Genomic DNA, 144,179 nt, shown 5'->3' with positions numbered 1-144,179 from the left:
ATTAAAGCATATCTATTGGGAGAAACTATCAACACAATTGAAAAATACTTTTGAAAAAGAAATAAAAAATGCTATTAAACACTTTTCTTTATAAAAACAATCCACTATCAGAAAAATGCACAGCTTAATAAATAAGGTTTACAGAAAACTCAAACCATGATCTCAAATTACTCTAACATCTCTAACATAGCGAACACATTGAATATACATACAAACATCCGGCCACAGGCCAAGAAAGCACATTGGACATTGCAGTATGGGACCCAAATAAAATAACTCATTCAATAACAACGCAAAACATAGATGAAGTAGGCAGTGACCACACCCCGGTTTCCTTTCAAATAAAAATAAAAGACGAACTCGAAAAATCAAAAATAAACAGCAAAATCAAACAATATAATAAAGTTAACTGGGTTAATACAAATAACCTCCTTCTAAACAAATTCCAAAACCCTCCAAAAAATAAAAATGAAATTGACGAAAACATCTCTAGACTGGAAAAATACATCACAACAATTACTAAGGTTATCCCAGAAACATCAATAAACAGATCAAACCACGGCATAAACTCTCAAATTAGGAAAGACATCAAGGAAAAAAGAAAACTACAAAAAGAATACAAAAGAACCAGAAACCCCGTCACAAAAACCAAATTCAACAATCTAAACAAAAAAATCCAAAAAGACATAAGGCAATCTGAGTCAAGATTTACAAACAAAAACGTAGATCTTGGGAACTCCAAAAACTCCAAAGACTCATAGAAAGGTATTAATAACATCTTAGGAAAAAAAGAAAAATCATCCATCAAAAAAATCTACAATCCCACAACAAAAAAGGATACAACAAAAAAAGATGAGATAGCTGATCTATTCAGGAAAAGTCAGGAGGAGATATTCCAAGGTAACATAACAGCAGACATAGAACATGAAAACAACGCCAATACATGGTACAATGAAACAAACTTTACGAACATCTACTCTAGAACGGACCACTTTGAAACAGAAAAAATCTCAAAAATAATAAAAAACTCTCAAATAAAAAAGCTCCTGAAATAGACAGCATGCAAAATATAATTATAAAAAACCTTGAGCCAAGCCTATCACCCATTTTAAAAAATATTTTTGATTCATGTTATGAAATAGGATATTTTCCCGAACGTTGGAAGGAGGGAAAAGTGATCATGCTATATAAAAACAAAGGACCAAAAAATGACACAAAAAACTACAGACCGATAACTCTCCTCAACCAACTAGGCAAAATATTTGAAAAAACAATTGAAATAAAAATTAGAAAATGGGCAGAAGAAAACGAAAAAATCAATAAAGAACAATCAGGTTTTAGAGAAAAAAGATCCACAAACGACCAACTTTTTATAATCACTCAAAAAATTACAGAAGCCTTCAATCGAAGAAAAAGCGTAGACGCAATATTTATTGATTTCGAAAAATGCTTTGACAAAATATGGAAAAAAGGTCTTCAGTATAAACTTAATTCACTGAACATTTCAAATAAAAACCTCAACATCATAAACAGTTTCCTACACGATAGAAAAATCCATATACTGATTGAAAACGAAAAATCAAAAAGATTCTCCCTCAAGGCAGTTGCCTAAGTCCCCTACTCTTCATATTATTTGCAAGCGACATTCCTACAGATGAAAAAATACATTTCTCTCTCAATTCGCAGACGACCTAAGAAGAAATAGAAACTACTCAAAAAATCCAGCATTACAAAAACTTCTAGATGAAATAATCACATGGTGTGAAAAATGGAAATTAAAAATCAACTTTGGCAAAACAAAACATATCACATTTACAAAAAGTTCTGCAGAAATCGACAGACAATATACAATAAAAAACAAAAAAATCGACAAAGCAAACGAAATCTATTTTCTTGGACTTACATTTGACAAAAACCTTAACTTCAACACCCATATTGAAAACACCATCAACAGAACAACTAGATGCAGACACGTTATTCATAAATTTAACAATCTACAAAAAACATAAACATCTCGACAAAAAAGAAAATATACCTTTCACAACTCTAGAAAAAAATTGGTTCGCCAAAGCATCAAACGACGGAAAAAACATTATCAACCATATCAATTACAAATATTATCCGCTCTTTGACAAACATAAAACACCACATTTCATCATTAATAACCAATAAAAATCCTAAAAAAAGAATCGTGATATATGCACATACACCTATCTTGAACTCCACCTAAAAAATCAAAAAAAAACACAAAAAATCAAACAACTTAATTTCTCGAAAACCACAAGTCACAAAAATCATAAATATGTTTCCATCACCTGGATGAGTAAGTACAATTTATTTATAAATTACAAGAACCATTATCTAGATCCTTCACTGTCTAATCATTTCCATCCCTTTCTCCGTTTCAGTATATTGATATTTTTTAGGAAAAACACACAGATGTACGTTCGGTAAGCTGAAGCAAGACGACTAAACCAACCAAACAAAACGTGAACCAATCAAGGATGGAAAGAGACCAATCAACGTCTAAAGGCCATCACAAAAACACAAATCATCATCAATAATTGTAACATAGTAGTGTAGTTTTACCCATCTTATGATGGAGATAGAACTGTAAATTAGAAAGAGAATATAAGATATTATTATGGCAATGGATGTAAATTAAAGAATAATATTAAGAAGATAATGTGTTCGAAATACTTTAATCGTAGAAATTTTCGCGAGACTAATTTTAGCGTTTTAGCGAGTTTTCCCTGTTTTCGCTAAAATAAATCTTGCTAAAACACGCCGAATCGCTAGATCGCTAAAATTTATCCACGCAAAATTTCTGGTTATATTGCCTTGATACATTTTTATCAATAGAAAGGGTTTCAGTGCAAAAAAATGCTAGAAAACGAATTCAATCAATAATGTACTGTAATACGAGTATTCGCTAAAATTTATCCACGCAAAATTTTTTGAAATCGTGATTCGCTAAAATAAATCCAAAAAAAATCAAGATTTTCCTGGCTCGCTAATATACGCTAAAATTAGTCTTGCTAAAATTTCTACGATTAAAGTATTTCGAACACATTTTCAAAAAGCACCATAGAACTACGTGTATCCAACCAGGGGATATACGACACTATCTACACTGGAGCACTAAAAGATAACACCACACAACAATCTGAACAAGAAATGATGTCGTCGTTAAAACATACTCCAAGCCAAGATGCAATGTGTTTATCAAATGCAAGTTCACAGTATATTCTCTAGTCAGGGATAACAATCACAAATTCAAAGTGTCTTTAGTCAGGAAAACATTACAATCACACAAGTTTCAAAAGATTAGAAAATCCACGAAACCTCTGACTTCATGAATGCAAGAACCAAGCATTAAAGACATTGTTTTGGGGTCACTGGGTAAACAATCCCATATAACTTGTTCCAGAGGTGTTGCCCATTTAAGAGTTTGTATTACAAATATTTCTTGTACTGCCCATTTTCTCATCAATTCTTCAACTTGAACCAGTTTCACATCTCAATAGAATGTTAATATCATTTTGCGAATCATTTAATGTCCAAAGTTATTGGTATGTAGCGTTTTCTTCATGTCAAGCAAATGTCTCGAAAATCTTTAAAAATGGTTGGTTTGGTATGTAGGCAAGGTAATCCATCATGGATATCTTTTTGTAATCAATGATAAAAAACTTTTGAAATTACTGATTTACTGATGATTACAGGTGAAGTGTTAGCCTCACATTTCATGTAATTATTGGTCGGCAATTAGATGAAAATTGTATATTTTTGGTTCGTCAGAAAAGAGCAACAACTTCTAAAAAGCCAAGAGTGAATTTTTGTCTATCTTGTATTTTGATCTGAAAAAAGCTAATTATTCGTGTCTAGATTACTCAAAAACTAGTGTGACTTTTTTCGTGCCTTGCAATCCTTTGTGCCTTCGTGCCTTCATGCCTTTCGAAAAGAAGTTTGTGCCTTTGAAAAAATAGTTTGTGCCTTTTGGAAAAAAGTTCTTGCCTTTGAAATAAAAGTTTGTGCCTTTTGGAAAAAAGTTTGTGCCTTTAAAAAAAAAAGTTTGTGCCATTTATAAAAAGTTTGTGCCTTTCAAAAAAATTGTTTGTGCCTTCGATAAAAACAAGAGCAATATTTTTGAAATATCTGTTCTTTTTTTCCAGGGCCCGGTTGTTCAAAAGTGGATTAGCGGCCGATTAGCTTAATTTTTGATTAAATCTCGATTAGCGCCGATTAACACAGGACTGTCGGTTGTTTGAAAAAAATACGCGGATTAAGAAGCTTTTTCCTACAAAAAATATTAAGTCGCTGCATTGAAGTGAGAATTCGAACGAAAAAAAGATTTTCGAATGTTTTGAAAACATTCGAAAATCTCTAGCACCTCCTGTAGAATTCGAACGAAAAAAAGATTTTGGAATGTTTTGAAAACATTCAAAAATCTCTAGCACCTCCTGTAGAGGGCTTCAAACTTTCCATAATCTGGGTTTGGAAGCACTTTTAGCTGTCTGCTGATGGTCCTTGTGACTTTTTTGACCTGGAGTGGTTTACTGGTGGGTTTTGGCCACAAAAATAACATTTTCAGGATTTCTATTTTTGCGTAACCGTCAAAAATGGACCGAAAAAATTGCTATCTTGGCAGATCTGGAGTAAAATTCAAGATGGCGTATCTTGTTGTTAAGGCAACTACAATTTTTTTTGAATCCCCACAAAAGTTTATCCCATCAAAGTACTTCACTTACCAAAATAAGAGGTCAAGCTGTAGAGACGTAGAATTTTCAAGACTTTCAATGCACGTGCCACCTTCTTGAAATCTTCAGCAGCAGCATCAAAATATTCAATATAATCAAGAGGTAGTAAAAAGCATGAAATTACATCGATAATAAACCTGTTCTTGAAATATCTGTCCTTTATCTTTTCTTTATTTAAAACTACCGTTCCTTTATCAATGTAGCCAATATTAAACTTCAGAATAATGTTTAAAACAAAAAGGGCATCAAATGTGTGAAGCATTAACATTAGGCCATTCTGACTGGCTTGGAACGCTATTTGAAATGTCACAAGAATTGTTGTCAACAAGCAAGTTAATGCAATCAACCCTTCCCATAATTGGATATACCATGATCCTGGAGATACACAGTTCGCTTGCTTTTTTTTCAAAACTAACGTGGATATGTCATCCACCTTGGCCATTGTCAAATTTGAAGAAACCTTGATGTAGCCATCATTATGATATATATAAGTTTCAAATGATCTTGAACAGACATTGCAATGACTTCCTTCACTCTTCACTGTAAGAGTATCATTCGCTTTACTGTTGTTGTATATGAGGGGGGGTTCCGCTCATAATGCCGGTCCGGACTAGCCGTCGTGGGTCGGGTCGCCGACTTTCGAAGGTTGTCGTGGGTCGGGTCGCCGACTCTCGAGGGTTGTCGTGGGTCGGGGCGGCGTCCTTCGAGAGTCGTCGTCCGACCAGGAAGTCGTTGGGAGGGACATCGTGGGAGCCTCTCTTTCATTTTATTCGTCCTCAATTTAATCTAATTAATTAATATGGTCTTTAATAAAATATGGATCCACCGTCCTTCGAGAGTCGTCGTTGGTCCGCCGTCCCTCGAGAGTCGTCGTCGGTCCGCCGTCCCTCGAGAGTCGTCGTCGGTCCGCCGTCCTTCGAGAGCCGTCGTTGGTCCGCCGTCCTTCGAGAGTCGTCGTCGGTATGCCGTCCTTCGAGAGTCGTCGTTGGTCCGCCGTCCTTCGAGAGTCGCCGGGTTAAAAAGGAGGGATGTTTAATTTTTAGAGTTTTTATTATGAGTGGGGATTCGGCTATACTTTTAAGAATAGTTCCACACTTCCCCCGCTTTTATTCCAAACCCCCGTTTATTAGGTACCCGAGAGCGAGGGGCGTGCAAATCACTCGAAAGATGGTGTACGAGATTTCTGATTTACTTTTGATTTATGATTTATTTATGATTTATAAAATTGTGTACGAGATTTGTTTTAGTGATTTTCTCCTCGCTCGAGAGTAAGAGGGGATCAACCTCGTGCCCGTGTATCCCAGACTTTATTTACGTTACTTGTGGACGCCAGAGAATACCCTAGTGTTGGCTGATCGAGTTCCCCCTCTCATATATCTAGCACCATATAGTAAAGCATAAAAAAGCTGGTAATGCGAAGGGAACGAGGTTGAGAGGGGATCAGCCTTTTCAACGGCTCATCTGTAGCTTTTAGTTGTGTTCCTTAAAAGCTATACAACAAGCTGCCCCTTGTAAAAACGACTACCCATGTTGTCTATGTCATATGTATTTCCATATTTCCATATTTTATTTCCAAGACATATGACTATACCTAGTCATACCTAGTACTAGGTAATAATAGGTACAGAATCCTTTTATTACCAAATACTTTCTGTATTGAGTGAGGGAGGGCCTTAACAACATTCCAAAAGAAAAAAATATATATGTACTTTTACTTTTTCAGGGTAAAGACCCTTTTTCTTGATTTCAGACATGCAAATTAATAATAAGTAAAAAGTTTCTAATAAGCAATTGACAAGTAAGAATGAATGATCTCACTAATTTGAAAATGTCTTTCTCTGCTTGGCTTTCTGGAAAATAAACATTAGATAAACACTCTAAAAATGAAACGTCCCTCTTTTTTAACCCGGCGACTCTCGAAGGACGGCGGACCAACGACAACTCTCGAAGGACGGCGGACCGACGACGACTCTCGAGGGACGGCGGACCAACGACGACTCTCAAAGGACGGTGGACCAACGACGACTCTCGAAGGACGGCGGACCGACGACGACTCTCGAGGGACGGCAGACCGACGACGACTCTCGAGTGACGGCGGACCAACGACAACTCTCGAAGGACGGCGGACCAACAACGACTTTCGAAGGACGGCGAACCAACGACGACTCTCGAAGGACGGTGGACCCATATTTTAAAGACCAGACTAATTAATTAGATTAAATTGAGGACGAATAAAATGAAAGAGAGGCTCCCACGATGTGTGCTAAATTCATAATTTTCTTCAGTAAAATTCTACAGAGCTTTGAAAACCCTTTTTTGTCACAACTTTTTTCCAATCACATTTAATAAAAAGGCACACCCTGTTTATTATAAAACAGAAAAAAAGCTTTCCAAAAACTATAAACACTTTATATTAAATGTATTGCTAACCTTGCGAAAAATCACTTTTATGATTTTCAAATTTCCAACGTTACCCCCGTCTTGAGAATCACTTTCGATTTTGCACGGGCTTTTTGATCCTGCAGACGACCGACCAAGCAGCCAGCAGAGAGCAGAGCATACACAGAACACATCAACATCAAAATTGTTGACAATCCTGTTAAAATTCTTTAAAAAGACCATAGAATTGTAAAAGGTGAGTCTGTTAAATGATTTTCTTTCCATCATAAAGCTTTTATAAGAAATGAAAGTGTTACAGAGTCATTTTCTGCAACTTACCAGCCCTAAGAAAAGCTTCCCTTTTTATGCTTTTTATCAGGCCTTGAAGTGATGCTGAAACTTTACACTCCCCACTCTGTGACGCTGTGGTATAGTGGTCATTGACCTTGGTTGCTACGCAGGAAACTGAGGTTTGATTCCCACTCGCAGCGGCTCACTTGGCAAGTGAATGAACCTTTGCTCGGGTCAACCCATGCCAGGCCATGTGAGGGGGGCGTACGGGTTTGACGGTGTGACGGTATTAACCCTTTTTTCTGTCGGTGTTTCGGTGTTTGAGGAAAAAAGTGACGGTATTTCGGTGTCAAACATGCCATGCGGTGACAAAATAAGGATTTTTATAATTTTTTGCTATCGGTGTGGACGGCAATCCAAGAAATATGCGTCGGTATTTTGGTGTCTGTGACCCCCGTACGCCCCCCTCTGTGAGGGGGAATTGGGTACTGTGATATCGGGTAACTTGCATCGACAGTGGAGGCAAACATGCATAGCCCTCAAATGAATGACCTGCTGTCTGGTCATTAAAATGCAAAGTTAAATCAAAACAAAAATGGTAGAGTAGAGCTGCGTAGTTCATTTGTTTTGAAATTTTGCTGCTTTGATTGGTCATTCATTTGATGGCTAGGCAAGTTTCCCTCAACTGATGCATGCAAGTTACCCGACTTCACGGTAGTCAGTTCAAGGTGCTGACAGGGCGCTAATTGAAAGCGTCTATAGTTGCGAAAATGGGCCTTAAAAGCCTCATGCGACTCAACCAAATAGATAGATAGAGATAGACTCCCTTGGCCTTTGGTTATTTGCTGCATCAATCCTTCACTTTAGTCACTCCAATAGATCTTTTCAATAATGCCTCAACCATCTTAAACTAAGCAAATTGTTGGCGGTCTCACTCTACAACCGATACTTTTGGCTGGCTAAAGTTGCAATCAATATTGGAATGAATAAACTATAACTATGATAATACTGGGATATCTTGAATCATGGGCAAAATAGCAACAACTGCTAACAGCCAATGAGAGATAAGCAAGTTCTTTTGGATAGACTTAGGTATAAAATGCTAGGAATGGTTGCTATCTTGCCCATCATTAAAGATTAGATGTATTATTAATACCAACAATCACGAAAAATTTGAACGTGCATGTAGTTTTCACCTCCCTGTCCAAAATACCTAGAGTGAAAACGCTTTAAGTAAGGTTAATCTAATCTATTTTGAAGACCGTTCCAAAAAAAGTTTGTTTACATTCACTCAACTTTAGTTAAGTAAAGTTTTTACATGCATGTTCAACGTTTTCTTGAATTGCCAGTTTACATTACGTTAGCATTATTTAAGTAGTATTGATAGCGAGGGTATCAGAGTGGGATTGCCTGGAAGACTTTTGCTTGTGGATACACAGCTAGCACTGGTGACATAATCCAACAAAACTTCAGCACTGTTCTGTGCGCTTTAAAATCTGTGACAGAGTAGCTATAGTGCTACAGGATTTTCATCATTTGATTTGTCATTACTGCAATTACAGTATTTTGGATTATGTTGCGTCACAGTGTTTTAATAGGAACTGTACAAACCAAATCTACTGTCAATAAATGTCTGAAAGTCAAATACCATAGTTTTTGAAATTTTCTTTCTTTTCTTTTTATACCTATTCAGGATTCCATATTCAAGATGTTGACGTGTATGTGTACCTGTATGAGAATATTATGAGCAAGAACAATAACTTCGAAATTTTAGAGAATTGTATGGCTTGATTATGGATTCCTGGACTTTCGATCAAAGTATCAAAGATTCCTACTCAGAACTGAATTATGACTGTTATGTAAAAACTTTTACCCAGACCACGTTGGATATGTAGTCAAGTTGAAGTTGTACGTTGTTTGATAAACATATTATGTATGGTCACCAGAATAAGATAAATTGGTCTTGATTTAACTGATACAGACTGCTTATATGTCATTCCTTGTTTTAAGTCTTATGACACAATAAGAATGGAAAGAGTAGTACTATTTATGATTGATAATACTAGACCATGATTACAAAATGCTTTATCAAGACAAGAATACAAAAATAACAAATTTTTGGAGACTAACTTTTAAATGAAGAATTTTGAAAAATATTTGAAGAATTTTGACGAATATTTAACTTGGGGGATGACTGGAAAAATTAAGCATAGTCAGGAATAGCAGGAATCTTAATTTAGCAATTGAAAAATATCTTTGGCCAAAAATTGTGATTAACAAGCAATAAAGCCTGTATTTGAGGCCTGACACAGCACAAGTTTGGGAATACATTACTAATAAATTTTATTTTTTCAACACAATTCCCTCCTTTAAGATATTTTTGTAACTTTGAGGATATCTCGAGTATTGGTCAAATTTCATCCAAAAATATTTAAATGCCTTCTCTGGTTATAATTTTGAAAAAATTCGGTCCCTCGTCGTCGTTCTATGGTTTTTATGTGGTGCTTAAAAATCTTTACATTCTATGGCAGAATAATTTGTGTTTGCCTATTCGAGGGAAGAAATCACCCAGCCAACCCAGAAATTTGAAGCTGAATTATCTCAACCCGGGTGAGAAATTGAAATAAAAGATGTATACCCCGGTTTTACAGAACTTGGCCTACTCTAGTCAAAAAGCACACTTGCATAAGGAATCCCGAAAAACTTTACAGTGTCCCAAAAATGCATACACGTTTTTTTATATAAGAACAAACTATATAAGAACATAAGGCTTCGATGGCCAAAATGCTAAGAACAAGTTAAGAACATTTTAGGCTTCTTAGGGCACTAAAACACCCAATTTCTTAGAAAATATGACAAAAACACTCAAGAATTAGCAAAAATAAGAACATGTTAGGCTCGATGTTAGGAACATTTTGAGGCTTAAAGCTGTAAAAGTTAAGAACATTCCAAGGCTTCAAAAATTTTTGATGTTCTTATAGAAAAAAGAAAGAAAAACGTGTACGCTTACTAGGTCTGTAGATCTGAACAGTCTGGGTAATATCCCTTAAAACATAACCCGAAACCCACGTTGAAGAAGGGAGACTAATAATCCAAGTGGATAATTGCCACCGAGCGGAGCGCAGCGGAGCATAGGTGGCTTAATAGTTTCGCGATTAGTGAGAGGCGGGTTAAAATTTTTCGCTGTTTTTTTTTTTTTGTTTTGTCGTCTTTCAGTTTCCGTATGTTTCACATTCCGTAGTTTATCCGGGCAATACTTTTGGGGCGCAAATTATGGCGTGGGTGTTTGGCTGCGGGCGTACTACGGTCAATATTCTAAAGGTGGACTCACTCACAAAGATAAAAAACAGCGCTTTTCTTAATAATTAAAATACGCTAATGTAAGAAGTGTAACCAAGCTTTTGTAAACATATTCATCGTGAAAACTTTTTAATGGCTGCTTCATTGCACCACATGCTTTTTAACTTTTGAAATTTGCTGCTGCTGTATAGATTTTTATCATGTTTTCTGGTCTTTTGTAGAGTATTTAAAGAGGTTTATTATTATTCGTTTACTACTAAGTATTTTATGTTTGTGTAGTTAGTGAATGCACCAATAAATTGATAATGCTCAGTAAGTAGTACAAAAAGAGTTAATTTTCCACAACATCAACAACAACACTACTAATAGCAACACATAGCCCTCTTCTTCACTAAAACTACAAAAAACATAGGTATGATCTTTTTTCTCTTTTTTCACCAGATAGTTATGTGTTAAATGTTAACCAGTTGTGACAAACAGTCAGTTTTAGAAAGTATTTTCACGTATTTCCTAGAAATCATGCCAATTGAAATTCAGCAATCATTTTTTTGCCAGTAATCAAACTGTTGAACTATTCAACAAAATCAAACGATAGCTGTTCGATCACCGTGCCTGATTTGATTAGTTTGATTATATAAGTTTGATGACGACAGTTTTTTATCTGATGAAGTTTGATTGGTATTCACCAGACGGTGTCAATCGAACAACTTCGAACAAAAATCGCAATCGAACGTAATCGAACGCGATCGAATAATTGCGATTCGATTGTCGAACGTAATCGAATCTCAATCGAATGGCCGATTCCTGGGTAATATTCGATTGCGTTCGAGTAAGGTTAGATTATGGTTCGATTGATTGTTGACTATGTTCGATTGGTTCGATTGATTGTCAATTACATTGGATTAATCTTCGATATCGTTCGATTACGAATATGCACGATGAGTTTGATTGCGATTAAATTAAATTTGATCAATCTGTTAGAGCTTCTTAGCGTGGGCGGCCGAGCGCTTAAGTACCATACTAAAGCGAATAAAATCTAATACAATTGAATCAATCGAACGTAATCGAATACAATCGAACGTAATCGAAGCAATCGAACAGCAAATCCTGGGTAATATTCGATTGCGATTCGATTGCGTTCGACAATCGAATTGCAATCATTCGATTTCGTTCAATTGCGTTCGATTGATTCGGCGTTCGATTCGTTCGATTGACACCGTCTGGTATTCAATGAGTTTTGTTTAAGAAAAAGTTCCAGCTTTTCCTCCCCGATCCCGATGCCAGCCCAGGCGATGTCAACCGAACGTTATCAAACCGATTTTCGTTATCGAACCATAAAATGTCATCGAACGAAATCGAACGGTTAGGTTAGGTGTGTTTGATCGAACAGTAATCGAACTTTACCAGAAAATCTTTAGTTTGATTATTAAAGTTTGATTACCTATATTGCAGTTCGATCAAGTTCAATCAATGTTTTTGTAGCTCAAATGGTTTTTTTTTTAGAAAAAAAGAAAATCTTCACATTTATATCTTCATGTAACCAAACGTATTGTCTTATAAGTGACACTGTTAAAGAAAGTTAATCTCCCATTATTACAGAACTTTTTTTTCATCATAAAATCGACTTCTCTAAAATAAAAATAGGGTTCTTCCGTCTAGAAATAAAAGGATAAAAATAAGTAAATAAATAAATAATAGTAATAATATTTAAACATATTATTTGAAAGGTGGCAGTTAGTGTAAGCTATATCTAGTTTTACTTCAAAATGCCAATTTTCATTTTTTCAATAAGATTCGTCCCATTGAATCTTTATTTCCACCGGGGCACTGTGATAGGGGAGTGGTTAACTATTCAATCAGACACTATTGAGACCTTTTTTAACGAAAATTGGAAATAGACAACAAGAAAATAGACAACATAACAAAATCGTTTTCTTAGCTTTGTTTAAGGGAGAAGAATATGAATGTAATATAAAAAATAAACTACAAATATAATCTCATTACTTCTTCTTTTCATTCGCCCTCTCATTGTTGAACCATGTACAAATCTAGTGAGAAAAAATAATTTTAGTGGATATTCTTTTTACTTTTAATCGATCAAAGAAATTCACGTGGATTAATTTTAGCGAGTAGAAATAATAGCGCGATTTATTTAAGTTTATGTTTATGTTTTAAAAACTGAAAAAGTGAAAATTTCGTCAAATCGCTAAAATTAACAAAATTAGTTTCCGCTAAAAATTCTTCGATTGGTTAACTATTTTGATTGTGTTCTTGTAAAGAAACAACATTAGCCTCCATTAAATAATACTAACAAAGTGTTGTAAGAAATTCCGCAAATGAAAATTGAGACACACTCTTTTATCATTTACACGTTTTTTTTTATAAGAACAAACTATATAAGAACATAAGGCTTCGATGGCCAAAATGCTAAGAACAAGTTAATTAAAAAAGTTAAGAACATTCCAAGGCTTCAAAAGTTTTGGATGTTCTTATAAAAAAACGTGTATTCGAAAAGTAAGAACAAATAGGAATTTGAATAACCCACCACACTTATTAAAATTTGATAAAAATTATCCCACGCCATACCTGTTTCACCGTCAAGTTGATGGTATTGCATAAAATTTTTGCACCGTCGCCATCAATGTACTTGTTTTCGGCGTAAACGGCTTTCAAAGCACTCAACTGGGCCGCCGAATGCTTCGAAATGACCGTCTTAGGAGAGCTGCTCAGTTTTCGTTGTGAACATTTCTCTGAATTTAAACAGGAAATAATATCACATTAATACTGGAACATTCATAGCGGATTATTCATAAATATATTGTTCATTAACGGAAAACTATTATCAAAATCTTTTTCAAGTCAAATCAACCTGAATCAACCAACATTTTGATTTTTTATTTATGAAGGTTGCCAACTTCGGCTTTTATTTTACAGTTACAAGTTATATAAATTTAAAATTTTTACACATTATGTTTTTATCAACTTGCTGTATTTTAATTTAGTTTGTCCATTTTTACACCGTGTAAGTATGATGCAAAGTACCAAAATGATAAATTTCATTATTTTCTATCTTCAAAGTTTTTCCCGCGTGTGACGCCTGCAGAATATTCGTGTTCTGTTATGAGATTACTGCAATGGATATGACGCTGAGTCCAGTGAAGTAGACTAGGAGCATTTGACGAGGTCGCCATTTTTTAAGAAAAACACTAAAAATCCAATTCACAAAAAAACTACTTGGAGCACTTGGAGTTTAAAAATGAGAAACATCTATATCATCAATATCAATACCAGCAGCATATTTGCAATACCGTATTGCAAATAAAAACATTGCTTTATCCTGTTCTTACCTTCCAAAAACAACTAAAATCTACCGGACTGTTTTACAGTCCACCTAAGCAAGTCTATAAAAAAGCTTTAAGTGGACCCCGCGGGCTAGCGGCCGCACGCTCCGGCGGCCAGGTGCTTGGTTCGATGGCCGGAGGTTCAGTTCGACGGCCGGATGCTCGGTACGGCGGCCTGATGCTCGGTTCGACGGCCGGCTGCTCGTTTCGGTTAAACGGCCGGCCGAATGGTTCGTGTGACGGCCGGACGGTCATCCTGGATGCCTTATCGTTTCACCGATTTTGAGCCCGACCCCCTCCCCCCTGATAGGTAAAGCTCTAAAGGAGCGGACCCACAGATTTCTGTGAAGCCCGAAGGGCTAAATCTCGTGCTTCAAGCTCTTCCAAGCAAGAAATTACCTGCTCCAGATGTGAATTTCGCTATCGACACGCTTTGCTCTAAAGGTACGATGCGAAATATACATCTGTGGACATTGGCCATACCGCTTTGAAAGTTTTACAACAAGGTGCTCGTTGTAAAAACGGCGCCCCATTTGAGCCATTTCTCACCCGCCAAATCTATCAAAAATAATCTACCCATAATCCTTTGCAGCAAAATCAAAACAAATTTTGAAGCGGTTTTTCTGTCGCTAGTTTCCAGGATGTTTTGAACGCGGTCTCGCATGAATCCGTCCAACCAAGTCGTCAGATTGTTTGTTTTCGCCCATCCCTTTAGAGCTTCGGCGTGGTGGGCAGAAAACAATTACAATCTGTTCTCAGGTTAAGCAAGAAAAAGTGAGTACATATCGGAAAAAGTATTTCTGCTATTGTTTCCGAAAATTGGCTAAGCTTCTCATTGGTCAAGCGCTGAAATTCTATTATAATGTCACGTGACTTAGATAGGATTTCCTATCTAACTTCGACACAATTTTCAGCAAAAGCTAGAGATCTAGCCCTTCGGGCTTTACACATCGTTGAGCGGACCATCCATTGAACATGAATGGGACATGAATCCAAAAAAGAAGATTGGGGAATAGAACTTATCGAAGCTTATCGAAGGATAATCGAAACTAATTCAAGGATAATCGAAACTAATCGAAGGATAATCGAAACTAATCGAGTGATAATCGAAGCTAATCGAAGCCCAATCAAATTTATCGAATTAATCGAATTTTCCAAGGTTTTTTTTATCTCAATTAGTTCGATTAGGCTTCGATTATTTCGACTAATCGAAATATAATGGCTTCGATTAGCTTCGATTAGTTTCGATTAATTCGATAGATTACGCCTGGTCACAAAAAGTTCAAAAAGAAAGATAAAAAAAAGAGTAATAAATGATACTGTAAGAGACTCAAAAATAAAAAATAAGAAGCACTGAAGCACTCAATCATCATTCAAAATCTAGGCAAAATATATAAAATGTACATCCCAAAATTTGATTAGCAAAACTATAATGTACAACGTGAGAAAGCAGAAAGCCAAAAGACGTGAAAGATCAACAAATCACAGCCAATGTCTACCAATGGTTCGAATATCGCAACTCCAGCTACCATTTTGTTGTCAGATGCTCTAAAAAGATATTTACGGAACTCCTTTTTGTCCGGTGGCTGGGAATAACAGGCTTAGCTATATTCTCGCTCTGTTTTTGCCACCGGAGTGAGCCTCAGGGCGAGCGAGGAGGCAGCATAGTTTCAAGCAAGGATATTGGACAGGAATCTCGAATTTTTGCGCTTCGTTGTTTGTTGTCAGTATTTTTGTTCCGGCGGTTGATATGAGATTCCGTAATGTTTTGGTTATATTTCATTTTCAATTGCTCGTCTGTTTTGGCATGCGCGGCGGACGTTTGTTGTTTGGTTTTATGACCGGACTCTCTAATGTTTAATAATTGTGGATGCGAAGAAAGCCACCTTTTTTTTTATTGCTGGCAGCCATTCTGCAGTTCTGGGTTTAAAAGTTCTCTAGCACAATCTATCAGTCAAATAGCATTACTTTATACAAAAATTTGATTACAGTTTGTAAATTCAAACAAAAGACAAGAAAAGAAAAGTAAAAGAACAAGCTGAACAACAAAATAAGACAAGACCCGATAAAAGGGAAACTCCGATAAAAGGAAAACTCCGATAAAAATGAATAATTTGATAAAAAAGCCACATTGTGTTTCATAAAATTTTGAAATATATGGTACTGTACGTATTTATTGCTTCTGACATCTGACAATTTTTCATAATCATGGAAGAGGATGATTTTTTAATTGATTTAGACACAGCATTGAATGTTGCACATTTCCGAAATTCAAGCCAGAACTTACTCTTGCGTTGCGCTGTTGATTGTTTTCTCGAAATATGTTACCGCTTACTTCTTCCAGAAATAAAAATTAAAGTATCGTTTGAAGAATCAAGTGATTTTTTTAATTTGCTTCAAATAAGTGGCTCAATGGAAATTCCGTTTGAAAATAACAACATGAAAAGTAATGCTTTTCGACTGCTGGATGAAATTAGAGAACCATTATGGTTAAGGATCATTAAAAATTGTGGTACTTTTACGAAAAGAAATAGTGATGCAGAGTTCCAAGAGATTTTTGGAAGTAATATTTTGAAGAACTTATAAGAAGGGGAAAGACACAATCTTGAAACGAGCTTTGTAATTCAAGGTACTTGTTATAATTTAGAGATTATGACTTGGGATATTTCACGCGACGTTCTGGTATCATTTTGAGCTAACGTGTTGAGATATTTCACACGACGTCATGGTATAATTTTGAGATTATGACTTGGGATATTTCACCATGCGACGTTCTGGTATAATTTTGAGATTATGACTTGGGATATTTCACGTGGCGTCCTGGTATTATTTTTAGATTATATTTCACACAATGTCCTGGTATAATTTGAGATTATAACTTGGAATATTTTACACCACCGTCACCTCTTGTTATTTTATTGAATAATTCAACTCAAGATTGCGTATATACCGTCAACAGTTCTAACTTGTGAAAGCCTACCTGGTGAGGGTAGCGTATGACTTTGGAGGCTCAGTAAAATGATGGCCGTATTGCTGTCCCATGTTTTGTCAGACTGTCCCAAGTTAGAGCCGTTGACGGTACTTGGAAAATCTTATGTCACCTCCTGGCTAGAATAATATGACATTTGTTGGAGAACAGCGTTCTGTTGCGGTGGCACTTTTAACGGCAGTTATGGCTAGTTTAATGGAAGCCCAAAAGCTCCCAAAAGCCAAATGCACGAAAATATTGCAAACCTGCGCTCCGTAAACCTAGGTTTATGCTTTAAAACCTGGGACTTTTGGCAAAGTGCAAATTTACGTACCTTATCGGCCCTTTTTACGCCCACCGGCCCTAATTAAACGCCGACCCCTATTTACGCCTGCCCTTATTCCGCCACAGCCTAATTTTGAGCTTACGCCAATTAGGTCTGTAAATAACGCCATTGGCAAATGAACGGGGTCGAAAACGAAAGTGACGTAATAGCGCCGAATACCCAGTTTAATTGAACCGGGTTGGAAACATTTTGCTTCATTTCAAAGAACTGCATAGATGAAATTTTTTTCCATGGGTCAATTTTGTCTTCGAAGATTGAAGAAACTTTTAACGAAAAAATAAAGTTCCCAGTTTTCTTCCTTTTTTCCCTTTTTCAGTTTGAAGTTCATTTTTATTCATTTTCACTGGGTGACGAATACCCCATGCAAATGCTCACCCTGTTCATTTGCCAGGATGTGCCTGACTGACCAATCAAACTTCATCAGATAAAAAACTGACTATTTGTCACAACTGGTTAACATTTAACACATAACTATCTGGTAAAAAAAGGAAAAAAAAGATCATACCTGTGCTGTTTGTAGTTTTAGTGAAGAAGAGGGCTATGTGTTGATGTTTGCTGTTAGTGCTGTTATTGATATTGATTGTGGAAAATTAACTCTTTTTGTACCTACATTATCAATTTATTGGTGTATTCACTAACTACACAAACATAAAATACTTAGTAGTAAACGAATAATAAACCTCTTTAACCCTTTGAGTGCCAGGGTCTTTTTTTCTAAGTTTTTTTTTAAAAATCGCTAGTTCAAACTTTAAGGGCTTATATCTCCTGATCTAGAAAGAATTAGAAGCTCGTATATAGCTCGTTGGATAGCTTAGAGTCTCCTCTTTCTTTTGGGCGCCTTCGGCGCCGCCCGATTGAGGAAGGGCGTGGTGGGCGGCAGCCAAGGGGGGGGGTACGTTAGGGGAATTAAAGCAGTCAGGCCCGCTGCGCGGACCTGACTGAACTGATGGAAAGGTGCCCAGTGGTAAAACTTCAAATCAATTCACTAGAAGACAGAATAAAGTAAAACAGGGCCAAATTTGGAGGTTCTTGGATCACTCGTTGACCAAAAATAGTCAAAAAACGGTCAGAATCTCAAAAAAGTGAATTTTTGTCAATTTTTTGCATTTTTTGGACTTTTTTGCTTAAAATCTCGCTGGAAAGACTCATTTTTGAAATTTTTTTTGCTTGACCATAAAGGACAATCTAATTCCTACGAGTTCGACCAAAAATAACGATTTCTAACTCAAACTGGGTATTACAGGAGGGCTTCGCCCTCCTATATAGCCCATGTCGTATATATACGACATCGGCACTTAAAGGGTTAAATACTCTACAAAAGACCTGAAAACATGATAAAGATTTATACAGCAGCAGCAAGCTTCAAAAGAAAAGTATGTGCAATCAAGCAGCCATTATAAAGTTCTCACGATGAATGTTTACAAAGGCTTACACTAACTTATTTTAACTATTGAGGAAAGCGCTGTTTTTTATCTTTGTGAGTGAGTCCACCTTTAGAATATTGGCCGTAGTACGCCCGCAGCCAAACACTCACGCCATAATTTGCGCCCCAAAAGTATTGCCCGGATAAACTACGGAATGTAAAACATACGGAAACTGAAAGACGACAAAAACAAAATAAAAAAAAAAAAACAGCGAAAAAATTTAACCCGCCTCTCACTCATCGCGAAACTATTAAGCCACCTACGCTCCGCTCGGTGGCAATCAATCAAGTTGTCCAGAAAGCTCTAAAACAAAGTCATCGTTTTACGTGAATTATTTCTTGAGGGAATTTCCCTCAAACCTGAGATAACGACACCCATTTTGAAAATTATTTTTATGCAGAATTGTTCTATTGGATTCCAGGTAGCATCGAAATTACTTTTAAAGAATATCTGCTATCAATCAAGTTGCCAAGAAAGCTCTAAAAACAAAGTCATCATTTTATGTGAATAATTTCTTAGGGAATTTCCCTCAAGCCTGAGATAATCACACCCACTTTGAAAATTATTAAATATTAAAGAATTAGCGAGAGCCAACTGAACTTTATCATAAAAGGCTGACATTATCCCTCAAACGCAAACCAAAAGGCGCTCTCAAATATGTTTAGACGTGATTGAGGTCAAAACGTTAGAATTGGAAGCAAAAATATCAACCGCAAAGTTCTATTGCGCAACTCTCACACTTGATGATAAAGTTATAATGATATAAGAATTAACAGCAAATTTAAAGAGGGGAAAAGTAGTGGAAAAGTGATAGCTTTACTTTTGAGTTTATTCACAATCAATCGCTATCTTTATTTTCTAAACACATTATGGATGTTTTGTATAAGAGCAATATAGACCAATAGTGCCATAAAATGTTACCTTGAATATCCAGGAAATGTAAACGCTGGTGTTCTCCCAGTATTGTACACAAGAGGGCGCAAAGTTTGTGTAGGAGAGCAGATTTTTATGACACAGTAATTATCTTTTATATTATGAATAGATAATTGGATCCGCAGCCATAAAAATGGGAGTATCAATCCCCATCGAGTTTCGGTCCGTTATTATTATCCCCACTGGCTGAAAAGATCTTACCAGGTCTGTGAGAAGGGGGTGTGGGAATGGAAGCAAAGTCAATTTTTAAGTAGGGCTTGGTGGGGGTTGGTCTTAAGCAGAGTAGCCCATTGGGGGGTAGCCATGTATTTCAAAGACTAGATACAATACTAAAACCTTAACAGTCATTTAAAGAAAAAAGGTTCAAATTTGCTCCGTGTAACTCTAGTTACTGTAGTCATTTTTGTAAAAAGTACTAAAATCTACTTCAGTGCGGTCGCCATCTCGTCTTTCTTATCCTCTCACAAATTACAGAACAGGCCATTTTTATGGTGAAAAGTAGAGAATATTCTTGGATTCCCAACATTCTAACAGAGACTCAAAATCAAAATCAGAACAATGGGTAATCTTAATATCAAAGGATAATTTACTTTTAAAGTAAATTAATTATACCTAATCATACCTAATTAAGCCTTACACCCATGGTAACTCAGGGATTCACACCTTGTAAGTAAATTACTACATTTGATAATTTTATGTAACGAGAAGGTCTAAGTAGTTCAAATAGTGGAGAAAACAAACTCTGACCAAGATTGAATATCTTCTGCATCATAAATGAATAATTCGAATATTTTTTCAAAGCTTTACCCACTGGCTACCCACTGGCTTCAATGAACCAAAAAAACATCAAAACCTATGTAATATAACTGCCGAAATAAAGATGAATGCCCACTACAAGGTAACCTGATAACAGCTGTTCATAATTTTCTTACGCGCATGGTAAACCTCTGAAGGCACTTGAAAATATTATACATCTGAGGAAAATAATCCTCCCGTGCAAAATTTTACAACAAAAATCTTGTTGTGCGCCAGAAAGTCAAAAACTGATACGGCATCCTATTCATAAACACAATCACGCAACTTTGTTGTCATCCCCAGTCCTTTTAGACGAGCGCGGTCCTTACGATTTCGAGATTTCATATTCGTCAGATTGTTATGTTTTCACCCTAGTTTTAGAGCTTCAGCGTTTTACGCATACAGAACCAGGATTGATTTGGCTTTTGAGATTGCAGTTAAAGAATTGTTCTCAAAGAAGCTGGAGGTTCGTTTTCAATCTTATCTACTTTTTATACTTGTTTACTACAAGTTTTTTTCTTTATTAGAACCCAGTTTATAAGAACATTCAGGCTGAAATTCGTCGAAAAATTAAGAACATGCCTAGCCTCAGTTGAAAAAAATGACAAGAAACTACAATTTTTTCCTCTTTTCAAGCAGTTTTAACCAAACTTAGGGATGGATTTTCTAAAAGCGAATTTTAAAATTTTAAGTGTTCTTTATTTTGTATGATATTGTCGAGTTAGAGTAGTCTGAAAAATTAAGAACGCATTTAAGAACATTTTAAGCTGAAAATTGCTAAAAAAAACAAGCGATACTTTTATGGACCTACCTGGTTATCAAACTAATCAGTGAACATTGAAACAGTGAAACACATAAGACATAACTGGTCAAAATACAAAAAAATAAAGAAAATGAAAGCATATCTATTGAGAGAAACTATCAACACTATTGAAAAAGATTTTTGAAAAAGAAATAAAAAAGCTATTAAGCGCTTTTCTTTATAAAAACCACTATCAGAAAAATGCACAGCTTAATAAATAAGGTTTCCAGAAAACTCAAACCGTCGCACTCTACCGTGACATTTTCTTCTGTTAGAAAAAATAATAATAAAAAAACAATTTGGCTAATAACATTGATATATGCTCATAAATAGTGATTCTTATAGATAAAGATTCGTTTTTCAGCCAAAAAAATAATAAGTGTTTACAGAAAACTCAAATTATTACCCTCCACCGTGACATTTTCATCGTAAAAAAATTAATAAAAATAATAATAATAATATGGCTAAGAACATTGATGTATTCTTATTAAAAGTGGTTCTTATAGATAAAAATACGATTTTTGAGCCAAAAATTTTTTTTTGCAAAAATCTGCTTGAGCCATCCTTTAACTATGATTGTACCCTACTTTCATGCTAAAAATCAGAAAAAATTAATGATCCAATTTTTCACAAAGTCCAAAAAACCCGTTTTTAAGCCGTTTTTTGGCCTAAATTTGCCCAAAAAAATTTTTTTTAGAAAATCGGGCTCCGTCACATTCGAGGGTTTATGGTCATGCACCTTTGTGCCAAAAATCAGAAAAAACTAATGAGCCAATCTCGAGAAAAGCTGGTAACTAACACACTAACTAACGAACGAACGAACATGGGTTAATTTATAGGACCTCCACCCCACCGGGGTAGGTCCAATAAGCACATCCAGGCTCAGCCAAATTTTAGGTGTTCTAATAAAAAAAAAACGTGTAGTGTAATTCAGCCCTTTTGTTACGATCAATCCAAATTTTTCAACATAAAATCATAGCATTTGTCATTTTTCATTTGATAGACGATTCGATAAAGATGAAACTCTTAAAGCACTATAATTCAAACACCTCTGCCTCTGTGACCCAGTGGGATCCACCCCACTGGCCACCCCAGTGAATTTTTTTTCCAAAAATGGCTCAATTTTCAGCCCCACTGGACAAATCACTCACCCCACTGGAATGTTGTAGTAAAAAAACACCCCATTGAAAATGATAACAAGTTTACACATACCCCACTCGAAATGCCCTTATTTCAACGTACCCCAGTACAACTTTTCTTTCAAAAAATCGCACCACTAGAATTTTCTCCATCCTTTTCTTTAAAGGAGAAATATTCGAAAAAGCCAAAAAAAATTGCTCGCTCCGCTCGCTCGCCATCAAATGTTCTACTTAAATATACTGTATTTAACCCCACTTATAAAACATTTTAAAACGTGCAAAGTGCCAAACGAGAGGGATTGAACATCTAAAATTTCTCTGTCACTGCAAACCACGGTTGTACTTGGCCCTTTCTTTCTTTAAAGCTAGGTTCTAGCCTCGTTTTCGAGAGGCTTTCTCACTTGCGTAGATACTGAAAGAAAGACCTCTACTTTAACAATGTTGACTAAACATTACTAGGACCCGGAGTTTATAAAATTTGATATAACCATACTGCTCCTCTATAGCCCCCTTCCCCCAGATCTCAGTACATTTCCTGTTACAGTACTGTAAGAGTAGATCCACTTGATCAAGATGATATTTCTACTTTAGTAGCATGTAAGAAGCAGATTTTGACTAGCACTAAACCAAAAGTTAGTCAGTACCTTCCATCGTTAAAACACGATAGAATTAACTAGAATTATTTTGTCTAACAGGCTAACCAAAATTTAGCTCATGCAAAGAATTCTTTCTCACACCAGTGAATGTCAAGGAAATTTTCGCCACCCCACTCAATATTTGAAAGAATATTTTTCACCCCAGTGAATTTCAGGTTTTTTCATTCTCACCCCACTGGGTACTCAACACTCACGAGACAGGGGTGTATTCAATTTTGTTTTTTTTCTTGTACACTGTATGAAGCTCTGGTCCTGATCATCGAGCACTCTTTGATAGAATCATATATCACTTTTAAAACATTGGAAAAGTGTTAAAATACACGTTTTTTTATAAGAATATCCAAAAATTTTGAAGCCATTGGATGTTCTTAACTGTTTGAGTTTTAAGTCTAAAAATGCTCTTAACATGTTAACCATTTTGTGGGTATTTTTGTGCGTCTTTCTAAGAAATCGGGTGTTTTTAGAGTCTCCTAAGCCTTGAAATGTTCTTAACTTGTTCTTATTATTTTGGCCACCGAAGCCTTATGTTCTTATATGGTTCTTTCTTATAAAAAACGTGTAATGTTGTGTGTCAGAACTGGGGACTAGTATTTTCAATTTTAGAATTTGAAAATCGAACACGTCATAAAACCATCTTTTATCACTTATATATGGTGATTAAGAAATTTTATAATTTACTGACGTAGGTTGACCCCCCTGGAAATTTTGTGTACTGCACTCTCCTTTAAGGTCGGGAGTGAGAAATAATACCCCCTGAAAATTCTGCCTTTAATTAACTCGCTGAGGTTACTTAATAACTCTTTGATTACTTTTCTAATACATACATGTCAATTGAAGTCTAAAGAGACGTGGGTCGATATCTTGTCACGTGGGGTGTCGCAATCGAGCACGTGATGCATAATTTATGCGTTATTGCATAAATTATGCATAAAACAACAATGAGGGAGAGTGCTGTGTCATATGGTGTTTTTTCGTTTTCCATTCAAAGAAAAAAAATCACATTGCTTTTTTTTAGTGTCGTAACTCCTCTGTTCAGATCAGGCAGGTAACAGGGAAATCTCAAAATTTCAACAGAAAAACATTACAAAGATAACTAATATTTTCTGTTTGATTTTCCCTTTGTTACATACAAATATCAAAAAATCTGACTGACTGAACTTCAAGAGGGAAAATATTGAAATAATATCACAAAAAAACGAAAATTTGGATTGAGACGTTTTATTTTATCATATGGTTTTTTGCCGAAAGTTCGTGATTTTATGGTGGATTGGATTAAGTAATATACAGTAAAAAAGCAAGATTGGGACTTTGGATTTGGTTGAATTTTCACTTACAGCAAAACAAGGACACAAAAAGTTAACATGTTTCGACCAACAAGTGAACCCATTATTTTCTTATACGCAACAATTTATATGATCAATTTGTCGATCCTGCCACAATTCGTTTTACAGAAATTATGTCTACAAAAACATAACGGGAATGCTTCGTCATGCAGTGTCAGTGAAGTCGAAGAAGTAGACCAGGAGCTTCAAAAGGTAGGCTTTCTAGAAGGTGTGATGGCACTGGAAATGATATCTGTCCCGGGAAATATTTTTTCAAATTTTGATACTTTCAATAGTGTTTTAAACTCTGTCTGCCTTTAGGGTTATCGTTAGCTTGATGCTTTTCGTTCGGAGTTTCAGGAATTTGAACAGTTTTGTATAAAATTTGGGGGTCGAAAACAGGAATGGAAAAAGCATGTCACAATCTCCCAAACAGGTTCTAACTAGAGATGCTTTTGAGTTCGCTTATCTCTCAAGCTTATCAATAGGGTGTTATCAGTCTAATCACTTCAATGTTACTTTTCATTTTCATTAAAATAAAAGTCTCATCTTTAAAAAATATTCGAAGCTTTATCATGCTCCTGTTTTTATTTATTGTGCTGTTAATGCAGCGTAATGACAACGAAAAATAGATAAACGCACTTTTATTTCATGAAAGAGTAAACATTAATTAGTACAAAAGGTACACATAACATGGAATAAAGATTTCTTCACCTAACTATGTACAGTTTACTGCTCAATTACAAAAAGTCTACCCCATGGCAATAATTTAAAATCGATTTTTTATAAGAACTGTCACACTTTGGCTGAAGCTCTGTAATTATTTTTTTTCTTTAGATTTTCAGGTTCATCAGTCAAAAGTATCGCTTTATCAATAAAGCTTGTAATCGACAAATTCTAAGTCATTTCTGAATGTGAAGCTTTTGACAAAATTGCATCTTATATTCTTATAAAAAAATCGCTTAGTGTATTGATCTTCACTGATGTTTAAGAGTTAATTAAAAAGCTTTCGAAATATGGAATAATTTCTTAATTGGAATGATTAAAAGTAATTTTAGAAGCTATATCAATTTCGTAAAGTGGAAAACTGCTGATGAAATAAACATTTAAAACGACAGGCTACATAAGAACATAAGGCTCCGATTGCCAAAATGTTAAGAACAAGTTAAAAACGTTTAAAACATTTTAAGGCTTTGTTGACTCAAAAACACTCGTTTTCTTAGGAAAATGGGTAAAAAATGGTCACAAAATGGTGAATATAAGAAAATTTTAAGAACATTTTCAGGCTTGAAACCCAAAAAATTAAGAACATCCCAAGGCTTCAAAATTTTTGGATGTTCTTGTAAAATAAAACGTGTAAACCTTTAAAACGACAGGCTACATGATAACTGTCGAATTTACAGTCCAGTCCATTTAAATACTCAAAGGTTTTTAAATTTTACTAGCATTAACTAATTTTATAAATACTCTTTTGATTGAAATTTTGCCAAGCAGGATATAAATAAAAAAATTTGTTTATAGTTTTTTACCGAATTTTCTTAACAAAAACGCAGTAGGTAATGCTTCACTCCTTTTAATTGGTTGGAATTTTTTCATCGTTCATTTTTTTCTTACGGAAACGGTTTTAAGAGGATTTTTCGACTTTAATAAATGTTCATATAGGTCAAGCAATCATATCTTTCCTCCGTTTTAAAAGACTTTTCCCCTATTTTTCTAGCAAAACCAATCTATGTTGAGTTACACTTCAAAATTTTGTATTGTGGTCCCAAAGTTTTGCGGTTTTGTAAACTATACTGTAGATACTTTTTTCGGCGATATTTATTCCCACTGATTTTCTTCCTGTTTTCGACCTTTATGAAATTCTCCTTCCTTTTTTTCTTTTTCAAAAATAGGGAAACATCAATCAAAGATTTCTTAGGAAGGGAAATCGATATGAGGGGGATAATAGCGTCAACGGGTCTTGAGACTCAATATTTGAATCAAACACTAAACTTACACGAGAAAAATTAAAATAATTCAGAGACTTGATGAGCTCACTGGAACCGTGAAGAACGATAAATACTTTTCACTGCGAGCTCACCTATAAAAAATCACGGCGAATCTTTTTTTTAAAAACTGTCTACGACTAGATATTTTTGATGAGCTTACGGTTAAAACCTATGCAATCTATTTCAAACTTTCAGGCTTATCATCGTAAAGTCACGGGGATGTTTAGGGGAGAGTAGAGCTGTTCGATAATCTATTGAAATCGACCCAGCATAGTAAAAACTAGTCTCGTATTTCACTCTATACCACATATCTCTGTGTGACATCTTAAGATGGTATCACATTACAAGCTATATCTGTCTGTAATTTGATTTATCAACTGCAAGTCGAGTATTTTAACAGGATTCATCCTTAGTGAGTGAGATTTCATGTATTTCGTAATCTACAAAGCATTCCAATATCCCCTTTTTACACTTTTTTATAAGAAAAACTATTTTGCCCCGCACGGCTCACATGAACGAACCATTATTACTACAGATTTATAAGTAACCCGCGGGGCAAATATATTTCACGAATTGCACAGGATGGAACGAATAAAAATACCACGTATTAATTGGATATAGGGGTGACATTTGACCTGATATTAACCTCAATTTCTCTATAGTACACAACGGTGGAGAAACCGAAACCACGAGAAAAATTTCTTATTCTCTGTCACAGATTTCAAATACATATAACTGTACAATGTACTGATAAATTATAGATCAGTGAATGGCCGAAGCCGTATCACTCATAGAAGGTCTCATAAAGATTTTATGTGATTTTTTCTTCTTTTTTTGTTCTATATAGCTATTCTTCTCAAAATCTTTGAGATTTAGGTTCCTAATTTAATAAACCTTCATTCAATTACACCCACATCATGTTTGAGTTAGGGCGTGAATGAAGAGGGCGTTTCTCAGGGTGTGTTTTAAAAACCTATTTTTGAACTTTTTTGGAATTTTTTATACCACGGTTAAATCTTGTCAATTTAGTGTATAAAAGATCAACTTCGCCTTTTTTCGCCAGTTTTCGCAAATAAACTTTCATAAAACAGATGGGGAAAGCGCAAACCTTTACTTTTAGTTAGTTTAAATACAAACAAAATTGCTTATAATGCGATCCATAGAAGAGCTATTCGCTACTGCATAACTTAAGTAACAAATCGATCAGACATTCTAATCAAATTATGCGCTCAGCTGCGGTGTCCGAAATTGTCAGATAATCGAAATCACACAATATAGTAGAGGGCCAAACCTTAGGATCCGCGACAACTTTTTTAGGACGCAACCACATGAATTCCATTCGAAAGTTGGATGTATTTGAAGACATTTTCGCGAGGGGGGTCCGCTGCTAAAGCCTGGCAAAATTTTTTAGGGCCCAAATTGGGAAATTAGCCCCGTAAAAAATTGACGTTAAGGGCGATGTTCGGAAAACACGGCTTATTATATATCGTTGGAACGGGAATCTTTCGCTGATCAAGAATCAATTCACAACTATGGCCTGAAAATGAACGTATCTCGAGCTATGACTCTATTTGTGAGGATAGGTAAACTATCTGCTTGAAAAGAATTGACGTCAAAAAATACTCTAAGAACTTTTCTCATCTTTAAACCATCCAATTATATTTTCTTCAACTTCAAAGAAAAAAATAACAAAACTCGTTAGCAATTTATAAATTGAACTTGTAAATTTTAATTTTCAGCATCAGAATGGTCATCGCCCGACTCAGATTCATTTTCTTCGTCAAAATAATCATCATCTTCTTCATCACTACTTTCTTGTTCTTCTTTTTCTTCGACCACTTTGCTTTCTTCCTTATTGCCTTCTTCCACAGACATTCTCAGCTTCGATGGAAGAGCAGGCTCATGACTTGTTTTTGGACGGCATACGCCGTTTATTATAGTGTAGCCGTTATCCAGAGGGGTCCCCGTTTCTGAAGGGTTTGCAAATGATTCTAGGTTTTTTATTTGATACAAGACTCTTGTCGTTCGAAGGTCATTCGAGGACTTTTCAGGTCCGATTCTCGCAAGTGTTTTTTTGTTCTTAAGTTTTGTTTTCCGCCAAATGTTCTTTCTCATTTCCTTTAAAGTGTTGCTTTTCTTGTCATTGTATATAAACTTGATGACAAATTTTTCAAGTGAATCAGGTGTTGCTTTTTGCAAGTGGTTTATTGCTTCGATACATCCATCGACTCTTTTCCAAACTGCTTTTTTCCCTACAAAAAAATAAATTATTACAAAAATCGCAATTTCTATGCACTATTCAACCTATTACCTTTTACTCGCAATTTCGGCTTTGAAACTTATTTTAACCATGCCTATCATAAACGACAAAACATTCTATACCTACCTTTTCCGAAAAAGCTCGAAATTGAATCACAACCAGTCATCACATGAAATCGAATTATCACTTTTGACATTTCAGGAGTAGTTAAGCATTTTGCATCGAAGATTGCTTTCTTCCGTTTGATTCCAAGGGTACCTGGCAAGATGTTCGATACATAAGAGCTTGCAACAATAACGTCTGTGTCCTCTGCATCGATTACCACCGTTGTATCAGAAGAAGATTTGCGAATTTGAGAATAGATGAAAAACATTATAACATCCGCTTCCACGCGCGTACATTCGAAATCTGGAGTTCGTGTCTGTAAACCAAGAAAAATATAAATCTTTCATTTTTTCCTCTTTTAAACACACACACGCGCTCTCTTTCTCCCTCTGTCTTTCATTCTCTAACAATAATTTCTTAACTACACTTACCTCGCCACCTTTTGTAATTTCACAGCATTCGCTTCTTGTGCTGTAAAAGAACCTCTTTTCATTATTGATCAGCTGCTCTTTGAATTGAGATTTGATAAATTGCTGAAGTCTTGTCTTGTTCGCCTTGTTTTTGAAAAATTTCTGGAGCTCATTTTTCAGAGGAAGGTTCTTCGAAGCCGAGATAAAAACATTTGGTGCTTCTCCTCCTATGAAATTTTTCCTTTTATCATGCTCTCCATCTTTGGTATTGATGATATCTGAGCCATAATAATCGTTCACGCAAATTATTGTTCTGGCGTTCGGATGTCGCAAATTGATTAAGTTAAAGAATCTTTTCGCGTAGTCAGACCTAGAAAAAGAAACCTAAGGTGAAACTGGGTGAAACAGATTATTTTTTTTTTGTACTATGGTTAGTAAATGAGAGAAAACAAGTAGTGAGATACTATACTGTAAAAAAACATTTACCATGTGTATACAGCACCATCACCTTTATCTCGTTCATCGTTATTAGGAATAGCTAGCCTCCAAATGAATCCCATGTCTATGATGGCGGTGTAATAAGTGGGTTTTATTTCGACAAACTTCAACATGTCAACTAATTTTGATTTTTGACATTTGCGTATGGTACCATTGACGTTGAATATTGGTAGACAATGATCGGTTATACGGTGGTCAAAGATACTATCAAGTGCTCCATCTTGCTCTTGCTCAATTAAATCAAGTACAGCTGCTGTTGCCTTGAAAGCCATGTCTTCTTCTGACTTGCTCTCACTGAAACGAAAATGAAAGAATAAAAATTTTTTTTTGAATATTACTTCTATTCATGTCTCATCTGCATAGCTTTTCCTATACAATTTTAACTGAACTTTTAAAGAAAAATATTCCTAAACTTGTACCTTTTGAATGAGGCGATATTAGCAAAGGTTTTTCGTTTATTTCTTTGTAGCCTATCGTGGATAGATTTTACTTTTGAAAACAGACGTTCTTTGAAGTAATTTTGGACGATTTTGTTACCATCATCGTGAGCTTTCTCTAGATCTTTGACGAGTTCACCAGACGCTAATTCACCAGATTGAATACATCGTAATTTCTGGGAATCCTGAAACGGATTACTTTCCCATTCATTCAGTGACGAAATCACCGAATTGACAGCATTATTGTCCTTTGAGAGCCGTGACGGAACATTTTCTTTATGAACAGTACACTCCGACCTGTAATATAAAATAGTTTTTACTGTCCTTACTTACTGTCTTAAGAAACTTAGATAAAAGGAAATTTAGATCCTTGAATCGCTAAATTGAATAATTCAAGAACATATTATTACGCTTCATTTTTGCAAATGAACTCTTCAATGTATGGCGCACTATGTTTACTTTGTTAGTGTTGCGCATATGGACCAACAAGCCTTTCTCGCTTTTCAGTAAACGTTTCCATCCAGACTTTAATTTGGAGCCCTTATTCATTGTCATCTCGATCCACATATCAGGAGGAAGCGCTGAATAAGGGTGATCGGTCATCGACTGGGCGAATATCTCCTCCATCATGTCGGCCTGATTTTTGGGGAGCTTTATCATCTCTAACCAAAACACCTAAAACGAGAACATTTAGAATCAAAAACAGAAAGGAAGGAGCTATTCGAGCATCGTAATATTGATGTCCCGGACGCATGCTTGTTAGAGTGTTGTTGTTGTTGAAAAAGAGATTTAAACCTTACCGGAAGCCATCTTCCATAGTTGGAGTTGTCGTAAATATGCATCCTTCTTGTGTCTCGTGGTTCACAGTTGTATTTCTTTATTCTTCTACGACGAACTGGTGGTGGCTCTTCATTTTGTTTATTTTGCAAGTTTTCTAGTCTGCGGCTTGCTTTTTCAAACGACTTTCTGTTCATCAAAGACAGCTTGCAGTTTTTATGCCAAAACACACCTATCGCACCGCTTTCCCAATTTATTTTGTCGTGAACCTCGCTATATTCACTCTCAACATCTTGCCAGAGTTTTGCAGTCTCTTCAAAAGATTTCCACGTTTCTTCTGAAGGGTTTTTTTGTTTCTCAGTGCACAATTCATTGCATATTACACAAAGATGAACGTCAGCGTCTTTCGGAACACCGTCCATCTCATAGAAAATGATTTCACCAAAGAAATGAGAGCTTTTGATCAGAAAACTTCTTGAGCTTTGAGAATCGATGTAGACGTTTAAAAGAAGCAATGCCATTGCAATACAATTTTGAGTAAAGCTACCTTATCTGGGCGAGAGACAATTAAGAATTTCTCTGTTTTGACGTCAATTCTTTTCAAGCAGATAATTTACCTATCCTCACAAATAGAGTCATAGCTCGAGATACGTTCATTTTCAGACCATAGTTGTGAATTGATTCTTGATCAGCGAAAGATTCCCGTTCCAACGATATATAATAAGCCGTGTTTTTCGAACATCGCCCTTAACGTCAATTTTTTACGGGGCCAATTTCCCAATTTGGGCCCTAAAAAATTTTGCCAGGCTTTAGCAGCGGACCCCCCTCGCGAAAATGTCTTCAAATACATCCAACTTTTGAATGGAATTCATGTGGTTGCGTCCTAAAAAAGTTGTCGCGGATCCTAAGGTTTGGTCCTCTACTAATAATAAAATGCACATTAACTAAACGGTCGAGTGCAAAAACAATCATTTTGAAATGAATTCACTAAAAGCTATTTAATCTTATTGACAGCATGAAATTGAAATATAGACATGTAACGCAATTGTAAAAACGTACGCAGATAAATAAATTCCAATTGAGCTTCTTTCGTCAATTTTGACCCGAAAATTCATGACTTTCAAAATCAGGCAGCACTGAACCGCTATCTGGCAGACCTTTTACCTCCAGTCCCCCTCTCCCTCCCTTCCGATAAAGCTGAACGTTAAGTTGTTGTTAACGATATGCGCTGGAAAAGCATTATTTTTTTTGAGGTAAAAATTTCTCTTTACGTCTGTTCGCAGCTGACACACAGCGTTGTTTCAACGTTCATCTTACGTTAAATGGACGTTGTGAACATTAAATTGACGTTGAAACAACGTTGTGTGCCAGCTGGGTTATCATTATAACCATTCTTATTGTCATAACTATACTAAAAACAATATAATCCAAAAGGCTTGACGTCCTCTTGTCAACACAATATCTGTCAAATCTGTTTCATAAAAAGATAAGGCAGCTTATGCAGCTTATGACATCCCTCTTTTGTAAATATACCAGCTCTCTCCCTCTTTGGACCTGAAAAAAACCTTTCTAGAAAACCTGATGACGATGATGACCCGTTTGTAAAATGCATCCAAAGGCCTATTACGCATTTCACGTGCTTTAATATAACAATAGCGTTCAGTTTGAGGTCGTTGTTGTTATTTTCTGCCCGCGCAGTTTGATTATTAGCCCAAGAGTGTCATTTGGGTCGTTATCGCCCTATAACCAAGGCGGTTAATGATATTTCAGCCCTCTGAAGCCTAGTGCTTTAGTTTCCTCAGCGCGGGTATGACAATTTGAGTCACAAAACCTTTCAATACCGCCCACCGTTCGAATCTTTAATGGCTTACTTAATGACCGCTATATGGATAATAATATCTTTTTGAAAGATTTTGACCATATTGCGAGGGCAATGCACATTAATTTTACTTTAAAAGTTTTCCGAAGGTTCTCCTGTTTAATAAAATGACAACGAGTCCTCTTCATCTGAGCTTCTGACCGAAATAAAAAAATTACGTAAAGGAATATTACAGGATCTCTAAAATTTGAAACTTTATATCAATATTATTTTGTATCTTTCAGAGTGCTTCAGAATGGTGGTTCATCATTATCGCATCCGCACAAATTCCATCAGTCATCACATGTCTTATATGGGGACCCCTCAGCGACGCAATCGGCCGAAGAGCATCAATCTACGTCGTACCTAGCGTCAGTTTAATTCAGAACTTGGTATTTGTCGGCTGTGCATATTTTGCTACTTCACATATGGGATTTGTCGTCCTTGGATTCTGTCTTTCGACATTGTTTGGACAATTCCCTGGTGTAATTTCATTATGTTATGGATTCATCACAGAAGTCACTGCAGATAACAAGGAAGCTAGGATCGCTCGCCTCGCTTTCGTAGATGCTTCTATTTTCTTCGCTGGCGTCTTGTCTGGATTAGGCGCTGGTCAACTGTTAGAGAGACTAGGTTTCGTAGCTGTCTTCATCTTCAGTATAACCATCAACACCTTTCTCCTGCTCTACATCACGTTCTTGTTACCTGACTTAAAGAAACTGCGACAAAAAGAAGCAATGAAATCAACAGAAGAAGAGGCAGAAGAACTTCAAGCAATCAACGCAAAAGCTAAAGAAGCCGGGGAAGAAAACGCAGACGAAACTTCATCTTCAACATCTGAGGACTCCAAAGGAAGTCCACAAAAATTCTGTTTATCCCTCTTAAACCCGTACACGCAAATCAAACAAGTCTTCAGAGTCATTTTCGCTAAAGATACACGACGCATGGTCTTGCCGCCGCTGCTTGCTTTCACGTTCAGCATTTACGCTTATGTTGGTGATTTAACATCAACGGCCCTTTATTTGAAAGGACCACCCTTCCTGATGACTGCAGACTATATTGGATATTATTACGCCATCCAAGCCTGTCTTCGTGGTATCGGAGTCATCAGTGTTACACAGATCTCACACCGTTTTCTTCACTTATCAGACATGAATCTCATGCTTTTCGGGATCGCATCAGAAGCTATCACTTACACCGCTATTGGGTTATCAAAGACCAGGACCCAGGTCTATTGCGTCAACATTATCGGTCTCGGTTTACCAGTCGCTAATGCTCTTTTAAGAGGCTACACAACCAAACAAGTTGCCCCTGAAAATTATGGCGCTCTCCTAGCTGCATTCGCTTCACTTGATTGTTTAGCTTACACTACAAATGCGATTACGTTGGAAATCTATAGAGCAACATTGGACAGTTACCCAGGCGCTATGTTTGTTTTCCTGGGCGCATGCGCTGGAGTAGCCTTCTTGATTATGTTCATTTTCAAGTTTTATATTCGACGCTTTCCAGCTAAAACGCCTGAAGCACTGATGGAGAAAAGTGAGCTTAAGAGTGATCTGTAAATTTGAAAACATTCATCAGAGCTACTTTGTATAGCTTGATTTTCCAATCAAAATGTGTTTGGTCAAATACACTTCTGGGCTAGGCTACTGTGCATTTTCGCATTGTAATGTCTTTGGAGCGTTGACAGCAACCACGAACAAACTTTCAAATTTTATACAACTGGACTGTCGTTTTTTTTATTAGTTTATTTTTGGTAAAATACTAGTTAACTTTTATAGCAACCTTGCTCCCTCTGTGTACAATCAGCTTTTTGATGCTTAAAGCGCCACTGTCGTCCATAAGTAACGTAAAAAAGCCTGGGATACACGGGGGACGAGGTCACATTTATATATGTAGGGCCGAGAACTGCCTGATACAAAAATATGAATTTTACGCTTTTAGCCTATACACGTTTTTTATAAGAGCATCCAAAATAAGCCAATAAGTTTTCATGAAATCTTGACGCGGTGAAAAATCTGTCTGCTTGAATCTTGTTACCGAAAACTACAGTCAGCTTTTACTTCTTTTTGAAATAAGGACCAAGTAACTCAATATGTAGAGCCTTTTTCTGAAGTGATAAAATAACTGGCTTTGAACGAATGACCCAGAGGATAGTTCCTGTCGTAGTGGTCACCGAAGGGCGGGGTTGATCCAGAAAAATTGTCCTAGAATTTCCAAAAATTTAGGTTTTTAAAACCATTGACTAGATTTAGTTATGTTTTGTATAAGTGGAAAATAGCATTATAAACATATTCGACACCAAATATTTTTTTATCATTTTTAACAGTTTTAACACTCTCGATAATTTGGTTTTATTTGACGAAAAAAGATAGAAATGTGACGATATTTACCATTCAATATTTTCAAAGTGTACAACTTTCCTTTCCTTCCCTCCTCTAAGGTTATTTTCATTGACACCCTTCCGCCAGTAGCGTGGTGACAGGGGGTAGTGTCCACCCAGCAGCGGTTTTCTTGAGGGGGCGCCGAAAAGAAAGTGGCGCAAAAAGGCTCTTCAAAACACCGAGTTCGGCGCCCTTTCCCCTTTTTACGTCAGAAATGGCAGTTTTTAGCCCTATAAAATGGAAATATGTCGAAGAGTTTTCGCGTTAGTTTTTTATAATTTTCCTAGTAAAGGGGCACTAAATTGCTAATTTTACTATTTTGCCTCCCCAGTGTTTGCCAAGCCTTCATGCTACTGTCTTTCGCCCTTTCTCCCTCAGTCCTCCCCCGAAAATAGAGTCTGATAAAAAGAGTCAAGTTTATAGCATTTACAAAATACGAGGCTTGTGACAAAAAACTCAATTTTTCCCTTTATGACAAGAATCTTTTGTGCCAAAAAGTCATTCAAAAAGTGCAATCATTTGAAAGTTATGGGGAATTTAGAAGCTCTTATTTGATTTGGTTGATTGTTAACAATTTTGTTACTTTTTCTAAAAGAACGCGTCATCTCCATTATTTCATGTGACCAATTAGTGAAGTATCTTATAAAAACCCCAGCTCACCTCCAGGGAGGAGCCTTGATCTGAACCACCCCTAAAAGCCTACCTTAAGTGGATAAATTTTGGCGGGGGTTAACAAATTCTACAAAATTGAGCATTCGCCAAATTAAATCCACGGGGGTTTAATTTAATATATAGTTTTAAAATCAGAAAGGGGATTAAACCTGTTTAAAAAGTATTACATCAATCAGGGTTAGTGGAGCAATCTACCTTCGGGTAGACAGCTTTCGAAAGAGGAGCCTCTGGGTCGCCACCAACTGCACACTTACTTATAAAGTTATGACCTCCTAAAAGGACACATACCTTGTGATGTATGATTATTCTTTCGACATCATACTTCATAGGAGAGTTGTTCTAGGAAAGTTAGAAATCTGAAAGTTTATTTCAATATAAATTTGAACCACTGAACAACTTAAGATCCATCTTGTAAGAAAACTATAATACGAACACCGTTTCCCTTCCTCAGTGCTAAATGGAAGACGAAAAAAGCTCGTGAGACGATAAGACGAAAAGCAAATTTAGAAAATTGAAAAAAACATGCGATTTGTAATGCACAGATAAATATATATTTTCGAAAAACAATTTTTTTTGAAATGTTTTTAAAATTTTCATTCAAATAAGTATTATGTAACAATCTGATAAAATAGACAATATTTTTTGTCATAAAAAATTTCCTAAATTGAAAAATCTGAAATCTAACTATTCCTACTTTTAGATTTACGAATGTACCTAACTTACAAAGGCAAACAAACTACAGTATTATTCATGATAATGCAACATTGTAATGTCTTCTGATATTACATCACGGACCCAACAGCTGATTGGTTGTAAGTGACGTAAAATCAGTCAATACGTCCCTTTCAACCATCAGCTGTTGGTTCTGTGATGTAGTTTTAGAGGACATTGCAATGGTGCATGGCATCATGAAGGTAATAAAGATATAGATGGAGAGAAAACGTCTCGGTAATGATCTAAATGGTCGTTGAAATCTTTTATAGATCTATTCAAAGCGGCTTTTCTTTGATGTACCATCATTGGAAGGAAAAAAACATCAATTTATTAATTTATAAGAACAGAAAGAGACTGTTTGGTTGATTTTGAAAAACTTAATTTTACCGAAAATCCTTGTTAAAATGCGATTCGAAATAGTTTCAACTAATGTTGAAGACTAAAAGTAAATTAATTTCATAAGGACAGATTTTTGGGCTGGCATTTTGTTAATATTGAGAGTTGCATCACATTGTCATTGAAAGTTTCTTTTTTTAAAATATTCACGTCTAAGTGGGCAGCGGTTTTCATACTCTGACAAAATGATCGATACAAGCGTCCTAATTGTAACAACACGTAATTCTTTTTTAAATCTATCGATGGCTTTATGGGCAGCTTCCCCTAGAAGTTTGGAGTATTAGTGAGGTTAAGTATCGATAGATAAATCACGACGACGGACGAATTAGACTTATCCCCACAATGAAATCAACTTTGCTTCCAGAACAAATTTCCGCTTGATTTTCCGTTCTAAAAGCAAAGCGGATATAATACAAGGGATAAGTCTAGCTTGCTTTTCGATCAGCCTGTAAAAAAGTGCCGTGGCGTGAACGAAGGCTAGAGAAAATTCGTCCGCCGTCGTGATTCATCTATCGATACTTAACCTCACTATTGTGCTTATTATGTGAAGTTTTTTTCAATTTTTCATGACGAGGCTATTATATTTCAATATACTTGTTAAAAATGTAATGTCTTTTCATTCATCTTAAATATTTCCACGAGTATACCCAAAATTAATCATCTTATTCCCAAAGCAACCAAACAGCTGTTTGCTTCCGATGATAAATCGGAATAGAACAAAAGGCATTGACTCTCCATCTATATTTTTATTACCTCCATGATGGCATTAATACTTAAAAACTTAGAAATACAATAAATAATTAGGACGCTTACGGAAACTCCATTTAAGAGATGTGATTTAAACTTCACCAAAATTCATATGTCCAGTTTCTTTGGCATGCTGTTGAGCTTGTGTTTGTCCTTTCAAAGGAGTATTACATATCATACACCGTAAGGTAAAACCAGCCAGGTCAGTGAATTGTCGATTCTGTGTGTGTGCGAGAAGAGAGAGAAACGAGAATGAGAAAATCCAGGAGCCTACAAACAGGTTAAGTTCTTGCATATCCAAGTTGTTGCAGAATGATTCCTTCTAACAGTAGAAGATATGCTGAAGTATGCTCTCAGAACACATCGGAAAAAAAAGGTCGCCACGCCGGCTGCTACCTTTCACTGGGTTCTTTTTAGGAATTTTTAGTTCATAATGGCGGTATTTATAATGGAAAAAAAATGAATTGTTTTAACTTTTAACTTAATTTGTCTGAAATGTGTGTTTCGTAGATGGATGAAACAAAAATCCAATGACACATGAATTCTTAATACATACAGTGTACCCGGAAGAAATCGGAAAATTGAGAACATTTTATTTTATCCATTGATTAATGTTTTGTCTATTCGTTTCATAAGGATATTGATGTGCATAAATATTGTTCACTTTTTTTCTCCGGACACACTGTACGTGACTACATTTTTGTACTTTTTATAAGATGTGGGTGTGACCCGAAGGCTCCTTTTTCGATCTTTCGCACCGTAACCGAATGCTCTACCTTTTCACACCAGACAGACTGTATGAGCCGAGAAAGCTGATATGTGTTAGAGGGAAATGAATAATACTAACAAGATACTGTATACCTTTTTCAGTTCATTGGCGACCTGGAGAGCTTGTGCTTGGTATTGTGGTTGATCAGTTGGAAAGACTGTTTGAACAATTTTCCCATTTTCTTCTAATCCCATCGGATCGTAATGGATGCCATCATACATGACGAACACGCGATTCGGATATTTGTTGTCTTCGCCTGAGAATGAACACACAGAGAAAGTGTTTACTTCCCATTCTATTGTTTCATTTTCAAATGAAGTTAAAACGCATGCGTATTTATAAACCGTTAGTCGTTATTATCCGCAAGTCACATAAAGGAATGAATACGTAAGGGTAGTACAGTCACTTTCAGTCAGGGTTTTGGATGGTGAAATTTGTCGTTCTTTTTGAAATTTGTACTTTCTCACCCTCTAAAAGCAGACAGAAATTAGCTCAAAGATATTTTACTATATGAAAAAGAAAGGAGGTGCATCTCGATGCTGACAAAGCAGAATTAACAATAGAATTTCTCAAAATTTGTGCGCGTGCGGTGCGGAAGGGAGAAACTTTTCTTTCTTTTGTTTAACAATTCTGTGCAAACGTCTAAGAATGCCATCTACGGCTATCGTCAGAGAGACAAGAATATGCTCCCAACCCTCATGAAGCTATGCAGAACGGGTTATTGAAATTCTGGTAGAAATCTAGAGGGCTACCGTTCTGAAAAAAAACAACTCAACATGGAATTATGAATCAAAATATTAATATTCTCAAATCAATGCATGCATTTATTCATACCGAAACGATCGATTCGTCCACTCTGCACATCAACAGCGTTTATCTCCATCTGATAATGTTGGGAAAACACGTTCAGTTCTATCGCACCTGTTGCAGATGGAAAACATGAGAAAAATGTTGACATGATTAAAATCAGGAGAAAATCATACATACACGTTTTTTTTTTAAGAAACTAGTTTTACCAGCCTCAATGTTTCTTAAGAAACCGGCCTTTTGAGCCTTACACATTCTTACATGTTTCTAAACTTTTTGACATAATCAGCCTATTTTTCACGCAAAGAAAAAAAAAACATTTGTTTTGATTGAAAGGTTCTTAAAAAAACCGAATTAAAAAATGTTCTTTTCCCCACCTTCAGTCTCAGCATGTTTCTTAGATGTTTCTTAGTTTTTAGGCATTCTGAGCCTCATGTTTCTTAAAAGTGTGTTTCTTAAAAATAAAAAAACGTGCAACCTCTTACTTTTAAGTAACATGCCCATTAAACTCCCCAGACCCTGTTAGGGTCCAACACCCCACTCGAAATTCCCTGTTGGACCCTCGCCCACTCGAAATTCCCTGTTGAACCCCCGCCCAACTACAAATTAGACCAAAAGAAAAACTGCATTCCAAAACCACCCCTATGGGATTTTTTCATCCGGGAACGATAGAATTTCTATACCAGTTGGGAAAGTGGTTTAAGTTACTCTCTGTAATTCGAATCTTTCTCTTATTCGAAGAAAAATTTTGGTCTCATGAAGATCGAATTAGAGAGAGGAAATTGTAATGCTTATTAATGGGAAATAACATACCACCCCAATGATCTTTCTTGGTAAGCCATTCACAATATTCCCAATTAGATTTGCCAAGGAAAGCATCGTTATATGTTGTAGGGTCACTCGCTATCGTGTTGGCTGCTAACATTCTTAAATCGTCTTTGAAGGCGGTGTCACTTAGCACAACAAAACTATGGGTTAAGAGAGTCCAGGGGTTAGGAGAAACTATGGTCTGGGAGAAGGTTGAGAGTCAGATATTTAGATTTCAGTATATCTCTAAATTTTAGAGATAATTAGAAATTGCAAAATGATTTGCGAAGCCTTCTACAATACTAAAGCCGATTATTTTCCTGATTTAAACGATTTCCCTGGAAACTTTTGAAGATGTTAAGATGAACTCTCTGAAGGAGACTTTGGGTTTAACTTGGACTTTGAAATAATTTTATAGTTCTTGGCATTATGGCAGAAAAATTTGGTTTGCATGAGGGCATGGAATATCACCAGTTTATTTACAAAACTAAAAGACCTAAAAATCTGGATGGTATCGGAAATATATCATCCGGCTTACCTGATGCTTGCAAACAAACACGAATTGTCGGCCGGTACAATCCTGAAATAGATAAATTCAGTCAAAATCGATAATTTCCACTTAGACACCGAAACATAATGGTATCTATTTTGAGTTCTAGGGGTTAGAGTGTTTCGCTCAAAATGTTTGGTCGTAGCAAGTTTGACGAAAACTTCCACAGATGAGTCTATCCCTTATGGAACAATTATTGAACAATTCGAGCGCACAGTGCCAAAATGCGTAACTGGATGATAACAAGTGATACTTTTATATGGACCTACCTGGTTATGCATTTAACACATATATAATTGATAACTACGTGAGCATGACCGTTAAACAATCATTCAGAACACAAATAGTGACAATCTATTAAAATTAGTCGTTTGTTTCTTATAAAAAAACGTTTAGAAACCGAAATTTCATGCTCTTGAAAAATTCTTTCATATTCAAGACTTCGTGAGCAAAAAAACATCTATCTCATCAAAAAATTTAGTAATTTGGCTAAGAATATTGATGTATGCTTATTAATGGTGATTCTTATAGATAAAGATGCGTTTTTTGAGCTGAAAATTTATTTTTTTACAAAAATCTGCTTGAGCCATCTTTAACCTACTTTCATTCAAAAAAATCTGAAAAAAACAATGATCCAATATTTCACAAAGTCCAAAAAACCCGTTTTTTAGCCGTTTTTTGGCCTAACTTTACCCAAAAACATTTTTTTTCGAAAATTGGGCTCCGTCACATTCGAGGGTTTATAGTTATGCATCTTTGTGCAAAAAATCATACCTAATACCTAAGTAATTGATAATGTGCTTATAAAAAAATATCGAATTTGGCCAGTTTCTCTATAAAAACACGCCAAGCAACCAAAATTTCATGTCTAAACACACATATTCTTCAAAAGTAAAGCCCTCATGAGCAAAAAAACATCTATCTCATAAAAAAATTGAGTAATTGGACTAAGAACATTGATGTATGCTTATTAATAGTGATTCTTATAGATAAACATGCGTTTTTTGAGCCAACAAAATTTTTTTGCAAAAATCTGCTTGAGCCATCTTTTACCTATGATGGTACCCTACTTTCAGGCAAAAAGTCAGAAAAAATTAATGATTTAATTATTCACAAAGTCCAAAAAACCCGTATTTTAGCCGTTTTTTGGCCCAAATTTGCCCAAATCTTTTTTTTTTCGAAAATCGGGCATTGTCACATTTGAGAGTTTATAGTTACACATCTTTGAGCAAAAAATCAGAGGTGAATTTATAGGACCTCCACCGGGGTAGGTCCCAAAACTTACTTTCTGACCATTTTACGTATTGGGCGTGGCGGCGGCACCGATACAGCGGCAGCTTGCGTGGGCGGTTGAGATTGAACACCGCCATTTACACCGTCCTTCAATTCTTCAATAATGAGGGTATCACCTGACCTCAAGCCAACCGTTTTCAAAGTGTTCGTTTCGGCGCCGGATAAGTTCAATGCTTTTGGCGGGTAGCCACTTTTAACTGAAAGCGTAAACAATATTAGTTTTATTTGGCTGATAATTATTTTGTTTTATACAGGGGGCTCTATCACAGATATCTTACATAAAACACTGGATAGAACTTTTCCTATCCTATTTTGAAGCCAAATAATTCGCCATCTTGAATAAAGTGACGTCACAATTTAGCTTGCGAGATCCTTGAAATTTTGAAGTCATTACAGTGTCAAAAAGTTTCAACAGTGAAATTCAAGTTTTCTACTGTGACCTACTTTCAGCAAAGTTGGTGCAATATTTTACTTCACCTGCTGTTGCTTGGGAAATACAGAGTAGCTCTATCTAGTGTTTTATGTAATATATCTGTGAGCTCTAAGCACACCCCCTGCTTTATGTGACGAAATTCACAAGATACATAAGACTTATACCACCTTTACATTGTCCCACCTCGTACATAAATATAAGCTTCCCTGATAATCTTTGGGATATCTGACGTTATTCACACCTTCGTTTTATTTGCTGCAACCGTCTATACGCTTGCCATCTTTTACTACATCAAGAGCTACATTTAGAATGTTTTACAGTCCATCTTAGCAAAGGCATATTACCATACACAGTTGACGTTCTCTAATTCGACGTTCTACTATGTGATAGGCTCCCTTATTCGATGAAATTTAAAGTCCCCGTCAACAAAAAACTCTCTCATAAACGACGCTTCCTTATTAGATAAGCTCCCCTATTCGATGAAAATCCAATTCCCCTTAAAGATCGAATTAGAGAGCGTCAACTCTACTACCGGCCGACTTGATCGCGCCAAAAGAAGCTTTAAGTGGACCCCAGGCTACATTTAGGAAGATTAAGTTCTAGCTTAAAGCCAAATTGTCAAATGTCTTTAGTCGTTTCAAAAAATATGGAATACGGAATACATTTGGATCATGAAATCATGAAAAACATAGACTATGCTATAGTCTAAGACAAATCGCTAACTAAGAAATAAGCCCAAAGCCGAAGGAAATTCGCAAACAGGTTTTTTTGCCGAAAAGAGTTTACAGCGGTAGAGTTTGCCAGTCTTCTTCGAAACTCTCCCGCCGCTTTTTTCGTATACCGCCATAACAACGCCATACCGCCATATTTTCCCGCCTTTACTATCACTGTAACGTACGATAACATCGTCTAGAAAAAACATCAATCCCAAGCGGAAGGTCAAAAGTAACATTTGTAAAAACTGACGTCATCATAAACATCACACAAAAGATTATTTGACGTTAGAAAAGTTTAAGAGGTTCAAAAAAAAGAAAAACGAAATTCTTCAAAAAATACTTTCTTATGAAAGAACCAGCCAGATAGTTTTTGCTGTTACAAACAAAATTTATTTCAAACAAAAATGGCTGACGTACAGGATGAAAGAATACTCGGTGCAGAAACCAACGACATTCGAGAACGCACGGCAAATAATCAAAACACAGTCGATCATACCGAATCAAGTGTTACTGACCCCGGACAAACTGATCTCCCGAATGATAGCACCGTACATTACCACCTGACAGATGTAGACGCTCACCCTGATCAGCATATAGAAAACCTACCGATACCTCATGTTGATGATGGCACTCGTACGATTCGTAGAAGTGACAGTCAATCACGACACCGATTAACCAACCCGATGATCACATTAACACCATCGGGAATCGAGACGTTGTTTCAAGGTATAACTAATCATGTGTTACCACCACCTGCCGACTTTGCAGATGAGACTAATAATGAACCACTTGAGGGCGGTGCTGAGTGTGTTACCGCCCAATCAACCGGTTTATCTCTTGATGAAGGCGCCCTTATCGAGGAGACAAGTTTAGTTCTACCACCGCCAGAACCTATCATGACTAGTGAAACTTATGAAATTGACCACAAAATAAAAACTGATAAAATTCTCAACGTGCTGCAGGGAGAAGGCTCAAAGAACTGGGAACCGGAAGAACTGGGTCAAAATGAAGTTACTGAGTCACATATAGCTAACGAGTCGCTTCGATCACGTGATGTTAATGAGATATACGAAGCTCACGAGTCAAATGACACCAGTGAGTCACATAAAGCTAGTGACACACAAATAGCTAACGAGTCACTTCAATCAACTAGCACTCTTCTAGATCCAAAAAATGATAGTCAAACATCTCAAGCTACAATCAAAGCAACTGAGACTGATGAAACCCTGGACACATTGAAACAAGAGTCGGGGTTAAGGCCCCATATTCACCAAGTGATTGGAGAAGAAGATGATGAGATGCAACAAAAACCAAGCGAAGATAGAGAGCTTGTTCTTAGGGTTCATGCAGCGCCCATTGTGGATAGTGAAGCATCTCTGAAGGTAGTAATATTCTAGTTTGATGCCTTAGTAGACTAGCACCTTAAAATGAGTACCCAGTTCGAACCCTAGTCTGTACACAGACCCGATATCTACGACTAATTTCAAAATTCATTGCCGTAGAGAGTCTGTTGTCATTCTCTTTTCTGATTTGAGATTTTTCAAACCGACCGCTTCGATGGAGTGTTGGCGAGAGAGGGGAGACGATGAGAGAAGTGTTACTATTTAAAATCATACTTCGTCGCAGAGGTCTCCGTACGGGAATCTTGATATCAAACAGACAATGCGCACAGAGTGTACTGCGAAGCGATAAACGTTATGAGATACGCTCTGGTACAGACTATTCGAACCCCTGCTTGGTCAAAAGGTCAAACTCAAAAATAGCTGACCCGGGTGGCCCACGTTCCTAGACTAGATTACTACCAATATCTCCATGAAAAGCGAACTCACAAAGATATTGTAAATCGTGAACTGCTATCCCATATCAGTCTTTATGTCTTAAAGGTTTTATTACGAAAATCACAAATCAATTTAATTTTTCAAGTGTTCACCAGGGGTATTTCGAATTCAATTCCTCAGTAGGTAGGTATTCACCACTGACCTTTATAAACCCTTGACCAAGCTTTATCCTTCATCTTTGATTGGAGTTCTTAGAAAAGTGATACAATGGAACCTCTAATTAGCGGACACCATCGGGGAATAGGGTTAGTGTCCGCTAATTAGAAGTGTCCGCCTTTTAGAAACTTTTCAATTCTGTGCTCCAATTTTGGTACTATCAAGGGATAAAGTATGTAAAATTTTGATCCGAAGTGCTTTTCTAGAGACACTAGGACATGGAAGAACAAGAGAATGATCATTCAAATGCAACAATTTAGTTTTATGAACCACAGTAGTCTTGAGGTCCCTGTAATTTATCATTTTTATGACGTAAACAAATTTACCGAATGGATAAAAGGGAGCGCTCCAAACGTCTATAAGCGATTTGTTCAATGAAACTTTGAAGTGTTTAAGCAATAAAAAGTTTGGATAAATCAACCCTGTCTAATTTTTTAAAGTCTGTGACCAGTTTACCGTCGATGTCCGCTAATTAGAGAGGAAAAAGTAGGGTTTCTGCCGTTTCGTGCAAAGAATTTTGTCCGCTAATTGAGGGTCCGCCTTTTGGAAACTTTTTTATGAGAATTTGACTATAGGAAATGGCCGGGGAAAATAGAATTGCCGCTAATGAGAGGTGTCCGCCTTTTAGAGGGTTTGTTAATTGGAGGTTTTACTGTACTCTAATAGTAGCACTACTCGACGTGGGTCAATTTATAATTCAATGAAATTTTACGTTCAAAAATGTTTTTATACCATATTGAGTAGTGGTACAATTAGGGTTCCACTTTCAAAAAACTCCAATCAAAGATTTTGTTTGGGCGAGATCGAGATCGAGAAACTGTGTCCAGAGTACATATACACCTTTTCGACGGTAGTCGCCAATTTCCGCGCGGGCATTTTTCTGTCCGCTTTATCCCACTAAAACCGTCCCAGTCCTTTTTTCGTATATATAGACAATAGAAAAAGGTGTCAAAAAAGGATTGGGTCGAGTTTAGGGGGACCGCGCGACTACGATTGAAAAGTTGTATTAAAGGTCAGCGATATTCACCAACGATAAACACGAGATGACTTTATTTTTCTTGTTTCTATTTGCAGAACGATAACCAAAGCAATGCTGTTTTCAAGATTCTCTCGATGGATACAGACATTATAAAAGCACAAATTAAAGAATATCTTCTATACGGAGATTATTCAAATAAAGCTACTATCGAAAAATACAAAGTCGTCACACCAGCGCTTATAGATCTCATTGCTAGAATTAATAAACACGACGAGAGGTGTATCAAAAAGAGAAAAGCTGAACGAGGCCTTGGTGTTGCCACAACCTTCGGTGTTCATTTAGCATCTTCGAATGACCAGGATGGAAGTTCTGAGACGCAAGTGAACAAGAAAACAGAGATGTCGAATCATTGGAAGGAGCACTTAACCGCGTTAACTCTTTCTGATGATTTCAAACTTTTTCCTGCAGAGATGCAAAAAGTGTTATTGTATATCTCGAATCTTCGTGAAGACCTCATTGAAATTTCTAAGACACTAAAAATTAACTCAAAGCGAGGAAGCCCTACATCTAGTACACACCTTCTAAGCACAAAATCATCCTTGGTAAAACATCAGAAAGCAAAAAAGAATGATCCAAAGAAAGTTCTACTGGCCACAAAATTGAAATATGAAAAAGACATACAGTTGGTTAGGAAAGAGAATGCGGAATTGATGGCTACAATTCGACGATTACGTTTATCTAAGAAAGTTTTACAAACGTGCAAGGAGGCTGATAAAAAAAAGCTGACAGTGAAAATTCGAAAAACAAGATCGGCCGTAGAAAGAACATCACACCATCTGAGGGCCGTCGAGAGCGAGAAGTTGGAGACTGAAATCGTATTGGCGGAGTTAAAGATTAAAGCTGAGGCGGAGATTAGGGCGTTGAATGCGGCAAACGAGGTGGAGATTAATAAGTATAAATTGAAAATACGGGCAATGACTTTGGATTGTAAGGCGAAAGATGATCACGTGACCAAATTGGAAGATAAAATCAAAACGATGGAACGTCGTTTCCATAACGATTTGGTTGCAATGGAAATACATTATAAAGGAAAACTCGAAGAAGAGTTACGTAATCGCAAATGGAGTGTCCGCTTAAAACGCACGCTCGCTTGCGGACGATATTTTGAGAATCGCCGTACAGAACAGTTCTATCGCGAGCATACAGCACATAGCCAGGGACGTACGGAAGAGTTTTAATAATTACAAAACAGTTAATAAACGATGTATCTGCAAGAAATAAATGGATAAAAAATTTGAACAAATCATTTCATTGACCAACATAAGTTTATAACCAGCTTTTTACCTTAAAAGATGTTAAATCTCACAAGGATAAAAGCTGGTGATAAGTCAAATGTTTGAGCTTCCTTAAAATCATTGAACCTGAATGAACATTATGAATGACGTCGTTGCTGTCATTGACGTCATCAATTTTTCACACTTCCAATAAAAGAATCAGAATCCAGTTTTATTTCACTTGAAGATTTTTCACATCTAGCAACACTTGAAATATAGTTGTCACCCGACTATTTAAGTGTATTTTACAGACCGCCCTAAACTTGTCATTTTGAGCTTACATATACCTTATCCGGGAAAACTTTGTCGGGGAAAAGTGACGAAATTTTGGCCAAGTGACGAATATTTTTCCCCGACGAAAATTTTCCCCAGCCTTAATGCGTTTACCAACTGCCAGCAAGTGACGAATATTTTTCCCCGACGAAGTTTTCCCCGATAAGGTATATAATATTTAAAAAAAATGCTACAAGCTTGCAGTCGAAATTTTTGTAAAATTAATTTGTCCATAAGATACTGCATCTGGTCCTACAGTTGATCCTCAGTTCCGGAGGGCAACTTAAGTGTTATATACAGACCAAACAAAGTACCAAATTGCAATGAGGCTAAAATCCCATCTATATCTATTATGTAAATCAGCCAATACGTCATTCTAGAACTGGTCTGTAAAATACCAACCAAAAAGGTGACTAAATCCTTATTCATAGTTTTTTGAGAAGAAAGTCACTGTAAGGTACATTCCCCAGGTTTTTAGGCTCCAAGCATTCGATTTTTTTATGTCACTCTTGCAGTAGGGAAAAAATCGAATTTGCGTCAGACACTTGAAAGGCTTCTTTTTTCCAGAAAATCATTCAGACGCATGTTCACACGCTACGGTTCCGTTTCGCTCCGAAACGAAATGAAGCCATTAATTGGTTAAATTCACTTTTATGTATCTTCTAACCAATAGAATCGCTTCATTCAGACCGTAGCGTGTGAACATGGTTTCAAAGTGTAACTCGTTAAGAAACGGAATGAAAAATCCCAGTTTTTAGTGAGGTACTCACTAGAAAAAAATCACCTTCTATTAAATTCAGCGCGGCAAGAAAATTCCGAAAGTCGGGCGGCAATATATGTATACCAGCAAAAATGTCTCCTCCGAAAAATCAACCGTTCATCTTCTTGATTATGAAGAACATTATCAAGAATAGGAACAGATGATTTTCACGTGCATTGATATTCGAAATTCGTTGGATGGCCTGTTAGGGCCGGTCTCCACTTTCGCGGGACATGAGCAAAAACTTTTTGACGTTTTTGTAAAAAAAAAGAACGCGACAAATTTCATAAAAAACGACGATTGCCGTCATCCACAACCCTGACCGAAAGTGACTGTACCACTCCTACGTATTCATTCCTCTTTGATTATCACGGGAATTAACTACATATGGTTTTAAAGAACGAAAAAATACACATGCGTGTTACAATGCAGGATTCTTTAGAGGAACAGACTGAAAGTATATCAATATATTCAAAAGGCAGGAAATTGTTTGGAAGAGGAAGTGCGATTGACTCCTTATCTGAAGAGTGGGTTCAAGCCCAACGTGCAAAACGAGCATCAATAAATAATAGATCTTATCGGAGTGAATGAAAAGTAAACTGAATGGCGCTGATAAGTACATGAATACTGTGAAAAATTACTGCAACAAGAAGAGGAGAAAGTTGAAAACGTACTGCATTGTTTGTCAGGTTGTATTTGAGTAATGCTGAAGATGAGAGCTTGTAACTCGTCCAGTGTCGATTCTTCTTTTAAGCCCTTGATGGGTTGCCGTTGTCCACTTCCAAATTGACATCTCAAATTCTGTGGATTGAAGAGGTGAACAAAGATTGTAAAGCTGATTTTCCATTGAGTTTACTTTCCGCGCGGGATGAGCCCTTCTTGAGCTGAGTCACGCTGGAAACTATTCCATTGTTCTATTTTAAGCATAGCGCTGTCAATGACTTCACTTTGCTTTGATTGTCTCTGTTTCGGTTTTACATTTTATTTGCGCGAGTTGTACATCTCAGATGGCGATGGAAAATAACACACTGCGCATATGCAGTTCGCATGGGTTCATCCCGCGCGGAAAGTAAGCTCGATGGAAACACAGCTGTAAGGTAAGTAAATGAGAGAGCAAGTCAGCGAAAGAAACAGATTAGAAGGTTAGGAAAAAATACAAGACTGACTGCATGAACGAATGAATGAATAAATGAAATACAGTTGTCTCCATAACTCATACACGCACAAATTTGTTCGAGTTAAGGAAATTTCGAGTTATGGAGTAAGGTTTATAAGGCATTTTTGACTGAATAGTTGTTCAACTTAAGGAGACATCGAATTAAAGAGTTTCGAGTTAAAGAGACTCTTACTATGTAATGAAAACATTGTCAACATTAGACAACTTGGCCTTTTTCTTTCCACACTGCCGGACGAGCCACTGCTCCCGAATTATTATCCCTACAGGAGCGCAGATTCAAACAGTGTGAGAGAAATGGTGAATCGTCGGATTTCCAAATTGGATGATTGAGAGACTCAAAAACCCATCAAAAGTATCAACAGCAAATACAGTAGACTCTCGCTTATTCGAACTTATATAATTCGAACTTCTGTTATTCGAACTTATTTCCATTCCCCGTTGAGGGCAAACGCTCACCAAGTACTTTCTATAATTCGAATCTCTCTGTAATTCGAACAAAGGAGATTTCCCGGCGAGTTCGAATTAGCGAGAATCAACTGTATCAACTTACCAAAGGTTTAGCCATTTCGAACGTTCAATTTCAAGATTTGATCACGATATAGGTATTATTATGGTTTTCTTCGTTATGAATTAATTCACATGGTCTCAGCTTCAGTCCAACATTGTTGTTAATTGTTTAGTTATTTTTTTGTCATTTTTAATATGTTTTTTTTGTATCTTCACTGAAACGATATAAAGGTAAAACAATTGTAAGTGATGAAAAGGCAAAAAGATAACACAGGGTGTTCGAAAAAAAATAACTATAGTGCTATTGTTCTAATTATTCTATTCCGGACGAGCCACTGCTCCCGAATTGGATGATTGAGAGACTCAAAAAACCAACAAAAGTATCAACAGCAAATACAGTAGACTCTCGCTTATTCGAACTTCTATTATTCGAATCTTTCTGTTATCCGAACTTATTTCCATTCCCCGTCGAGGGCAAACGCTCATCAAGCACTTTCAATAATCTGAATCTCTCTGTAATCCGAAGATTCCGCGTTCGAGTTCGAATCAGAGATTGTCTCTGTATATGTACGCAACAAAAGGTATGCCCGAAATAGAAAGAGTGGAAAGGTCCCCAAAATGCGCCGGGAATGTTTCCCTGTGAACGAGAAAGTTTATTTATTAGCCGAACGAATAAGAGAAAACAATGACAAGAGACTGTTAAATTTATATTGTGAATTTCATTTCAATAGCGGTACAATCGTTTTTCTAATTTAAAACTGTATATAAAAAAGAATTATTGGTCTGAACATGTTCTAGAAAAATTGGTACAACATACTATTGCTACCAAAGAGTATCTAACGTCCTTAAAAACAATATATTTTTTCTTTAACTTTTCAGTAAAAAACATATACAGAACTAGAAAATTTCCTAAGAAAACTCCCTAGAAAATAAACAAAAACAAATTTATCCCCAGATATTCAACTATATGAAATAGGCGAAGAAGAGTAACATTTTTCCAGGCAGGGAAACTTTCGTCATGTCCAAATTTTGTATACATTGGATTGTTCAAAAAGAAAGTTTTTGTCTAAAACAAGCAACTCGATTAAAAGCGCTGGAGGATTTTAACTTAAGGATTAGAAAGAAGGCATTGAAGACCGGGGTTGAATATTGACACAACGACATTTCGCAAAAAATATTTCCAAACTTGGTTTTGAATACGTCAAGATATGGTCGAGGGAAGGGCTGAAACCTTATGATCATAGGTAAGACTATAACGTTCATTCTGAATTTAGAAAGGGTTTGGAAGTCGTCAAAAAGTGCAATCAAACTATGCGCTTTTTTACGTTTTTTGTTCTGTAATGGCTGGCGCAAAACTGTCAATTTATCGCTTTATTCATAGTGTGATTGAGGTTTTTGATGTTTGGACGAGAACTTTGCGTGTTTAAAGAGAAATGAACGAAAATCATACTGTCGATATTTACGTTGTCCGTTTAAAATTAGTAGTGGGAAGGATAGTAGCAGTGCAAAAATGAAAGATTTGTCCAAGGTTCGAGAATTAGAGGCATTCACAGGCTAAAATCTTAACGTTAGAGAAAATTCTAAATTTTATACCCTATGTTGTCGTATATCCAAGAAAACCACCTTCTGGATTTTATCCCTTAGTTTTACTTATAGCATAAACTGATGCAATATCTTATTTGAAATAAATGTGGGTTAAAAGCTAAGCCCTTAGGGTGATCCTATTAGAGGTATGTTTCAAGTTCAGAATATTACTCGTATTTAGCAATTATAATTTTCTTGTTAGAACGTTTGAACCTTTATTTCTGACCAGTTTTGTACAATTCATAGTGTTCGATTGAATCTCCCTTTTCTGCGTCCCTTAGTTACTCTGTTTGGAAATCCTGGTTGATCAAGAAATCTTTCTATTTATTTTAAGGAAAGTAAGTTCAACTGGGTCGACGTATTAGGTGGAACATAAACAAAACATCGATTAGAAAAAAAAAACAGGAGAAGTGAAGAATTCAGCAAATTCAGCAAACCTTCTGCAAAAAAAACTGAAAACGAAACTAAATTGTTCAAGGTTGTCTGAAGTGATGGCCAAAAGTTCATTCGTGTGATTTTAGACCAGATTCGATTTTTGTTATGATACATATTTGTTGATTTCATATTTTAAGTAACCGGTTCTAATCTTCACAACAGTACATTTTTGTCGTCGTACAAGAAAATAATGGAAATTGTAAATCAGAAAAGCCTGATAATTAAATCGTTCCTAAAAGACTTTGAAAAGAAATTCCCTAATACAAATATATTGTTAACAGCAACGTTTTCGTTCACTTGATGGAATATCATCAGGATGTTTCACTCGTGGATGATGAAGGTTGGAACGTTCTTCATTGGGTTGGTATGAATGGAACAGTTCGTCATTTGGAAAAGTTTGGTCAACAAACAATCGAAATGTTGATCTTCACAACAGTACATTTTTGTCGTCGTACAAGAAAATAATGGAAATTGTATATAAAAAAAGCCTGACAATTCATTCGTTCCTAAAGGACTTTGGGAAGAAATTCTCTAATACAAATATATTGTTGACGGAACAAGAAAAACGGAATGGAAAATCTCACTCTTGTGGATGTTGTCGAAACAATACAGAGACAGAGACAGCGACAGAGACAGTGACAGATACAGAGACAGTGACAGAGAGATAGAGACTTTTACAGATGCAAGAGAAACATGTCAAGAACTTCCACCGATTAAATATCTGAATACAGTACAGAAAATTGAAACAAATACACGTGTCAAGAAATCACGTGCCAAAAAAAAGGCAACTGAGAAAAACAAAATAATGAGGAAATTTAATTTGTTATTTTTGTTTTCAGCCACTTCAGCGTACTACTTCACATCACAGGAGCAGACTTTTATAGATGCAAGAGAAACATGTCAAGCACTTCCACCGTTCAATGGAGTGCAATTTGATCTTGTTGTTGTTGACACTACGTTCAGTCGGCCAAATAAACACTAGAATGTTGCGAACAAAACTTTTGGACAGTACATTCTCTTTACCAAACAAATGGTCATTGAAGACAATATTTCGTTATTGTTTATTTATTAATTTATTCATTTATTTCATTATTATTTATTTATTTATTTATTTATTTGTTTGCGATTTTGTTGTGTTGCTCTGATGGGTATGGAGGGGCTACCCCCGAAAGCCTTTAGCATCATAGGTTTGTAATAAGAGCAAATAAATATGTTTTAATGTTTCTTAGCTTTTATCTGTTTTGTGCAATGCTCTCCTGGCAATTAATCATTATAATTGGACAAAAAAATGGACTACTAACAACATGGCGGGCTGCTATCCAAGATGTAGCTGAGACAACGAACTTCCAATACTGTCAATAGAAAAGAATCACTACGGGACATAATTCAGCAAACTTTCTGCAAAAACTGAAAAAGAAACTAAACCTTTCAAGATTGTCTGAAGTGATGGCCAAAAGTTCTATCATGTGATTTTCATTTGTTATGATACATATTTGTTATGATACATATTTGTTGATTTCATATTTTAAGTAACCGGTTCTAATCTTCACAACAGTACATTTTTGTCGTCGTACAAGAAAATAATGGAAATTGTAAATAAAAAAAGCCTGACAATTCATTCGTTCCTAAAAGACTTTGAAAATAAATTCCCTAATACAAATATATTGTTAACGGCAACGTTTTCGTTCACTTGATGGAATATTATCAGGATGTTTCACTCGTGGATGATGAAGGTTGGAACGTTCTTCATTGGGTTGGTATGAATGGAACAGTTCGTCATTTGGAAAAATTTGGTCAACAAACAATCGAAATGTTGATCAATGGAACAGACAAATTTAAACGAACGTAAGTAAGTATTTTAAGTATTTAAAAAATAATGGTTACATTACGTCTTATTTACTTTATTATGGAAACATAATATTTTGTTCACAGCTTTTGGTGTCAATGGTGAAAACAACAAAAAACCTAAGTCCATGAAGGAAAACAAAGGAAGTGCCGGGTGTCCCAGAAAAAAAGTTCCGCCCTTTGAAGTGAATTTTCTCGAGTTCTATGAACTTTTAAATAATGAATCTTTTTGCATTGGAAAGAGGAAGGATAAACTTAAATTTTGAGGGGTCATTTATTAAATTAAGTCAATTTGATCAAAAGTTATAGCCTAAATGCTAAAACATCACTTTTCAAAAAAGTCAAAAAAAGACGAAAAAAGAGGAGATCAAATCATCATAAAGAAAGCACTTCTGTTGCCAATTTATTTACGCTCAAAGTTTTTTCCATACAGTTCTTTAAGGTGTCTTTATTTTATTGTTAATTCCTTTTCTTTTCTTTGTCTAATTTAACGAGCTCCCATGGGCATAATCAAGGGGCACGAGATCCAAACATTCATCAAAATCTTACCAAGAGTTTTCAAAGCTTTTTTTGTACACATTGTTGAGAGTGAGAAGGAAAAAGCTTGTATCAAGTGTGTTGAGAAAAATGCCTCGCCTAACTATTCCTCAAAAAACTTGGGTGTGTATTGAGTTTGCACGCATAAATAATGCCGCAAAAGTACTGAGACGATGGCCTAACCAATGGCCCAATGTTCCTCCTCCGACAAGAGAAGCCATACTCAAAAACTTTCGAAAATTTGGTAGAGAAGGAACTTGCCACAACCTCAACAAAGGTCGAAGTGGCAGAAGGCCCACTGTGATGACACAGGCGAACAAGAATATGGTTAGAAGATCTTTACAGCAAAATGGTCGTCGTTCATGTCGAAGGAACGGGGTCAACCTTACTCGATCCACTTTCAATCGAATCGTCAAGGAAATAAAATTTCATCCTTATGTGTTGGTAAAGAAGTAAAAACTAAAAAATCAAGATCCAGCAAGAAGATTAACCTTTTGCAACTGGTTCAGAAATGAATAATGCAAATTTTTTATCAAATTTGATCATTTCTGACGAGGCAACTTTCAGCATGAACTCTGATGTGAATACTCGTAATGTTATTTACTATTCTGAACATGGTCAATGGCATCCCGATGACCACTATGTGGAATTTGAGCAAGGGGCGGATCAGGTGATGGTTTGGATGGGCTTAACAGGAAATGGATTAGTGTTGGGTCCACATTTTGTTCAGGGGAGGTTGGATACAAGGGAATATATGAGAATCGTGTGTTATAATGTCATTCAACAAGACTTTGTGAGGCTTGGGATCAATAAGGCAACGTCTTGGTGGATTTAAGACGGAGCAACTCCCCACACAAGCAACGCTTCACTTCGCTATCTTCGTGGTCAGTTTCCCAGAAAGGTGGTCAGCAATAGAGGAGATGTTGAGTGGCCCCCAAGATCGCCTGATCTCACTATATGTGATTTCTTTTTATGGGCTTACATGAAACCGCAGATCTGGGAACAACCCCAAAATTTGCAACCTCAGACCCTTAATCAATTGAAAGCTTCAATTAGAAATGTTGCAGCTAACCTCGACCCTCAAATGGTTCAAAATGCTTTTGCAGGAATGATTAATCGTGTAAATAAGTGCTTTGGAAAAAATGGAAATACATTTCCTGATGAATAAAAAACCTTTTGTGTCTTTGTCTTAGAATGAATTTAATCCCCTCTTTTTCGTCTTTTTTAGACTTTTTTTGAAAAGTGATGTTTTAGCATTTAGGTCATAACTTTTAATCAAGTTGACTTAATTTAATAAATAACCCCTCAAATTTTAAGTTTATCCTTCCCCTTTCTAATGCAAAAAGATTCATTATCTAAAAGTTCATAGAACTCGAGAAAATTCACTTCAAAGAGCGACTGTTGTAAGCCACTTCAGCGTATTTCTTCACATCAGAGGAAGAGACTTTTAAAAATGCAAGAGAAACATGTCAAGAACTTCCACCGATTAATGGAGTGCAATTTGACCTTGTTGTTGTTGACACCATGTTCAGTCGGCCAAATGAACACTAGAATGTTGCGAACCAAACTTTTGGACAGTACATTCTCTTTACCAAACAAATGGTCATTGAAGACATTATTTCGTTATTGTTTATTTATTCATTTATTTCATTATTATTCATTTATTTACTTATTTATTTATTTATATTTGATTTTGTTATGTTGCTCTGATGGGTATGGAGGGGCTACCCCCGAAAGCCTTTGATATCATAGGTTTACAATAAGAGCAAATAAATGATTTTTAATGTTCCTTAGCTTTTATCTGTTTTGTGCAATGCTCTCCTGGCAATTAATCATTATAATTGGACAAAAAAATGGACTACTAACAACATGGCAAACTTCCAATACAGTCAATAGAAAAGAATCACTATGGGACATAATTCAGCAAACTTTCTGCGAAAAACTGATAACGAAACTAAATTTTTCAAGATTGTCTAAAGTGATGGCCAAAAGTTCTATCATGTGATTTTAGACCAGATTCGATTTTTGTTATGATACATATTTGTTGATTTCATATTTTAAGTAACCGGTTCTAATCTTCACAACAGTACATTTTTGTCGTCGTACAAGAAAATAATGGAAATTATAAATCAGAAAAGCCTGATAATTCATTCGTTCCTAAAGGACTTTGGAAATAAATTCCCTAATACAAATATATTGTTAATGGCAACGTTTTCGCTCACTTGATGGAATATCAACAGGATGTTTCACTCGTGGATGATGAAGGTTGGAACGTTCTTCATTAGGCTGGTATGAATGGAACAGTTCGTCATTTGGAAAAATTTGGTCAACAAACAATCGAAATGTTGATCAATGGAACAGACAAATTTAAACGAACGTAAGTAAGTATTTTAAGTATCTAAAAATAATGATTACGTCTTATTTACTTTATTATGGAAACATGATATTTTGTTCACAGCTTTTGGTGAAAACAACAAAAACCTAAGTCCATGAAGGAAAACAAAGGAAGTATATTCGTGGCAGGATGGGGTGGTCAAGAGAAGAACTATCGACTGTTGTTGTTGACACTAGAGTAAATGGACTACTAACAACATGGTGTCTTGCTATCCAAGATGTAGCTGAGACAACAAACTTTCAATGCAAAGAATCACTACGGGAACACTTTTACCAGGGAAACCTTTATTAGGACATGGAAGGAAAAAAAAACTTTAAAGAGTGCAAAAGAATATTTTTTTAAATTTTTGCCTCGTATAATTTGAAAGCTGCTTGCAAGGAAGTCTGTTAACAGACGAAAGAGCAAACGAACATATGAACGAACCTTTCAAGAAGCTTTTCAAAAACCAAACATCATCAACTCGTTGCGTAACGGTTGCAGTCAAACACTTCTCAAGAGAGTCCATGAATTTTGGACGAAAAGAAATTCAAGAAATTCAAAGAAATTTAATTTCAAAAACCAAACATCATCAACTCGTTGCGTAACGGTTACAGTCAAACACTTCTCGTGAAAGTCCATAAATTTTGGATGAAAAGAAATTCACGAAATTCAAAAAAAATTTTTTCAAAAATCCAAACATCATCAACTCGTTGCGTAAAGGTTGCAGTCAAACACTTCTTGTGAAAGTCAATAAATTTTGAAAGAAAAGAACCCAAAATCCAAACGTAATCAACTCGTTACATAGAGGTCAACTCGAAATGGAGATAAAAGTTCTAAATCTTTAAATATACTTTTTATATTTAATAATCGTTTGTATATTTTATCATATCTTATCTTATATCGAAGCAAAAAAACGGTAACAAATTTAGTTCTCCTTAATTTGGTTAGTATGAAACTGTTTGATGAACAAAATCATCGATAGTATTTTCTATGACATTTTTAGATTCACTTGTCATAAAATTATATTTTACTTCTTCGTTCACTTGATGGAATATCCGCAAGATTTTTCACTGGTGAATGATAATGGTTGGAACATTCTTCATTATGTTGGTAGGTATGGAAATGTTCGTTATTTGGAAATGTTTGATCAACAAAATCATCCCAAGTATTTTCCATCACACTTTTAGATTCACTCGTCTTAAAATTATATTTTACTTCTTCGTTCACTTGATGGAATATCCGCAAGATTTTTCACTGGTGAACGATAATGGTTGGAACGTTCTTCATTATGTTGGTAGGTATGGAAATGTTCGTTATTTGGAAATGTTTGATCAACAAAATCATCCCAAGTATTTTCCACCACACTTTTAGATTCACTCGTCATAAAATTATATTTTACTTCTTCGTTCACTTGATGGAATATCCGCAAGATTTTTCACTGGTGAATGATAATGGTTGGAACATTCTTCATTATGTTGGTAGGTATGGAAATGTTCGTTATTTGGAAATGTTTGATCAACAAAATCATCCCAAGTATTTTCCATCACACTTTTAGATTCACTCGTCTTAAAATTATATTTTACTTCTTCGTTCACTTGATGGAATATCCGCAAGATTTTTCACTGGTGAACGATAATGGTTGGAACGTTCTTCATTATGTTGGTAGGTATGGAAATGTTCGTTATTTGGAAATGTTTGATCAACAAAATCATCCCAAGTATTTTCCACCACACTTTTAGATTCACTCGTCATAAAATTATATTTTACTTCTTCGTTCACTTGATGGAATATCCGCAAGATTTTTCACTGGTGAACGATAATGGTTGGAACGTTCTTCATTATGTTGGTAGGTATGGAAATGTTCGTTATTTGGAAATGTTTGATCAACAAAATCATCCCAAGTATTTTCCATCACACTTTTAGATTCACTCGTCATAAAATTATATTTTACTTCTTCATTCACTTGATGGAATATCCGCAAGATTTTTCACTGGTGAATGATAATAGTTGGAACATTCTTCATTATGTTGGTAGGTATGGAAATGTTCGTTATTTGGAAATGTTTGATCAAAAAAATATCATCCCAAGTATTTTCCATCACATTTTTAGATTCACTCGTCTTAAAATTATATTTTACTTCTTCATTCACTTGATGGAATATCCGCAAGATTTTTCACTGGTGAATGATAATGGTTGGAACGTTCTTCATTATGTTGGTAGGTATGGAAAGGAAATGTTCGTTATTTGGAAATGTTTGATCAACAAAATATCATCCCAAGTAATTTCCATCACATTTTTAGATTCACTCGTCTTAAAATTATATTTTACTTCTTCATTCACTTGATGGAATATCCGCAAGATTGTTCACTGGTGAATGATAATGGTTGGAAGTTCTTCATTATGTTCGTATGTCTGGAAATGTTCGTTATTTGGAAATGTTTGATCAACAAAATCATCGATAGTATTTTCCATCACATTTTTAGATTCAGTCGTCTTAAAATTATATTTTACTTCTTCATTCACTTGATGGAATATCCGCAAGATTTTTCACTGGTGAATGATAATGGTTGGAACGTTCTTCATTATGTTGGTAGGTATGGAAATGTTCGTTATTTGGAAATGTTTGATCAACAAAATCATCCCAAGTATTTTCCATCACACTTTTAGATTCACTCGTCTTAAAATTATATTTTACTTCTTCGTTCACTTGATGGAAATCGTAAACGTAATCAACTCGTTACATAGAGGTCAACTCGAAATGGAGATAAAAGTTCTAAATCTATATTTTACTTCTTCGTTCACTTGATGGAATATCCGCAAGATTTTTCACTGGTGAATGATAATGGTTGGAACGTTCTTCATTATGTTGGTAGGTATGGAAATGTTCGTTATTTGGAAATGTTTGATCAACAAAATATCATCCCAAGTATTTTCCATCACACTTTTAAATTCAGTCGTCTTAAAATTAAATTTTACTTCTTCATTCACTTGATGGAATATCCGCAAGATTTTTCACTGGTGAATGATAATAGTTGGAACGTTCTTCATTATGTTGGTAGGTATGGAAATGTTCTTTATTTGGAAAAGTTTATTTCAAAATCTTATTATTTTCTATTTCATGGAAACTAAATCTATTATTTCAATTTCTTATTTTCAAATCTTATATTTCTTATTTCATGGAACCCAAATATCAAAAGACTTTTGTCTAGTGTATAACAAAGATAAGGATGTTCTCAATAATAATAGTTTGAATGGAAATGTTATTTAGAAAGGTTCGATCAACAAACCATCGAAATGTTGATCAATGGAAGAAACAAATGGAAAGAAACACAATTGCATCATGCAGCATGAAAAAACAATCATGACGTCATCAGATGGTTGTTGGTCAAAGGAGCCAATCCTGATTTTAAAGACAAAGATGGTAAAGAAACTATGTATTTGATTATTAATAGCTTTTGGTTTGATTGTCTTTTTTTACCAGTGGAAGACTCGTTAGGTTTGAGTTAGGTTGTCGGTATGGGATTTCTTGTAAATTAAACAAAGGAAAAATGTGTCATACCCGATAGTGACTTTCTCAAAAATGAGCTAGCATTAAAAAATTAATAAAGTAAGGATGTTCTCAATAATAATAGTTTGAATGGAAATGTTCGTTATTTAGAAAGGTTCGATCAACAAACCATCGAAATGTTGATCAATGGAAGAAACAAATGGAAAGACACACCATTGCATTATGCAGCATGAAAAAACAATCATGACGTCATCAGATGGTTGTTGGTCAAAGGAGCTAATCCTGAATTGAAAGACAAAGATGGTAAGTAAAGTTTAAATTTTCTTCATAGGCATAGATATGTTCGCTATTTTGAAACTTTCCATGAAGAAAACATGGCAAGTTTCATTAATGAACCAACAAAATGGTGATTAGTTATTATTAGATTTTTAATATTTTTTTTGAAACTTTCAATTTCATGATTTTATTATTCGTAATATCGAATCTATGTTGGTCAACAGCGACAAACACGCCGAGAATTTGCAATAGATAACCCAGAATATGAATGGACAGTTGGATTGAACATGGTGATAAGTTGTTGTTAATTTTTCAAATCTATTATTTCAATTTCTTATTTTCAAATCTTATAATTTCTTATTTCATGGAACTTAAATAACAAAAGATTTTTGTCTAGTGTACAACAAAAGTAAGGATGTTCTTCATAATGTTAGTTTAAAATAGAAATGTTCGTTATTTAGAAAGGTTCGATCAACAAACCATCGAAATGTTGATCAATGGAAGAAACAAATGGAAAGACACGCCATTGCATTATGCAGCATGAAACAACAATCATGACGTCATCAGATGGTTGTTGGTCAAAGGAGCTAATCCTGAATTGAAAGACAAAGATGGTAAGTAAAGTTTAAATTTTCTTCATAGGCATAGATATGTTCCCTATTTGGAAACTTTCCATGAAGAAAACATGGAAAGTTTTATTAATGAACAAACAAAATGGTGATTATTTATTATTAGATTTTTAATATTTTATTTGAAACTTTCAATTTCATGATTTTATTATTCGTAATATCGAATCTATGTTGGAATGGATATGCCCAACGGCGACAAACGTGCCGAGAATTTGCAACAGATAACCCAGAATATGAATGGACAGTTGGATTGAACATGGTGATAAGTTATTGTTAATTTTTTAAATCTATTATTTCATTTTCTTATTTTCAAATCTTATTATTTCTTATTTCATGGAACTTTAAATAACAAAAGATTTTTGTCTAGTGTATAACAAAGGTAAGGATGTTCTTCATAATGTTAGTTTAAAATGGAAATGTTCGTTATTTAGAAAGGTTCGATCAACAAACCATCGAAATGTTGATCAATGGAAGAAAACAAATGGAAAGACACACCATTGCATTATGCAGCATGAAACAACAATCATGACGTCATCAGATGGTTGTTGGTCAAAGGAGCTAATCCTGAATTGAAAGACAAAGATGGTAAGTAAAGTTTAAATTTTCTTCATAGGCATAGATATGTTCCCTATTTGGAAACTTTCCATGAAGAAAGCATGGAAAGTTTCATTAATGAACAAACAAAATGGTGATTAGTTATTATTAGATTTTTAATATTTTATTTGAAACTTTCAATTTCATGATTTTATTATTCGTAATATCGAATCTATGTTGGAATGGATATGCCCAACGGCGACAAACGTGCCGAGAATTTGCAACAGATAACCCAGAATATGAATGGACAGTTGGATTGAACATGGTGATAAGTTATTGTTAATTTTTTTAAATCTATTATTTCATTTTCTTATTTTCAAATCTTATAATTTCTTACTTCATGGAACTTAAATAACACAAGATTTTTTGTCTAGTGTATAACAAAAGTAAGGATGTTCTTCATAATGTTAGTTTAAAATGGAAATGTTCGTTATTTAGAAAGGTTCGATCAACAAACCATCGAAATGTTGATCAATGGAAGAAAACAAATGGAAAGACACACCATTGCATTATGCAGCATGAAACAACAATCATGACGTCATCAGATGGTTGTTGGTCAAAGGAGCTAATCCTGAATTGAAAGACAAAGATGGTAAGTAAAGTTTAAATTTTCTTCATAGGCATAGATATGTTCCCTATTTGGAAACTTTCCATGAAGAAAACATGGAATGTTTTATTAATGAACAAACAAAATGGTGATTAGTTATGATTAGATTTTTAATATTTATTTTGAAACTTTCAATTTCATGATTTTATTATTCGTAATATCGAATCTATGTTGGAATGGATATGCCCAACAGGGACAAACGTGCCGAGAATTTGCAACAGATAACCCAGAAGAATATGAATGGACAGTTGGATTGAACATGGTGATAAGTTATTGTTAATTTTTTAAATCTATTATTTCATTTTCTTATTTTCAAATCTTATAATTTCTTACTTCATGGAACTTAAATAACACAAGATTTTTGTCTAGTGTATAACAATCTATGACTCGACCCTTGTTCCTTCTTTCTCTGGAGAGGGGGAGGGTAATAACCAGAACACGTTGGATAATGGCCTGGAGACAACACCTTATTTCAAACTAAACCGGTTACTAGAAATAGGCCTACAAATCAAAAGGCCAGGGCTCATAGACGAACCAGTATGGTTTCTAGACATTCGAACAAGGACGCTACGAAAACAATCTCCTACCATCACCTCACCTATCAATTACTTCATCAAAAATGGACAAGAATATTTCCAAGTCCACAACAACACAATAAAAGAAGTAAACAGCTCCTTGATTCGAACCATGTCTCTAAAAAATGATTGAGTCAAAACACTAACAAAAAAGGATGTGGGACAAACTACGGACGAATTCAACCCAGTCCAATATGAAGGAAATACCATCTCCGGCTTAATAGATGGACAGATAAAAACAGATCTGAAAACATACGAGCTAGAGAAAGAACAACAAACACTAAGAAAAAACTGGGCAGAAGCAGCCAAAAGAATCAATAATATTGAAGAAAAGAAAACGAAGCAATCTTAACCCAGGACTATAACAACCTGACCAAATCTGAAAACGAACTCAGACAGAACCAACAACAGGCAAACAAATACTTGGACGACCTCCAGGATGACTACCAGAATATTCTAAACAAAGTAGCAAACCTGACCACCAGACAGGACTACTGGAAAACAAGAGAATTAAAAATGAAAGAAAAACTAGGACAAGTCCAAAACGAAACAAAACAACTGAAAGAGCAAAACCAGGAGATAATTGATCAGGAAAAGATCCTGACGAAAACCTTAAACAACGTAACCAAAGAACTGAATCTGGAAAAGAATAAAAGAAAAAGAGATGAAAAGAAAATCCAAGAGTTAGAAAAAAACCAAACTAAAATCCAAAATGAACAAGAACTCCTTAAACAAAAAGAAAAAACCATGGACGTAAGAATTGATGCAAACACGCATTCCATCACAAGACTGAACATAACCCAAAACCAAATAAAGAAAAGACTGAATAGTGATGAAAATAAAATCAACCAGAATTCACAAGATATCAAGGTCATTAAACATGACGTAAAACATCTGGACCACAAAATAAACACAGAAATCAAGGACCGAAAACAAGCAATCAATGATGTAAGAAACGACATAAAAGACGGATCCTTAAAACCAGAAAAGAACACTGAAAAAGACGAATGTGCCTGGTACGACTCCCTAAGCTGCTTCTGGAAAACAGCAGAGGCTGTGCTAACTACCATCGCTATAATAGGAGGAACAGTGCTGGCAATATACATATTCGGACCAAGAATACTAAGCTGCCTAACAAGAACGATCAGTAGAAACGCCGACGCAAAGTACCAGAATCGATATTATCAAAGACAACTAGTAAAAGGAAAGTTAATGTCGCTCCAAAAATCAAATCCCCAAATGCCATATACTAGGGAAGCGATATTAGACGAAATCATCGAAAAGCACTTGGTTAGACATCACGACAAAATGAAAGTCGAAGTGATAGAAACCCAAATGTCATACTGCACTCGAAAAGAAGGTGATTGGAAAGGAAAAGCCTTCCACCACTTCCTTAAAATGATGCTAAAAAAGGTAAAGAGCCTTCAGCCTTTTAAAATCACAGGAAAAAGATTTAATTTGGACTGACGAATGGCCACGAAAGCCTAACGCCACACTGACGTTACCTACCGTAAAAGAAAAAGGAGTGATCCCAAAAGACCACTTTGACACAGCAGAAAGAATTCGAGCATTTCCAATCAGAAAAGGAATAATATTATTCAGAATCTACTTCAATGAAAACCAAACTTTCAAGAAAATTGTAATCCTTACCAGCAACCAAATGCAATACGAGTTCACTCACTATCTACCACTAAACATAATTCACACAATCTGAACAGATCGCCCAATTATTATGACGAAAAACAAAACACTATCACCTACTTGGGACCTAACAACAGTAACAACCTGGAACGAACTTTCACAAAAAAAGGAGAATTCCTGTCAGAGTGGACAGAAACTGCCTTCAACCTTACACATCCCAACGCCTCTAAAGGAAACCCTATCCTTCCACAGAGAAAGAAAGGAATAGTAAACTCCAACAAATATTTTGTGAAGCACCCACCTGCAGTCTCATAAGAAATCTCATCCCCTCTATTCCAGACGGAATCTTTACCGATTCACTCTTGAGAATAAATCCAAAAATCTATTTGGGAGAAGAAGGAAAAGGAATGTTCAAAGGAGCCAGTGGAGATGATGGTTATCTAGAAGACACCACATATCTTTATCGCTGTCGAGGAGAAGAAGATAGTGCTGACCAATATGGAGATTACTTTGACCTCTATAACATTTTTGATAGAAGAGAAGACTGCCAAAAGAAAAACGAAAACAACGACAAGTACTACGCTCACCTGACGAAAACGACAGGCTAAAGAATATATGTAAAGTTTACTACATAGCAAATGAATGGGTAACAAGAATACCAGATTATCAACCAACAAAAACCGAAACCAGAATCACCTTTGAAATGGATCACCCCAAAGACGGAGAAGATTTAATAATCATCCCCGGAAAAAAATATGCTAACCAATCTAGACCGAACTACAATGGTCTAAAAATAAAAACTAAATCAAGAAACCGAAAAGGAACTTGATATGTAAATACTGGAATTGTTTAATATGCCAAGAAGATATAGCCGTCTATATTCACGACATTCCGTGGAAAATAAATAACATATGAATTATACGAACATATTCTAAAACCCTAATTTAAATTGCATCCATTGCAGGTCATCAAAAGGACAAAAATTCAAGAACGGAAATTTGGAGGAAAATTCACAAAGGAATTAAATGAAGAACGATGGAAGCATTATTCGATTAATCACATTATTACCCTTGTATTATTATCTATTATATTCTTCTCATTGTCATCTTAAATAACAATGGGACAAAAGATTGTATTGTTTAATTATAAAATATCAAAAAATTTTAGTATAAATAGGGAACTATGAGAGACATAAATCAGTTTACAGCTTGACCACTGAGTAGTAAACAGCTCGCTTGTCAGGATGATCGAGTAAGACGACGACCTAATCAGTAGTACTGGTGGAATTACTATAGGTCTACCCTTGCTCTTAATCCCAAATACACCAAAGAGAACCAATCTTACCCCCTGTACCCTCCTGATCTATTTCTTATCCAAGGAATAGGCCATCAGAGTATATTGGAGGTTCTACCGAGATTTGTTTGTACCAGGCTCTTTGTGTGTGGCCTGGGGTGAGAGGGTGCTCTTCTCGAGTCTTCATAATGTTAGTTTAAAATGGAAATGTTCGTTATTTAGAAAGGTTCGATCAACAAACCATCGAAATGTTGATCAATGGAAGAAAACAAATGAAATGAAAGACACACCATTGCATTATGCAGCATGAAACAACAATCATGACGTCATCAGATGGTTGTTGGTCAAAGGAGCTAATCCTGAATGAATGAAAGACAAAGATGGTAAGTAAAGTTTAAATTTTCTTCATAGGCATAGATATGTTCCCTATTTGGAAACTTTCCATGAAGAAATGAAGAAAGCATGGAAAGTTTCATTAATGAACAAACAAAATGGTGATTAGTTATTATTAGATTTTTAATATTTTATTTTGAAACTTTCAATTTCATGATTTTTATTATTCGTAATATCGAATCTATGTTGGAATGGATATGCCCAACGGCGACAAACGTGCCGAGAATTTGCAACAGATAACCCAGAATATGAATGGACAGTTGGATTGAACATGGTGATAAGTTATTGTTAATTTTTTAAATCTATTATTTCATTTTCTTATTTTCAAATCTTATAATTTCTTACTTCATGGAACTTAAATAACACAAGATTTTTGTCTAGTGTATAACAAAAGTAAGGATGTTCTTCATAATGTTAGTTTAAAATGGAAATGTTCGTTATTTAGAAAGGTTCGATCAACAAACCATCGAAATGTTGATCAATGGAAGAAACAAATGGAAAGACACACCATTGCATTATGCAGCATGAAACAACAATCATGACGTCATCAGATGCTTGTTGACCAAAGGAGCCAATCATGAATTGAATGACAAAGATAGTAAGTAAAGTTTAAATTTTCTTCATATGCATAGATATGTTCGCTTACGCTATTTGGAAACTTTCCATGAAGAAACATGGTATTATTAGATTTTAAATATTTTATTTCAAATTTTTAATTTCTTAATTTCATTATTCACAATTACACGGTTTTTAATGTTGGCTCAAATGGTAATGTTCCTTATGTGGAAAGGCTTGATCAAAAACCATCGAAATGTTGATCAATGGAAGAAGCAAATGGAAAGAAACACCATTGCATTATGCAGCATGAAAAAACAATCATGACGTCATCAGATGGTTGTTGGTCAAAGGAGCCAATCCTGAATTGAAAGACAAAGATGGTAAGTAAAGTTTAAATTTTCTTCATAGGCATAGATATGTTCCCTATTTGGAAACTTTCCACGAAGAAACATGGAAAGTTTCATCAATGAACAAACAAAATGGTGATTAGTTATTATTAGATTTTAAATATTTTATTTCAAATTTTTAATTACTTAATTTCATTATTCGCAATTACATGGTTTTTAATGTTGGCTCGAATGGAAATGTTTGTTATGTGGAAAGGCTTGATCAAAAAACCATCAAAAAGTTGATCGATGGAAGAAACAAATGGAAAGAAACACCATTGCGTTATGCAGCATAAAAAAACAATCATGACGTCATCAGATTGTTGTTTCTCAAAGGAACCAATCCTGATAAGAAAGACAAAGATGGTAAGTGAACTTTACATGACAAAAAGGTGGTTTCAATATCCACTTTGGAATTTTACCTTTAATGGAGCAAAATTTCTGGCAACAAATAAAAAATTTCCAGAAAACCCCATTTTCGATCTTTGTCTTTAGGTCTAGACAACAAGAGCGGTTGTTGGTCATCTTTGGTGCTTGTTCGTACGCTGTTGTATAATATTCTTAGTATATTTTGTAACAAATTTTCTATTAACATTCAAAAGTATATCAACATACTTTTTTTAATTCATATGCTCAGAAAACCCTGACTTAAATGATTATTGCAGCCATTTATGTTCTTGGAAACATGAATAAAAACCGATTCTCTTCCAAACGTTTTCGGTTAATTATTGCCTGCTAAATCTATTTGATTTCTTTCTTGTCTTTCTCTATGTTGGAATGGATATGCCCAACGGCGACAAAACGTGCCGAGAATTTGCAACAGATAACCCAGAATATGAATGGACAGTTGGATTGAACATGGTGATAAGTTATTGTTAATTTTTTAAATCTATTATTTCATTTTCTTATTTTCAAATCTTATTATTTCTTATTTCATGGAACTTTAAATAACAAAAGATTTTTGTCTAGTGTATAACAAAGGTAAGGATGTTCTTCATAATGTTAGTTTAAAATGGAAATGTTCGTTATTTAGAAAGGTTCGATCAACAAACCATCGAAATGTTGATCAATGGAAGAAACAAATGGAAAGACACACCATTGCATTATGCAGCATGAAACAACAATCATGACGTCATCAGATGGTTGTTGGTCAAAGGAGCTAATCCTGAATTGAAAGACAAAGATGGTAAGTAAAGTTTAAAATTTTCTTCATAGGCATAGATATGTTCCCTATTTGGAAACTTTCCATGAAGAAAGCATGGAAAGTTTCATTAATGAACAAACAAAATGGTGATTAGTTATTATTAGATTTTTAATATTTTATTTGAAACTTTCAATTTCATGATTTTATTATTCGTAATATCGAATCTATGTTGGAATGGATATGCCCAACGGCGACAAACGTGCCGAGAATTTGCAACAGATAACCCAGAATATGAATGGACAGTTGGATTGAACATGGTGATAAGTTATTGTTAATTTTTTAAATCTATTATTTCATTTTCTTATTTTCAAATCTTATAATTTCTTACTTCATGGAACTTAAATAACACAAGATTTTTGTCTAGTGTATAACAAAAGTAAGGATGTTCTTCATAATGTTAGTTTAAAATGGAAATGTTCGTTATTTAGAAAGGTTCGATCAACAAACCATCGAAATGTTGATCAATGGAAGAAACAAATGGAAAGACACACCATTGCATTATGCAGCATGAAACAACAATCATGACGTCATCAGATGGTTGTTGGTCAAAGGAGCTAATCCTGAATTGAAAGACAAAGATGGTAAGTAAAGTTTAAATTTTCTTCATAGGCATAGATATGTTCCCTATTTGGAAACTTTCCATGAAGAAAACATGGAATGTTTTATTAATGAACAAACAAAATGGTGATTAGTTATGATTAGATTTTTAATATTTTATTTGAAACTTTCAATTTCATGATTTTATTATTCGTAATATCGAATCTATGTTGGAATGGATATGCCCAACAGGGACAAACGTGCCGAGAATTTGCAACAGATAACCCAGAATATGAATGGACAGTTGGATTGAACATGGTGATAAGTTATTGTTAATTTTTTAAATCTATTATTTCATTTTCTTATTTTCAAATCTTATAATTTCTTACTTCATGGAACTTAAATAACACAAGATTTTTGTCTAGTGTATAACAATCTATGACTCGACCCTTGTTCCTTCTTTCTCTGGAGAGGGGAGGGGTAATAACCAGAACACGTTGGATAATGGCCTGGAGACAACACCTTATTTCAAACTAAACCGGTTACTAGAAATAGGCCTACAAATCAAAAGGCCAGGGCTCATAGACGAACCAGTATGGTTTCTAGACATTCGAACAAGGACGCTACGAAAACAATCTCCTACCATCACCTCACCTATCAATTACTTCATCAAAAATGGACAAGAATATTTCCAAGTCCACAACAACACAATAAAAGAAGTAAACAGCTCCTTGATTCGAACCATGTCTCTAAAAAATGATTGAGTCAAAACACTAACAAAAAAGGATGTGGGACAAACTACGGACGAATTCAACCCAGTCCAATATGAAGGAAATACCATCTCCGGCTTAATAGATGGACAGATAAAAACAGATCTGAAAACATACGAGCTAGAGAAAGAACAACAAACACTAAGAAAAAACTGGGCAGAAGCAGCCAAAAGAATCAATAATATTGAAGAAAACGAAGCAATCTTAACCCAGGACTATAACAACCTGACCAAATCTGAAAACGAACTCAGACAGAACCAACAACAGGCAAACAAATACTTGGACGACCTCCAGGATGACTACCAGAATATTCTAAACAAAGTAGCAAACCTGACCACCAGACAGGACTACTGGAAAACAAGAGAATTAAAAATGAAAGAAAAACTAGGACAAGTCCAAAACGAAACAAAACAACTGAAAGAGCAAAACCAGGAGATAATTGATCAGGAAAAGATCCTGACGAAAACCTTAAACAACGTAACCAAAGAACTGAATCTGGAAAAGAATAAAAGAAAAAGAGATGAAAAGAAAATCCAAGAGTTAGAAAAAAACCAAACTAAAATCCAAAATGAACAAGAACTCCTTAAACAAAAAGAAAAAACCATGGACGTAAGAATTGATGCAAACACGCATTCCATCACAAGACTGAACATAACCCAAAACCAAATAAAGAAAAGACTGAATAGTGATGAAAATAAAATCAACCAGAATTCACAAGATATCAAGGTCATTAAACATGACGTAAAACATCTGGACCACAAAATAAACACAGAAATCAAGGACCGAAAACAAGCAATCAATGATGTAAGAAACGACATAAAAGACGGATCCTTAAAACCAGAAAAGAACACTGAAAAAGACGAATGTGCCTGGTACGACTCCCTAAGCTGCTTCTGGAAAACAGCAGAGGCTGTGCTAACTACCATCGCTATAATAGGAGGAACAGTGCTGGCAATATACATATTCGGACCAAGAATACTAAGCTGCCTAACAAGAACGATCAGTAGAAACGCCGACGCAAAGTACCAGAATCGATATTATCAAAGACAACTAGTAAAAGGAAAGTTAATGTCGCTCCAAAAATCAAATCCCCAAATGCCATATACTAGGGAAGCGATATTAGACGAAATCATCGAAAAGCACTTGGTTAGACATCACGACAAAATGACAGTCGAAGTGATAGAAACCCAAATGTCATACTGCACTCGAAAAGAAGGTGATTGGAAAGGAAAAGCCTTCCACCACTTCCTTAAAATGATGCTAAAAAAGGTAAAGAGCCTTCAGCCTTTTAAAATCACAGGAAAAGATTTAATTTGGACTGACGAATGGCCACGAAAGCCTAACGCCACACTGACGTTACCTACCGTAAAAGAAAAAGGAGTGATCCCAAAAGAACACTTTGACACAGCAGAAAGAATTCGAGCATTTCCAATCAGAAAAGGAATAATATTATTCAGAATCTACTTCAATGAAAACCAAACTTTCAAGAAAATTGTAATCCTTACCAGCAACCAAATGCAATACGAGTTCACTCACTATCTACCACTAAACATAATTCACACAATCCTGAACAGATCGCCCAATTATTATGACGAAAAACAAAACACTATCACCTACTTGGGACCTAACAACAGTAACAACCTGGAACGAACTTTCACAAAAAAAGGAGAATTCCTGTCAGAGTGGACAGAAACTGCCTTCAACCTTACACATCCCAACGCCTCTAAAGAAACCCTATCCTTCCACAGAGAAAGGAATAGTAAACTCCAACAAATATTTTGTGAAGCACCCACCTGCAGTCTCATAAGAAATCTCATCCCCTCTATTCCAGACGGAATCTTTACCGATTCACTCTTGAGAATAAATCCAAAAATCTATTTGGGAGAAGAAGGAAAAGGAATGTTCAAAGGAGCCAGTGGAGATGATGGTTATCTAGAAGACACCACATATCTTTATCGCTGTCGAGGAGAAGAAGATAGTGCTGACCAATATGGAGATTACTTTGACCTCTATAACATTTTTGATAGAAGAGAAGACTGCCAAAAGAAAAACGAAAACAACGATTGGGTACTACGCTCACCTGACGAAAACGACAGGCTAAAGAATATATGTAAAGTTTACTACATAGCAAATGAATGGGTAACAAGAATACCAGATTATCAACCAACAAAAACCGAAACCAGAATCACCTTTGAAATGGATCACCCCAAAGACGGAGAAGATTTAATAATCATCCCCGGAAAAAATATGCTCACCAATCTAGACCGAACTACAATGGTCTAAAAATAAAAACTAAATCAAGAAACCGAAAAGGAACTTGATATGTAAATACTGGAATTGTTTAATATGCCAAGAAGATATAGCCGTCTATATTCACGACATTCCGTGGAAAATAAACATATGAATTATACGAACATATTCTAAAACCCTAATTTAAATTGCATCCATTGCAGGTCATCAAAAGGACAAAAATTCAAGAACGGAAATTTGGAGGAAAATTCACAAAGGAATTAAATGAAGAACGATGGAAGCATTATTCGATTAATCACATTATTACCCTTGTATTATTATCTATTATATTCTTCTCATTGTCATCTTAAATAACAATGGGACAAAAGATTGTATTGTTTAATTATAAAATATCAAAAAATTTTAGTATAAATAGGGAACTATGAGAGACATAAATCAGTTACAGCTTGACCACTGAGTAGTAAACAGCTCGCTTGTCAGGATGATCGAGTAAGACGACCTAATCAGTAGTACTGGTGGAATTACTATAGGTCTACCCTTGCTCTTAATCCAATACACCAAAGAGAACCAATCTTACCCCCTGTACCCTCCTGATCTATTTCTTATCCAAGGAATAGGCCATCAGAGTATATTGGAGGTTCTACCGAGATTTGTTTGTACCAGGCTCTTTGTGTGTGGCCTGGGGTGAGAGGGTGCTCTTCTCGAGTCTTCATAATGTTAGTTTAAAATGGAAATGTTCGTTATTTAGAAAGGTTCGATCAACAAACCATCGAAATGTTGATCAATGGAAGAAACAAATGGAAAGACACACCATTGCATTATGCAGCATGAAACAACAATCATGACGTCATCAGATGGTTGTTGGTCAAAGGAGCTAATCCTGAATTGAAAGACAAAGATGGTAAGTAAAGTTTAAATTTTCTTCATAGGCATAGATATGTTCCCTATTTGGAAACTTTCCATGAAGAAAACATGGAATGTTTTATTAATGAACAAACAAAATGGTGATTAGTTATGATTAGATTTTTAATATTTTATTTGAAACTTTCAATTTCATGATTTTATTATTCGTAATATCGAATCTATGTTGGAATGGATATGCCCAACAGGGAGAAACGTGCCGAGAATTTGCAACAGATAACCCAGAATATGAATGGACAGTTGGATTGAACATGGTGATAAGTTATTGTTAATTTTTTAAATCTATTATTTCATTTTCTTATTTTCAAATCTTATAATTTCTTACTTCATGGAACTTAAATAACACAAGATTTTTGTCTAGTGTATAACAAAAGTAAGGATGTTCTTCATAATGTTAGTTTAAAATGGAAATGTTCGTTATTTAGAAAGGTTCGATCAACAAACCATCGAAATGTTGATCAATGGAAGAAACAAATGGAAAGACACACCATTGCATTATGCAGCATGAAACAACAATCATGACGTCATCAGATGCTTGTTGACCAAAGGAGCCAATCATGAATTGAATGACAAAGATAGTAAGTAAAGTTTAAATTTTCTTCATATGCATAGATATGTTCGCTTACGCTATTTGGAAACTTTCCATGAAGAAACATGGTATTATTAGATTTTAAATATTTTATTTCAAATTTTTAATTTCTTAATTTCATTATTCGCAATTACACGGTTTTTAATGTTGGCTCAAATGGTAATGTTCCTTATGTGGAAAGGCTTGATCAAAAAACCATCGAAATGTTGATCAATGGAAGAAGCAAATGGAAAGAAACACCATTGCATTATGCAGCATGAAAAAACAATCATGACGTCATCAGATGGTTGTTGGTCAAAGGAGCCAATCCTGAATTGAAAGACAAAGATGGTAAGTAAAGTTTAAATTTTCTTCATAGGCATAGATATGTTTGTTCCCTATTTGGAAACTTTCCACGAAGAAACATGGAAAGTTTCATCAATGAACAAACAAAATGGTGATTAGTTATTATTAGATTTTAAATATTTTATTTCAAATTTTTAATTACTTAATTTCATTATTCGCAATTACATGGTTTTTAATGTTGGCTCGAATGGAAATGTTTGTTATGTGGAAAGGCTTGATCAAAAAACCATCAAAAAGTTGATCGATGGAAGAAACAAATGGAAAGAAACACCATTGCGTTATGCAGCATAAAAAAACAATCATGACGTCATCAGATTGTTGTTTCTCAAAGGAACCAATCCTGATAAGAAAGACAAAGATGGTAAGTGAACTTTACATGACAAAAAGGTGGTTTCAATATCCACTTTGGAATTTTACCTTTAATGGAGCAAAATTCTGGCAACAAATAAAAATTTCCAGAAAACACCACATTTTCGATCTTTGTCTTTAGGTCTAGACAACAAGAGCGGTTGTTGGTCATCTTTGGTGCTTGTTCGTACGCTGTTGTATAATATTCTTAGTAATATTTTGTAACAAATTGTTATATCTAAACATTCAAAAGTATATCAACATAACTTTTTTTAATTCATATGATCAGAAAAACTGACTTAAATGATTATTGCAGAACATTTATATGTTCTTGGAAACATGAATAGAAAACACGATTATCTTCAAAAGTTTTCGGTTAATTATTTATAATTTATTTTATGATTTTAAATAGATAGAACTTGAATGCTAAATATTTGATTTATTTCTTGTCTTTACAAGCATACAGTATATCGGCTGTATCAGAGTGTTTTTTAAGTTTTTACAAGGTTCTTTCTAAATCACGTCTAACTTCTTATAAAATTCCCTATTGCTAATTTTGAGTTTTTTTATAAGAAAAAAAATGAAAGTGATTTTTTTTATTTGATTGTCTTATTTTACGAGTGAAAGACTCGTTAGGTTTGAGTTTGATTGTCGATATGGGATTTCTTGTAAATTAAACAAAGGAAAAATGTGTCACACTCGATAGTGACTTTTTTCAAAAATGAGCTAGCATTCAAGAATTAATAAAGTAAGGAAGTTCTCCATAATGTTGATTTGAATGGAAATGCTCGCTATTTGGAAAGGTTCGATCAACAAACCATCGAAATGTTGATCAATGGAAAAACAAATGGAAAGACACACCATTGCATTATGCAGCATGATAAAACAATCATGACGTCATCAGATGGTTGTTGGTCAAAGGAGCCAATCCTGATTTGAAAGACAAAGATGATACGCAAATTTTATATTTGATTAGGCGAAAATAAAAAGATGTAGTGTTTCTGGTAACCAGCCGGGTGAAAAACAAATTTCCTGACCCGGCCGCAGACTATAGGTTCATCATAAAGAAGATTAAGTTGACCGTTCAAGCTATCAAACGTCGTTTGGTTAGATATTCCTGTTTGTAAATCAAGTTTTGTTCGTTAAAAGTTGATACTTTAGTATTCAGGGCTTACTCAGGCTTACTTCATACTGTTTGTACATAAAATTTATCTTTAATAAAGTTATTTCAATGATCTTAAGTTATCAAAAATAGAGAAAAAAATATATTTTCCGGCCGGCCGCATGAGAGCTTTTTTCCTTCACCCGCATGCCGGAAACACTACATTTTTTTTATTTTCGCCTTATATTAAATCTTTTTTTCAAATTTGATTGTTTTATTTCAATTCTTCTACTCTTACGTCTCGGTTTTAGTGTATACAACGTCGTAAAATTCATTTTTCTACTTTTTAATTTCGTAGTGATTGAACGTTGATTACTTTGAAAATGAACATCAACAATGATCAATTGTTGACCGAAATTCTCCAAGATTATGATTAAGTTCCACGTTTTTAGTCAAAAAAATTAAGAATTATATGAATTAACCTTTTTAACCCTATTCAACCTAGGCTTTTAGGGGCGGTTCAGAACTAGGGGGGGGCTTTTCCTGTACCACCCCTTAACTTTTGATCTAGGGGGTCTTTTTGGATGAAATTTGGCACACAAGATCCTTGTAACGTAAGGTAACTTTTGACAAAATTTTTTTTTGATGACGTCACTCATCATGCCCAAAGTGAGCAAAAACCGGAAATTTCCTTTGTTCTTATAAATAACTATTGTATTCTAACAAAAGCTTTAGAAAAAAGTTGCCTGAGTTTAAAATGCTTATTTTATCCTAAATATTCAATAAATTACGGTTTAAACGATATATTTGACATTAAAAATAAATTTGTATTGGAAAAGTGTCAATTTTTGTGACACCTTACTGTCAGAAATGCCATCATGCTCAAGGTGTGAAAATCTTTAGGTGTCAAATTTTTTTTTATTTTGAAGCTAAATAAAAGTTAGGAATTTACAGAACATTTCAAGGCAAAAGCTCTATTATTTCAGGAGTTATTACCAATAGTTTGACCTCCGAACAGAAAGAGCCCCCCCCCCTAGGCCGAATAGGGTTAAACCCGAATGCCGTACATATACGCAATTTGATGGACACGTTTTTCTCGCGCCATATCTTTTATTGGCTTGCTTGGTAATCGTTCAGAAAAAAAAGAAAAATAAAGTAAAGAGTCTAAGCTTTCCGTTTATATACAATGATGTAATGTTATGATCTTTCGAAGAAAAATACTTATTCAAAATGGCAGACGGAAAAACACTGATTTCTGAGAAAAGTGACTGATGTTTGGAAAGCCATTGTGAGCAGTAGAATTTTTTTGGATGCTAATTTTTGGTATATGGCTTCAGGAGTAAGTATATAATGATAAAATACTAAAGAAAGATTTAATGATAAAGTTTCCCCCATTTTTTTGCATAGGAAGTAAAAAATACCAAAAAAACGAGGAAAAAAATTTTGGTAAATGGAGCTACCATTTTAGTTAGAGTACTTCATTTGAATTGGTACCCAACCTAAAAGCTGCAGAATTTAATTAGCAAAAGATTTCTAGTTCTTGAGTCATGACAAAATAACCGAACATGTCCATTTCTCAAAAAAGTGTTGCGGGTGGACGGCGTAAAAATATAAAAAACAGCAGAGTGGAAAGGTTAAGTGAAATGATAATGACAAATCTTCGATTCCATAAATGGCATACTTCTTGTGAACTACTTCTTGGACTTGGTTGTTTGTTTTGTATAATGGTTGAACCTGCTTTTAAGGGAAAAAGAGCAAATGACACCTGAAATTTGACAGTTTCTACCTCAACCATGCTCGCTGAGTACGTGTAGGCCAGAATTTAAGAACCCACACTAACCTAATTAAAGCATCTAGATATACCATAGAAATGTGTTTGGTGGAACAAATGTGATTTAGAAGCATTCAAATTTATTTAATAAATGACACTTTAGATAATTCTTTACTGGATCACTCTTTAGGTATGTAATACATACTCAGTGTGTACCATACCCCCCTAAAGGCCAAACCCCTAATAATTGAGACTTTTTCAACCCCCTTTATACATAGTTGTCTGAGAATTTGAAGACCCCCCCCCCCCTAAACATAGGGGGATGAAACTATGTACTGGCCTTATGTACAGGCGAGATAACACACAGAAATTCGGAGGAATATGATCAACCACACTACCGAAACCAGTCATCAAAGAATCTAATTCACAAAATTCAAACCACAAACCGAAAGAAGGAAGAAGGAGAAATGAAATGGTAATTTTCATGGAAGGATATGAGGAGAGGAAGGCAAAGCGAGTCGAGTCAATAATGAGGAGAGAGGATCTGTTGTTTTACTTTCAAAACGCGGGATGGTGTCACTTAACCTTTTCAGCCCGGCAGACGTGCATACACGTCGAGCATACGTTCCGACAGACGTGTATAGTCGTTTTTTTGACATAGTGATATTCTAAGCTATATTTCTCCGATTGGCTTCTTTGCCAGCCGTAGAAGTAAAGAGAAACGGAAAGTAGAGGTTCTAAGCTTTCTTTTGATATATGGTGATGTAATGTTTTGATCACGTGGTGAGGCAGCAGATTTCGGAGAAAAGGTAGAGAAAAACACTGAATCAAGATGGCGACCAAGAAATGGGTTTTTCAAACTTACTGCTAAAGTTCTTGGATTTTTTGACTGGTTTAGGCCACTTTTCTTCATCATGGAAACATTGTTTTTATAATGGCAAAACATCCAGTAAGTATATCTTATATTTTTTGTTTTGTTTTTAGCATAAAAATTCCATTTATTTGTCATTTTGACCACTTGCCATCTAGTTTCACGGTAGCCGATACCCTTCAAAAGCTTCAGGAGCTAAGAATACTGAGTGAAAGTGTTGCTTAGATAGTTGGGGAATACTTTTAAACCATTTTTGATGTTGTAGCTGCTTCTGGAAACACATTATCATCAAAATACTTCAAAATTGTATATATTGGATTTTTTTAGCCGAAAATCGTGATTTTCGGCAAAAGTGACCGATATTTGGGCGGCTGGTGTGACACATACAGATTTTTCTGGATGCTGATTTTTGGTATATTACTTCAAAATGATGTATGGATTGATAAATAGCCAAAGACAGATTTTTTAATTAACTTCCCCCCACTTTTTTTTGCTCTAGAAGTGAAAAATGCAAAAAAAAAGTAACATTACCGCAAAACGTGAAAAAAACTGTGGTTTACGTGAGGCTACCATTTTTGTTGGAATATTTTATTTGGATTGGTACTTTGTCTAAAAGTTGTAGAATTTAATTAGCTTTTCAGGGATACCTTACTTTTTTTTCTAAAGATTCATAGTTCTTGAGTTATGATAAAATAACCGAACATGTCTATTTTCTGAAAAAATGTTGCGCGCTGACAGCGTGAAAATTTAAAAAGTTGCGCGCTGGAAAGGTTAACTGGTCGGGGATAGGGATGGGGAAATTTATCGTTCTTTATTTGATTTTTTCGTAGTTGTGTGTGAAATTTATTTGCTAACGTGCAATGAAATGACTTTAGTACTTGACTTAACAGCAATGATTGAAAGATTTTGGTGAACTATGCAGAATTTTGAGACGGAAAAAACTGTTTACGTATATTTATGTATATTTTGACGAAAGAACTTTTAACACTGGATTCCGACAAAATTTATTATCCTGACGAAAGTTTCCCAGTCCTGATAGTGACAAAGAGGCTCAAAAACACACAAATAAGAAAAATATATATTCTTCTCTTGCCCTGGTTGGTTTAGAGAAACGCAAGATGCAAACTAGCCGTTTTTGATTGGCTTTCCACTAGGTTGCCATTAAAGTTGGCTTGCATGTGTCCAATGAAATATCCAATAAAATGTTCTATAAAATATACTAGAAAAATAAAAACACGATCATACCAACAAGAACCTTGTAGAGCCATCCAAAAACCATGACAAGAATTATGAATACTTTCTTGGAATCATGATTCTATAAGGAACCTTCTTACCAAAATTTTCATTCCTAGGAATAGAGGAGAAATGTAATCAAACAGACTTTTCTCATCAAGGCTCTTAGGCTGCTTTTGTTATCAGATTTCTTATTTGGGTCTTCGTGTTTTTCGCGAGATAAAACTATTTAGTTTCCGTTTGCAACATAAAAATGGCTAATGAGAGGGAACAGCTATTTTAACAATACTTGAAAATAACTAGAACGAAAGAAAGAAAGGGGGTGTATACAAAAAGGTGGCTCAAAACTTAATACATGAGACTAACGGGGTTCAGTTTACTTTAATAAAATAAAAACTCACCTTTCTCAAAACCAATCAAAAGCCAGGGATGTTAACAAAATGAACCCAACAAAACTGCAAAGGATTTCATTTCTTCTTAGTTTTCCTTTTTCTGTCCCCTTGCAGCTCATCCAATTTCTTATCTAACTTCTTTTGCACTTGAACTTTCTTTGTCCTGTTCATGGGTGTAGGCTTTGCGCTGCCATACTTTGCAATATCTTGTCTAGCGCGCATGCGTATATCATGACCACAACCGTGAATCTCCGCCATATGATGTGTCAAACAAAACATCTTGGAACAGAAAGTGCATTTCTGGCCTAGAGTTTTGATGCTTATTTTGCATTGGCCAAAACCACATGAATTGTTCATTTTGGTGAACTCTTCCAGCAGACTATCAATATCTTCATCAGGGTCTGCCGGCCCACCTTTACTTTTTGTGTTCTCGTTAGTCTTGCTTTTCTTTTTCTTTGCGTTACTCTTACTTGACATTTTAGGACGAGCTCCACTTGTAGTGGTCCCATTCTCTTGAACGGTCTTTTCAGTTGCTGCTTTCGTGAAACATCTGATTGAATGAAGTTGTAGGTTGCTTTTAGGCATGCGTGCTGAGCATGTTAGACACGTGGCTTCAGATAGTTCTCCATGTTGGGCTGAAAAGAAGAGAGGAAATCACATTAGTCAAAAACTAGCGATTAAATCAAGTACAGTTTGAGGCCAAACTATACATCGATAACATGGGACCTGTTTTACTAACAGCTCACCAATGCTGAGTTTCAAAAATCCTGGCTACACCCAATTTTATTTGACTTTGAAAAGGAATGCCTTCCCCTTTTTTGGGGAAAGAACAAAAATATGAAGAACAGAAAGCCTAAAAGCTTATTCATTTTGAAACTTTAAATTTTTTTTTGCCCATCAATAACGGTAAAAGTGCTTGTGTAGATTGATTAGTCTCTTACCAACACTGCTCACAACATCCACAGTTTCTTTCTTTTTCTTCTTATCAACTACGATTCGTCTTTGTTGGCCCTCACCGATACTTTGATGACTTAAGCCGAGCTCTTCAGCTTTTTCGTGTACTAATGCTCGTTGTTTGGCTGTCAAGTGACTTGGAAATTCCAATGCTTTAGTTGGGTGGGAACTCGATGATGATGATTCAGCAATGTCGATAAGTTTTTGTTGTAATTCTGCATCTGTCCATTCTGGTGTCTGTTGTTGTGTAACAATATTGACATTGTTGGATTGTTTGGAACGTTTCGTTTTATCTGAAAAGATGAATTTAAATCATGATCAATTTGAGAAATTAATTTTTAGAGCGTACATGATATAAAAAACTTTTGCCGGGCCTAATTCGCGGCCCCCCTCTCAAAAAAGTCTTAAAAACCTTCCTACTTTCGAACTAACTACATGCGGTTGCGTCGCATAAAAGATGTCACGGATCCTAAGGATTGGCCCCCTACTAAGAGCGATCTTGACTTTATCCGGAGCTAATCTTGAATACAGTTGAATCTCTTTAATTAGATTTTCAAATAGGAATTAGATTTTCATCGAATAAGGGAGCGTATCGAATACAGGGTCGTATCGAATAGTAGTCAACTGTATTTCACAATCTACCACAAATAAAAGCATTCTAGAAACGTCACTCACATTACAAAAGCTTATGAAAAAAATATTTTTACACTAATTAGGGCATTTCTTTACATCCCTACTATTGTAGTTTTTAATACCTAGATTGGACGGAGAGATAAATTCAAACAATTATGTTTTTTCCTGTAGTTAAGATGAACGAATTAGAAATTTTTACAAAAACCTGAGAGTTTCTGACTGACATAGAAAAATTTGATAGAGAGAAAATGTTATAGAGGGTAAAGCCTGTTGAAACTTGAAACCTATTGAAATACACGGTTTTTATAAGAATATCCAAAATATTTGAAGCCTTCGAATGTTATTATAACTTAATGAGTTCTAAACCTAAATTTTTTTTATTTGCACCATTTTCTTAGTACTTTTGTCCAATTTCCTAATTAATTGGGTGTTTCATAGTCCGTGGAGTCTTAAAAATGTCCCTTGTTCTTCATATTTTGGCCATCGAAGTCTTATGTTCTTATAAAAAAAGGCGTAGTTGACATTACTATAGATTGATTTAAAGGTTTTATTTTTACATAAGTGTTTCCGTTTCATATCAGACACATATTTCATATCAGAACAGTGTCTGCCTATTGTTATATTATGCTGATATAAACAAAAAAATGTTTTTCTTTTCCTCTTTCTGATCTTCTTGCTCCACAAACGTATCAATCCAATGTGAAAAAGCTAGTAAATTAAAATTGATGAGTAAGCAAACGATATCACCTTATTTAAAAACAAAACCTTTAAACCAAGGTCGGAGGTGAAGTCAACAATATGCCAACGCTGCAAAATCTTTAAGGGACTCCAGTGGATTGTAATCTCTTCAACTTAATCTCTTATAAAAGGACAATCACAAACCTTCCTTGTTACGAGGCATTTTTAGGTCACAGAAAAAACGCCTTATAGGGCGAGGCCAATTTAATTTACGGGCCAAACTACCCAAAAAAGAGGGTCGGTCGGCGAAAAAATTATAATAAAAGTAGAGTTAAAACTGTAAAATCTCCTAAAAAGGCAGTAAAAATTACTAAATCTTGACAAAAAAATACGAAATAGAAAATAAAAAGACACAAAAAGGTCAATGTTATGGATTAATTCGATATTTGGAATTTCAGGGTCGATCGGGCCCGTAAAACCATAGTGTGCACCCCCCCCCCCCAGAATAGTGGGAGGGGGGGGGTTTGCTGATTTGGGTCGAAAATTTTCAGGTGGGATTTGGGGTTTTCCAGGTTTTAGGTGGGAGAAACAAGTTAAGGTGGGAGTTAATTTCTTTAGGTGGGACTTTGGGTGTTTTGGAAAAAGTTAAAGTAAAATTTCTTATTTTCAGATTTTATGATACACGTTTTTTTTTTATAAGGAACCTTAACTTTGCTCTGAGCCTGGAGCTCCTTATTTTTACAGAAAATTTCCGTCTCAAAGTTCCTTATCGAGTTCCTTACTACATAGGAAATTTTGAACTTTTTGCCCCTTGAAAGATCAAAATTTGGTCAAATTAGTCCCAATAAGGTACATTATTTTCAAATCACCTTATTCTCAGCCTGAGAAGTTCCTTAACAATTCCTTATTTTTTGAACCATTTTCAGCCTCGAGTTCCTTATAAACGTGTTCCTTATAAAAAAAACAACGTGTATATTTTTTTATATATTTCATAAATAAATTTTTACCATGCTAAACTTTTCTTTTTATTATTACAGGTCATTTGATGTTTGAATAAATATCTTTAAGAATGATTTTTTTTTACTTTTGCTTACCTTATTACACTTATATAACTAGTTAAGTAAAAGTACGCGGGTAAAATGAGTGCGAGAATTTATTAACGCGAAAGGCAGGGTTTTCGAAAATAACCACGGCTCGAATTATATAGTATATTTTTTTTGTTTTAAGCTGGGATCTGGGAGTCTGGGCTGAAGGTGGGAATTTTAGGATAAGGTGGGACCTGGAACCCCCTTGCACACTATGAAAACAACTAATCAAATTGGTCTCCCCTAGTAGTCTAAAATATATGAAGTACCAGAGCAAGATACGTGGAGAACTCAACTCAACAAACAAAAAAAGTAACACAATAAATTCAAAGCAGACTCATGTGTTATTTCAAATATGGTCTCAAAGTCATTGTTTTACAGTCATTGTTTTACTTACAGTAAAACATAATGGTGTTAATACAGTACGCCCAAAAAAGCGGACAAATTTTTATAAAAAGTAAAATTCTCATGATTCATACGAAACTTTATGACTTGTTTAAAATTTAAAAACTAAATTTAAAACTTTGAAAAATGGCATGATTCTAATCAGATCTATTTCTTTTCTGGTAAAAAGCACTAACACGACTTTTAGCCTTCTCATCATATAACCAAACAGAATGATATTAAACTTCAACTAACCGATAAACCAGAAAAAAATATTTTTATCTTTTGACACGTAGCGTTATAACGATCATCTTTGAAAAATACAAAACTGACACAAAAGCTGATGGAAAAGACAACATACACAATGCCGCCTCTATCAAGAGGAGAGACACTTATGTAGAGCGTCAAATTACATACTTATTTATTCAGTGTTTTTTATAAGAACAAACTGTAAAAAGACCTAAGGCTTTGATGCCCAAATATTAAGAACAAATTAACATTTGACTTCGCAGACGCTGAAACACCCAATTTCTTAGGAGATTGCACAAAAATGGTAAATTTAAGAGCATTTAAACATTTTCGGGTTTGAAACTCAAAAGTTTAACAACTTCAAAAATTTTGGATGTTCTTATAAAAAACGTGTACCTATTTATTTAATAGAACAACAATAATCGCATACAAGAGGCTTAACTAAACAAAAAGCTTTGACAAAGAGTCATTGCGGTAGAGGAAAGTAAGAGAAAAAAAAAACACAAATTTAGTTTGTTAGAATCGATTGCAATAAGCATCAGCTGTTCTGAGGATTTCCAGGCTAAAATGTTCTTAAGCTGTTCTGAATTTACTTGATTTTCAAAGTTTGGTTTTAACAGGTTTTAAAGTTTTTAGGTTTTAGACCATAATAGAGCGTCATGCTCTGAAAAGATTATTCTTATAGAAAGCATACTTTTTTATATAAGAATGGTATTTTTCCGTTGCATCATGGATTCATAACTATTTCAGAAAATTCATCTTGAAATTCCATTATGGCATTCTCAGGTTGAGATCCAAATCCAACTTATTTTCAACATTTAATACATACTTCAAGCAAAAATATGACATTTTTGGGACTTATTTTGGGAGGCTTGAGTATTATTATTGGAGATAATACTTAGCAGTTTACAATTAAAAAGGCTCCTAAAAAGGCAATTTGAGGTTCAGTTACCAAATTCTATGATATTTTAAATTTTTTGGCCGATTTCATCATGAGTATTCCTATATAGAGTACATTCTTATAGAAGAAAAAGAATGTAGGGACATATAATGCAAGATAATTCATGCAATTGAACACTGATCTTTAAAAAAGAGATTCTTTCATGACAGAATTACACAATGCTTTCTTTATAAGTAGCCAACAGTCTAATTATGTCAAACGATAAAATTTTTCAACCTAACAAGCATAAATGATTTAAAATCTGAAAACTTTTATGAAATCGAGCTACCTTAGCAGTAGCGTGGTGGCAGGGGGCACCCCCAGCGGCCGATTTCTTGGGGGGGCGCCGAAATATAAAGGGCGCAAAAACACGCCTCTGATTACTAAATTTTGACGCCCCTTCGCTTTTTTGACATCTTAGAATTGGCAGTTTTCGACCAAAATGAGAAAAACTACCCAAAAATTTTCGTGCTCGCTTCGCTCACGTCATTTTTTAAACGATTTTTAATAGGGGGGGGGGCATCTTCTTCTAAAATTGCCGACGACTATAATGACGACTATAAAGGAATAAGCATTACGGAAGACCTGACTCAAACTGAAAGAGCAGTTCTAAAGGAATGGCTGGATAAAGCAAATAATCTGAACCTAGACGATACTGAATGGGTACACCGCGTTCGGGCAAACTCAAAAAACGGTTACGGACTGACGAAGTTTCGTCGAAAAGGAAGCCAACATTAACACCTTACACAACGAACCTTAAAGAAATACCAAGAAAAAACACAAACATAAAAATCACCAGCAAAACCAATGAAAACGACAAAAACAGTACAGACAACGACGAATCCAACGACGAAGAATAAGGTGACAGTGAAAGGTATGTAGATGGTCCCCAATTGCTTGACAAACCAACGGAAAAATCTTATGAATTCGAAGAAAAGGCTCTGAGCAAAATCCGTACTAATAACGTCGCAAACGTCATCATAGGACATCTTAATATCAACTCGATAAGATACAAATTTGAAGGTCTCAAATTAGTTATCAAAGATAACGTAGACATTTTTTTGGTATCTGAAACTAAGATTGACGAATCATTCCCTGAAAATTATTTCATTATTGAAAACTACTCGCGTCCATATCGCTTGAACAGGGACAAACAGGGAGGAGGTCTTCTACTCTACGTACGTCAGGACATTCCTTCTAAACTCGTATTAAAAGACAAGATTTATGAAGCTATATTCATCGAGGTCAATCTGAAGAAGCAAAAATGGCTACTGAGTTGCTCTTATAATTCGCATTTAGACAATATAAATTCACATTTAGAGCTTATACAAAATAGCCTCGATTCTATAGGAGATCATGACCGACTTTTACTACTGGGGGATTTCAATTGTGCATAGTGCAGAAAGGGGTCTGATCCCCCCCTTCTTAAATGACCCCCCCCCCCCCCCCCCCCTTCTTGACATTCCCCCAACCTTTAAAAATGCCTATCCCCCAAGGGTTTTGGGTTAAATTTTTTATGGTAAAAGGGGAAGGGAAACAGTAAATAAAAATTAAGTCTGGCAAATATAATACCACTTTTTAGTAAAATAAAGAACTTCCTTTCATGCAGACCAAATTTCATAACAGTGCTGGAAAATAATCTACAATATTTGTAAGCCCCCCCCCTTCTTAAACGATCTCCTCCTTGCTATCCCCCCCCCTTTTTAATAAAAATTTCTGATCCCCCCCCTTATTCACTTTTTTGGAAGGTGTCATCCCCCCTTAAGAAAGGGGGGTCGGAACTATGATTGTGAAATCGACAAACATAAAATGCCTGAGTTTCTTGCTAGCAGGGAGCTTTCTAGCTTGATAAACGAACCTACGTGCTTCAAAAACGCAGAAAATCCGAAATGCATTGATCGGACAAATTACCAAAGAAGTTTTCAGGGCTCTTCCTCTGTATCTAATAGCTATCGGACTTTCACAACATCACAATAAGCGTCTTAAAAACCACTTTTGAAAAGTGTCCACCTAAAGCCATTTAATATAGATGCTATAAAAATCTTAACGAAGACCATTTCAAAAATCATTCAACACAAGTACTAGAATCGAATCGCAACTTTGAACATAAAATGAAAAGTGTAGTAAATCTTCTAAACACTGAAGCACCAATAAAAACTAAAATACAAAGAGGTAATGATAAACCTTTCATGACAAAATCACTACGAAAGGCCATGATGCATCGATCTCGACTTAATAACATTAAACGAAAAGACCCCTCTAACATCAACAAATATAATTAGAACCAACAGCGAAACCGTTGCTTATATCTCCTGAGAAACACTAAAAGAAGATTTTATGAATCTCTGGATGAAAAGCAAATCACTGACAATAAAAGATTTTGGAAAACTGTGCGCCCTTTTTTCTCTAATAAAGGACCAATACTAAACTAGTAAGTGAGAAAATAACCTTAGTCGAAAATGATGAACTGATTAAAGATGATAAAGAAATTGCAAAAATGTTTAATAAATTCTTCATAAATATCACTGAAAATTAGATCTAAAAACCACCAACAGAACCAGTGCCTCTCAATAAACTTTCTGATAATATTCTTCAAAATGAAATAATACTTTTTAGAAACCACCCTAGTATACTTAAGGTAAAAGAAAAGGTATTAGACAATGAAAACTCCTTCAAGTTCAGAACAACAACCGAAGACGAAGTAGAGAAGATAATTAGTGACCTTAAGACAAATAAGTCTCAAGCAGAAAATGATATACCAGCAAAAATAATTAAAAAATACTCTCACTTATTTGCAAGCAGCTTCTCTACAAGAAAAATTCTAAAAACGATAAAAGTAACTATAGACCAATAAGTATACTACCTACCGGTAATATCCAAAATTTACTAAAGAGTATATCACAATCAAATATCAGAATACTTTGACCACTACTTTGATGAACAACAATGTGGTTTCAGGAAAGGATATCCCACTCAAACCTCTCTTCTCCCAATGGAAGAGGTCTGGAAGCTAGCCAATGACAAAAAATACGTTTTTGGGGAACTGCTCATCGACCTTTCTAAGGCCTTTGATTGCATGTGCCACAAATTACTTGTAGCAAAGATCAATGCATACGGGTTCGATGACCTTTCCACTGGGTTAGTCAAGAGTTACCTAGAAAATAGGCAACAAAGGACCAAAGTATAGGCAACGAACTGAGTAACTGGATCAAGATCAAGGATGGTGTCCCCCAGGGATCTATCCTTGGCCCTGTGTTTTTCAATATTTATATCTGTGAACTCTTTTTCATCATCGAGGATACTAAGGTTGCGAATTATGCGGACGATACGACAACCTATGTTAGTGCTCCTACCTGGGTTGAAGTAAGTGGTAAACTAAGCTCTGTAGCAAAAAAAATATTCAAATGGCTTTCGATTAATCAAATGGTTGGTAATGCTGACAAATGTCAGCTAATAGTTAACATCATAGACGACTCACTCTATCTAAATATTAGAGAAGAGACTGTTTTCAATACCAAAACGTCAAAGGTTCTTGGAGTAACTTTCGATAATCTTTTGACGTTTGAATCGCATATAGGAAATCTTAATGAATGCTTTCATTAAATGCCACTTCAATTACTGTCCTCTCATATGGATGTTTCATAGCAGATCTCTAGAGGATAAAATCAACAATCTATATAAAAGATGCTTGAGAATCGTTTACTCAGACTACAATTCATCATTCAAAGATCTGTTGAAACTTGACAATGGTTCCACCTTCCATCAAAGAGCAATTCAATCCTTATCCACTGAGCTATTTAAATCAAAACTCAATGAATCAGAAAGTGAAATGTTTCTCAGAAACCAATATAAGATCAAAACGAGAAAAAGGATTTCCTTTCGTAGTAGAGTAGTTGAAAGTGAAATGAATGGAAAATCGTCTTTAGCTTTCCTGGGACCTAAAATCTGGGCTACCCTTCCCGATGACTTTAAAAAACTTAAAAACCTAGATGAATTCAAAAAAGAAATCAAGCAATGGAGGCCCACTGCTTGTCCTTGCCGAAACTGTCGCACCTTTACAATGGCTATGCTACTGTACCTTTAAAGAAAAGAAACATAAACACATAAACACATAAACATTGCCTCTCCAGTTTGTTCGAATTTTGGTCGAGCCACCATGCTACTGTACCTTAGGCCTAAAGCTAAAAAATCGAGTTGTTTATACAGAGAAAAAATGTGCATCGATCGAATCCAGAACTTTCTTGTAAAATGCTCAACTAATACCAGGCAAGAAAAACATGAGAGCCTCTTAATCAAAGATAGAGAATCAACAATTTTGAAATACATTTCTACTTTACACGTTATTTTTATAGGAGCATCCAAAATCTTTGAAGCCTTACAATGTTCTTAACTTTTTGAGATTAAAGCCTAAAAATGTTCTTAACATGTTCTTAACATGTTCTTAACATGTTCTTATTTTCACCATTTTGTGAGTATTTTTGTCCATTTTCTTAAGAAATTTGCCGTTTAAGAGTCTAGTAGGGGGAATCAATTTAGTAAAAATGATTCCAGGAATTAAAAACTAGTCTCATTCAGCAGGTATTAGAACTAAGTTTTTTTCAGTGCATAATATTGTTAATAAAAAGCTACGGAGGTTAACAATACAGTAAATTGATACGCAGAAAGATTTCGTAATATAGATATAGGAGGACATGATGATTGTTATCGTAGCACATGTTGAAATGTTGAAATTTAATATTTTCGGTCATAGGCTTTGTTGACTATTTTAACATTGTGATAGCAAGAGAAAAAGTATTTATTGTTAAAATATTATGTTTTAGCAAACAAAACGCTAATCAAACCGTGCAAAGACTGGCTTATAGTTTTCCAGGTAGGATTGACGTCATATGTCTGAAGACGTTGCATTGATTTTCTATTAGACGCATAATTCGGAGGTTGTCCGTACCACTGACCTTTATATACCCTGGACCAAGTTTCTCAATTCCAGCCAAGCAAAATTTTTGATCAGGGTTTTTTTGAAAAGTGGTACCCTAATGGCGGCACTACTCAATAGCGGTGTAAATGCATCGAGAGCGCTAAATATACTTTCCCTCGAAAACTTTTGATGATGCAGCGCCGTTTGACGTTAACTTTTAACACTGCAATGGCTTCTTTACGGGTATCAATTCAAAAAAACTTTCGATCAAAGATGGCGGATATAGTTTTGTCCAGGGATATTATAAAGGTCAGTGGTCCATGCCTGTTAAACTCGACCGAAACCATTTGTTGTTTTCAGGGTTACCAGGTGTATTCAAGGGTGCAGGCGTTCCAAAATTTAAGACAAGACAAATCTGAGATAAACTTGATATGGACAGGCCGTATCAGTTTGACTGAGCATGTGTATTTTCACTTAAGTGCTATATATAATCTTGTTTCAAACTCTTTATTGATTTTCAGGCTAAAAGAAGCTACAAAATCAAGGTAGAACATTTGGAATTTCAAAGCTTTTCAAATTTAAAACACTTCCATTCCAACGCAGTATTAGAAAGCTTTTCATGGAAGTTGAATACTTTAAACAATGGAAAATCATTTATGATTTATTCGAGAGACAAGATGCGATAGAAAACCGAAGAAGGTCACTAATTAATGGCTCCATCAACCGGATTATGAATCGGCAAGAAATTGATTTATTTTATGAGACTGCTGAAAAACTGGTCAATTAATGAAAGAGATTACTCAAAGACAGCCTGTTTATAACGGGTACACCATTGTCTTGTCAGGCAGCACTAAGGAAGGTGTTCGAGTTGGAAACCCTTACGAGGTTGATTACATGATAGTTTATGATGAGTTACAATTTGAAACTATCAAGGAATGCCGTTCAAACCCTGGTTTCCTTGAAGTCGAACTTAAAGGAAATTCCTTGATAAGATTTGAGAAATTTACGATTGAGAGACAGTTGAATGCTGGCAAATTGATGTTCAATTTCTTACGGACGGCTCATGAGATTGTCATTCGGGAATGTTATCGCGAGAGAGAGCAACATCTTCGGATCAATGGTGTGAAATATGTCAAAGATTACCAGTTCTTTAAGAAACGAACTCTACCAAAACTTGCTGAATCAGCAGAAACATTACCCAGTGACAACAGTTTCTACGGTGATGAAGATGAAACAAAAAATATAAGTAGGCGGAAAGGTTCTTTGCTCAATAGACCTAATCATTACATTGAAAGTACCACGGAATACGCGCCAATGAATTACAAAGTAAAGCAAAATTCAAGTCTAATCAAAGGAAGTGGTGCACGACGAGGTAGACAACCTTTTACATTACACGGGCCAATGGGTGAAGCTGGTACTGATATACCTTATAGCGTGAACGAACATGGATATAATCCTGTAGTTTTATTTAATAAACGCCAGAGCAAATGGGAAGAACCAACATACATGGAGGTTAGTTTACATGGAGGGAACGGTGAACAATATGAAGAATTTCCATTAGATGTAGCAGACTACCATGTTCATTCAATACCACCAAACTATCACGAACAGAAAGTCCCCAATGCTACTGGAATTCACTCTACAAACATCCAGAACAATTTAGACAAAACAACACCAAACTATCATGAACAGAAAGTCCCCAATGCTGCTGGAATTCACTCTACAAATATCGAGAACAATTTAGACAAAACACCACCAAACTATCATGAACTTAAAGTCCCCAATGCTGTTGGGATTCACTCTACAAACATCCAGAACAATTTAGACAAAACAACACCAAACTATCACGAACAGAAAGTCCCCAATGCTACTGGAATTCACTCTACAAACATCCAGAACAATTTAGACAAAATACCACCAAACTATCATGAACTTAAAGTCCCCAATGCTGTTGGGATTCACTCTACAAACATCCAGAACAATTTAGACAAAACACCACCAAACTATCACGAACAGAAAGTCCCCAATGCTACTGGAATTCACTCTACAAACATCCAGAACAATTTAGACAAAACACCACCAAACTATCATGAACTTAAAGTCCCCAATGCTGCTGGAATTCACTCTACAAACATCCAGAACAATTTAGACAAAACAGTCCCCACGAGAAAGGGCTTGAAACCTGCCTTATTGTTTAGCGTCCGTGGACTGATTAAAAACCGTGAGATAGGTGATATTGACATGGTGTTGGCTTTCAAATTGAATGGTTTCTGGCCAGAGTGTGCCAACCATTGGAAGACGGTACAATTAAACATAAGTGACACGTTCCGAAATAAGATTCTCGAAGAAGGAGTACTAATCGTACCAAAAGCACCGAACCAGCAGAAAAGCAGCCTCCGACATTTCAAGATTTTCATTCTCCTTAGCTGAATCACGTCTCATAGAACAATTTAGTTGTCAACAGATTTCAGCTTATCGCATCTTAAAGATCAGCCATCAAATCCTGTTCCATAAATTCAAGTTTGGCTGCATGGATATTGGACAGTTTATACGTGAAAAATTTGTTACTTATTACTTGAAAAAAATCGCCTTGGAAGTATTTACCAAGCCAATGAAATTTGCCGACACAGTCGTGATTAAAAATACAAGATATTGGTTGGTTTTACTTCTCGAAGAATTAATTCGATGTCTAGATGAAGGCTCGATCAAGCATTATTTCACTGGTGAAAACCTGGTCAATTTTGATGTGTACTTTGAAGACGTGAAGGAATACTGTGTTAGCTTCGCGAATTTCGAAGACTTCAAGTCCTCGGTACAGCCTCAGTACCAAGAAGCTTTGGATAAACTTTTCGTTGATCTCGGGCTTGATGTTACTATTCATTTAAATTTGATCATTAAGTTAGCTTACAAAGGATTTCTGAGGGACCTACTCAAAGATATGTCTGAACTCAAAGCTGAATGTGAATTTCAAAGAAAAGTTTAGGAATCTTTATATTTATCTTTAAAGTAATTTCATTTATATACCAAGATATAAACCTAGAAAACACATCATGATTGTGATTATTTCCTTGTCTAAATGAAATCATTTTATCCACCCAGCTAGTTCCGTTCATTTAGAAGAATCCTGAATATCTTGAAGCCTCCCTCGAACTGAATTTTACTTTTCTACACAGAAAGATTCGTTGTGGGTTTTTTCAGATGAGCTCATGGTAAAAAGCTTGAATCGATTGAAAGAAGTAGCTGAAAATTATACTGATTTTTTCATCTCTTACTCGCCAAACATCTTATCATTAATCCCGAGCGATTCATGATGTGATGTTTTATACGGAAGCACCCAAGGCCAAATGTTTGCCATTAATTTTGAATCTAAACAACAAAACTATCTCGGGCCATTTTAAAGTCATTCCTGAACATTCATTCATGAATATCATGAATTGAGATTACTTTATAAACAAAAGATTGCAATAAAGAAAGACAAGCAAAACTCCGGCGAGACATACCTGAAAACTTAGATGTAATTTTTTCTTTCGTCTTCTCGGGCTCCTTGATATCGTTCTTCTTTATTGTAGATGTATTTGAATTTGTTTTTGAGCTATTTCCTTGTGACGATACTGTAGGGTTGACTGCAGGTGGAAGTTCAAACTGTGACATATCAATATTTGTGTTGGTGGTACCTGGCATTCCTAAAGAGGAAAGAGAAACAACTCAAATATCATTATGGGGCTATCAAAATAACATCCTCAAGATTGGTAGGTGTGAAGGTTTCGACCACAGACTTGCACCACAATTGACTGTGTTCGAATCCCAAACACTTCCAGGCAGGGGTGTTAGGGAAGAATGGTGATAGACTTTCCGCCTTCACTGACCTATCAAATATCATTCATGATGATTATAAACACGACGTTATCATATTCTTATACAGTTAAAAATTGAACGTGAAAGAGCGAATCCTCTCAAAAATTCAAGATAAATTCTCGATTCTTTTATGTGTCAGAGAGATTCTGAAGGTTTCATAGCAATAATTCAATACCGTTTATATCTTGTTGGTCTACAAGTGGGGACCTCACCACAGCCTTCTCAAACATGAAATTAGAGAACGACTCAAGGAACGGATGACGTGAAATGGTTGACGTGTCTCCAACCACGAATAAATGACGACGTGCTCGCGTTATAGCTACGTTAATACGTCGGTCCTCTTTGAGGAAACCAACTTTGCCTACGAGAAAAAAGAAGAAAATATTTTCATCTTTATTTTTAAGGGTTACTCAAATTGTCTTAATATAAATGTAAGATAAAAAATTCATTTTGTCTACTTCGTTTCTCACTTAGAGAAGAAAAGGATGAACTTTGCCGGCACCGAGTTTTTTTGTTTAGGTGCCGCATTATTTTGCTTCGACATCTTGGGTTTTATCTTTTCATTTTGTGACAAAAAGAGATTTATTTAAACCCTGGAGGCCATTTCTCAATCCTCACCAAGCAAAATCTTTGGTCCGAGTTTTTGAGAAACTGGTACCCTAAAGGGTACTAGTTCCCAATATGGGTGAAGCTAGATCTACTTTTCTATGACTGTTTGTGATGTAGCACTGTTTTGTATAGGCCATTTCACAGTCGAAAAGCGTAATGGGTAATCAGGACCACTGCGCACTAATGACGACTTTTTACTATTGGTTTTGAAAAATGTTGAAGAATTTTGCGCCTAGCCAATGGGAAGCCGTTATGGAGGTACAATCAGTCCTGATTACCCATGATCCATTTCGACTGTGAAATGGCTTATTGGGTAAAGTTTTAACACTACAATTGCTTCTTTGCGGTTATCACTTTCGGAAAAACTCCGATTAAACATAACTGATATAGCTAGCTTAGTCCAGGGTTTACAAAGGCTAGTGGAAAAACTGACACTTTGTCAGTGATTGTACCTTCTTGGTTTGACCGGACCAGTGAAATCAAGATGGCTTCTTTTTCACGTCCCTGAAATCCATCCACAGAATTGACTTCAATCGATGGATATTTTGGTTGCACCTTTTTTCGGATCATATCCACCTGAAACAATGAACAATGACTAAAGATATCATACACACTTTTGAAGATATTTTATAAGAACAATCATAATAAGGCCAAAAGGTTTAAATTTAGCCACAAGCTAAGAAAATAAATTAATGAATTAAGATTACCGAGATATCAAATTTAGGGTAATTCTAAAGGCTTTCGGGAATGAAATAGTGAAATAGCACAATCTATCAAAAACAAATGTAGAAAATTTAAGAACATTAGAACAGCAGAGGCTGGCCTTAAATCTACTGTCTCTTACAAAAAGTGTGTACTACAAAAGGAAAACTTCCCCCAAAGGTATGCAATACCAGAATATCCTTTTTTGTAGAATATCAGAGGTTGGTGAAAGAGCTTTTGGGTATCATAAGTTTTTTTCTGGAACAAGCAACATGCTGAATGGACCTACCTGTCGATCAAAATCAGAAAAAAATAGGACAAATAGCAAGGGAATAAGAAAGTGTAGTGAGCAGCTTGAATAGATTACCGTGAGTATCAGAGCTCAAATTAGTCGAAAAAATCTAAAAAAAACAAACATTAGGCACTTTTCTACCCAAATTACCACTATACAAAAAATAAGAAAAAAATACCACGCCAATCTCGAGAAATGCTCATTTTCCCTAAATATGACAAAAGGGAATTTCCCAAATAAGAAAATCCGATTTTTACGGCCAAAAAAAATTTCCCGAAAAAAACTGCTTCAGCCACTTTTTAGAGAACCTTGCCCTTCATCTTTGTCCAAAAAATCAGAAAAAACTAATGAAGCAATTTTGCACAAAGTCCAAAAAACCTTATTTTTAGGTAGTTTTTGGCCCAAATTTGCCCCCCAAAATTTTTTTTCAAAATCGGGCTCCGTCACTTTTTAGGCATTGCTATTTTGTATCATTGTGCAAAAAATTAAAAAAAACTAATGAGCCAATCCCGAGAAAAGCTGCTAACAGGAAAATGGTAAAAGGGAATTTCCCCAAAAAACGAAAATCCGTATTTAACGACGAAAAAAAATTTTCCGAGAAAAATTACTTCAGCCACATTTTAGGGTACCTTGCACTCTATCTTTCTGCTAGACTGGAGTCGTTTATAATGCGTGTAATACTAATAATACCAATACTAATGATAATAATACGGGATTTAGTCTGTATAAACGACTGGAAGAATCCGGTGTTCCAGCTTTATAGATACAGGGGCTAGCTACGCAGAAACTTGCGTAGCGAGAAAAAAATTTATCAAGCAACAACAAACTCTCAAAACGAAATCAACTCAAATGAAAAACTTTCAATACACAAATCCACACATATTTTTTTTCTCAAGAATTATTTTGAGCAGGAAAAAATTATAATTGCAATATTGACACTTTTCTTTTGTTTGGAGTTAGTGCACAAAGGTTTCTAGACGACTAAAATTGTTCCCTTCATTACTTTTTGCTTTATTTCTACTATGTATGAATTAGTCGTCTAGCTTGCTAGACTATCTTTCTGCCAAAAATCAGGAAAAACTAATGAAGCAATTTTGCACCAAGTCCAACAAGTGATACTTTTATGGACCTACCTGGATTTGCATTTAACACATATATAATTGATATCTAAGTGAGCGTGACCATTAAACAATCATTCAGAACACAAATAGTGACGATCTATTAAAATTAGTTGTTTGTTTCTTATAAAAAACCGTTTAGAAACCAAAATTTCATGCTCTTTAAATATTCTTTCATATTCAAGCATGAACATATAAACGACTGGACATCTATCTTTTATTGTCTCTTTGAAGCGAGCTTCGTTGCCGCCTGTTTTCCAAAATTGGTATGAAAAATCCGACAATATTCCACTATAATTTTATTTCTTTGAATTATTTAGGTAAAAAGATTGATAGAGCTTGAACATTACTCCTAATGCACAAAAAAGTTATTTTCGAATTTCTTTACAAGTTTGTAACATATTTTATCAACTTTTTCAACTCTGAAATGCAGAATTTCAACTGCGTGTATACTTTTGAATCCCTTTTGTCACTCCAATATTTTTTTTATGACTTGAAAAAAATAGCTTGCCAAAGTTGAGAGCCTGTGTAATAAGAGTATCGAAATTAGAATGTGACACTCTCTAAAATTATTAGACACTTTTAAGTCAAAATTTTGAAATATTAGTCGGAGTTTTGACAAGCTGACGATGATTTTGCCTCTGTTACCCGGGGGGGGGGGTACTTAGGCAAAATGGGTGCCGGGTATGTGCGAGCCATAAGGGTACCTTTTCTCATTCCTCAAAAGTCTCTCAAAGGGGTACAAATTCAAAAGTTAGTCTCTGAAAGGGTCCCAAAATCACGAAAATCAAAAATTTCTCTCTCAAAGACCAAAGACCATCTTTGACCAAAATTTGGTGAAAATCAAACCAAAATTTGGAAAAAATGGACCAAAATTTAGGAAAAAGTCTCTCAAAGGGTCCCAAAATCACCAAAATTTTGTCTCTCAAAGGGTCGATTTTCGATTTTCGGCTCGGACGTACCCGTCACCTCGCAAACCTAGTACCCCCCCCCCGGGCTCTGTTATCTTTGTTATGATATAGATAAAAGACTTGAGAGGAGTAGAACGACAGAAACTTTTGTCGAAGTTTTGACGTTGTTAGCAAGGTATTCCCAAGTGGTATATCATCAAAATCTATTATTTCATTTTATGCTTTTAACGAGGCGGCAACGAAGCTAGCTGTGTTATCTTCAAAAAGACAAAGGAGATGGATGTCCAGTCGTTTATATGTTCATGATTCAAGCAAGCAAAAAAAAACATCTATCTCATAAAAAAAATTGAGTAATTTGAGTAAGAACATTGATGTATGCTTATTAATAGTGATTCTTATAGATAAACGTGCGTTATTTGAGCTGAAAAATTCGTTTTTTACAAAAATCTGCTTGAGCCATCTTTTACCTACTTTCATACAAAAAATCAGAAAAAAATAATGATCCAATTTTTCGCAAAGTCCAAAAAACCCGTTTTTTAGCCGTTTTTTGGCCCAAATTTGCCCAAAAAATTCTTTTTTCAAAAATCGGGCTCCGTCACATTCGAGGGTTTATAGTTATGCATCTTTGTGCAAAAAATCATAAACATTGAAAGCGGCAACCTCGAGAAAAGCTAATACCTAAGTAATTGATAATGTGCTTATAAAAAAATATCGAATTTGGCCAGTTTTTCTATAAAAACACGCTAAGCAGTCAAAATTTCCTGTCTAAACAGACATATTCTTCAAAAGTAAGCCCTCGTGAGCAATAAAAACATCTATCTCATAAACAAAATGAGTAATTTGACTAAGAACATTGATGTATGCTTATTAATAGTGATTCTTATAGATAAACATGCGTTTTTTGAGCCAGCAAAATTTTTTTGCAAAAATCTGCTTGAGACATCTTTTACCTATGATGGTACTCTACTTTCATACAAAAAATCAGAAAAAATTAATGATCCAATTTTTCACAAAGTCCAAAAAACCCGTTTTTTAGCCGTTTTTTGGCTCAAATTTGGGCAAAAATTTTTTTTTCCGAAAATCGGGCTCCGTCACATTTTGGGCATTGCCATTTTGCATCATTGTGCAAAAAATCAGAAAAAACTAATGAGCTAATCTCGAGAAAAGCTGGTAACTAACGGACGGACGGACGGACGGACAAAGGTTAATTTATAGGACCTCCACCGGGGTAGGTCCAAAAATACCTAGGCTGCACACATTCCCTCTGATATGATTTGATATAGGGAATGCTGAATTTGGGGTAATTCTCAGACAAGAAGTTTATACACAATGAGCATACCCTTTATTATCAAAACATTTTAGAGGGGATGTGTGCAGCTTACAAAAGACCATGCATTTTTGGCAAAATTTAGTTAGGCTTGGAAATTTAAAGAAGAATAAATTTAAGTTTAGTGCCTTTGTAGATGGATAATTTTTATAAAAAATAAGAAAATACTTGTAGATTATAGGGCGTGATGACACCAATCTGTCGCATATTGACTCCATCCTCAACCAATTGTACTATATGTTCATAGACAATGTCCACTTCCCATGTGTTCCCTTTTGAATCTTCCTCTTGATCCTCCAGTTCGTACATGTTACAACCTTAAGGAGATAAAAAATATTAGTTAGATAATGGTGCATGACAAACGCCAAAACTACCAAACTACAGTCAACTCTCTCTCTAATTCGAACCTCTATTATTCGAATCTTTCTACAATACAAACTAAAATATTGTTCCCTTATAGTTGGAGTGGTTTTAAATTACTCAAAATTCGAATCTTTCTCTAATTCAAAAACATTTAGTTAGATAATGCTGCGACATTAATCAGCCACTCACAACAAAACTACCAAACTATTTGTTAGAGTTTAGCAGTTGTTTAAAAGTTTGTAGAAATTTCTGACAGTTATTTCTAATAAATAGGATCTTTTGTTAGTTACGCCATAAAATGCCAACAACATTTATCAAGATTTTACCTGCAGTGTCAACAAAAACCAATGGGTTTGAAGTATTTTCAGTTTTGGTAACACCTTCTAGATCACATAACAAGTGATTTGCAACCATGTCTGCAGCTACAAGTTTGTTTTCATACAATTCTTCTGATGGCCAGCGCATGACCAAATCATTCATTCTATGAAAGTAACAAAGTCATTAAGTTTAGACAAAAATTATTCAGGAAAAAATGCAAAACAACCTACTAACTAATCAGTGGTCGAAGCAAGGCTTTTCATCTAAGACAGAAAATGGATTTTACACAACATTTAGCACATATTCTTGAAATTTTAGTGGATGATTATGAGACAGAAAAGCATCTCTTTATATGCTTCACTGAGACAGAAATCTGTCTGCACAGGAAGAACTTTTAACACTGTAAACTACAAAGGTTAAAAATGAGAGTTGGACAATTTAAACCTATATTGTGTTGTTAACATTTGTACAGCATTTTGACCAAGCCCATGTACAACTCGCTCTAGCAGGGTGACTTCCAAGCCCTCTCTTGCCGCTTTTTCACTGATAATAGTTGGTGGCAATTGTAAATGATCCCCAGCCAATATACATCTGTTAAAAACGAAAGATTTAAGAGGTTTTAAGAGGTTTTTCATAGTATCGACAGAATATAATTAGAATAAAATACAAAATACAATCGATACACTTGCAAATAGAATTTTCATTTTGTAAGAAATTTAATTTCAATTAGTTTCAAATTAGAGTCAAGTATTATGTGTATTGTTTTTCTACTTTATGCTCATGTTAATGTTATCTATGTGAGTCAATTTCCATCTGTGATTGGGCTCTTCCAAAAAATGATCGTACATGGGGGTGGAGGATAGTGTCTGGGGGCTAGTGAAAAAAAGCAGTTTTTTTTGTGAGACGGAAAATTTCTTGATAAAGATATTTCCGTATACTGTGACACCCGCAGGCCCCACCATTGTTGGGGCCGAGATCAAGAAAATTTTCGGATTTTTTACCCCCTAGATTGGCTAGAAAGGCACTAAAATTTGTTAATTAAAACAACTTAGAATGTTTCTAGAGCATAAAATCACTATTTCTTGCTAAATAACCATTTCTAACTAAGACGGAAAACTTTGACAAAAATTTCTGTGAGACGGAAATCCGTCTGAGACGGAAGAACTTTGATCACTGAAGACTAATAGCTGTATTCATGAGAGAAACATATTGAGTTCTTTAATACCTCTTTACTTTAAGCATTGGTATCCAACAACTTATTTCCATTGCCTGTGCAGCTTCATCAATGATCAGTAAGTCAAAATGATCATCCTCCAATAATTTTAATGGACCTAAAAAACCATAAAAAAATTTGTTATCCTGCCAGGAAATCCACAACATAGTATGATCTACGCAAGTCTACTTGGTCTGGACAAAGTTTTGGTCTCAAATTAACTAGAGTTAAAGCCATAAAACGAAATTCTTTCATCATTAGTTTACAAAAATAGATTTCATGTAAATAGTAAACATTAGAACACATATGTTTTCAAAATGACCAAGCTTAATTAATTTATCTGCAATTTCTTACCTTCTTTGGAAGCACTGGTTGTTGTTGATAATATGACATCAGCATCAACAAGAATACTTTTCATCAAATTTTGCTCTCTGTGCGCCAAGTCTTTACGTAAAACCTTCACTTCATCCCATTTTTGCTTGCTGCCACCTTTACTTTTTGCAGCCTGACAAAGTGAAAATATTACTATTATTTATACATATAATTTTGAGTAATTGTAATAAAGTTTCCCTCCTGGTAAAATAATACTAATTCTGATACTCCAAGAACTTGTGAAATGGATGATTAAATCGACTAGCCCTCTCCAAGGTTTTTTTACATTCCCAGGCTAAACACATTCATCATTTATTCTGCCATTACGTCAAATAATGACTAGGTAAAACAAAAAAGGATGCATAATTTTGCGTCTGAAGCCAATGCAGTGTTGCATATATTGAATATCTAATATCTAAATGTGTTTTTTGAATAAAACATACACATTTTGTTGTTATTTCAGCTTTCAACTCTCTGATGACGTCACTGGAATCATGAGAATCAATGATAGCATCAAGTGAATATCGCTGCACATCTTCAATGATCCTTGCAGGGTGACCAAGACGAACAACCTGTGTTTAAATTGATTTTTGATTATAGCTCATAAAAGAGGCATAAAGTTTTTTGCTTGTGTTGCAGAAGTCCATCTATCTTGTCTATTGAAATCTTATCTTGAATTTTTACGCCCTATCTTGTCTATTGTATATTTGTAAAGATTAGTGTCTGCTACTCACAGCTGTGATATACATCAATTAATACGTGGGTCAAAGTGCTACTGCGCGCAAAATGTATTGAGAATTTTCAATGTATGCTATTAGAAAAGTTCTCTTTATTTGTCTTTACAAAGAAAATTATGTTTTTAGATGACTTTGGGCATAATCAGTTTATCAAAATCTTTGTAATGTTCAATGACAAAAGCAGAATTTAATGCAAGGGTATAAAGCTGATTAACCTTGAATAAACACCCCCTTCTTTTAAATACCCCCCCCCCAAAAAGGTGAACAATTTTAAGGAGGGGTATTTATAAACACCCAGGGCATCTAATTGAAATTTGAAGTAATACCACATATATTATATATTTTTCTTGCAATTATGAAGAATTAGTTCGACAAAAGAACGAAGGAAATTGTTATAAAATATATATGACACTTCAGTCTATTTGAGTTATCAATTTTTCAATCCAGCTGTCCATGACACAAGATCAAAAAAGCAAACCTTTGTTTTTAATTTTGCCAATCTCTCAACCAAATTGTCAACTGCAATATTGGATGGAGCACAGACTAAAATCTAAAAATGAAAATCATAATTTTGAATACAAGGAATTACTTCTAAAAATTTAATCTAGCATGTATTTTTATAAATTATGTAATTATTGCTAAATTGCTCCTAAATAAAAAGAAATAGAAATGTAGACCTTCCTTAAAATTTTCATGTGTAAAGAACTTAGATATCCTGGAGATTTCAATGAACAAAAGGAGGAGTTTTTTTTATTACCTTTTTATGAAATTTTTGGATGAGCTGTTGAATGATCTCCACCACCGTTGTTGTTTTTCCGGTTCCAGGAGGGCCATGGATAACTGATAACGGTAGAGAGGTGGATACTGCAAAATACACAGCATCTTTTTGTGATTGATCAAGATTTTGGTTGAAATGTTGGGTAATCTTTACAGTGGGATTAATATAACTATCTTCAACTGTCTTGCAAGGAAAAAGTGCAGCGAAGAATGGATTTGTTTCTTTGTTTGACTTTTCCATGTTATTGATAGCACTGAAGAAAGAAAAAAAACTTTGCTTACTTGCCATTCTACTACTTGGAACATTCAACATATAAGCTCCAGAATTAAGTCTCATTAAATTTAATTTTCCCTACTTTTTGCATAAAATGTTTATTTATTTCAAAGCACTTCTTTGGGTATGGCCATTGCCATTCATTGCAACAAAAATGTCAGTAATATCATACAAGGTTCTGGTTCATTAGGGCTGGCCTTAAAAATATGTTGATTTGCTTTGCCTCAACCAACCTTCAAACCAAAATTATTTGGACTTCCAAAGATAAAGATCTCTTTCTCTTTTCTTAAATCTTACCTGAAAGCATCTCAAATGTCAATCAATTAGATGGCTTGTCTAGACCTTATTAATAATTCATGTCTCTAAAAAATGCAAAAGATCACTACTCGCTCATGACATACCTGTTAAGCCTTCTGTATGTGACATCATTTGTAAGCTTCATCAACCGATAAAGTGATGTTGCTAACAAGTCAAAGGCTTCATTGAAAGCAACACTTATGTTTGGAGGTCTCGATGAAGCAACCAAGCCAGATGCAATAAGGTCACCATTGTCACCTTTGTTTGGATATAAACCAACTATATCTCCTAAATAGAAAAAAAGAAGCTAATTTTTGAGTGAAAAAAGAAGGCAGTAAGATTTGATTGTAAATCTAAGTCTGAAATTACCTAAATGAAGCAGCAAAAGAAAGGAAATCTAATGTTAGTTCACCTACATTAAAAAACACAAAGTTTCTTAATTTACTTACCATTGTAACAAGGCATTGAAAAATTAAAAAAATCTATCATTTTTCATAACCAAGTATCTTCACTTAAGTAAAGTCATGAATTTAAATATTCTTTTTGTCAAAACATTTTCTATTCTGCTAGTGGACATAATAAGAGTCAACAATAATAATTACCAGATGATAATTTATGGGAATGTAAATCACTGGTGTTCAAGTTGAAAACTATAACGTGTTTTCCAAATAGTCCAGTTCTGTGATGATCCACTTTTAGCCGGTTAACACAAACTCCTCGCTTCACAAGTTCTTTGATAGATTTATTCTCATAAATTTGTTGCCTTTGGCACACTTCCTCGCTTTGTTCTAATTTTAGTAGCTCCCTTTGTTTTGCAACAAACTGGTCGATTGTGTTGTACTTTTTTGTTTTCATTTTTATATCTGTTCAGACTGAAAATTAAAGAGATCAATGCAAGAGTTAGAATGAAAGGAAGGTGATAATCACTAAAGTTTTTGCTCTCTATGCTAAGTAAAGAAATATAGTTTCCATCAGTGATTCCTATTCCTTATTTTCCAACTCTAAAGAAGAGTGTTGGAATAGGTTAATATAATACAATAGGAATAGGTCGTTTAGGAAAATGCAACGACTGCAACAACGGTTTAGTAAATAACAAATAATTTCATATGCATTACTTTCCCTCAGCCAGTACATACAAACGGGATAATTGTTGTAACAACTGTGTTATAAAAGGACAAATCAATAAGGTGACATTATCATTGAAAAAAATGCTGCTGGAGTAATTAGTTATTCAATAGACCGTTGTGTTCTCCCAAATGACTATTAGATGAGGTGTGTTGATATTAGGCTGATCTGAAACAAAAATTTGACTCCTACATTTTTCAAGGAGCATTCTCAATAAGAAATCATTTATAGCTTTGATTTCCATTGAAGAATCATATTCTGGTTTTCATGTTATTGATGCTGTTTTAGACAAGCTAGCTCTAAAGCTCTAAAACAGCATTTAATAATAACATGAAAACCAGAATATGATTCTTCAATGGAAATCAAAACTATAAAGTGTACGTACAAACATCAATATGTCAGATCTAACAAAATTAATAACGACACTGTCATCATTGACAATAAAACAAACGATTTTCTGTCAAGAGCCTTGTAAACATTCCAACAACTTTCATTGAAATGATCTATCACAGCTATGTCTACCATCTTTAGCGCGGTCCAAGGATTGAGCCGAGAACGCCTGCAGAACGCCCGCAGAACGCCCGTAGAATGCCCGTAGAACGCCTGCAGAACACCCGCCTGCTCCCGCGCAGGTGAAAAACTTCAATCTGTCAATCATTTTTTCAAGGGAAGAGTAGGCAAAGCAATTCTAGCTTTACGATAGTACCGCGGATCATCAGTGGATAGTATTCAATTATCATTATCCCTTTATTTTCATTCCTAGAACTTTTGCAAAAAAAGGAAAAGTAGAAAAGTTGTATTTTTTACTGCTCTATTCACATACTGAATTTGAAAGATCTTCTATGTGGCGTTTTTTTGCAAACTTCAAAAAACTAATTTTTGTCCCGCGTTCGCAGGACGTGCTTGCGTGCAGCATAGGGTACAAAGTCCAAATATGCGTTTCCCGTAATTTTGGTATGAAGAATTAGGTCTATACTGTTAGAGCTTTAGAGTCAACCTGTTAGGGGGAAGTGTAAATTGGTTGTTACTCACCATTCACAATAGTTGGACATCAACCAACAGGATCACTTCTTTATTTAGTTATTCGACTAGAAGAACAATGTTAACAGATTCCGGCCGGACGAATCTTGTTTTGATCGACATATTTGTGATCCAGTGTTGTACATCTTGTTGTAACATAACGTAACGAAACATAAGTGTGTGTGTCTTGAATCTGAGACCAAATCAATCTCAAAAGTGTTTCTGCATCAATAACATAATGTCAACAGAAGTTTCATGTTCAATACCAACAATATTTACACTATGTACATTTGGCGGGTCTTCTTATTGACTTGGAAGGCCAGCTTCACCAGCCAAAACCTTCATCAATAAGGAAGCAGATGCTGTAGACTTTGTTAAGCAATCTGCCAGTTGTTTTGAGGCAGGAACCCATTCAATCGTAATGAGTTTGCCTTGAATCATTTCTCGTAAACAGCAAAGGTCAATCATAAGACCTTTATCTTCAACAACTGTAGATGTGTGAGCAGTGTCTCTCAATGATTTACTGTCTGTTATACAAACAGTCGGAAATGTTGATTGTTCTGAATCATAAATCTCACAGAGTAGTGCTTTAATTAATGCTGCGTGTTCTACTGCTTCCTGTAGCGCAAGAGTCTCGGCAGCAAGTGGACTTTTCACAACACGTTTTACTTTCTTTGAAGTCCAGACAATTGGCGCAGAGTTTCCATTTTCACCTTTAATCAGGATAATGAAACCTCCTTGAGACTTAAATCCTGGAAGATTGGCGTGTGATGCGTCACTATAAGCATACAACGTTGACTTTTTAACATCACTAATGTTAGGTAAGTGGATCTGAGCAGTTGAATTTTGAAGCTTGCGAAGATACTTGTTCGCTAACCGTATGTCATCTGTTGTACCATCTTTAACACGATTACTTAAATCACACGACGCAAAAGCTAAATCAGGGCGTGTTTGTTTTGACACCCATTGTATCTGTCCAATTAAAGCTTTCAGTTGTAACTTTTCCTCTGGAGTAAGATTACGTTTTGATGTATCTTTCAATTCAATAGGTTGAAGTGTCTTAATGTAGTCATTTTGATGCATTGCTACAAACTCTCCTGTCTGGTTGATGTCCAATCCTAGGTACTGGAAAGTTGAAAACGATTCTTTGCTTAAATCAAATGATTTCTGTACATGTGATACAATTTTCTCATGGAACAGGCGTGTTCCAGCATAGAAGAAATCGTCGACATGACAACATAAAACACCTTGAAGCTTTCCTTTGTTTCTCCAAAAGAATAACGCTTGGTCATATTTGCTTCTTGTGGCACCAGCTTTAACTAGTTCCTCAGCAGCTTTAAGATACCACGAGCGAGGGGCATCATTTAAACCGTAAACAGTACGTTTCAATTTCCAAAGTTTTGAGGTATTCGCCTCTCTTGGCGGTTGAATGAATACTTCGCGATTAATTGGACACCCTTGCAGAAAAGCAGCTTTAATGTCCATAGAGTGTATTTTCCACGAATTGCTCACGGCAATTGTTGATACAAGACGAAGGTTTTCCTTACAGATAGTTGGGGAATCAGTACGAACTTCAGTATTGATTTCCTCAAAACCACGAGCGACTAACCTTGCTTTCACTGTGTTGGTGTCCTTGTCAGATTTCTCGGTAATAACCCATCTGGTCGATACTGTCTCTTGACCTTCATTGTCAACCTCTTCATAGACATTGTACTCGGTCCATTTCTCTAGTTCTTTTTGTTTAGCTGCTAATACTTGAGGGTTGTTACTGGAACTGTAAAGGACTTCTTCTTCAACTGGCTGCCATTGAATATTTTCAAAATCAACGCACTTAATAACACCCGACACTAAATTTTTAACATTTAACCAATGTTTATTCTTGCCATTAGCTTTTCCAGCACGATTAACAGCGATAAACTTTTCTTCCTTATTGGTATCTGGGTCAATGAACAAAATTTGTTGTCCAATACGAGGAAGCTGAATTTGTTGAGAGTTACTTTTATTTCTACGATCAGTCTTTTTCTTATCTCCCACCGGATGCGTCGTTTCAACTGTTTGGATCTCTGGTATGTTTTTGTCAGGTTTAGTAAGCTTAGGTTCTGCGATCGGGTTTTTAACTGGAATCATAACTGTTTCATTACTAACAATATCGATGTCTAATAGGTCTGGAATGGGTACTTGTGGTTGTTCATCTTCATCTGGTACGATAAGTATCTCCTTTGGTAATGATCCCGACTTTTCCTTATTTGCTTTCGTCAAATGGCATGGACTTACTCGTAGAACACTTCCTCCATGACGCACAACAACAACTTTTCCGTCAATTCCGATAATGGTACCTGGACCATGCCAGTCCTTGTCTGAATTTCGTTTGTAATAGACTGTATCTCCATTATTAAACTCTTTGCTCGTTGTTGTTCGTGTTTGACGTGATAGCGCTGTTTTGATTCTTTTACTGGATTCAGCTTGGATAAATGCCCTTCTAGCAGAGTGAAGAGCATTCAAATGTTCAGCAACAAATTCACTTGACGTTTTCGTTCGAAGGGCTGGTAACTGAGATGTTAACGTGGACGGAAGATTTGGGTTACGGCCGAAGACTAGTTGATTAGGACTGTATCCCAAGTTGTTGGACAAAGCATTTTTCGCACTTACAGCCCAGACAAGTGCATTCTGTATGGAGCACTGAGTATCAGCGACAATTTTGTGGATCATGTTTCCTAGAGTGGCATTATGTCTCTCGACTACCCCATTTGACCATGGTGATTCAGCAGCTGTTGAAGCTATCGATACATCTAAAAGTTCTGCTACGTCACGAAGCAGTTCATTGTTAAACTCTCCTCCATTGTCAGCAAAGATTGATTGTGGTGAACCGAAAATAGCAACCCAGTGTTTCAAGATTTCGTCAACTATCACCTCCTTGTGTTTAGATTTGATGACGGACGCCGCAGAGTAGCGAGTAAACAAATCGATCATATGAAAAATAATGTACTTTTTATCGTTAATTGTGATAAACTTTAAATCCATTGCAAGGCAACCATTAAATTCTTTGGAAAGCGATAACGATACGACAGGTCTGGCTCTGGCTTTTCGGTATTGAGTACAAACATCACATTCCTCTGTAACTTGATCGATAAGTCCCAATAACTCGTCATCTTTGATTTCTGCATCTTTTACGATAGTTTTCAGTTTTGTGGAATCAACAGGATGTCCAAACTGTTTATGCAGCTTAACAGCAATAGACTTTTTCTCCTCTTTCGACTTTGTGTTTAAATCATTTATTGTAAGATATAACTCAATTGGTGCTTCAGGTGCGATATTACGATTGACAAGAATCTGCTTTGGCGAAATAGGAATACAATAATGTCCGCTTGAAGTGTGTTGAAGTTTTATCTCTGTACCGAAAAGAGTTATCGTGTCTTTAACAAAATCAAGTTGTCCACCGGCTTCCTTTATACTATGCTTGGAAAGTAAGAGAGGTACCTCACAGTCGACTACATCTGTAAGGATATGCCCTGGTTTTCCACCGATGTTAATAGGAATGTTTACTTTCTTCAATGATTGATAAACTTGACTAGGACCGAATTGATACGACTTCTTACTTTTTGTTTCTGTTACGTCTTCACGATTTGGTAACGAATCGAGATAGCAATTTAACCAATTCTTTCCGCATACATTTGAAGGGCACCCTGGATCAATAACTGCACAACTTAAGAGCCATTTTTTTTAAGAGTCTTCAGGGTGTGATACCTCATCCTCTTGGATTTTGATGAAATTTGGACCAAATGATCCATCACACAAGAAAATAAGACCCTGAAAATTTCACCTTGATATCTCAAGTAGTTTTGAAGATACAGCGTCTCAAAGATAGACTACTAAGCGAAAATTGACCCCTAAAAATCATGGACTCTGGTGGGGAGCAGATTTTGAAAGCCAATGAATTTTTATTCAAGTACATTAGAAAGCTGATTTACAGTGGATTTCAAGAACTTTTTGTAGGGAATCAGAAAAAATCAAATTGAGTCTCCAAAATTTTCCCCAAAAATCTCTAGCACCTCCTGTAGAGGGCTTCAAACTTTGTTTAATCTGGGTTTGGAAGCACTTTTAACTGTCTGCTGATGGTCCTTGAGACTTTTTTGAAGCAAACTTTTGACCTGGAGTGGTTTACTGGTGGGTTTTGTCCACAAAAATAACATTTTCAGGATTTCTATTTTTGCGTAACTGTCAAAAATGGCCGAAAAAATTGCTATTTCGGCTGATCTGGAGCAAAATTCAAGATGGCGTATCTTTTTTAACCTTCTACAAATTTTTTTGAAACTTTAAGTAATGCTTCCTTAGTAGGTCTAGTTTATAACCTCAAAAAATCTCAGTGGGGCCTGGAAGTCTCTTAAAGATATGATCAATTGAAAATTTGCTTAACTTCGTTGTTTTTTCCCTCCTAAAATGCTAAATCAGGCCCACTTAAGGGCTCTAAAGGTAAATTTTTGTCAAAATATTGGTTGATCTTCTCTAGCCAACTAATCATTGGCATTAAGGGAACAACTGTAAAAAAATTCAGGTCATTTCCATTAACAGATGACATTTTATGACTGTTTCTTTATTTTTAAGTATAGAATATGTAAAAAAATGAGACTGACATCTGGCCTTTCCTACCATTCCAGGGCCTTTATTTTCAGGAAAAGCCTCAACCTTTCACAGTTTGGTGAATATTATTCTTAAATATAAGCAGGTTACTTCAACTAAATGGGTTTAACAGTACTTAATTCCTATTCAAAAACTTTTTAGACTCATTCAGAAATCCTACTTTGACAATAATTTGCGCTTTACCGCAAAATTTCTATGTCCAAGTGTCGTGATTAACTTTAGACTGTCCAATATTTCTTGTCCAGAAGATTTAAACATCATTGTTTGCAGTATCTCATAAAATATCACCCTAGTAATGTTGCTTAGTTATTTAAGAATCAACAAGTAAGGCTGTCAGTGTACACAAATATAGAGATATTGGACAGTCTAAAGTTAATCACGACACTTGGACTTAGAAATTTTGCGGTAAAGCGCTAATTATTGTCAAAGTAGGATTTCTGAATGAGTCTACAAAGTTTTTGAATAGGAATTAAGTACTGTTAAACCCATTTAGTTGAAGTAACCTGCTTATATTTAAGAATAATATTCACCAAACTGTGAAAGGTTGAGGCTTTTCCTGAAAATAAAGGCCCTGGAATGGTAGGAAAGGCCAGATGTCAGTCTCATTTTTTTACATATTCTATACTTAAAAATAAAGAAACAGTCATAAAATGTCATCTGTTAATGGAAATGACCTGAATTTTTTTACAGTTGTTCCCTTAATGCCAATGATTAGTTGTCTAGAGAAGATCAACCAATATTTTGACAAAAATTTACCTTTAGAGCCCTTAAGTGGGCCTGATTTAGCATTTTAGGAGGGAAAAAACAACGAAGTTAAGCAAATTTTCAATTGATCATATCTTTAAGAGACTTCCAGGCCCCACTGAGATTTTTTGAGGTTATAAACTAGACCTACTAAGGAAGCATTACTGAAAGTTTCAAAAAAATTTGTAGAAGGTTAAAAAAGATACGCCATCTTGAATTTTGCTCCAGATCAGCCGCAATAGCAATTTTTTCGGCCATTTTTGACGGTTACGCAAAAATAGAAATCCTGAAAATGTTATTTTTGTGGCCAAAACCCACCAGTAAACCACTCCAGGTCAAAAGTTTGCTTCAAAAAAGTCTCCAAGGACCATCAGCAGACAGCTAAAAGTGCTTCCAAACCAAGATTAAACAAAGTTTGAAGCCCTCTACAGGAGGTGCTAGAGATTTTCGGGGAAAATTTTGGAGACTCAATTTGATTTTTTCTGATTCCCTACAAAAAGTTCTTGAAATCCACTGTAAATCAGCTTTCTAATGTACTTGAATAAAAATTCATTGGCTTTCAAAATCTGCTCCCCACCAGAGTTCATGATTTTTAGGGGTCAATTTCCGCTTAGTAGCCTATCTTTGAGACTCTGTATCTTCAAAACTACTTGAGATATCAAGGTGAAATTTTCATGGTCTTATTTTCTTGTGTGATGGATCATTTGGTCAAAATTTCATTAAAATCTAAGAGGGTGAGGTATCACACTTTCTTTATTCTGAAGATTTTTAAAAAAAATGGCTCTTAATGTTTCTGATACCATCTGCTCAAGAAAACATAACTCGACTCCACTTTCTTGCGTAAATAACTGGATTTTCAAATGTTGTAATGATAAGTCCTTTTTATCTGCATCCGGACAGTCACGGTAGTAATGATAGATTGAACCACAAATTTTACAACGAGTAGGGTTACCATTTTCATCTGGACAGTTTCTATAACGAGTTGATGACTGTGCTTGAGGAGCGCGACTGTCCTCTTGACGGGATCCTCGATAGTTAGCTCCTCCACGTCCACGATATCGATTACCTCGAAAATTTCGTCCTCGATTAGCAGAATAATTGTTACGAGAATAATATGCTTGTTCATTTTCAACTAAAATATCTGATGTATCTTCAGTCGTTTTATCATCAGTCGTACACGAATCGTAAATAGCTTTAATCTGCCGTTTCATATCATCATACTTCAGTTCTGCAATAGTGGCTCTGGCTAAATCACGTTTACTTTTTGGTAAATTAGCATTTTTCAACAATTGATAAGCTAGTACTGGCGATGGTAACTCAATCTTATAAGTTTTCAGTTTATGATTGAGTTGTTCAAACTGATTGATATATTCTGCGATATTCATACTTGTATCTCTTTGAAACGTTTCGAATTGTTCGTATGCAGTAAACATTGCCTGATCTTTTGACACTGCATAGAGTTCTCTCAATTTGGTTATAAGCACATCTAAACCCTCTTCGACATTTAGCTGTTCTTTCGTTTATGTTGCACATGCTTGGCGAACCTTTGGGGATAAACTGAGATACAACACAGGTCCCTGTTTTGTTTTAGCTAAATCAGTTACTAACTGCCACATTTCAATTTCATGTAACCAATGTTCAAAGTCTCCATCTTCAGAGAACGGGGGCAATCCATACTTCTGCCCTGCCATTTTCAAGAATTAACCACTTTAGTTTATACTTTTATAACAACCAAAGTTCATAAACTTTATCACACTTTAGTAACCAACCAATAATATCTTTACTGCAAAACCACCGAATGCTGCTACCATGTAAATTGGTTGTTACTCACCATTCACAATAGTTGGACATCAACCAACAGGATCACTTCTTTATTTAGTTATTCGACTAGAAGAACAATGTTAACAGGAAGTAGTAATGTTTTTAGCTGTTTTTGATAAAATGGTAAGAAACTCAAGTCTACAAGTGTCATTTAGTTTTTGAATGGCAAGATCCTGGATGGCTTCCCAAACTGCCAGCAGAGAAACGGTAGGTAAAAGAACTCCTTTTAATCATAACACTTTTCTTCTAGATAAATGTTTGTGAAATTTTCAGGAGAGATCCATAAAATTATCATTGATATCATGTTCAAATATCTAAATCATTTTATTTAAAGGAAAGAAAAAATTTACAATGTTTACATTCCTCTAAAGACTTTAGTGAGACTGCTTAAACAGTGTATTTACTAGGAGCATACTATGAAGTCGGGTAACTTGCATCAGTGGAGGGAAACTTGTATACCTAATTACTTTTGATACGTTTGATGGGTTTTTTGAGTCTCTCAATCATCCAATTTGGAAATCTCGATGATTCACCATTTCTCTCACACTATTTGAATCCGCTCTCCTGTAGGGATAATAATTCAGGAGCAGTGTGGAAAGAAAAAGGTCAAGTTGTCTTTTGAATTTAATTTTTGTGCAGTTTGTGATATTACGAATGTAGAATGGGAGAGAATTGAAAAGCTTAGGTCCTTCTTCAGATAGTGAGCCTCTCCAAATGTTTTTGTGCTTAGAATTTACTTCTTTAAGATGGCATTTTCGTCCGAGCCTCTGGTTTCTGTAGCAGGTGATACCCCCTTTGTTGTAAGAGTGGTTGAAATTTGGAGAATATTTTTCTAAGATATACCAAGTATAGATGATTTGATATCTTTCTCTCTACGCCTTTCCAGACTGTATAGTTTTAGAGTTTTTAGTTTTTCCCAATAGTTCAGTTTTTGTAAAGAAGATATTCCATTTAGGAATGATTTTTGAATATAGCCATATATATAGCCATCAAATGACTGACCGATACAGATAGACCTTTTCGCCTTTCCATCAGCCATCTTGAATTGTATGCAAAAATAGAGGAACAAAAAAGCCGTGGTTGGATTTAGTTGGAAAATATGCAAAACATATGCAAGTTTACACAAAGATTAAAAAGACAACAAAGCATCTTCTAAAGAAATATTATAATCATTAGAACAATAAAAGATGAGATTTCTTAATCCAAAAAGAAATATTTACAGAACAACAAAAGCCTTTTAGAAATTTGTTCTTGAAGCCGGGGGGGGGGGCACTCAATTTTGAAAACGACCGTACTTTCTGCCAAAAATCAGGTCTCTTAAATCGGACCCTTACAGTACAGTGCAGGAAAAATTTGGCTGAAAATCGACCCTTACAGTGCAATTTTTCAAAAATTTTTTAAATTTCTCAAATTTTACCTCAAAATTTGGTATTTTCTCAAATTTTACACCCTTAGAGTGCACTTTTTCCCACTTGCTCACAAATCAACCCTTTACAGTGCACTTTCCAAAGTCCAAAAAACCTACCCTTAAGGGCTGCACGTCCGGTAGGTCACTTACCTGGAGTGCCCCCCCCCCCCGTCTTAAAGACATTGCATATTCTGTTTTCATGCCATTAAAAAATTCCACCAAGACGGAGTACACCATACTTTCAAAACACGCAAACTGAAAGCAGTAATTATGACGTCACACATTCAGCGGGTTCAGATCAATGTTTTGATTTGATCGTTTTGGCGGTTCTATTCCCAGGAGGATAATTTATCGTCAGCCGAATAAGGATTATTTTTGTATATACCTTCGCAGGTGATTTTTCAGCTTGAGTTTATGTCTTAATGTTATGGTTTTTTGAAGTGCTTGTTCTAAGAGATGAGCGAATTTGATTATTTCTAGTTTTCAAAAGAAGCAAATTTAATCTTTCTTCTACAAGATTACACTTTAATATAATGCCAATTATGCATGTAAGTTTTATATTAATACTTTCTTTTGGCATATGTTTTGCATAATTTCTATAAGGGAATTTCACCACGGTAATTCCACCACCATAATTTTTGCATACAATACAGTACACCTTTCCTGTAATTGGTAAAACTAATGCGCGCGCATTATTTTGATGCTCTCCACCGTTTAGTCTCTGGAGATAAATAAACCCGTTTTGCCTGCGTTTCCTTAGGGAAAGTTGGTTTTTTGAGCTTTTCCAAAGTTCTGTCGAACAAAATCCCCTCAAATTTTAGTATGTTCAGTCTATTCATGATATTATACCACCCTGAAAATCTTTTGCCAAACAAAGATCGCTATCAAAAGTTAGAAGCTGAAAACCCACTTTCCCTAACCCCTCGCAGGCAAAAACGTGTTTATTTGAATTATGGGAAAGGTTTATCATTCAATTATATGGATGGCGGATGGAAAGGAAAAAAGGTCTATCAAAGCAGCAAAATTTGAAAACAAATGAACTACGCACGCAGCTCCGCTCGCAGCTCTATCAGTCTATGGGCTATACAAGTTTCCCTACTACACTGATGCAAGTTATATACCCCAGACCCGATCAATCGAACTTGTCGAACCAATCGAACAATCGAACTAATCGAACTCCATCGAACAATTAAAGTTCGATTAAAAAAATTACTCGAACCTAATCGAACACTCACAATTTTTGAAGCAATAGCAGTTCGATTAGTTCGGTCAGTAAAAAGTTCGATTAGTTCGATGACATAGACCTTTTCGCCTTTGCGTCCGCCATATTGAATTGTATGCAAAAATTATGGTTGCCGAATTGCCGTGGTGAAATTCCCTTAGAAAGTATGCAAAACATATGCAAGTTTACACAAAGATTAAAAAGACAACAAAGCATCTTATAAATAAATATTATAATCATTAGAACAATAAAAGATGGAATTTCTTAATCCAAAAGGAAATATTTACAGAACAACAAAAGCCTTTTAGGAATTTGTTCTTAAAGACATTGCATATTCTGTTTTCATGCCATTAAAAAATTCCACGAAGACGGAGTACACACATCAAACTTTCAAAACACGCAAACTGAAAGCAGTAATTATGACGTCACACTTCATCAATGTTTTGATTTGATCATTTGGCGGCTCTATTCCCAGGAGAATAATTTGCCGTCAGCCGAATAAGGATTGTTTTTTACCTTCGCGGGTGATTTTTCAGTTTGAGTTTATGTCTAATGTTATGGTTTTTTGAAGTGCTTGTTCTAAGAGATGAGTGAATATAATTGTTTTTAGTTTTCAAAAGAAGCAAATTTAATCTTTCTTCTACAAGATTACACTTTAATATGATGCCAATTATGCATGTAAGTTTTTATTTAATACTTTCTTTTTGCATATGTTTTGCATACTTTCTAAGGGAATTTCACCACGGCAATTCGGCAACCATAATTTTTGCATACAATTCAATATGGCGGACGCAAAGGCGAAAAGGTCTATTACATCCTCATATATCTTCCCTCGCTTGCAAAAACTTTGTCCTGGCACGCGATTGCCATTTTGACAGTTCCCGGACTTAACAGCTTGACGTTTATTGTACCTGGATATTTGTCTATCCGGAATAAAGTCCATAGCCCCCTCTGTTGCGATTTCGTGCGCCGCCGAGTGGCGGAATACTACGCCCCAACAAACCCCGCCTCTGGCGCTATAAGGATACAGGAAAAGTGTGTAATCCGTTATCGGAAGTAATTTCCCGGTTTACATTCCGAATTTGGCTTTGGAAAGAAGCTAATATACGGTGGCGGAGTAGCACAAACTTGTTGAACAAAATTGGTTTATCGAACTGATCGAACCGAAACCCATTGATCGAACTTAATCGAACACTCACAATCTTTTAAAAAATCTTAGAGTTCGATTAATTTTTTTAATCGAACTTTAATCGTTCGATGGAGTTCGAGTAGTTCGATTGTTCGATTGGTTCGACAAGTTCGATTGATCGGGTCTGGTATACCCGACTTCTCGGTAATAATATAAAAAATTTGTCCTGGTGGTCTAAGGAGTGGAGTGCCCTACAAAAACCTGCCTTTCCTGCTGAATCTTGGAAGCTGGTCTATTCTTGTCCTTGTGTGATGAACAGATACAACCAAATCTGCTCAAAACTCAAGAGTCGCCGTTCGATATTGAGCGACAATTGAATCGCAATACCAATAATTATATTCTATTCTATTGCATTTGATTACATTCGATTTGATTGGTTAGATCACGATTTTAGTGGATGCCCCTTGAAAGACTCCATAATCAGCCCCGCTTAACTGTTACAATAAATCAGGCTTTTATAATTATAAATCTATAAATTCACTTACCTCACTGCTACACTGCTAAAAAAACTCTGATGGATCTTTTCAAACATAACATGTCGACCTGTCGACGGGGAGAGGATAATTACAAGGTCTCAAAAGAAGGTTGTCTATTGCTCATTCCGACATCGACTTATAACCTGACTGAAATTCGAGCCGTTACTAGCAACCCTGCGGGGCCCAAGGCGCCGAGTATGCACCCGGCACAGTGACAAGCCGTTACTAGCAACCCTGACCCTACCTAACTGTTAGTTAATCAATTCCAAACAACAAAACCCCCGGAAAATTTAAAATGTCGGAATGAGCAGTAGACAACCTTCTTTTGAGACCTTGTAATTATCCTTTTCCCTGTCGACGACGGCCATATTTCGCCCATATCCGCCATATTTCGCCCATCCTTTATTCCTAATGCTTTTGGGTGGCCGCCCAAGTTATTTGAAAGCGCGCGAAAAAAAGGCTTTATAATTTGTTTGTGCCACCGCAGTGTGACAAAGTGAGGGCTAGGTTCAGAGGTTAGACTAGAGTCTACTTCTGGCTGAACTTTGCTTCTTGATGATTTTTTGAAAGCATCCACCGAAGAAGGACTTCAAAATATCTGTTCTGAAGGCATGTTCCAGCTGGATATGGCGGTCTGTTCTTATAGCGAACTAAAGAAAAAAGTCTGCTGGAAAAAGTGGTCTGCTCTACTGAAGATTGGGACCAGCTGGAAAATTATGATCTGTTCTACTGAAGATTGGGACCAGCTGGAAAAATATGATCTGTTCTTATGAAAAAATCCCGGGGGGGGGGGTTCTTAGGCAAAAATGGATGGCGGGTATGTGCGGACGGTAAGGGTCGTTTTTTTCACCTTTCAAAGTCTAAGTCACCTAAAAGGGTCGGAAAAATCAGAAAGTTTTAAATTAGTCTCTCTAAGGGTCGTAAATTCAGGATTTTTAGGGAATTTTTTGATTTCTAGAGAAAAAATTGTAATAAAGTCTCTCTATATGACTTTTTTCAAAAATCAAAAAAAAAATTGTAATAAAGTCTCTCTAAGGGTATGACTTTTTTCAAAAATCGAAAAAAAAATCAAAAAGGCTCTCTAAGGGTCACCTTTTCAGCAAAAATTAGTCTCTCTAAGGGTCGGTTTTCGGAGGTCCCGTCCGCACATACCCCTCATTCGCCAACCCTAGTACCCCCCCCCCGGGAAAAAAATATTTTGATAACCAAAAAATAAGGTGTCTAAGAATTTTTCCTATCTGTTCTGAGGGAATTTCAAAAAGTCAAAAAGTGTTTGAGATCTGTTCTTTTCCTTCTGAATGTGGTTGCCTGGAGTAGCAGCTATCTGTCTAGAGCATCTGGAAATTGTCGATCTGTTCCCACAGATATTTAAACTGTTAGCTGGAAATTAATAAGTTTCTGATCTTAAAAGTCATTCAGTCGAGTTGGAATTTAGCGATCTGTTCTTATAAGATTTTGTCAGCCCTGGTAGATAAGAACAGTTAACTCGCATAAAATCAATCGCCTGGTAATTTCACCTGTTCCGAAAGTTTTTTTACCTCCTAGCTGGAAAAATATAACTGTTCTGACTGAAGTAATAATTTCTCCCCTGGAAAACGAGGAACTGTTCTTAAGGTGGTAGTCTACCGCCAGATTTCAAAAGTCAAAAAATCACATTTTTTGCAATAACTCAAGAACTTCTTTACATTTCGTAATGAAATTTTCAGGAAATGTATATCAACTATTAACATTTCTAAAAATAAAAAAAAATTCTAAAAATAACCAAAGACGGGGGTAAAATCAGCCAGGGGGTAAAATACTTTATTTTGCTTGTGTCAGGTTTTCTGAATAGTCGGCTTGACCTATGAAGTTAGTTTTTTTTTAAATGACTAATATTTAGAAAAGGTCTGGAATGAGTGAAAAAAGAAATTAAAATTTTTTTCCAGGGGGTAAGAAACTGAAAAAAACGCTTTTTTGAGATTAAAAATCAGGAAACCAATTTTAAAACTTTTTAATCCATTCATTCAATGCACAAGCATGTAAGGAAACTTCCCTGAAAATTTCAAGTCTGTAGCTACTCTCAATCCCCGGAAACGCGTTTTTGAGAAAATCAAAGAAAAAGACAAAAATGGGTATCATTTTAAGCTGGAAAGCTCTTTTCAAAAAATTTCTTCACTGAATACTCATCAAACCAGTCAGGTTTCATAAGTTAAAGTAAAACATTTCACAAATATTGATAAATTATCCAAAAATCAACAAAAACATGTTGCGCTAAAGTTACGTAAATATAGCAAACTTTGCGGTAATCTTGCGATAACATCAAATTTGGGTGAAAACAGCCACATAAGTGTGACAAAATGTTCTTTGAAATTCCAGCATGACATGTCTGTAGACATGGAAACTTTTCTAGTGCATATTTTTATTCACATAGACTTGAATTGACAATGAGCTGGCTTGATCGAAGGCGGCGCCTTCGCTTCGGTTACCGCCTAGGCGGTGTTATGAATGGCTGGTGTCAGATGAGAATGTGTGTCTCCAGAAGTTAGGTCCAGTTCATTATAATGCACATTTCTATCTCTGTTACATCATGTTGTGCTTGGAAATATCTCAGTTACATTTAAATCCACTACAAAACATTATGTGAGCCACCAAAAGCACACTGTCTATGCTCAAAACAAAATGCCGACAACTTAAATGTTTTTCGCAGAAATCCAGCAACACAACCAATGTAGAGCAACTTTATAGATTCTGTAGGGTCTATTCTTCATTTAAATAATTCATTTCAATCAAAGAGATTAAGTTTTGATCTAAAACTTGCCAAGAAATCTGCAGAATCATGCTTACAGCTTGCTTTTCAGTAGCCTGGATATCCAGACCGTAAACTATTTCACCGTCTAGTTTTTTTAATATTTTGTCTCAGGTTTACCACTCGGAGGAATGCACTAGCTCGCGAAGACTTACCTGAAACGAGACTTTTTTCTGTGTCTTGGGTACAGCGCGCAATTTTTGTTATGATCTGCTATTAGGTAAGGGAAGCAAGGAATAGCGTGCTTTGACAGGTTCTGATTGGCTGAGCTATTGGCTTTCTATGTGTACATGTCAGTCCGAAATATTTTTATTCATCTTGATTGGAAGATTTTGCTTGGACCTTGCCATTCACCAGTGACAGCAACCCCTAGTTCATGACCCCTGCCTTACTTACTGAGTACTGATGCCACCCACCCAACAGTTCAGTTGCTCAGTCTGTCAGCGGTATGTATCATGGTGGATCCTCACTCTTTCTGAGCAGGTATGGTATTTAGATTTAGTCTTTCGTTCGAGGAGGACATTTACACACACATTTACTTTCTGATATGATACTGATGATGGATCCATTTACAGAGGATGGCAAGGGGGGTCTGGCCTGTAGGGAGGTCTGAGCAATCAAAGTATTCTGATTTGAGGGTAAAGGAAGTCCAGAAGTAAAGTAAAGTAATAAAGTAAATTTGAATTTAAAAATTTCGGTCGCCAACTGGGCAGGGTATTCTATTTGCACTCGCACACCCCGTGCAATCGATAGCTAAACAATATTAATCGATCAATTCTATTAATTATTCCATAATTGATAGCTAATCGAGGTCAAAAAATTGTGAATATCGATTAGCTAGGGATTAGCCATCGATCAATATCGCAATATCGCTGAGGCCTCAATTACCTCGAGATATTGATTACCTTTCGATATCGATTGTTATCGATTACTCATTGATTATTTATAGATAAGTTACTGTGAAGTCGGGTAACTTGCATCAGTGGAGGCTAACATGCATAGCCCTCAAATGACTGACCAATCAAAGCAACAAAATTTTCAAAACAAATGAACTACGCAGCTTCGCTTGCAGCTCTACTCTACCAGTCTGAGAAATCCTTCTAATTGCACGCTTAAAATTCCGAGATTTAAACGCGTAATTGCACGGCTATCAAATTGTAAGGTTTTTAAAAGTGTTTTTACCTATCAATTTCATGTTCCAAATAATCTAAATCAGTATTATAATCATTGCTTACATTGAGATACATCATTTACAAGTTATTAGAAAAGAAATGAAAACACTTTTCGTTTGTGCGAGTTCAAAATAGACGATTTTCCTCGAGTTTTCTCGGAAAAAAATCTGGAATGCTTGGTCAATTTTACGCAAAATTTTACGAAGATTCCAATTCAAAAATCAGTTTTTGTCCGTTTGACCATGGTTCCATCCGTTTTTAAATAAAGTAAGCCCCACTATATTGCTCAAGCTTCTTCAAGCAGGGCGGAAAATTAAGCGTGCAATTGCACATGGGTGGACTCGGGCGGACTATGATAAGCGCGCATTTACAAGTTTACGCCTGCGGAAGTTAAGCGTGCAATTAGAAGGATTTCTCAGACTGTCTACCATTTTTGTTTTGATTTAACTTTATATTTTAAGGACCAGACAGGTCATTCATTTGTGGGCTATCCATGTTAGCCTCCACTGATGCAAATTACCCAACTTCACGGTATCTATTATTATCGATCAAGACAGCAATCGATTATTTAATCAATCGTATTAGTTACTAATTGATGCAATCGGATAGCTAATATCAATATCGATAGCTAATTGAGGACATAAAATATGTGAATATCATATCAATTACCGTAAGTTGGTCTAATGTCGACATCCGTCTTCTAATTCCGACATCCTTCTTTATAGATAGGAATAAGAAAAAGGTTGAAATCACTGATAGACTAAAGATTTTTCCTCTCATCGCGCTAAGCAAAGTCAATCAGCGATTCCGACCTTCCTCAGTTTCTATTGTTCCTATCTCTAAAGAAGGGTGTCGGAATTAGAAGACGGATGTCGACATTGGACCAACTTACGGTAGCTATCAATTATCGATTTTGATCGATATCTAATCGACCGATTAATATCCATTAGCTATGGTTTAAGCTTAACGTTTTGATTCGATTTACGTTCAATAGACCTTTTTTCAAAGAGGCCACCCTGTTGAATAATTTTGTAGTCCAGCAGAAAAACAATGATACACCCATGCATAATTATTACAATATGCATGAAATAGTAATTATGCATTGCTGTATCATTGTTTGTGTGGCTGGACTACATAATTATTCAACAGGGTTGCCTCTTTGAAAAAAGGTCTATTGAATTCGAATTGAGAAAAAATTGATTGACATCAGGTCGAGTTCAGTTTAGCTGCTTGTCTTTCAGCCCCCTTTTCCACCCGCACCTTTCCACGCCACCTGCACCTTTCCTTCCGTGCGTCTGCTCTTAGCTTGCTGTGTACAGCGAAAAGATAAAAATTACCCGGAATTTGAAACCAATGATCCAATCAATCTACCCAATTGGATAAATGGATTGGTTGGGTAGATTGATTGAATAGGTAGATTGATAGGATCATCTCGGTAGATTGATTGGTTCACAGGTAGATGGATTGGTTCATGGGTAGGTTGATAGGGTCATCGGTAGATTGATAGGATCATCGGTAGATTGATAGGATCATTGGTAGATGGCTTGGATCACCGGTAGATGAATTAGATCATCGGTAGATCGATAGGATCATCGGTAGATTGATAGGATCATCGGTAGATTGATAGGATCATTGGTAGATGGCTTGGATCACCGGTAGATGGATTGGATCATCCGTAGATTGATAGGATCATCGGTAAACAGATTAGCTGGGTAGATCAATTGGATGGACGGATCGGTTCAATATATTGATTGAATAGGTAGATTAGAGCATTGGTAGATGGATTTGTGCGGTAGATTGATTGGATCATGGGTAGATTGATTGGATCATGGGTAGATTGATAGGATCATGGGTAGATTGATAGGATCATGGGTAGATGGATTGGATCATGGGTAGATTGATTTGATCATGGGTAGATTGATTTGATCATGGGTAGATGGATTGGATCATGGGTGGATGGATTGGATCATGGGTAGATGGATTGGACCATGGGTAGATGGTTTGGATCATCCGTGAACAGATTAGCTGGGTAGATCAATTGGATGGACGGATGGGTTCAATAGATTGATTGAATAGGTAGATTAGAGCATTGGTAGATGGATTGATGCGGTAGATTGATTGGATCATGGGTAGATTGATTGGATCATGGGTAGATTGATAGGATCATGGGTAGATGGATTGGATCATGGGTAGATTGATTTGATCATGGGTAGATGGATTGGATCATGGGTGGATGGATTGGATCACCGGTAGATGGATTGGATCACCGGTAGATGGATTGGATCATGGGTAGATGGATTGGATCACCGGTAGATTGATTGGTTTATGGGTAGATGGATTGGATCGTGGGTAGATGGATTGGTTCACCAGTAGATTGATTGTTTCATGGGTAGATCGATTGGATCATGGGTAGATGGATTGGTTCACGGGTAGATGGATTGGTTCACGGGTAGATGGATTGGTTCATGGGTAGATGGATTGGATCATGGGTAGATGGATTGGATCATGGGTAGGTGGATTGGTGCATGGGTAGATGAATTGCTTCATGGGTAGATGAATCGGATCACCGGTAGATGGATTGGATCACCGGTAGATGGATTGGTTCATGGGTAGGTGGATTGGTTCATGGGTAGATGGATTGCTTCATGGGTAGATGGATCGGATCACCGGTAGATGGATTGGATCACCGGTAGATGGATTGGATCACCGGTAGATGGATTGGATCATGGGTAGATGGATTGGATCACCGGTAGATTGATTGGTTTATGGGTAGATGGATTGGATCGTGGGTAGATGGATTGGTTCACCGGTAGATTGATTGGTTCATGGGTAGATCGATTGGATCATGGGTAGATGGATTGGTTCACGGGTAGATGGATTGGTTCATGGGTAGATGGATTGGATCATGGGTAGATGGATTGGATCATGGGTAGATGGATTGGATCATGGGTAGGTGGATTGGTTCATGGGTAGGTGGATTGGTTCATGGGTAGATGAATTGCTTCATGGGTAGATGGATCGGATCACCGGTAGATGGATTGGATCACCGGTAGATGGATTGGATCACCATGGGTAGATGGATTGGATCATGGGTAGGATGGATTGGATCATGGGTACCGATGGATTGGATTCATGGGTAGATGGATTCACTGGGTAGATGGATTGGATTCGATCACTGGTAGATGGATTGGATCACCGGTAGATGGATTGGTTCATGGGTAGATGGATTGGATCATGGGTAGATGTATTGGTTCACGGGTAGATGGATTGGATCATAGGTAGATGGATTGGATCACCCGGTAAATGGATAGGATCACCGGTAGATGGGTTGGATCATGGGTAGATGGATTGGTTCATGGGTAGGTGGATTGGTTCATGGGTAGATGGGTTGCTTCATAGGTAGATGGATCGGTTCGTGGTGTAGATGGGTTGGATCTAGGGTAAGTAAGTAAGTAAGTCTTCGACCGCAGTCGGAGGCGACCCAAAGGCACCTCTTTCGATAGCTATCTACCCGAAGGTAGGGCAGGGCGCCACTCTTTCTCCCTGGATCTCTCCACTTACCCTTGCTGAGCATCAAGCAGAGAGGCATCAAGTACCATTTTGGAAATCTTTGGTATGACCCGGCTGGGGTTGAACCCACAACCTTGCGAACCGTAGCCGGATGCCTTACCACTGTACTACGGTCAAGGGTAGATGGGTTGGTTCATGGGTAGATGGATTGGATCATGGGTAGATGGATTGGATCATGGGTAGATGGATTGGATCATGGGTAGATGGATTGGATCATGGGTAGATGGATTGGATCATGGGTGGATGGATTGGTTCATGGTGTAGATTGATTGGATCATGGGTAGATCGATTGGATCATGGGTAGATTGATTGAATTATCGGTAGATGGATAAGTTGGGTAGAAGGATGGGATGTGTAGATGGGGGTACTCGATCTGAAAACTACGTTTGGCGGAAAATTTGGCTCCCAAAGTCGAACCCTAACAGTTCAGAGAAAGTTTGGTCAAAAATTGACCCTTACAGTTTGAGAGGATTTTTCCCAAAATCTTAGAATTGAATATATTTAATTACTTTATTTATATTCATAACATTTTTAGGTCATTTGAGAATTGCTTTTATTTCGTAACTTTGATTATAAATGATAGTTTTTAGCTTGTACCGGGTGCGCCACAAAAAAGTTTCTCTCTTTGAAACTAATTTTCTCGAAATCTAAAAATTTTAAAAGAACCATTCTTATTTCATTGGAAAGAAGAAAGATAGACTTAAATTTTGATGGGTCATTTATTAAATTCAATACTCTAGTCTAAATGTAGCTAAATATTTCACGTGGTGAGAGATTTGTTACATTAAAATTACAAGAGAGTCTGATAGTTGTCCCTTTATAATTGATAGGAAAAAAGTTATCCATTAAGTATAGAGTTGGTAAGCATCTGGTGTACAAAAGGCTTCAATTTCTGGTGTACAAAAGGTTCCGATTTCCAGAAAAACCATAAGTACCATAAGCTTTATGGACGGTATGGACCAGCTTCTAAGATCGTATAGAAAATACTTGCAAATAAGGTGACTGTGGTCCCCACATTCTATGCAGTAGTTGTCATCGTGGATTTCTCCACGGCACTCCATGACGACTATTACCAGACTATCTGTAATTTTATTTTAACACAAGGTAGCATGTGTGTAAATTGTTATCGTTGTGCTCACTCTTCTGTAATTGCTAGATTGCTCTAATTATCAATCGCTTTTGTTCTTTTAGATGATTGTTCGAACGATTTCACAGGAATGTAAATGTGCTGTTTTGTCTGTACGGAAAGTTTTACTGGAGAGAGTTTTAGAAAATAATTACAATGCTTCTATATAATACTTATATTATTCCATACACGTTTTTTTTTTTTTAAGAAACTAGTTTTACCAAGCAGCCTCAATGTTTCTTAAGAAATCGGCCTTTTTAGCCTTAAATGTTTCTTACATGTTTCTAAACTTTTTGGCATAATCAGCCTTATAAAAGGCTGGATTGGAAGGTTCTTAAAAAAACGAATTAAAGAATGTTTTTTTCTCATTCTCAGCCTCAGCATGTTTCTTACATGTTTCTTAGTTTTTAGACATTCTGAGCCTCATGTTTCTTAAAAGTGTGTTTCTTAAAAAAAAAAAAAACGTGTAGGTTGCTTAACTCTTATTCGATATTGTAAGCAAGTATAATATTATAAAATATTATTATAAGTAATGAATTTCTTATATTCTTGTTATAAGTAAAGAAATGGATTTTACGAATTATGATAAAGTCTTTTGTTTTAGTATCTAGAGGTTACACTTGGGTCCATCTGTTACTCGTTTTAATCCAGGGGATAAGAATTTGAAGACCAAGTATATCCAGGGGGTTGGTGTTAAGAAAAACTCAAGTGCCAAAATAAACGCGGAATGGGATGGGAAATTTCCAAAGGAGTAAATAGAAACTCAGCTGTTAAAAATAGTAATGATTAGGAAATGATATAAAAACAAGCTGTACGGAGCAAAAGAATAGCGGCTTTGCTTGGTATACTACAGAAATTATTTAGTCAAAAAAAAAACGAATAAGGGGAGGTGGAGTCTTAAGAAAGTCGAGGGGGTTGCAACCCCTCCTCTCACCAACAACGGGTAACTTTTTCCACAGTTTCTTTTTGTTAACCTTCCATCTTAGCCTGAAATTTCACCTTAAAAGAAATCAATTGTGCAGTGGTTGTCAACATTGAGTTTAAAGCCCGAAGGGCTAGAGTAGAATCTCTAACCTTTCTCAGGCAAGAAAAAGTGAAGCCTTAAAAAATGCGCCATATTTTTGACGACAGATTGAATCTAGCAATGCCTTTGTTTACGATTGATATTTTTTTCGAATTTTGACGGTAAATTTTAGTTTCAATCTGTCATTTGTGTAAAAACAAGGCGAGCCGCTCAAGGCCGCGCAACTTTGGTAGGATTTGTTGGCTTCAAATCCTACCAAAGAGATTGACTTCCAGCCTTCGGCTTCTACTTCATTGGTTGTCAATCATGATTCCTGTTACGGGAGACCAAAGTTTCATTCCCACTTGGCAAAAGAAAACTAACCTTTGCCCTTTGAGGGATATTGGGCAGTCCAAGGTTGCTTACACGATACTAACTAATAAAAAAGTGTCCATAGTGTCGTGAGAAAAGGGTGAAAAGGCTTCCTGCAACTAAAACAAAATAGAAATAGAAAACCTACAATGAAAACCTAAAATTTCGTTCCATCATCCATCCATACCAAAGCCCCGAAAATGAATGAGAAAGAGTCGAAATACCACACCTTATCCGTCTTAAAATATTTGAAGAAGTATATTGGCCCTATATATGGGTTCATTCTTTATTATAGGGGGTAAATTTGCCTCGAATAGTTCAATCTCCGAAAGGAGTCGAAATACCACACCTTATCCGTCTAAAATATTTGAAGAAGTATGTTGACCCTATATATGGGTTCATTCTTTATTATAGGGGGTAAATTTGCCTCGAATAGTTCAATCTCCGAAAGGAGTCGAAATACCACACCTTATCCGTCTAAAATATTTGAAGAAGTATGTTGGCCCTCATTCTTTATTATAGGGGATAAATTTGCCTCGAAATGTTCAATCTCCGAAAGGAGTCGAAATACCACACCTTATCCGTCTAAAATATTTGAAGAAGTATGTTGGCCCCAACCTCGATCCCTGCGTATTATCAGCTCTTTGATTCTTACTGATAGCGCTAGATAATACCCTGGCATTGGCTGGTTTTCGAACGCGAAAGATTACGTAATTCAAAAACAAAACGTCAGATTTCATTCGTTCTTCTTTTTTGAAGTCGTTGCATTGCAGTGTAACTTTGTAACGTCAGAATATTTTATGATGTATTGTTTTGAGAAGTTCCCCCTCTGAGAGGGGGAACTCGCATCAGCCAACACCAGGGTATTCTCTGGCGTCAATCAGTAACGTAAGTGAAGCCTGGGATACACGGGGACGAGGTTGTGTTGGCCCTATATATGGGTTCATTCTTTACTATAGGGGGTAAATTTGCCTCGAAATGTTCAATCTCGGAAAGGAGTCGAAATACCACACCTTATCCGTCTAAAATATTTGAAGAAGTATGTTGACCCTATATATGGGTTCATTCTTTATTATAGGGGGTAAATTTGCCTCGAATAGTTCAATCTCCGAAAGGAGTCGAAATACCACACCTTATCCGTCTAAAATATTTGAAGAAGTATGTTGGCCCTATACTCTCGGGTACCTAATAGCCGGGGGGGTTGGAATAAGCAGGGGGGTTGGAAAAAATCTCAAAATTTAATAAGCGGGGGGGTCGGAATAAAAATGTCCTGGGTGGAAAATGTTTGAAAAGGAGGCTAATACAGCAGAATTAAGACAACAAAGGGAACTTTCAAAAATATTTTCCCAAAATTTAATAAGCGGGGGGGTTGGAATAAGAATGTCCTGGGTGGAAAATTTTTGAAAAATTAATTAGCGGGGGGGGACGGCTATTAGGTACCCGAGAGTATATGGGTTCATTCTTTACTATAGGGGGTAAATTTGCCTCGAAATGTTCAATCTCGGAAAGGAGTCGAAATACCACACCTTATCCGTCTAAAATATTTGAAGAAGTATGTTGACCCTATATATGGGTTCATTCTTTATTATAGGGGGTAAATTTGCCTCGAATAGTTCAATCTCCGAAAGGAGTCGAAATACCACACCTTATCCGTCTAAAATATTTGAAGAAGTATGTTGGCCCTATATATGGGTTCATTCTTTACTATAGGGGGTAAATTTGCCTCGAAATGTTCAATCTCCGAAAGGAGTCGAAATATCACACCCTATCCGTCTAAAATATTTGAAGAAATATATTGGCCCTCATTCTTTATTATAGGGGATAAATTTGCCTCGAAATGTTCAATCTTGGAAAGGAGTCGAAATACCACACCTTATCCCCCTAAAATATTTGAAGAAGTATGTTGGCCCTATATGGGTTCATTCTTTACTATAGGGGGTAAATTTGCCTCGAAATGTTCAATCTCCGAAAGGAGTCGAAATACCACACCTTATCCGTCTAAAATATTTGAAGAAGTATGTTGACCCTATATATGGGTTCATTCTTTACTATAGGGGGTAAATATGCCTCGAAATGTTCAATCTCCGAAAGGAGTCGAAATACCACACCTTATCCGTCTAAAATATTTGAAGAAGTATGTTGGCCCTATATTTGGGTTCATTCTTTACTATAGGGGGTAAATTTGCCTCGAAATGTTCAATCTTGGAAAGGAGTCGAAATACCACACTTATCCATCTAAAATATTTGAAGAAGTATATTGGCCCTACATATGGGTTCATTCTTTAACTATAGGGGGTAAATTTGCCTCGAAATGTTCAATCTCGGAAAGGAGTCGAAATACCACACCTTATCCGTCTAAAATATTTGAAGAAGTATATTGGCCCTACATATGGGTTCATTCTTTACTATAGGGGATAAATTTGCCTCGAAATGTTCAATCTCGGAAAGGAGTCGAAATACCACACCTTATCCGTCTAAAATATTCGAAGAAATATATTGGCCCTCATTCTTTATTATAGGGGATAAATTTGCCTCGAAATGTTCAATCTCCGAAAGGAGTCGAAATACCACACCTTATCCGTCTAAAATATTTGAAGAAGTATATTGGCCCTACATATGGGTTCATTCTTTGCTATAGGGGATAAATTTGCCTCGAAATGTTCAATCTCGGAAAGGAGTCGAAATACCACACTTTATCCGACTCAAAAGGCTTTAATTTGGGTCAAATTATTCCTCAAAACAAAATTTTCAAATTGCGGCTTCATTCTCTTGAATTCGGTAAATAGCCGTCTGCTATATAGAAAATGACTCTAAAGGCTCACATTTGGCTCAAATCATTCCTCAATTTTTTTCATTGCGGATCAGATAGCGCTCTGTTATATTAGAGTCGGGACGAATGAATAGAGAAGAAGTGAATAGCTTTTAGCATATCGAGCTGCTTAATTTCGATCTTTACCTCCAATTACACAAGAATAAAATAAAACAAAACTCTGATTAACATAATAATCGATAAAATATAGAAACGATAATCAAACATCTCAATCGGTTCATGTGAAAAAATAAATCAGACCTGAAATAGATACAAACCGTCTTTTGCATTTGAAATTCCTTAAAAATTGAAAGGCCTAAATTCATTACTTAGCGAACTCTAACTAATAGGTATTCTTTGAAGAAACAGGAAGAAAAGTGAATTTTATTTACCTAGTCTGAAGAAATTAGAAGTTTGAACTAATGAAAAATAATTGACAGTGAAACAACTCTATCAGCAGTGTTGATTATCATTTTTAATTTTTACATGATAATACTCTACTCACAAATTTCGCTATCTAATTCAAATCCTAACAAAAGTTACAGCAATTTTTGTTTTGTTTTCTACCAATTATATTTAGATTAGATAGGCACTGAATATGAAATTTCACTAAAAGTGTGACATTAATTGTCCACTATTATAAATAAAAATACCAACATAGCTAAAATCATTTTCAAAATAAAATTGAAGATCTATATCTCAGTAAAATCAATGAAAATACTTTTTACTGACACTTTCATTGCCAACCAGCAAGTGCAGTCTTCAATTTGGCTTTGAAACTAGCTTCTTTTTTCTCATTCCACAAGTCAATAAAATATTGGACGTAGAAAACGAAGTGCTCTTGGCTCATGTGCTTAGCCGACGCCTTGATACACTGTAAATAAGAGTTAAATTGTTCACATATGCTGGTGTTAAAGCCCATGCCATCAAGCCCCCTTGAACTGTAAACGGGTGAGCAGTTATGTCCGAAGCTGTGGAATAGGTCATGGTAAAATTTGGTTAACCGAAAGAATAAAAGTTCTCTATTTAAAGAATACTCTTCAAATGAGCAAGCGAAATCGTAAAATACACTATCGGGAGCAGTTTTGAGGTATTGAAGAAGAGAGTAAAAGGGGTCTTTCCGCCCTTCACCACCGTTGACGATATGGCCACCGTAGCAGTGACCATGAGAAGGACAGAACCATAAAAACAAGAAAGATGAGCCACGTTTCGACATGTCAGGGTATCGTTTCGAACACGAAGACGTTGTCGGCTCATCGTCATAATTGCTGGTCGATTTGTTTGATTTTGATTTCGATTTCTTCTTTTTTTCGATATCGTAAAGACGATTACTACGGACCGGCGCTCCATCCTCTTTGAAGTAGTAAAAGGCTCCCGTTTTAGCAGGGTTATATTGACCAGCTCCTTCTTCAGCTTCTGGCGGAGCTACGCACTGTGCCTCAACTTTCAAGATTTCGTCAATCAGACATTTCAAGAAAGAAACCAAGTCATTGTCGATCGTGGTATTACTCGAGAAAGACTTGATCCAGTTGCCAACGTACCGACTGTATTGTCTTGTTTCTCTGATGATTTTTTGGACTTCGTCTAAGGATAATCCGTTCTCGATCTCTAACAAAGGTGTTATCACGTTGATAAGGTTATGTGGCAAAAATGCGCGCAGTGGTGCATCATAGCTCAAAACGTTAAGGCAGCGCTTTGTTGTTGCAAGCTGATCCGTCGTCAGATGTTGCAGGAAAAATCTCTTTGCTAAGGGTTTACAGCCTTCTGAAAGCAAAGAAATAACGTTTTGTTTTTGCTTAGTTTGTTCTGCTATAGGCATTTCTGCAAGTTTCTGGTCCGGGACTTTCGCCGTAAATAGTTTGAGAAAATCTCGAGCACTTCTCACGTTTTCGCACTTCTTCTTGTGTTCATCTTCATTTTCATTCTGCGACTTTTTGGGGTAGGTCAAGAAACATCGATCGAAGCGGCGATTAGGGGTTGGTACTGTTACTGCTTCGGGGTTCGTTTGTTCAATGGGTGTAATTGACATGTTGTGGTGCAAAATGCCGATCTTTGTACCATCACAAGCCAACACTTTGGGATCACAACCACACCAAGTACAGCTTTTACGAAATTCTCTGGGTTGGTGACTGGCCCAAGAGAAAAACAACTTCGAGAAGGTTTTCGCAGAAACAAAGGGACGTGTTCCCAAACATGTGTATGTGTTGGAAATCCACGATGAGTAGGATGAAAAGTTTGACTTCATTGTGGACACTGAATCAACGAAGTCCCAACAGAGCTTTTCGGTAAAGCAGGTTTGTTGAGAGATTCGATACACTCCATCAAGCTGTCCATCCCATTTCAACGTGCACTTATTCTCCGAGCAAGACAGTTTGTAAACATCACACGGTATCATCGTCAAATTGGTGTAAAAGGATGCGGAACATTCTTTGGTAAACAAATATCCATCATCATCATCTTGTGGCCAAGGTATCTAAAATAAGCACCAATTATCAAGCTTAAGTAAAGGAAGAAGAATAAAAAGGTACTCTTTCTATTACTATTTCTATCAGTTACTATACATTTATTTACAAAAAAGCTAACATCGCACTGCTGGGTAATGTTTTTAATTTATAGGTGCTCTTTATTTTACCCAAAAGAAGTCGTGTGCAGAAGGATCTTTCTAATTCATACCATAATATACTGACTCTGTCTCAAAGAATCTTAAGCAAGTGCTTTTCAGTATTACGGTAACACGGGAAACAAGAAAACGATAAACATTTATTAACAGAACAATATGATAGGCAAATAGTCAATAGAAAGATTTTTAAGCTCTAGAAGATCCCATTTTCAGTAATTACTGTCAAAGAAACAAAATGGCACATTTTTGTAAACTCTTGAAAAACATACCTCACAGGCACATGTGGGCAGAAGAGGCTTTGGATAAAAAGACAATTTGAAGTCTTTGTCACGTAATGCTTGAAGACTGGATTCGTAATGCTGAAGAAACTGTTCCTCTAAGTCTTCACGTTTTAGGTTGACATCACGAGCGTATGGTGAATAGAAGGACCACTTCCCGGTCGATGAGTCAAAACCATTGGTCTATAAAACAACATTCAAAATTTAGTGATGAGAAAAAACAAGTCGTTGCAGCTTCTCTTTATTTCTTAGAACCTTTTTACTCATTTCTGTCCTAAACTTTTACAGTTATTCCACTGATAACCTGGAAGAGCCACAATAAAAATGGAAAAGTAAAGCTTTTCTTAAATATTGTTCAATATTTCTATACCTTCTCAAAAGGGTTTTCATCAATTAGTGGCGAGTGATCGTCCTCTTGTTGATCTCCATCAGTATCACTATCAATTTCACCATCACTTGGTACATTAGGTTCAGGCGTCTCACTGCGAAGTTGCATCAAAGGATGATTTTGCCAGTTCTCGTCAATGTAGCGTTTGAACACCTCCAAATGATCACAGCGTTCACCTTCCTCTAAGTTCCGAAGCAAAACTTTCTTTGAATGAGCATGCATACACAAGCCTGATGAGCATTTGACATACACGCGTGTCTTATCGTTTGAAGCGAAGATGTGCACAAATTGGTGACTGGAAATTGAGCGAACGGAAAACTTTTCAATCGTTTCGGCCGATGATAGCAGAATAACATCTTGTGAAACAGCCTCTAATGACATCTTAATTTTGCTAGCAACAACTGTTCCCATTTCCATGTTCGACTGAGGAATTGAATAACCATGTTCGTTAGATTCGTTGAAATCGATGTTAAACTGAAAATATAATAAAAGAAAGAACGGAGAGTGAGCCGGTGAAAATTAAAGTAAAAAATATACAATTTATACTGGACATTATAACATCTTAACACAGAAAAGATCTATTAAAAACCAAACTTCATTATATGAATTTATTTTCTCAAAAGATATATATTTTAAATTTATTTTCAACTTTCTCAATTTTCAACTTATGATCGTGGAGACACGGGAAACTATTGGTACTGAAATCAAAATACATAAACGATAATTCTAAAACAATTGACTAACCTCTTCAATAATGTTTTCAAGCAAGCGAGCGTGCATACAACTTTCACCATCCCAATCCGATGAACCAATTGTTGTCGATAGCACTTTAAATGTTTCACACGTGCATCGTATGTTAATATAATTGTCTTCAACGTTGCGAGTTGTGGTCACGAATTCGTTGAACTATAAGATTTATAAAAATGACCTACAATAACAATTTTCGGAAAGCACACAGGATTGTCTAATCAAAACAATTATATTTTGTATATACATCAAAGATAATGATAATTATATTTTCAAGGTTAAAACGTATCTTACTTTAATTAATCCAGAAACAGAATTATAATCGTTCATCACAACAGTTTGTAGTCTACGACTTTTTTCCCGCCACAAGAGTGTGCCGTCCAAATATATTGCTCGCTTGAACTCTTCATACATGTCTGATGGTAAACTGGCAGTATATGTTTGAGCAAAGTCGTCTTCCGTAACGCCAAGATGTTCGAGGAGAAAACTTCGATCAACATTTGTTCGACGTTTTCCAGAATTTTGGGACTGAAAATATATCAAATATTATATTAAATAATAAATTTTTCAAAAAAGACAACACAAAGAAACAAAATAGGGCTTTTTTTTCTTGTCTGTTATTTTAATAAATCATTCGTATTTAATATCAATTTTGGTTCAGCCAGAGGAGATAAAATCTAGAAAAAAAGCTGAAATACTAGTCAGTTATTATCTAAAGATGGAAAAATATAAGGTTGTTTTTTATTTTTGTTTCTTGGTTTTATCCGATAACCGACCGTTAATTCAATCTCTGAACAATTCAAATTTAATTAAATAAATAATTTGTAAAAACCTTTGTTCGTTTTTTGTAACTTCCACTTGGAATATATTTAATATTGAAAGCGTTTTTCAATATGAGAAAGATGATTTTTTTCATAGAAATGACAACGTCTTCATCCTCGAGTGCGTCATCAAAGGATTGGATCATCAAATTTCTTGGTGAAAGACCATTTGGTGCAAAGTACTGCTCCTTCTTAACGCCAGTGTTTTTCCTGTACGCCCACTTATGGTAATTTGGTAAGGAAGAAATAATTTGAAATTGACATTCAATTGGAAGATTTTCGATTTGACCAAAAGTCTGCAACGATTGCAGTATGGCAGATTTTTCTGACGTAATACTAGTACTCATTTTATAATTTAGTAACTCTGTCTTCCACTGTCTAGAGTCACCAAGTCCAACCATCTTGTAAAACCTATAAAATAAATAAAGAATTGTGAAAACGTTACGAAGTTTTTGTTTTTCTTATAAATTTAATTTGAAAATCGAATAGATGTTTATAATACCAAAAGACACTTAAAGGCCCGTTTAAAACAAGAAAACATTTACACTTAACAAGAAACAAGAAGAAATACCAATGTTTTATTGCTTTCATACTTTACTTGTTACTTGTCTATCTTTAGTTGCTCTTAGTGTGACGACGGAAAACAAACTCTTACTCAGTATTCGGGCAATTTTTCTTCGTAAATTTAGCCATTCGTCGAGTAAAGAAGACAAATCCAGGCGCATTATCACCGAACGACTGCTTGAATATGGAATAAGCAACTGGTAGATTTCTCTGAATGGATGACTTGTTGCTTTGTGTCTTTTGGTCAAAGATTTTTGAATTTCTGTCTGATGTAGAACCTTGTACAAAGAGAAATTAAAAAATAAAATTACTTTTTGGTTTATAGATTGGTATACAATAAACATAATTTAGATTAGCCAAATTAACTTCAACCAAAAAGAGGACCTGCATTAAAACTATGAAAAAGAATTCCTTACTATTTTTAGTTTCGATTCGACGATGTTGAGCAGCAAGAACATCCCAAGTATTATAAATCGACACAATATTGCAATGCTTTATTTTGAACTTTGTGATAATGTCATTAAACAATGTTTTCCAGTTGTTTTGAATAAACCCTTGATAAACACCTGTTTCAAACGATCTGGAAAAAAATAGTATTTTATGTTACCTTTAAGCTCAGTTTTCAAAGTTTTCCTTTCAATAATGAGATTTATATAAAAAAGTAACTTTTGAAATTAAAATCCATTAAATCCATTCAACAAGATGGTTTCAGCCCACTTTTTAGGTATCCCAAACGAAATAAGGTGCCGCAATGATTTAGCTACCCTTAAGAATTTGCTCCTGGGTTAGGTGCTCCCCTTCACCCAAGAACCTTTTTGTAAAAAAGCTTTGTATGCTATGAAGAATGGCAGCACAATGAAAAAAAACTGAAAAAGAAAAACAAAAATGAGAAAGTATGGGCCAAAAAATTTCAACTTATACTCTGAAGTATTCCATTTGGAAAATACAGATAAACAAACAGCCCCTAGATAGAGCCTCTATACAGGTAACCCCATAGATTTGCTAAATTTTAGGCCAAAACTCCTCACTTGGCCTAGGGGCCCTTAAGAAATCCAGGGGGCTGAAACCATGAACAATATTTACAAAAGAAAATCTGATAGTAAATTATTTACCTTAGATATAGCTGATTTTCCCCACAAACTTCAAATATTAATGGCATAACATAAAAGATACCATCAGTGCATTTTGAGTAAGTCGATAGTGACAAAATTTCATTTTCTGCAATGAGCAAAGATGGAGTTCCTGTAGATGGGAAGTTCGGATCAAATAAGCTTTGTTTGATCAAAGCTTGGAAGTCTTGTTCAAGAACAATTGCTTCTCTACATTTCATAAAAATCTGTAAGATTTCGCAGGCTTTAATTTCATCTTTGAAGTCTAAAAAAGATAAAAAAATTGATCAATTTTAGAAATTTATCAAATCTGATCAAATCTAAAATTGCATAGATGAACAAATTTGAAAGGATCTGGATTTTTTAAAAAATTTAAAAAAAAAACAGAAAAAACTTGCTGATCATTGATACATAAATCTATTGAAAGTTTTTGAGATATTAACTGTGTACCTTTGGGTTGATTTTCAGCTGAGACAAAATCTTGATCATCATCTAGAGTATGTATTGAAAAACATGTATTAGAAATTTCGAATTTTGGAATTTAATTGCATGCCAAAGGTTATAATAACTTAATAATGTTCAACTGTCAGTTTGTAGTGTCAAGGTAGTGTCAAGATAGTGTCAAGTAGTGGAAAGGGAGCTAACAACAATCTTTTTTTCTAGAATATAACAATTGTTATAGCAGGTCTTAAAAAGTCCTGTTATATAGCAGGACTTAAAATATTGAAAATCATATATAATTATAATAAAGAATTGAAAACTCCCTGAAGATGGTCAAATGTTGTCGTGTTCATTCTAAAGAAATATATAATAAAAAACTTTAAAATTTAGTATCATTATTTTTTTATCTTGTGAAACATGCAGTCATTGTTTCCCATTGGATAATTATTAAGGCTAAGATCACAAATAATTTTTGCTTGTGTTATTTTTAGATAAAAATTCTGTCTGTCTGTCTGATGTCCGGTAAGTCAGTAATAAAAGTTACTAGAAATTTTAATTTGCAAACACAAGAACACAAAATATCTTCTCCAGCCTACGGAGAGCAGACTTTTGGACTAAATGTTACAGAAATTTAATAAAAAACTGACCTGCTGATGACTGTTCCATGGCTTATTCTAATTTATACCAAAAATGTTCTTGAAATAGACATTGAAGTTGAAGGCTGAAAAAAAACGTGATAACATGTCTTATGTAGAAATTTGTAGTTTTAGGTGATATTCCTTAGAATTATTTAGAGTTCCCTTTAAACTGTATTGCGACAATAAGCTCAATATTGCTACAACAAAAAGACATACATCAAACTGAGAGAAGAATCAACCTGCAGGAAAGTTGAGATAAAAGCAGATAAAAGTTGAAACAAATGATTAAAAAAATGAACAAATTTTCTATGACTATGTCTGCTATATTTGTTATTCAATAGGCCGTCACGTTCTCCAAAACAACTATTTTAGGGGTACTAATTTCTGGTTGATTTTTCATTTAGATTTTGATTTGATCTGCCTAAGTAGGTATCCTTTTGGAGACCTCAATGATATCGACCAAATACTCAGTATACTCAAGAAACAGAATTCAAGATTCAAGGAGAAAACAGGCAATTTTTGTACATAATTGATCATATCTTTTTAACGCACAGACAAAATATTTTTTCCGTAGATCAGATTCTTTTGATAAAGAAAAGCTATCTTCTTGTACGATTTTTTACAGTCGATGTTTGTTTATCTTTGTCGACCAGCACTATATGTAGCTGTTATAAGCCCTTGTAGGCTAATCACGATTGAAAACTACCGCAATTGCAGTTTATACCACCGCAATTGAGGGATTTCCCTGACTGTTGGAGATTAAAAAAGATTCACTCATAAAGACAAGATATGCGAATAAGTTAAACAGTTTTATGAGTGTAAGAGCTTGACAGTTAAGGAAAGTAGCTTAAAAAAGAGCACCAAAATCAATTTTGCCGTGTTTAACAAAAAGAAAGTAATGGAAGATCAAACAGTCAGGAACAGTCGCCTTATTAGGAGACGCCTCCTTAGGAGACATGTAGGTCGCTTGGGGTCGCTTGATTAGGAGACCCGTCTCCTAATTAGGAGACATAAAACTTTGATCTCAATTTTAAGGGCTTTAGGCTTTTCCGCGCATTTTGAAACTAGTTTTAATGGAAAGAGCAGCCTCGAATTAGTAAAGTTTTAAAAAAATTATCAAAATTTCTCGGTGCAATCGATCACAATCCTAATATAAAGCACTATATACAAGGAAGCCCCTCTTGATTTTTTTCATGTCCGCCATTTTTCTTTTTGAGACGCTTTTGTTCAGAAGACAGATTCTTACTTCTGATTGGTTCTTTTGGATTATTAGAATTGTGATTGATTCCACCGGTGGATTTTTCTGAAAATCACCATACGGAATAAATTTTTTGTGCTCTTTCCATTGGGAGCAATCAAATCATGCGCAGTTTGCTCGTTCACAAGATAATTACACCCGTCTCCTGATTAGGAGATGTGAACCTCCTGATTAGGAGACGGGTCTCCTAATCAGGAGGCGTCTCCTAATGGCGACTGTTCCTGACTGTCAAAGGAATTTACTACCTAAAACTAACTGTCTTTAAAAGCGCGTGCCTCTCAAATCAAAACAAAAGCTAATGAGAAACATGTTGTGGTGACGTTAAACTAATGGAACATTCTATCATTCAACTAAGCTAACCCAATAAATGATAAATCAAAAACCTAGTGCAACAGTAAAATTCCATGAAAACCGCCACTGGTTTAATCACGCACTACTTTACCTACCATTTTGAGATACATTACGTAATGAAAATAAATAGAAAGCAATGATTGGTTATTTCTATGTCGCGAGATAGTGCCTTTCCGTCCCACTTACGGTCTGGTTGAAGTAACTCGTCTGCAGGGATATCTGTCCCTGCATATGCGAGTGTCTCTAATTGGTCAGTACGCGCCCAGTCACTGAGCAGAATTTTCGCGGGGTTTTTGATATTTTTCGATGCGCGCGCATAATTTATGGAAAAAGCTGACCTTGCAAAAAAAGATAAACAAATGAAAAAGAAAACACAAGTTCATTTCTAAACAAAATGGCCGCTGGAAAGGAGCCTTTATAAACGTGGCTGATGCTTTGTTGTAGTTTAAAGTAGTTTTGAAAGTTTATTGAGTTTATAAAAGCGGTTTTATGGTAAGTAATTATGTGTGTCTGCCTGGGTTTCCAAAGTTTTGAGATTCTGTCAACAAGGGTTTACTCACAGACTGTGTCATTCAAAACTGTATCAGACTTTTTTAGTTGCACCAGACTCTAAAATTTTAGAAACTTTGTATGTTGAGGTAAGAGTGTTTTTTTCTGAAATTTTGAGTCTGGATACCCAGGCTAGCTTTTCAGCTGGTTTTGATGTGTTACACTACTGCAGCTACCATCTTTAATTTCAAGGATTACGTAATGCCACGGAAAATAATATTTTGACGCCCGAAAAGGGCGTAAAAAGAGCTTTCTTTTGGCGTATCACACGCCATTTCGGAGTTCGCGACGCCATTTTGCAGGCGGAGCAAAAAATGGCCGTGGAAGGGCAGAGACCAGCGGAGATTCCTTTGTAAACAAAACAGAATCCCCTTTCTATAAACTATTCTGCAGTTTCTAATTTCTTGGTGGATGGAAAATGAAAAGAGAAGGCTGTCTTTTTGTATTTGCTCACTAAATTACCATAAAAGTGTTTGATTACTGCTTTATCATTGTCTTTTTACAGTATTATGTACTGGATTAGTTAGGCAGGTAATAACCTTCTTCTCTGTCTGTGTGTAACCTTTGCTTGCTCTGATTTTTAGAAGCTTCTTGTTGATGGTTTTGGTAGCAACCTTGCTAGCTAGGCTAGCTTTATGCTCCTCTCGGATATATTTTTTATACCTTTTGCTCTATTGGGATATACACTAGTAGATATACACTAATGACAAGGCGCTGTGGGATAGTGGTCATTTTTCTTGGTTGCTGTACAGAGGCGACTGAGGTTCAATCACAAATTGCAGCGGTTCACTTGACAAGTAAATGAACTTTCGTCAACCCATTTCATATTGTCATATGTGTATGGACAGTATCAGGATGGTTTCACATTTTCCTATTATTTATTTTAGAGAAAAACAAATGACAAAATGAATGAATTTAGCAGAATTAGCAAACATGGTAGAGAGAAAACTAGTTGTTATCTATTTGGCCTTGTTAATGGTTGATGTTATCTGGTTTGTATAGTAACAAAAGAGGAAGTGTTTTAATGGCAGACAAATTACTCTCAAAGGAAATTTGAATACTGTTGCAAGTTAAGTCCGTGTTGCAAGTTATGGCCGTTCACGGTACTATTCTTTTGATAGAATTATGCTACAAGTGGCAATACAGACAAATTTTGTAGGACACGTTTTTGTTGGAATACTCCTGATTTTGAACCTGTTCATCAAAGATCAACCGATGGGTTCATGACATGATACGATGCTGTTACAAAGGCAATTTTTGAATATAAACTAAATCTTAGACTGTGTTGTGTATAATCATCAAGACTTTATGAATGGGCTATCCGTTGAAAAAAACATATTTTATAGTCAGTCAACGGTAAAAAATTATGGATTATGTACGGATAAATTTGCTCTTACCACAGCTGCTTTAAGACTTTATAAAACAAATGATCGTGGTTTTTTCTTACAAAAATTTACTTATGAATAGCATAAAACTTATTCTTCCTTTTAGTTGAATTTCTAATATATCATCAAATTTTTTACACCATTGTTCTCCTAAATACAGTAATAGATCTTATTTTTTATATTTTTTTATTGAGCTAAAAGCAGTTTTTAGCTGTTTTTCTTTTGTTAATCACAAATTCATGTTGAATATTTAAAACTCTGTACAAAACAATAACAAACTGATGTATAATTAGCAAAAATATGTTCTGATATTATTTATCATTGCTTTGAGGCATGGGAATTTCCAATGGAAAATACCTAGAAAAAGGGAATCGGAACAATTCTTTAGAGGAGACTCCTTTTGTTTGATTCCTGTTTTCTTTGATATGATTATATACATACTGACATAGAAAGACCCCAGTCACAGCATTGTTTTTTTAGATGTGAACAATCAGATACGATGAAGAATGGAGGACTCTTGATAAGCTAACAAAGAGAAATATTTAGGTTTTGTGTAGTGACATCCATGATAGATTTAGTTCTAAGTGGAAAATTATTTTGACTATTTGAGGATAAGTTTCAATCGAATTTTTAAAGGTTTGTTTACTTTTTGTGTAGACACGACGAGGGAGTGCTGGAGGAATCACCCTAGGGGGCTTGTTTTGCTCCGTCTCAGTCGGGTACAACTCGATAATAGTCCGAGATCGTAGCTTACGGCTCTGTGAAATGACTCTCTAGTTGAGGCCGACTGCACCCCCGCCATTAGATTTGCTCCGCTTACAAAATGGCGTCGTGAACTCCGAAATGGCGTATTAAAGAAATCAACATAAAAGGGGTTGCGGAACGACTTATCTGATATTCCGATGGCGTATTGGCGGCCGCCCACGCTAAAGCTCTAAAGGAGCGGACCAATATACCATCGGAGAGGTTTAGTAGTGGCCCTTTGATGTGCCGACAACAGTCGGGTTCAATGGCTATATCTTCGCTTGTTCAAGAATTTTGTTCGTCCCGACTGAACAAAATTTAGCATGAAAATGTCTGCTGCGCCGACCGTCAAAAACTAATTTTATTTACAGCTTTGGCGCTTCAATGACAAAGCAAATTTCGGATTCAAGAGGGGCAAGTAGTGAAGAACTTTTGTTAGATTTTGGTTGTTTTTGGTTTGTTTTGGTGGATTTTTTTTTACAATATAAATGTCTTTATACTTTCTTAGTATTACTTTTAGTATTCAGTGTAATTTCTGTAAATGCACCAACCTTTTAAAGATTGTTTTTTGCACACAAATGTTGATTATTTTTTGTTTGTTTTGGTGGACTGATTTTTACTGATTTTTCTCAAATCCAAACTCAAAGATCATAAAGAAACAGTAACAGGTATGTTCCTTATGCTTTTTCAGTAATTTTCATGTTGGTATAATCTTGTGCGGTCCTATCAAAACGACTGTTGACCGCCGCCAGACAACTGAACACAACCGACTGACTGACAACAGTCAAAGTCTCTAGCAGCAGTACAAATATGTGTACAAAACAGATAATTTTGTCTTCAGAAAGATCTGCAGACTTCTGTATAGGTAGTTTGTATCTTACTAACGATCAACCTCACTTTTTGTGTACCAACAGAACAGCCCAATTTTGTAATTTTACAGAGCACATTGAAAATTCACTTTTGAGGTCCTGAAAACTATGAAGGTTAGTTTAATATTTATCGAGTATGTCTAGGTAAGTAGGAAAAAGCAATAAATTCATGTTTTAAGTTGTATTTTCATGTAAATGAAGCTAAATTAGGGACTGTTTATGTTTGTTTACTAGTACATGAATATGATTCCAAACCATATCGAATATGGTGCTAATGTGAATATGGTGCTAGCCTAGAAAATATAACAAATCTGATGCGAATCAGATTTGTTATTATTTTCTGATTAGCACTCGCATCCGATAGGAATTAGATGCTAACTTGTTATGTTGATCGTTTCCAAGCTCCTCACAAAATGTTTAAACGCGGTCAAGTCAAATCCCGTAATGCAAACCTTCCAGATGTTAAAATATGCCCGACCTTTAGAGCAAAGCGTGTCGTAGCATATTTCCACATCTGGTACCAGATAACGGAACGACCGTTCCGTTTTCGCAAAGCGAAGAAATTTCGACACTAACAATTTATTTTTATAAGTCAAACTTTTTATTGATAATGTTTTCCAACTAAACTCTTTCTTTTTATAAGAATTTTATAAGAACAATACGAGGCTCAAAAATTAAATACGCCGGGTTTTGAGCAATTCAAAAACAATTTCAGGCTCAAAGTGCAAAAAAGGACAGCCAAACCTTTAAAAAAATTTACTGGTTCTTATAAAATATAGTGCAATTGACAAAAAAGAACACACATGTTTCTTGTGCAATGGCTGAATGACCAACAACAAATATATTACATTAGGCTTTAGGCTGGTAGTTTATCTGAATAAATTGAAAGACTTTTATCCCATCTTTTTGTGAGTTTTTGAAACAATTACTTAGCTCTCTATAAAACTTTTACCTACAAAGACAAATTTATCAACAATTCAAAAATTATATTATACATTTCCCTTCAAAATTTAAAAGAAAATAGTGCGTAGTTTGAAAGATGATCTTGAGCTTTTCAGCCATTAGAACCTAGTATACAATCTCTCAAAATGTGCTACCTCTTTATGATATCATTCACTTCAAATGTAGTATCAATTTTCCGAAAAGGAATCAGCAGCCTAGCAATAATTTCCAGTAACTTATCAAGACTAGTGAGATTTTTTGCGTGATGAAATTTTGTCTTTTTGTGAGTCTATTTTTGCGATATTGTGTGTTCGGCAAAAAGATGTTCCCAATGTTTCATTTATAAAATCAATCCAAACCAGTCCAAACTAATTTTTTCAAGAACCTTGCCTTGCAGAATAAAATTCAAAAACTTCTATAATTCATATAAGTTTATTAAAGTAATGCCATTACTATTTATTAGGCGGTAATAATAACAAGCGTTATCTACAATCTCACGTCAAAGAGTTTATGAAAATATAAGTTGACACGCCAGTAAAAAAACACTTTTTTGTGAAAGATATCTTGTTAGAAAATATATTTGAGCTAGCATCAAAAGTAACATACAGGGTGTCCCTAATAGACGATATCGGATTTAGATAAATGCAATGCATTCTGGTTTCTAGGGACTCTCAAAGGAATTATAATCTATTATAATTGATCTATTATAATTCCTTTGAGAGTCCCTAGAAACCAGAATGCATTGCATTTATCTAAATCCGATATCGTCTATTAAAGTATCGAGTTTGAACATGCGATTGAGTAGAAAAGTTTGTGTGTGTTATCGCTAAAATATAAGAACGTTCTCCATCACACAGGCTTATTACAAAAGGTAGTTACAACGTATAAATTAATCGTAATGACAAAGAAAATAGAGGGAGAGCTTAAAATACAATTTTGTGAACACGCACATTAAAAAACTTTCTACTCATAGTTGTGTTTCGACTCGATACTTTAATTAGGGACACCCTGTATAGGTACTTTTATCATTTGGATCATTTAAGTTGTCTTTTGGACTAAAGTCATCAATCATAGTTTTGTTATCACTTTATCGCACAAATATAAATCGGCATTATTCTAATTGATGATGATCAAGCTCCAATGCAATGTTAAACAAAAATCTCTCGAGAGTCAGCAAATAATAATGGAATCAACATCAACAATCAATCAAGCCAAATCAAGTACAGTACAGTCTTCTCTTTTGTCTCGTAAACATTGCGTTGGCACAATTTATATTCAGCAGGACCATTTTATTATTCTCCATCAATCACAATCTGTTCATACAGT

General features: G+C 35.5%; 7 protein-coding genes and 1 long non-coding RNA gene across 9 annotated transcripts in view; 2 read left to right on the top strand and 6 right to left on the bottom strand.

Annotated features, from left to right (window-relative positions):
* Positions 1-5,300, bottom strand: part of LOC136804157 (potassium voltage-gated channel subfamily H member 5-like) — an 11,705-nt gene extending 6,405 nt beyond the window's left edge. Inside the window, exon 1 of the mRNA XM_067060891.1 lies at positions 4,749-5,300. Within this exon, the coding sequence (XP_066916992.1) occupies positions 4,749-5,199 (451 nt within the window). The 5' untranslated portion in view covers positions 5,200-5,300. The remainder of the gene's footprint in view (positions 1-4,748) is intronic.
* Positions 5,301-12,654: 7,354 nt separating this feature from the next.
* Positions 12,655-13,568, bottom strand: LOC136804153 (uncharacterized). Its single transcript, XR_010846250.1, has 2 exons — positions 13,314-13,568; positions 12,655-12,775 (listed from the first exon to the last, which is right to left on the bottom strand). It is a non-coding gene; the product is annotated as an uncharacterized lncRNA (long non-coding RNA).
* A 10,547-nt stretch (positions 13,569-24,115) lies between these two features.
* LOC136804151 (lysosomal proton-coupled steroid conjugate and bile acid symporter SLC46A3-like) lies at positions 24,116-35,186 on the top strand. The gene is made up of 2 exons (XM_067060887.1): positions 24,116-24,666; positions 33,032-35,186. Exons 1-2 carry the CDS (start codon positions 24,493-24,495, stop codon positions 34,346-34,348), a joined length of 1,491 nt encoding a protein of 496 aa, XP_066916988.1. The 5' UTR covers positions 24,116-24,492; the 3' UTR covers positions 34,349-35,186.
* On the bottom strand, positions 28,046-31,449 carry LOC136804158 (uncharacterized). The gene is made up of 7 exons (XM_067060892.1): positions 30,952-31,449; positions 30,552-30,826; positions 30,134-30,448; positions 29,703-30,008; positions 29,238-29,586; positions 28,828-29,122; positions 28,046-28,693 (listed from the first exon to the last, which is right to left on the bottom strand). The coding sequence occupies exons 1-7, from the start codon at positions 31,447-31,449 to the stop codon at positions 28,170-28,172; spliced, it is 2,562 nt and encodes an 853-aa protein (XP_066916993.1). The 3' UTR covers positions 28,046-28,169.
* A 2,523-nt stretch (positions 35,187-37,709) lies between the features above and the next one.
* On the bottom strand, positions 37,710-50,320 carry LOC136804150 (ubiquitin thioesterase OTU1-like). The gene is made up of 8 exons (XM_067060886.1): positions 50,142-50,320; positions 49,089-49,215; positions 41,918-42,122; positions 40,621-40,662; positions 40,089-40,243; positions 39,303-39,389; positions 38,561-38,724; positions 37,710-37,919 (listed from the first exon to the last, which is right to left on the bottom strand). The coding sequence occupies exons 1-8, from the start codon at positions 50,154-50,156 to the stop codon at positions 37,791-37,793; spliced, it is 924 nt and encodes a 307-aa protein (XP_066916987.1). The 5' UTR covers positions 50,157-50,320; the 3' UTR covers positions 37,710-37,790.
* LOC136804154 (myosin-2 heavy chain-like) lies at positions 43,479-47,285 on the top strand. The gene is made up of 2 exons (XM_067060888.1): positions 43,479-44,456; positions 46,143-47,285. The coding sequence occupies exons 1-2, from the start codon at positions 43,479-43,481 to the stop codon at positions 47,283-47,285; spliced, it is 2,121 nt and encodes a 706-aa protein (XP_066916989.1).
* A 28,252-nt stretch (positions 50,321-78,572) lies between the features above and the next one.
* LOC136804149 (DNA-binding protein SMUBP-2-like) lies at positions 78,573-103,543 on the bottom strand. Its single transcript, XM_067060885.1, has 16 exons — positions 103,272-103,543; positions 102,774-102,957; positions 102,079-102,352; positions 101,800-101,871; positions 101,028-101,156; positions 100,567-100,717; positions 100,225-100,330; positions 99,444-99,590; positions 99,008-99,162; positions 98,487-98,635; positions 94,421-94,544; positions 93,535-93,720; positions 93,005-93,187; positions 80,608-80,913; positions 79,676-80,301; positions 78,573-79,389 (listed from the first exon to the last, which is right to left on the bottom strand). The coding sequence occupies exons 1-15, from the start codon at positions 103,522-103,524 to the stop codon at positions 79,742-79,744; spliced, it is 2,979 nt and encodes a 992-aa protein (XP_066916986.1). The 5' UTR covers positions 103,525-103,543; the 3' UTR covers positions 78,573-79,389; positions 79,676-79,741.
* Positions 103,544-129,595: 26,052 nt separating this feature from the next.
* On the bottom strand, positions 129,596-136,854 carry LOC136804148 (uncharacterized). 2 transcript variants are annotated; one of them, XM_067060883.1, is made up of 11 exons: positions 136,765-136,854; positions 136,127-136,168; positions 135,680-135,941; positions 134,984-135,147; positions 134,659-134,845; positions 134,015-134,414; positions 133,477-133,710; positions 133,180-133,341; positions 132,418-132,909; positions 132,039-132,230; positions 129,596-131,622 (listed from the first exon to the last, which is right to left on the bottom strand). In XM_067060883.1, exons 1-11 carry the CDS (start codon positions 136,781-136,783, stop codon positions 129,886-129,888), a joined length of 3,891 nt encoding a protein of 1,296 aa, XP_066916984.1. In that variant the 5' UTR covers positions 136,784-136,854; the 3' UTR covers positions 129,596-129,885. The 2 variants fall into 2 exon arrangements, with proteins under 2 accessions (XP_066916984.1, XP_066916985.1); XM_067060884.1 differs by having other exon boundaries at positions 129,634-131,622; positions 136,127-136,471; positions 136,765-136,851.
* Positions 136,855-144,179: the final 7,325 nt, after the last annotated feature.

This window comes from Clytia hemisphaerica, unplaced genomic scaffold (assembly GCF_902728285.1).
Source record: "Clytia hemisphaerica strain Z4C2 unplaced genomic scaffold, Clytia hemisphaerica genome assembly, whole genome shotgun sequence".
Lineage (NCBI taxonomy): Eukaryota > Metazoa > Cnidaria > Hydrozoa > Leptothecata > Clytiidae > Clytia > Clytia hemisphaerica.
The sequence above is the reverse complement of the archived record's forward strand: the minus strand, read 5'-3'. Positions and strand labels throughout refer to the sequence as shown.

Coding starts and splice junctions, on each gene's coding strand:
- LOC136804151 (XM_067060887.1), top strand. CDS start 24,493: ATGTTTCGACCAACAAGTGAACCCATTATTTTCTTATACGCAACAATT. Junction 24,667..33,031: donor TAGACCAGGAGCTTCAAAAG/GTAGGCTTTCTA, acceptor TGTATCTTTCAG/AGTGCTTCAGAATGGTGGTT.
- LOC136804158 (XM_067060892.1), bottom strand. CDS start 31,449: ATGGCATTGCTTCTTTTAAACGTCTACATCGATTCTCAAAGCTCAAGA. Junction 30,827..30,951: donor ACTATGGAAGATGGCTTCCG/GTAAGGTTTAAA, acceptor TTCTCGTTTTAG/GTGTTTTGGTTAGAGATGAT. Junction 29,123..29,237: donor AAATTACAAAAGGTGGCGAG/GTAAGTGTAGTT, acceptor CTTGGTTTACAG/ACACGAACTCCAGATTTCGA.
- LOC136804154 (XM_067060888.1), top strand. CDS start 43,479: ATGGCTGACGTACAGGATGAAAGAATACTCGGTGCAGAAACCAACGAC. Junction 44,457..46,142: donor ATAGTGAAGCATCTCTGAAG/GTAGTAATATTC, acceptor TTCTATTTGCAG/AACGATAACCAAAGCAATGC.
- LOC136804150 (XM_067060886.1), bottom strand. Junction 38,725..39,302: donor TGGACGAATCGATCGTTTCG/GTATGAATAAAT, acceptor GTTCATTCTCAG/GCGAAGACAACAAATATCCG. Junction 37,920..38,560: donor TCGCCAATGAACTGAAAAAG/GTATACAGTATC, acceptor GCACACACACAG/AATCGACAATTCACTGACCT.
- LOC136804149 (XM_067060885.1), bottom strand. CDS start 103,524: ATGAAAACAAAAAAGTACAACACAATCGACCAGTTTGTTGCAAAACAA. Junction 101,872..102,078: donor TCCAAAAATTTCATAAAAAG/GTAATAAAAAAA, acceptor TTTCATTTTTAG/ATTTTAGTCTGTGCTCCATC. Junction 93,188..93,534: donor AGACCAACAAGATATAAACG/GTATTGAATTAT, acceptor TTTCCTCTTTAG/GAATGCCAGGTACCACCAAC.
- LOC136804148 (XM_067060883.1), bottom strand. Junction 134,846..134,983: donor TCGAATCGAAACTAAAAATA/GTAAGGAATTCT, acceptor TCTTTGTACAAG/GTTCTACATCAGACAGAAAT. Junction 132,910..133,179: donor TTGAAAACATTATTGAAGAG/GTTAGTCAATTG, acceptor TTATATTTTCAG/TTTAACATCGATTTCAACGA.